This window comes from Calonectris borealis, chromosome Z, assembly GCF_964195595.1.
Source record: "Calonectris borealis chromosome Z, bCalBor7.hap1.2, whole genome shotgun sequence".
Classification (NCBI taxonomy): domain Eukaryota; kingdom Metazoa; phylum Chordata; class Aves; order Procellariiformes; family Procellariidae; genus Calonectris; species Calonectris borealis.
This window is the reverse complement of record NC_134352.1, coordinates 50,439,112-50,583,290: the sequence shown is the minus strand read 5'-3', so window position 1 is coordinate 50,583,290 and position 144,179 is coordinate 50,439,112. Positions and strand designations below refer to the sequence as shown.

General features: G+C 40.5%; 2 protein-coding genes across 2 annotated transcripts in view; both read left to right on the top strand.

Annotated features, from left to right (window-relative positions):
• CNTLN (centlein) overlaps positions 1–3,846 on the top strand; it is a 221,234-nt gene extending 217,388 nt beyond the window's left edge. Inside the window, exon 27 of the mRNA XM_075136251.1 lies at positions 3,091–3,846. Within this exon, the coding sequence (XP_074992352.1) occupies positions 3,091–3,192 (102 nt within the window). The 3' untranslated portion in view covers positions 3,193–3,846. The remainder of the gene's footprint in view (positions 1–3,090) is intronic.
• A 34,981-nt stretch (positions 3,847–38,827) lies between these two features.
• On the top strand, positions 38,828–142,353 carry SH3GL2 (SH3 domain containing GRB2 like 2, endophilin A1). The gene is made up of 9 exons (XM_075136599.1): positions 38,828–39,072; positions 119,128–119,196; positions 124,732–124,804; positions 129,663–129,806; positions 131,671–131,804; positions 133,151–133,309; positions 134,818–134,921; positions 138,261–138,391; positions 140,867–142,353. The coding sequence occupies exons 1-9, from the start codon at positions 39,028–39,030 to the stop codon at positions 141,064–141,066; spliced, it is 1,059 nt and encodes a 352-aa protein (XP_074992700.1). The 5' UTR covers positions 38,828–39,027; the 3' UTR covers positions 141,067–142,353.
• Positions 142,354–144,179: the final 1,826 nt, after the last annotated feature.

The following is a 144,179-nucleotide window of genomic DNA, read 5'->3' as shown; positions in this document are numbered from 1 at the left end:
TGTATTCCAGAAATTAAACACCTTTATTTTTCTGTTAATACATTTTAGACTTTGTGAAGCAGAGGCCAAGTAACATTGTACTCTGTAAATGGAGATGCTATGTCTCATTAGAATAACAACATTGTCTTGCATTCATTATAAGTCTTTTCACTGGCAATCAGTGTATATTTATGCAGTTATGCTGAGTGAGACTCAGTCATGTTGTGTAAGGTCGATAAATATTGCTAGTTTATTTTTTACAGAAGGGATCTCCAAAAGAAGTATACTCAAGGTCAGAATAAATAGGTGAGAGAAATAGAAATAACTATCAGCATTCATGAATCTTTAGGATTATGTTACCTTACAGTTACCCATACACCAAGATATCTGATAAGTTGTGTAAGAAATATGCCATTTCATTCATATGGCTTTCTAGTATCAAAGAAGAAATCTATAATTCTGGTAAAGATAAATAAATAAATAAATATCTTTATATCCACATGTAGTTTGCGCTCTCAAATTTTCTGAAGTTATACAAATCAATTAAATACTACTATTCTTAAAGCGTACCATAATGTACTGATTTAGGGTCACTATCACTGTTAATGCTTAGTGTTCAGATAAAGTGGTTGTGGCACAGATAACTGGAAAACATTTGAAGGCAGTATCATTCTGTATTAAAATATATAATTATCAGTGGTATAAACAAGCTTTCACTCCTTAGGTGTGCACTTAGCGCTCACTGAACTCCCAAAGCCTTCCCCAAGCATATGGCAGGTTTGGAAGCTGGGCTGAGTACTTTGGAGTAGAGACATCTTCAACGGTTGTGAAGTTCTGGGGAGAAATGTAGAGGGAAGCTTCCCAGGATAGTTACAGAGCCATCATTAAAAGTAAATCTGACAGGCTTCTATTAAAGATGAAGACTGTAGAGATTATCCAGTTCTGGGTGTCTGTATGGAAAGAAAACCAGATAAAAACATACAGCACTTTCTCTGAAACCAACAAATGTTGAAAGAACGACATAACGTTCAACTTTCAAATGCTCTTGATATAAATGAATGATTTAAATAGAAAGAGTTCTTGAAAGATCACTTTGCTATGACATGGAAGCCACAGAGAGTAGTGAGCAGCAAATAAAATGTAGCTAGAATGATATGAGCCAGAGATATCAATAAGAAACCATTCATCTCAGGCACAACATTAAGGAGGTGAAATGTATCAGAAATGAATGTAGTCAAGCTAGGCAAGAAGAATTAGAGACTTTGAGGTAATGGGATAGTGTTCTCGTAAAAAACATATTTAGACAAGGAGAGAGAGCAATTAGAGTGAAAGCGATGCTGGGGTCAGGTGTTTTTAAAGCACAGTAGCAAGTAAGTGTCACAGAATTTCAGATAAGATTATGTCTTATATTACTCTGACTAGATTTGTCCTCAGTGAATTGGCTCCCGCTATTCCCCAAAAAGTCATCACAATAGCGTACAGGAGAAAGCTGACAGGTGTAGATGACTATTAGAAAATTCTTACCATAGACGGAATTTAGTTATGACAGATGGAGAGATGTCTGGCCAGCAAGTACCAGCCCTTCAAACCCCCTTTCCTGTAGAAAAGGGAAAAAATGCATATTATTGTCCTTCTTCTGTAACTGCGAAGTGACTATCAAGCAACATGTAGGATTGCCATTACAGTCACTTCATGATAGATGCTTGCTATTAACAAGATTTTCCTTGCTATCATTTTAGATTTTTTTTCCTGACTTCTTAGTAATTATAAATATCAGTGTATAGATTTATATCTGTATACCAGTTCAGACATTACAGCAGCATTTGTATTTGATGTACTTTTAAGTCTGGTTTTTTTTGTTTGGTTGTTTTGTATTTTTTGTTTCATATATCTGGGAAACAGGCAGTACTCTATCTGTTATAAGTACCATACAGTTTTCTCTTTAAGATGGAATATTGAAGTGAAAAAATAAAATCAGAGCAGCGATACTGAAGTGTGGAACTAGAGAGTGGTTCTACATGCAAAAAGTATTGCCTTGAACTACAGTTGTGAAAAGGAGAGGAAGCTGGTGATTGGCCTGCTCAACCACCTGCTTTATTTTACCTAATTTATTTCTGGTGGCCATCCTAAGGTAAAATTATCTCTCCTTCTGATATGAGCATCAGCTGTGACTTTTGGTGTGCGACTGACCCCTCGGTCATCGCTGGTCTCACCAGGAGTTCAAGAAACCTGACAGAGTTCTACGGAGCTGACAGAGACTTTCCAAGGGTGAACGAAAACTCTTTGTCTCTCCTCTGGCGCAGCAGCAACCACTCTCTGCGTGGAGCTGCAATGACTAGTGTTTTGTGCCACCTCCAAAAGTACTTCCCAGCATACAGTGCACTGATGCACCAAGACTGTGAAAGAAAACCCCTTTAAGCATTAAAGCAATGACACTGAAAAATACGCTAAATCTCTTTCTTTGAAGACATCGATTGTGCAAATATATCTTTTATATGGGAGGAGATATAAAAGAGGTTTTCACTTTTCTCTGTAAATATGTAAATACAATTTTTTTGGTATCATGTTTTAGAGAAGCAGACGTTTGTGTAATATTCCAATCAATGTAATTGGAGCTTTTGGGGGTTTGGGTTTTGTTTTGCTTTGGGTTTTTTTTATTTACAAGTTTTCACATGTGAGTCTAAGGCAGTTGCCACAGCATTGAGAGCCGTGCTGGTAGTTCTGTTTCATCCTCCTGAGAGTAGTGAACATACACTACCATTTCTGCATGCCCTAGAGTTGACTGTAACCTCTTATTGATCAGCTGATTGAAGATAAATGACAGAGATGCTGGTACTGCAGTTTACATCATTAACATGGTCAGTAAAGCATGAATTGTTCAATAAGGCGTTTATCTTTTTTCATTTTACTCTGTTCTTTTATCATTTTTATGATAGAGAGCAAATTTTCAGACACTAACCAGGAGGGTGAACTTTAAAGATCAGATGTGTGCATGTGTGGTAGTTGTCAGAACTAAGTGAAATCTAATGGTTTTAAGATATTTAATAAATGTTTTTCACATGAAGAAAATAAAGTTCAATGATCATTTTTCTTATTATGTTTCTTTTCCAGTTTCCTTTTGCCTCATACTTAATGGATGCCATACTGGAAAAATTAAATGAGAAGAAGAAACTGGTAGAAGAGTACAGTTCTCTCATGAAACACACTGTATGATGTTGCTAAGACCTATCTTTGCAAAGTGTGACTAAAATATGTGTGCTGTTTCCTCATGTCTTTCCTCTTCACATAAAGAACTGTCAATATGCATGTTCAATACATAAGTAGAAACTGTGAACTAATTAATTGTTGAACAAGAGGAATTAATTATGTTCCTATTTAGAAAGGAGTGTGGTATTTGATTCCTGAAGACAAAAATTGCTGCAAATCAATGCAAAGTTAAAGATGATTTTCCTTTAAATGCGTTAGCAGGGAACACCAGTGCAGGCTTTGTAGAGAGAGGATTTTTTTGATACAACCAATACGCATGTGTACAATTCAGAAAGTATAAAAAGCAGCTAAGTAACTCCTGGTTGTACTAGTCAGAACTAGTAGAAGTAGGATTTACAAAAGAACTGGGAATATCATTGGGATTTTGAATACCTAATTTCTTTTAGCTTCTTTGTAAATCCTGGCTTTATGATATATGCTACATAAAATGATATGCTTGCTTTATGTTGGAAAAAATGAGAAAATGAATGATTGTAGAAAAAAAGTATTCAATGTAGAGTAATACTCCTGGGAAAAGCTGTATTTTCTTCCGAGTTGGAGTGTATTGTGTACAATGTATTTAGTTGTATTTAAAAAATTCAATACAAAAAAGTTATTTCCAGTGTGGGTTTTTTTAATTAGTAGTCCCAGTTCTTTCTCAGCTAACAGCAAGCTGCAAGCCCTCACTTTTCTTGGGAAAATGGTATAGAGTTTTAGTCAGTTGTTTCCACCAAGATTTCTCCGGCAATACTAACAAATTATTGTTGCTTCCTCAATTCTTTGATCTTAAGAGTTTGTATTCCTCTGGACCAACCCACCTGAAAACACAAAAGACCCAGGATTTTGAATTCATGTGGTAATAACATTTAGCTCTTATATATGTCTCTTCATCTATGGATATCAAGTTGTTTTACAACAGATATAATTATCATTCATATTGGGTGGGGAATCAGAAGCAAGATCTATTTGGCTTAAGATTACTCAACAGAAGCATGAAACAAAGTTTTCTACATGTCCGTCCAGTGCTTTTCCTAGGATGTCACCGTGCTTCTTTTAATTTATGGAGTACACTATTTGGTGTCTCTAAGAAAAGGATGAGGAAGGGATGACATCACTAAACCTACTCAGTTATACCTGGTGACAACAGGGTCTTGAGAGAATTTTTATTGGAATTACTGAAAATCATGCAAACATATTCCATCTGCACCTGTAAATTAAGACCTGGAACTAGCCTTATATAAAACTATCTTTAGGAATCGTTGACTGCCACCTTTTCCAAAGCAAGAAAAAAGGGACATCATATGAAACTATCAGGTGAAATATTCAAAGCAAGCAAAAGGAAACCACTCCCATGCAAAGGGAATTGAGCTGTGGAACTACTTGCCTCAGGGTTTTACTGAAGCTAAAAATTTACATGGGCTCCAATGCCAATAAAATTATGCCAACAAAAATTATGGAAGATAAATCCATCAAAATACATAGAAACCATGTTTGTATGATTTTCAACATTTCCAGCAAAATATATTCGAAAATAATTTCAACACAAAGTATATTGCTGGACAGTGGAAAGAACTTCATGAGGCCAAAGCTCTGTGAAGATTAGCCCCTTTGTCTTCATTTCCATGTTCTGCAAAACCTGCTGGTGCAAGTCTGAACTTGGTACTCATCTTAGCGCTTGCTGATTTTTTGTCTTAGTGAAAGACCAGGGAACATCAGCTAATTCACATGGAAAACAAAGAACTTTTTGAGACAATTTCCCAGACTAGTACCTTTTTCTTGTAAGTTAAACGTCTTGCTTTACTGGCCCTGCAAATTTCTGTATCTCCTGGGCACCTGGGTATGGAGAGAGCTCTTTTCTTGGACCAAGAGTAAAGAAGAGTGGTGAATGCTGCAGAACCAATTTATTATCTACTTCATCTGGAGAGAGAGAGAGAGAGAAAAATAAAATCCTTAAACCCAGGTGGACCCAGAATTATCACCGTTTTTTCAAGGAATGGAAAATACAGCAAGTGTTATTTATTTGCAGCTGTTTCCCTTGTGCATCATGTCACAAGAGACCCAAAAATGCTCTATAAAGAAAATTATTTCTCCATAAATCTCGGTGGCCTAGGCCTTCAGGGTGGGATTCATTTTCTCTTTCTTTTGAAAATTGTTAGGTCAATAAGCCTGATGATAAGCTTACTTGGCCAAAACATCGTATTTGGACTCTTTACCCAAGTTCGGCAGGATGTACCTCAGTACAGATACATCTCTTTCCCTTCATCCGAGTCTTCTGCAATTGTCTGACACTCCTCTGATGAGACTTCACCTCTGTCAAGTAACTGTTCACTTGCTAACGAGTGAGCCTGCAGAGCTGCCATCAGCGCTCGTGCTCCATGGAAGAGGCATATGGCGGCTCACTCCGGGAAGTGAGTGAGTCACTGACGGCAGCAGCACGGTGCCTTGATCAAGCGAGCGACAAGCTGGCTATCTGGGGACTGCACATACCCTTCCAATGAAGGAAAAATCTTCCTCACTCGATCCAGCAAAAGGCCTTTAGAAAAGATCACTTAAAGGACTTTTGACCTATCTTCTTGTCATGGGCAACAAAACAGCTTCATGTAGGGGAATTTCCATCAAATTAGTTTATTGGCAATGAACAAGCTTTTAATTACTGATTCTGGTATTGAGAAAGCAAACGTACAAACAAGTGCTTAGGACAGTCCCAAACCCGGTCCCACACAGGCTGCCTGCAGCTGCCAGCTGTGCCCAGTGCACTCGTAAATGGATGTTCTGTCCCTTCTGCCTGCGTGTTAACCTGGAAGCCTTACCACTAGACAAACTTTAAGGAAAGGTCTCCAGTTTATACCAAGGAAGCACGTGGTTAAGTACTTGATGAAAACGTTGGAATCAAAATTACAAAAATTTACTGTTTCTGCATTATTTTAACCACCTTAAGTCTGCATGACATTGCATCCCCAACCGCTGCTTTGGGATTTTGAGTGGGGTGGCAGTCTTGGGCCTGCTCTAGCAAGCAGTCCTCAGAGAGCTGCTCTGGAGACCTGGCTGCTTTCTTTGGTTGTAGGTCTTAATGCTTGCTAATCCAGTAGCAGAGCGAAATGCATTCTTAAAATAAACCATGGCTGCTATAGTGTTGCTTTTTAAGTTTCTAAATCTAGAATTAGAAAATACAGTCCATTTCTACCATTCCTGCTGTTCTGCTCAGAGAAGCTGGTGCACACAAGCCTTGTGAGCCAGCAAAAAGGCAAAATGATGGGTTGCCAGGTCTGTTTCCTCAGTCCCTCAAGGAGCCTGTTTCTGGCTGATGCTTACTCTCCTAACACAAACATGCGGAGAGAGGCAAAAGAAATCTCTCACTATGTTTTACTTGCTACACCAACTTGTTCCTTCTGATGCAGAGAGGATTAACTTAAATTGTGTATTTTAAGAAATGGTTTTTAAAACCCTACCCCCAGCACTAATATCTCGTTACTTTGGTCCCTCTGAAATGTAAACAGAAAACATTTTGAAAGTAGGAGCACACAGACCAAGGGATGGTGGTGTTTCTTCCATGGCATTTTCACGTTCACTTTCACTTTCTTGGGTCAGTGGTGTGTGTCCTTTACGTTACAAATCAGCTTCCAGCCTCCAGGAGCATCAAGCTGGGAGAGCAAGGCTCAGATTATAATTTACTGTCTCGGTTGTACAGTGAAAATACTGGATCAGCCCACTTGGATCTAGACTCAGCCTAGAGCCTGGGAGCTCGGTGTCTCGGTGTCTCCCTCGCTGTGCCTCAGGGCCGCCTTCCCGAGGGGAAAGACGGGGCCTGGGCATCGCTGAAATGGCTCGAGCTCTGGCCTTTAGCCTCCACCTGACACCTGCCCATAGACAATGCCGCAGCATGCATTGCAGCAAGACATAGGTTGCTACAGCAAACCAGTATAGGTAGCAGTCATGACCCCAGTCTTTAAAGACCATGAGACGCCAGTCATCTTCTGCTTATGAAATTCAACAGTACATAACCTTATCTGTTCCTCTTTGTACGTTCACCCAAAATCAAATCCCCTTGAGGTACACACCGGACCCCCCATCCTTTTGCATCACCCACCAAGTGTACCCAGGTCCTTGAGCAAAACCAATCCCACGGATGGGTTTTCCCTTGCCAGAGGCAGGAGTAACCCAGACTGTCTGCCCCAGCATATTTCTTATGTGCACGACAGGGACTTTATCTCCATCTACAGTACGTAAGAGTCTTGATTGGGCAGGGCCAGCTCGATTGGCAGATCCCCGGGTATTGACTAACCAGGTGGCCTTTGCTAAATGTGTGTCCCAATGCTTGAATGTCCCACCACCCATTGCTCTCAGCGTAGTCTTTAGCAGTCCACTGTATCGTTCAATTTTCCCAGAGGCTGGTGCGTGGTAGGGGATGTGATAGACCCACTCAATGCCGCGCTCTTTGGCCCAGGTGTCTATGAGGGTGTTTCGGAAGTGAGTCCCGTTGTCTGACTCAATTCTTTCTGGGGTGCCATGTCGCCACAGGACTTGCTTTTCAAGGCCCAGGGTGGTGTTCTGGGCAGTGGCATGGGGCACAGGGTATGTTTCCAGCCATCCGGTGGTTGCTTCCACCATGGTGAGCACATAGCGCTTGCCGTGGCGGGTTTGTGTGAATGTGATATAATCAATCTGCCAGGCCTCCCCATGTTTATATTTCAACCATCGTCCTCCATACCAAAGAGGCTTTACTCGCTTGGCTTGCTTGATTGCAGCACATGTTTCACATTCGTGGATAACCTGTGCAATAGCGTCCATGGTTAAGTCGACCCCTCAATCACGAGCCCACCTATATGTTGCATCTCTTCCTTGATGGCCTGAGGCACCATGGGCCCACCGAGCTATAAATAATTCACCCTTATGTTGCCAGTCCAGATCCACCTGAGCCACTTCAATCTTAGCAGCCTGGTCCACCTGCTGGTTGTTTTGTTGTTCTTCAGTGGCCCGACTCTTGGGTACGTGAGCATCTACGTGATGTACTTTTACAGGCAGGTTCTCTAACTGGGCAGCAATATCTTGCCACAATATGGCAGCCCAGATGGGTTTGCCTCTGCGCTGCCAGTTGTTCTGCTTCCACTGCTGCAACCACCCCCACAGGGCATTTGCCACCATCCATGAGTCAGTACAGAGATAAAGTACTGGCCATTTTTCTCGTTCAACAATGTCCAAGGCCAGCTGGATGGCTTTCACCTCTGCGAACTGGCTCGATTCACCTTCTCCTTCAGCAGTTTCTGCAGCTTGGCGTATAGGACTCCATACAGCAGCTTTCCATCTCCGATGCTTTCCCACAAGACGACAGGACCCATCAGTGAACAGGGCACATTGCTTCTCGCTTTCTGGTAGTTTGTTATACAGTGGGGCCTCTTCAGCACGTGTCACCTCCTCCTCTGGGGATATTCCAAAACTTTTGCCTTCTGGCCAGTTCGTGATCACCTCCAAGATTCCAGGGCGACTGGGGTTTCCTATTCGGGCTCGTTGTGTGATCAGTGCGACCCACTTACTCCACGTAGCATCGGTTGCATGATGTGTAGAGGGGACCCTCCCTTTGAACATCCAGCCCAGCACCGGCAGTCGGGGTGCCAGGAGGAGCTGTGCTTCAGTACCAACCACTTCCGAAGCAGCCTGAACCCCTTCCTGTGCTGCCAATATCTCCTTCTCAGTTGGAGTGTAGCGGGCCTCGGATCCTCTGTATCCCCGACTCCAGAACCCCAGGGGCTGACCTCCAGTCTCCCCGGGTGCTTTCTGCCAGAGGCTCCAGGTAGGGCCATTCTCCCCGGCTGCGGTGTAGAGCACATTCTTCACACCTTGTCCTGCCCGGACTGGCCAAGGGCTACTGCATGAACTATCTCCTGTTTAATTTGCTCAAAGGCTTGTTGTTGCTCAGGGCCCCATTTGAAATCGTTCTTCTTCCTGGTCACGTGATAGAGGGGGCTTACAATCAGGCTGTAATCTGGAATATGCATTCTCCAAAAGCCCACAAGAGCCTAAGAAAGCTTGTGTTTCCCTTTTCCCTAGTTGGTGGGGACATGGCTGTTTTTTTGTTGGTCACATCCATTGGGATCTGACGACGTCCATCTTGCCATTTTATTCCTAAAAACTGGATCTCCTGTGCAGGTCCCTTGACCTTACTTTGTTTTATGGCAAAGCCAGCCCTCAGAAGGATTTGGACTATTCTCTCCCCTTTCTCAAAAACTATTCTTCTGCAGTGCTGCCCCATACGATGATGTCATCAATGTAGTGCAGGTGTTCTGGAGCCTCACCCCGTTCCAGTGCGGTGTGGATCCATCCATGGCAAATGGTAGGGCTGTGTTTCCACCCGTGGGGCAGTCGGTTCCAGGTGTACTGGACGCCCCTCCAAGTGAAAGCAAACTGTGGCCTGCACTCTGCTGCCAAAGGGACTGAGAAGAACGCATTAGCGATGTCAATTGTGGCGTACCACTTGGCTGCCTTTGGCTCCAGTTCGTATTGAAGTTCTAGCACGTCTGGCACAGCAACATTCAGTGGTGGCGTGACTTCGTTCAGGCCACGGTAGTCTACTGTTAGTCTCCACTCACCATTGGACTTTCGCACAGGCCATATGGGACTGTTAAAGGGTGAGCGAGTCTTGCTGATCACTCCTGGGCTCTCCAGTCGACGAATCAGCTCATGGATGGGAAGCAGGGAATCTCGGTTGGTGCGGTATTGTTGCCGGTGCACTGTTGTGGTAGCGATTGGTACCTGCTGTTCTTCAACCCTCAGCAACCCCACAACAGAAGGGTCTTCTGAGAAACCAGACAAGATGGACAGCTGTTTAATTTCCTCTGTTTCCAGGGCAGCTATACCAAAAGCCCACTGGTTTGGGTCCTTGAAATACCCTCTCCTGAGGTAGTCTATGCCAAGGATGCACGAAGCCTCTGGGCCAGTCACAATGGGGTGCTTCTGCCACTCATTCCCGGTCAGGCTCACTTCGGCCTCCAATACAGTTAACTCTTGGGATCCCCCTGTCACTCCAGAAATACAGATGGGTTCTGCCCCTTTATAGCTTGATGGCATCAGGGTACACTGTGCACCGGTGTCTACGAGAGCCTTATACTCCTGTGGGTCTGATGTGCCAGGCCATCGAATCCACACAGTCCAGTAAACCTGGTTGTCCCTTTCCTCCACCTGGCCGGAGGCAGGGCCCCTCTAGTTCTGGTCACAGTATCCGCTTCTCACTTCTTGCAAATGCGAGTTAAGAATTCCTTCATTACAATCCAAAGTAAGATCAGCCCTTCTACTCTGTCTGGGGAACTGTTCACTGGAAACTGGACCGTCATGAGACAGGGTTTTCCTGAAAACTGGAGCAGCATTTTTCCTGGGAGAACCCCCTTTTGTGATTGTTTTTCCTTGCAACTCATGTACATGTGCCTCTAGGGTCAAGGTAGGTTTTCCATCCCACTGCCTCATGTCCTCTCCGTGGTCACGCAGGTAAAACCACAGGGTGCCCCGTGGTGTGTACTTTCTATATCCTCTCTCTTGAGCAGAAAAGCGCTGACTCCTAATGGCTGAGATACTGGTCCATACAGGTGGAGAATAGGACCTATCATCTTTGAGTTGCTGGACCTCCCGGGACAGTTTCTCCACAGCTGAGACAAGGGAGGAGGAGACAGTTTCTTCATATTTCCGGAGATTGCTAACCACGACACCCACCGTTGGTGCTTCTTCCTCTGTCCAGCACAGTACTGCCAACGAACTGGCATATGATGCTGGTGCGCTCAGTACTAATTTCCGCCACGTGGGTCGCGTGCACTGGACTTCATCTGGATCTTTGGTTGTTTGGTCATCGTCCAGGTCACTATTGTGGAGAAGAATTCTGGAATCGGGAGTTTCGGATAGGACTTTGGCAATGCTACAAAATCTTAAACAAAAAAGGGGGAGATGTGGAGAAGAATTAAGAGCTGGCCTAATGAGTACCAGCTGATTCAAGAGCAGAAACAGGTGAAGGGAATTGTGAGCAGACGTGTGCGTTGCCAGAAGGAAGATATAAGAGAGGCAATAGGGAGAGAGGGATGGGAGGGCTGCCCTGTTATGATAAAGGCTGTGCATGTATGCCACAACTATAAACCACCTCCAGCACGCCTAGTTCTCTCAGGTGCTGGATACCTCTCTCCATAGTGGTCCATTTGCTTGGGCGATGGACAACATCTTCCTTGAAGGGATACCTTTCCTTCACGCCTGACAGCAGTCGCCTCCAGAGGCTGAGGGCCCATGTCCCTCTTCCAATTGCTTTGTCAATGCCTCCTTCCCTGGCAAGGGATCCCAGCTGTTTGGCTTCTTTCCTCTCTAATTCCAGGCTACTGGCCCCATTATCCCAGCATCGGAGCAGCCAGGTAACAATACGCTCGCCTGGATGATGGCTGAAATCTTTCCGCATATCTCGCAGCTCACTCAGGGATAGGGATCGGGTGGTTTCCGTCTCGTTTATGAGTTCTTCCTCTTCCTCCTCCTCTCCTCGTGATGGCCTTGCATTTCCATCATCCCTTTCTAAACGACCTGACTTCCGCTTCCAAGATTTCCTCTTCTGTACAGGGGCAACGGATACCAGCAAGGGTTGGTCCTCTGGTTCAGCTGTAGTGCCTGTTGCTGGGGTTTGGGTAGCTGCAGTGCTTGTCATGGGGGTTGGAGTAACTGTAGTGACTGTTGCAGGAGTTTGAGTGGCTGCAGTGCCTGTCGCAGGGGTTGGAGAAGCTACGGTGACTGTTGCTGGGGTTTGAGTAGCCACAGGGGTTGTCGTGGGCATTGAAGTAGCCGCAGTGCCTGTCGTGGGGTTTTGAGTAGCCACCGTGTCTGTTGTCGGAGTTGATCTCCCGCTGCCCGCCACCGCCGGGACCCGCCGGTCCGCCCACCCCAACAAGGCGCCGCCATTTGCCCTCCCTCTTTTCTTGTTCCTGAGGGTTGATCTCTGGACAGTATTCCTGAATAGTTGTTTAACCCTAAAAAAGGCCTGAACCACATTCAGGAGACATAGCAATATGAACCTGCTTGTTTGAACATCCCAAGGGTATTCAAAATTCTCAGGGAATATTGTGGACATCTTTGTGAAGAGGATAGAAGAAAAAGGAGTTTCTGATGATATGGAAGGGAAGATGAACAAGTGGGAGAAAGTGTCCCATCCTGTCTCCCCCTTAAATTCATTCTCTGAGGAGAAAAAAATGCAATTACTAATAATTTCTAAGAGGCGGTTCCCGAGGTACAGAAATGACGGCAGTGCCGAGTACAGATACCAGATTAGACTTATGACCAATGACCTCATAAAACAGCAGCAAAATGATAATCTTGGCCCAGTTCTGAATAATGATGAACAGCACAAAAGGGAACACATACAGCAAGCAAGGTATTACATGACCCAACATTGAGAGCCAGCCCCACAACTTTGACAGCCAATACATCAACATTGTGACCAATCAATATAACGAGTGCTTATAACAATTTTGCCTTAACACACTTTGGTCAGATCTATCGTTAGCTCAACCCTTTGAGCCCCACGTTGGGCACCAAAAAGGACTGTCGTGGTTTAATCTGGCAGGCAGCCAAATACCTCGCAGCCGCTCACTCACTCCCCCACCCCCCCAGTGGGATGGGGAGAGAATCGGAAGGGTAAGAGTGAGAAAAACTCGTGGGTTGAGATAAAGACAGTTTAATAGAACAGAAAAAGGGAAATAAGTAATAATAATAATGATAGAATATACAAAATGAGTGATGCACAATGCAATTGCTCACCACCCGCGCTGAACGATAACCAAGTAGCGATCGGTACTTCCTGGATCACGCCTACCCTTCATATACTGAGCATGACGTCACATGGTATGGAATACCCCATTAGCCAGCTGGGCTGGCTGTCCTGATTATGTTCCCTCCCACCTTGTGTACCTAGCTCAGTCAGTAGGCACGGGAGCTGTCCTTGGACTAGGAGGGCACTTAGCAACATCTGAAAACATCAGTGTGTTATCAACATTCTCCTCATACTAAATCCAAAACACAGCACTAGGAAGAAATTTAACCCTATCCCAGCCGAAACCAGGACAGTTGTCCTGACAGGGTATTTTGAGTCACCAAGGAAAATGTTTCCAGGGGAAGAATACATGCATTGTCAGGTACCAGTTTATCCCTATAAAAGCCTCTGGAGTGACTGGAGCGTGGTGGGTGGAGGGTGATTATCACTTGAGATAAAACCAATGTCTCTGCTGAATACCTCATTACTCTCCTAAAATTATCAGGCCTACTCTGGCAATGATTTTCTTTTTTCTTAAATTTTAAATGGTGGTAGGTACAGTTTCCTGCATTTTTGAAAGAGATTTTTCGTATAGGTTTTTTAGGGTGAAAATGGAACCTAAGTACCCTAATAAGAAAAGGAGGGGGAAAAACCCCCAAACCATAAATTAGATTTTATGATTAAGAGGAAGAAATAAAAGAACTGTCACTACTTCCCAGGTGCTCCTGAAATTATAGCACTGCTAGTCTTTCTGCAAACTTTCCTGGAAAGGTTGCCAAATATCTTTGAAGATGTTTCTTAGTCTTTTAAAGGTATTTTAAACGTATTTCCGTTCAACTTTTCTAATTTGATATAAACAAATGAAAATGGAAGTATCAGTCAGCATTTTTCAGTGAAAAAATTTTCATCTAGTTTGAGATATTTTTGTAAGGAGAATAAAAAGGCTGATATTCCAAAGAGAACAAATTTTTACCTTTCTCTGTCACAAATTTTGAATTCTGTCTCTGCAATGAACATTTATTTTTACTGCTTATTTAATCTTTGCTCCACCAGGGGAGAAAGAGAGGGCTTCTGAAACAGTATCTTTCTTACTATAAAAGGATTAAAAGTACTTATCTTGATGATGTTTTATGAACATTTTAAAAATCCCTTTTCACTGCAACCAGGCTCAGATTACACATGCATGTTACAAATTTAGTGAAGAACTGATTCTGTTTTGGGAAGAAGTATCAGCTCGACACTTTCAAGATGATACTGTCAACAAAGCTAAACATAAAAGGTATTAAAGGCAGTGCTGTTTTGAACTAACTATACCTACGAACATCCAGAAAATTCACTTAATCTGTTTTTCTTTTATTAAGGTAGTCATTGTATGTCCTGGTGCTTCCTGATACGGTCTCTAGATGGCAAACTTTCACAAAAAATGGGTTCAGTGCTGGCCTCTGACGGCAGCCGCTGCGGGGTCCCCGCGCAGCCTGGCCGGGACCCGTGACCCCTGCAAGCTGTGAATACTGTGTCAGACAGACCTGTCACTCGGGCAGCAGTAGCTGATATCTCAGCACGGGAAATATCTTGGCTATTAGCAGCCATTATGTACAGGGTCACAAGGGTGAGTCCCCCAAAATACAGCAACTTATATGTATACACACGCACACACACACGTGTGTACGCGTGCATGCGTATGGGTATATACATATATAAATATGAAAGTTTCAGAGTTGTGCAGAGCTTCAAAGTTGTTTAAATGTTCTAACCCTTTCAAAAATCCTCATTATGCAGTCTAAAATATCAAAACTAAAGTCAGAGCATCTGTCAATAGTGACTTCTCACACTATGTTTCTGCAGTGCCATCTGTTTAACCCACACAAATCCTAATTTACCTTGATAGGAATCAAAGACATGAGTCTTCCAAAACGTAGATCTCTTATTACAAATGAGATCCATCTGCTTTTGCCCCGAGGAGTCTCGATTAGAGAAGGCACTGTGTATATCTCCCTATGTGCCTCAGCACTTCCTCACTGTCTGAATAATCAGGTTATCTTCTGGGGTGCCATTTTTAAGGCTAGGTATTCTTTGCATGAATTCTTTACATGAGACTCTGGCTGCTAAATGTAATTATATGATATGACCTACTGGTCACAATAAAGAGGAGTTCAGGGAGAAATCGAAAACATTTCGAACTGTACACGTAGCCATCATGCAGTGTCTCTTTGCATTCTTAGAAAAGAAGAAGAAACCTATTTAAACCATTATTTTTTCTCTGTAGTGCCTTGAAGTAAGATACATTACATTCAGTAGAATAAAATATTATTCTAGGTCTACAAGTCCTTGAACCCACTTCATTTATTTCCATGCTTCTCTTTGTTTCATTATGCACTATTCTCATACGTAAAATAAGGGTCCATTTTTGAGATTTCCTGATTTGAAATTTGAGAATTTGCAGGGTATAATTATTTGAAATTTCCGGTAGTATAATGAATGATTGGGAGAGCTAGGAACAAATCCCTTACTTCTGCTGTAATCGCATATTTAGAAATCAATTCAGTTGTGTTGCTAGCTGTGTTAAGTTTTTGTTGTTATCTTCAGGAATGCAGAGAGGCTATGGGGTCAGGAAGGGCTGTATTTTAATTCTGGCTGTCATTCCTTCAGCTAGGTTAATCGCTTTTTCTGTTTCACCTCTACAGTTGAATTAATATTTAGCTAAACTATGAGCTGAAGATCAGAACAAGGAAAAAGGTACCTAATTTCACTAATTGTGTGTCATTGTACACAGTTTATGCATCACCCTTGGATTGCTCGCTATGATTAAAACTGGATATGAAACTACTGTGTGAAAGGAATATGTGTCCAAACAGGTGCAGAGCCGGATAAGCAAAGGGTCCAGCTTGCTGAGGATATTTGCTAGATTTCTTGAGTTTTTTAGGTTGAGATAACAACCTTTCTGAGATAAGTGGATTAGTATTTGCATCTTGGTCAGCTATATAAAAGTCCAGCTTTCTGTGAGGGCCATTTTACAGCATGTGTAACTGGCTGGGGAAATTTAAGGCTCAAGCCTTTGTGAAAGAATGAGCTTACCAGGCTAATAGCCTATTCTGATATCTATATCAGATGCTACAGAGAACAGGGTCAAGTGACTGCTGCCTATTAAACCTATCACAGAGCACAGATTTGACATCTTCCTGAAAGGAATCACGCATCATTATCTGTAACTCAGTTAATCCTAGATTTTGAAGGATGACAGTCAGATTTCCTTCATGGTTGGTTGTTGTTGAACAAAACAGAACTTGCTGCATGAAATGTTATAATTTGTATTTTAAAAGGTATTCAACCTGAAGAATTGATGTGATGGAGAATCCAGTACAGTAGCCCTATGATCAATAACTCTCACAACTCAAGATTTCCATTGAAATTGTCTAGATTCAGTTTCAAAGCCTGGCGTTTATGACTATCAAACAAATTCCCCCTTGCAGGTAATCAAGGCTGTGAGCTAGACAGAAATTTAATTAAAAGTCATGGTGTGCATGTGCGGAGGAGGGGCATGAGTGGACCACAAGCATTGTAATGCATCTTTGCTACATCTTTACACATGCTCATTCTGCAGAAAAACTGTTTAAAATATGTGCCAAGTAATGGTCTCGCTACATGATAATTATTCAAAAGGTAGTGCTATTTGTCTGTTTGATTCTATTTGATCTTTCTCTAGTTATACATGCAGGGACCACATTTACCCTCTTAGCTACAACTTTGCTTTAGGATCTCATGTTGGACTGATTATTTCAAGGGATTAACCCTCATTCTGTAAGTATGGCCACGGTCTTTTTTCTTCTGTTTATGACCACACCTCATAAATAACTGTAGTTGATAGGAGCTCTCCCTATACCTTATCAATGTGAAAATTAGGGTTTACAGGTGTCAGCTGAAAATGCAATGATTTTTACTCTGAAAATATTGATTTTCTCTACGCTGTACCTTTTACAAATGTAATGGGAGAATAATACTGACCTTATAGAAAAGCTAGGATGAATGGTTAGTTAAATGGTTATTTATGTAACTTACTATCTCTATTAAATTTAATTTAAGGTGTTCAAACAGTGAAGCTGCTGATTCTGCACTTGTTTTTCAAAATTAGACTTTTAACTTCTAAAGAAAAATAATACATTAAAGATAAAAACTGGTTGTACTAGCAGAATATCATATACATAAAAAATGTACTGACTCGAGAGTGCATTGCTGTGTTTCCCTACAGCCCACCCTTGAGCAGCTGCCTCAAGACAGGAATTTCTCTTGTCAATTTCTCTTACAGCCATGCCTGTTTTCCCAGCACTAAAAAGGAAGTGAGGCTACTAGCTGGCACAAGCAAGACACGAGCTAGCCCCAGGGACCTGTGGTCTGTTTCAGACAGAACAGACCAGCTTAATGGCCTGAAAACCCAAAGATACTGTGAACTAGGGCTCCACCCCACTGACCTCCCTGGGCCCTGCCATGCCTGCAATGGAGGCCATGTGCTTACTCCAGAGGCACAGTCTTCTCCAGCACCCGGTCCCAGACATGGTGAGATGGCTCCCATAGCGCGTGCCAAAGAGCTGCGAGAGCAGAGTGCTGACCGGTTGAGTGACAGGCCTGCAATCATCAGGCAAAGTGATGACTTATGTCCAGCGTCAGCCCAGGAAAGCCAAGCAACAGTTCAGCAGCAGGAGAAGGTTCCCGGCAGAGCCTCCTGGATCTGACAGCACTTTTCCTTGCTTTTCCTGCAGAGCAGAGTTCACTTCCCACTTCAGCTCACGAGGTTCCGTTGTGTTGGTCCTCTCTTAGCTTTGCTTTGATTCCTTACTCTTTCTTGGCTCCTGCTCTTGTCCTGATCTGGCTTTCCAGGCCTTCACAGGAAGGATTACATGGTTGTGAATGTTCATATGTCGTTGATCTAATTGTTGCTGTCTTCATATATTATTTTAGAAGTAATGCATACTAGATAAGAATGCCTGTGAAATGTGAGTCTGAACTACAAGAGCTCATGAAAAAAATCTAGTACATCAGTTCGGCACTGACTGATGATCACCATCTTTGAAAGACAGCAAAAAGAAATGCCATGGTCTCTTCCTCTGTCTGTCCGTTCAAATGGAAAAATAAGCAGCGATAATTTTTTAAAATATTCTGTCAATAAAATACTCTCCTTCAGAGGAAGACTTTAGTGGGGCTTCCTATGGAAGGAAGTGGTTACAGAATAAATTCTCAGTCTTTTAAAATTGAAACAGCCATGTCCTCCAGATAATATAGACATCCCCCCCCCCAAATGAATGAACAGGGCGTACATCATCTGCAATTGATCTGAACTGCCACTAAGACCAATAGGATTCAAATGATCTTTTACTTTTTCAGGACACAGAATTGCTCAGATCACTGTGATCCTCTTCCTTTTCTATGTTTAGCACTTGAAATTCTGTAATTGAATTAAAAATTGAATGTTTCTAAAAGATTTTAAAATAAGTAAGTGGGTGGATATTGGACATATGTACTGTAAACTTGGAGAGATAAATCAGGAACTGAAGTATTAAAGAAGCAGAGATTACTTATTTTAGGTAAATGACCTTGTCTCTAACACTGGATGGCACTGAAGTACACACTATGAAGTCAAGTAGGGTACAGGAAGTGGCTAAGTTCCATTACAAGGCTTCTTTTTGCATGGAGTTAACTGGATAAGGGCTTTTCCTGGTATTAATCTCCCCCAAAATAGTATCTGTATTTAAGGTGCTATGCAAAGAGGATTTATAAGTCATTTGTGAGGTCTGATTCAGAATTAATCCTGGCGTTATGACAGAAACTCAGCAGACACTTGGCATAGTGATGATTTAATAATTTAGATTGAGACTTCAAGGCAGAGTACAAACTCTATCCTGACACAAGGCAGACTAACTTTCTGCGTGGTTTCATGTGACCCTGGCTTACCTACTGACTGACATATGCATTGTTGAGAGTTGAATATATGCTTTCTACTGAAGAGGGAGATTTCAGTATTCATCAATATGAGGGGTTTGCAGTAGTGCAACCCAGATGAGGAAGGGAACTGAGCCATGTGCTGAATTGTAAGCACACTAGAAGTCCCCTGGGTATTAAGTAGCCTCTTGAATCACTGCAGACTATGTTGGGAGAAGAATGAAGAACGATGATGCAATGCAAGCACCAGATGAGTGGCAATGTCTCCTTCCTGCCTTCTCATATCTGCATATGCTGTGTATTCTACAGAAGGAAAGTCTCAAAACAATCCATTTGGGGTGATTTTGAAGAAGTTGTCTTGCTTATATTTTAAGTTTTGCATTTTTGTTACTCTTAGAGCTCTCTTGGATCTTGACATGTCTTGTGTTTAGCAGAGCAATGAAAGGGCAGGATCCCTCCTAGTGTGAACAAGTCTAAGACCTCGTCAAGTCACTTTTTGTTTGCTATGCCACGCAGGCTATTTGCAGGAGGTGGTCTGATTCCTTCATACAACTTTCCTTTTTTGTTTTTTTTTTTGTAAATTGTAATAGGCAGTATTTTCTTTGATTCATTGTTCTTTTCCAAACCATAATGCTTCATTATGATTTCTACTCTTGTCCCTGGATGTGTGCTGTTAATTTTGATCCTTGCATTAACTTGGAATATGATCCTGTATTTAGTCAGAGATAGATAAAGTACCAGAGATTGCCCAGTTCTTCAAAAAAACGCTTTCCTTGAACAGTAAACATAGCCTAGTAATAATTTTAACATTACAATTTTTATCACAATCATTACCTGAATGAAGTCTCCCAGCTTCCTGTATATGCAAAATCTGTTCTTCAAAAGCTTTCCAGTGGCCCCCAAAACGCCTTCTTAGTTATGACTTTGATCTGGAGGAAGTTCTGTGTTGCAGGTGTAAGCTAATCAAAGCCTAATTCTGACACTCTCAATCTAAGCAGCACCTTTGTCCACAAACTATTGAGATCAGTAAGTTTTCATCTACAGAGTTGTGTCATGGAGACTGGCACATGGTGGCAGCATTTGAAACCAGACTGGCATCTGCATCTGGCTGGTAATTAATATTTAAACTTAATGATAAAAGCCAACACACAGATATGAACAATCTTGTATTATTTACGCCTTACACCCAAGGAACACTTTACACCCAAGGAACTGAAATCTGGGCACAAGACTACTGTGTCCCTCCAGAGATATGGAATGAATCAGTCATAGTCCAAGTCAGGCATAAAAAACAGAGCTCTGTTTTCCAGTGCTGCACCATGCAGATCACAGATGACAGTCAGATATGACAACCCATGGAGTTCGCGTTTCTTTTAACTGAGATGAGCACCCACGCTGCTTTTGCTACGTTTTACTTCTCCTGTCATGCTGCTTTGCTGCACTGTGTCCTGAGCTGGTATGTTGTACTTCGGATACCTAAACGTGAACGACTAGTGATTTTGTGTTGAATCTATGCTCAAAGCACTGGAAGTCTGTGCAGATACTATGACAAAGATGGGAAAACTCTGCAGCAAGGAGATAACCTGAGAAGCATTTTTTAGTAGTTAGATTATGTCTCTTACAAACAATTCCAAGGAAAAAAGCACACTAATATAGAATATGGTTTTAAGAAATATTTTAATCATTCATAAACTGAGATGCAAACCTATCATAATTCTAACATAACTTTTACATTATCCAGTGATAAAATCTGACATCAGTGACTCACTCCTTCACTCCCTATTCCCTCCAAACTTTTAAGAAGATTTTGTGACAGGGACAAGTAGTAGCTATTCACTTTTAAGCTCTATTCCTCTGAAACCTGCTGACTGAAAAAGAGTAGCGACTCATTGTTCTTTACTGCATAACATTGGTTGATAATGTGTGAAATGCTACACACATAAACCAAAAAGAATATGCCTCTTGTTACAGTCTGTAGGTTGGAGTCATAAATCCTAAAATACTGCTAAAAAGACAGTGACTTTCCAACAAGTGAATGAAAAGTGTCTCACCTTTTCATCAGTTGCTGATGTCCCCTAAGTAATCAATGACTTGGTTTAAAAGAAAGTGTGGATGGATAGAAAAGCACACCTCCCTTCTTGTGAAATATCCAATGGCATTTACTTTACGGGGGTTACACAGCAGTCTATCAAAATAGAGAGAGGAAAATAAATCAATTGTAACACATCTATAGATGGTCCTACAAAATAATCCTGATCGATGCTCATGAAATTTTCAGTAGAGTTCAACCCTGAGAAGCAGTAAATTGCTTCTGACATTGCAGTGGTTTATGTATCATTTTTATTGACTTGATGAAGTATACATGCGTACGTTCTCCCTTGTCTGCCCTTGACTCTTCTAATGAGCTCATCTTTTTGTAGCCTTCATTTGCCATAACAGCCACCTTAAAGCAAAAGGAAAAATGTAAACCATTTGATAACTGCTGTGAGTTAAACTTGATATTAGATGTATTCTAGATATTAGATATGTTCTAGACTTCATATAATTGCCCAGTCAATCTACCTGTCCTAATTCTGCTTTTGCAAAAATATCAGGTGTCATTGATAAAAAAAACCACTTTCTTAGAGAAAATTATTTGGCCATAATTATTCTGATCAGCATATTAATTATTAATTACTAACATTTATATTAAATTATTATAACCCACCATAAAACCAAGAAGGCAATCGGGAAGAAGTGATAGTTTTTAATGAAGAAGAGGACTATGCTTTAGATGTTGGTTCCTAATCAAACTCAAGTCACAGGATAAATGATCGAGTTCACTCTGGGAATGGGAAAATGCTGAGATCTTTGAATTTAGGCAACAATTTATGATGAAATAGCAGCAGTCAGTCTGGGATACCTTGCTGGTTGGTTAACCCATGAATGAGGTTGATTTAGACCATGGTTTTGATACTAGTGGTAGCTGAGTGGGAAAGTGCACAGAACAGAATTAATTTATTTAAATTCTGATGGTGTTGCTAGATCAGGATAAGCTCATCACTCTGAATCTTATTCATCTCCTCTACCATACTTTCTGCTTTGCTGTGACACTATTTTTGCCTCCAGCATAACACCTGTCTTCCTCAAATATTGTTTCTTGCAGTATGGGATGCTCAGTTACAGAGTGCTGTGAACTCTCATTTAGCTTCATTACAGACTCTGACTTCCTGTCCCTGATAAAGTCTTATTGTTCTGTCGGGAATTCATTGTGTTCCCCGCTCCGTGCCCGACCCCAGTAACATCTCTGAAGTTCATGTCCCAGAATCTGCTCCTGGTCTGCTCTCTCGGTAGATATTCAGCCCTCCAAAATCATAAGACTGTTGTTTTTTTTTTTTTTAATGAGGTTAGCCACACGGTCTCTTTGCACTTTGTTTAAAATAGAACTATTATTTTACATTTCACTTTTATATTGAGTGCCATTCTCTCTGGTTTCATAGAATTCAGTTGCCATTGCCCAACTTAACTAAAAGGCATTTAATTTATCATGTACTTCAAATCCAACTACTGTCTTCTTTTCTGCTTGCAAAGTGAACTTTTGTTTAAAACTTTTCCGATACCCATCTCTGCAGACCCAAAGTCTGTACTCATCTGCACAGATTTTGAACTATAGTGGGGCTTTTAACTGCTCCATCTTCCCCATTAGGTTTTCTTTCCTCTCTAAGTGGTGACCAGGCATTGCTCAGGTTGTGGTTTTACAGTCACTCTAAACCAATAGAAATGCTGGCTGCCATTAAAAGCAACAATCTCTCCATCACTCCCTGCTTTGGCTGCATGTCCTGCTGCTCCCTTTGGGCTAGTGCTAGTGGCTATGTAGGTAAATGCAAACTGAATCTTTTTTCTTTCCTTTGGTTACTTTCAGCTGTGTCAGTTTCCTGGCCCAGCTTGCTGTAGAGATGCAGAAATCCAGCCAGTCACAGCATGGAGGGGGAGGGAAAGAGGGCAGAAAAACCACAGGCTTGGGGAGGAGGAAGAGGTGGCAGGTACTTTATCCTCATGTCTTAATCTTCCTGCAAGAGATCTACTTTGTGTTCACCTGCAACAGCCTTTGTACAACAAGGTGCCCTGTCCAGACCCAGACGTAATACTGGGCTTCTAAATTTAGGTTCTCCTATGTGGCAAGAATGAAGATATGGGTCAGATTCTTTTGGCATCAGATGTAAGATCCCCCTTTGATTTAAACAGAATAAAGATTTCACTTTGGGGAACACAGAAATCAAAGTAGTCCTTATTGGTTGCTGTGTGCTAAACATATCTTTCAATCTGTTTAAGCATGCTTAGAGTGCTACGGCTGGAGAAGATCCCAAAACCAGAATTGATTGGAACCTGTAGCAAACTATACAGTTTTTATACACTGTGGACAAAGTAATAGAGGCAAACAGGATAGTCCCACTGTTAAAACACTGAGCTACACAGCCCTGAGTTTTACCTTTGGGTGTACACACGGTTTCAACTCTGACTCTGACCTTGTGGATATGTCTACACTGCAGATTTGGTAGGTTACCACACAGCAGTGTAATGGAAACAGTCTAGCAAGTGCACCATGGAACTCTTCAGGTCTTCCTGCAAGAGTTCCTGCAAGTTTACCCTGTGAGGTCCTAAATACTGGCAGAAATATTCACAAAGGAACAAATTAGTCTTAAGTCCAACAGAAAAATTGTTGGCTCCAGGAAGCTTTGGATTAAATAGCACCTAAAGCCCAGTTTCAGTAAGTGCTAACAGCATTGTAGGCACTAAAATAATGAGTGCCCAGTCCCATTTAAAAACAAACAAACAAACAAACTGTTGTTATAGCAATGTTAAAAACTACTTTGTGACACAGAGTTTCAAAATGTTTAACTCTACCACAGTAAATGAAAATCGTTTGTGTCTGAAAAACTTTTCTTCATTTCAGACCTGTTCTCAAAACACCTAAATAACAGTGCATAATGGTTTTTTTCTTGGAGGAAGATACTGGAATGCCAGGGTCTGTATGAGCAGTCACAGCCCGCATTGTAAAGATCATGACACAAACAAGGAGAGTGCCTTGAGGTTAGCTCGTGGTGTTGAAATTGCTCTCAACTCAAACAAGGTGTTTTAATTTGAAAGCTAAACACAGGACACTGCTACAAAATTTGTAAAGATACAGGGAGCAGAAATGAAGGAGAACAATGCTTCATATATTTGTTTTAAAAGGCAAATCCAAAGATCTGCTTTCTCTTTATTTCCATAGCTGAAAAGCATAGATGTTTATCCACTGATAACTAGATCACAATGGATTCAAAGTTGGCAAACTATTCTTCTGTTGTGCTCAGTTTTCTCTTTGGAAACTCCATTCAGAATAAGATCACTGCACTCATTAAAGAGGAGACAGCTTTGGAAAACATCCTATAATTCTGCCTTCCCTTTGGAAATGACTCCGTCACTTTTGCACAGATAATATGCTATTCCTTGCATTTGAGGAATCATTTTGCAGTAATCAAAATCTCTCACTAATCTTGCCCTCATCTACTAAGTAAGGCAATGTGTAATTTTCCATCTGAAGCCTCTCCATATATTGGCTTTTATATTTCAAATAAAAAAAATATTGCTAACCATTATCTGATAGAAGCATACACATGAAAATCTTACTCGTGGGTTGAATGAGACCAGACACAACAGTAATCAACTTCTTTAAGATGATAATGTATTTGGAGTCACTAATCCCCCAGCTTTATCTCTGAAGGAACCCATAAGCACAGGCCATTATTTCTAAGCAAGTTTGTTTGAAGATTTGGACATCAATTTTTCTAGTTTCCTTTCTCTCCACAGTGAGAAAGAACGGTATCCTCCCACCAGATGCAGGTAACTTCCTAGCACATGATAAAAGTAATGTTAAAAGCCACGTAATGGAGAGATCATGCTGAATAGGAATTGGGAAGATTTGGATTTGGGTTTGGGACTTTTTGTAAGTACTCCTTAGAATAACAATTGTGCTTAGCCCTTTCCCACATGCTGTGAATAACTCCAGAAAGCACGATGCTGAGATTTTGGAAGTGATCTAAAAGAAGAACGTGTTAAGAGCTGTAAGAACAAAGCTGCAAAAATTTTAACCTGTCGTTCTTTGAGCACAGAATCACAATATACAGTTGAAGGATTTAATTCCTCAGTGGCAGTAATTCTGTATTTTTGCTTTCTAAGCGGGTCCACTAATTGTGATGATGTGAGAGTTTAATGCACTGATGATTGTCCATTGTTAATGCTAATTCACTGACCGTAAGCAGCTTGAGCTAAAGATATTTATAGTTTGGCACTGCCTGAAGTCTTGGATGTTGAATGGGAAAGCAGTAAGCGCTTCCTTCAATTGTTCATTTCTGACTATCAGCTTGGACTCTTGGCATGCCATCAACATCTGGGAGCAGATGGCCTATTTTGTCTTGAATGCACTAATGTTGACAGAGTATTTAAAATTACATTAGTAAGAATGGTCTGATGACACTACCGTGCTACATGACCCATGAGCCAAGGTCAATTTCCAATTTTGAAGCATTATGGCAGAGGCAAGTGAATGGCAGTACCATTCTAGAGACCCTACGGGCTCTGAAAGACCAAACAACAGATGGAAAGGAGCATCTAAAGCATTTCTGTTCAGAGCAGGCCTACGGCAAGTCATTGTTCTTCTTCAGAAGAAACGGAAGTATTTTTTAATGCTTGTATTAGTTCATTGCAGAATCTGCCTCCTTTTTTTTTTTTTTTTTTTAAATTTAACTTCAAGAACCCAAATGTAATCTTGGGGGAAGACACTGATTCTTCACTGTTTCCATTTGCTTTACAGCAGGCCTGACTTTCTCACTAGGCTGAAAATCCAGTTTCCAAAGGAAAGTGTGCAGAAAAATAGAGATCCTTAAAATGGGTTTTCCTTTTAATATGGACATTTAATTTAAGAAGCATAGATCAAGAAGTAATAGAAGCAGAGTTCAGGGCAGAATGTTGGTACTATGTTTTACTTAATGTGCTGAGCAAGGACTGCAGCTCTGAAACGTTAAAACCAACTTTTGGAAGGTCCTTCAGGTATGCATGTATTAGATATTCAGACTGGCATACTTGGAAAAAGAAATCTTCTGCACAAAGTCATTGAGGCTTTTAAATGTACCAAAAACCTGCCTGATTTTCCCAACCATATCCTTTGTTTTAGCAACCTACCTATAAAATATACTCTGTGTGCATTTCAACAAAATATCATGGGTACTTAATTAAATACAGCTCACTTTTGGTGTTTACATACACAGTGTTCATCTCTTATGGAAGTCTCTCTGGGACTTTAGCAAACCCTACCTACATTTGTTTAACTGGGAGGGGAGACACCATCCATTTCCTAACATGTTAACCAGATCTCTTTTTCCTTTTATTAATTCACGTGCTCTCCCAAAGCACATCAGCCTGCAATCTTCCTTTCTCATTCCCACCTAATATTTCCTTTAGAAAGTGAAACACTTTCCAGCTAAAATATTATTTTAAAATGTGGAATATTTATAACAGCATAGTTGTTATTGATTTTGAGGTATTGTTTTGGCAGTGTAGAAGAACCTCAGTATAAATTGGTCCTATATGTAAAAGACAAATTTACTGATCAGTAGTGAATGTGGCATCACTGGCAAAGAGCACAGAGATATGTTGCACTGAGTACAAACCCACAAGTGATGTTTCTTTCAAGCCATGTGGAAAAGACATGATTAGAAAGAGATTTTTCCTTCCAAAGTTATCATACATTTTTAAGTTATTGACTTCTTATCTCAAGAACTTTTCTTCCAGATATGATGTAAGCAGCCTTCAGTTCAAGACTTGCTTCTTTAAACTTAGTATTGGACAGGAAATATAGACCACTTATAAGTTTAAAAAAAAAAATCAAACAAGTGAGTTTTTCAACAAGTAGCTGCAGTCTTCAAATAGTAAATTAGACTGAAAAGTATCTGAAATAGCTGCAAACTAAAAAAAAAAAAAAAATTAATGAAGAAAAGAGGAGGAACTTTCAAATTACAAAGATTCCCCAAATATTATAAAATAGGCAACAGAAATTAAAATGCTTCTGTCTCTAATTATTTTTCTAATTAGCTCTTCAGTCTCTCTTTTCCCCCTCCATCATTATGAGGTTTTAGGGTTATTTTTGTAATGAATTAAATAATGTCTTCATAGCAGTTTGCAGAATCTCTCTAGGGAAGGAACTGCATCCTGTGGGCCTATCAGGTAAGTTGTGAAACCCTGTCTGAATTCTCTATCTTGAGAGCCTAACGTTGTCTGATATGGGAGTGTCAGCAACTGATTTAATCGTACAACCTCCAGTTATCAGTAAGTGGAAACATCTCTGTTTACACCTGTACCCTTGTGAAAATCTGTCTTCTGCATATCTTTTGTACTTTTAATACAATAAACAAATATACTCGCCCCCCTCCACTCACGCTCTGTTCTCTTATTCTCTGTCCCCAGCAATATTACTGGGCATTAGGCATCTGCTTTGGAAAAAGTCTACATCTAAGCTGGTTGCCTGGTTATCTTTTAGAGTCCATTGAGAAAACAGGCATACCTGGAAGGCAATTCATGTCATCTGAAAACAGACAGATAAATCAGGTAACTTCTGCTCTAGAAGTAAATCTCTCTCTTTGTTAATTAAAAAGAGAGTCTGTGGAGATAGCTTAGATGTATCCTCAGCAAGTTTCTGGATGACACCAACTGGTTGATCCTGTGGAGGGACGAGATGCCATCCAGAGGGACCTTGACAGGCTGGAAAGGTGGGCTTGTGTGAACCTCATGAAGTTCAAAAAGGCAAGTATAAAGTCCTGCACCTGGGTCGGGGCAATCCCAAACATGGATACAGGCTGAGCGATGAGTGGATTGAGAGCAGCCCTGCGGAGAGGGACACTGGTGGATGTAAAACTGAATAAGAGCTGGCAATGTGCGCTCGCAGCCCAGAAGGCCAACCGTATCCTGGGCTGCAGCAAAAGCAGCGTGGCCAGCAGGTCGAGGGAGGTGATTCTGCCCCTCTACTCCGCTCTGGTGAGACCCCACCTGGAGTCCTGCGTCCAGCTCTGGAACCCTCAGGATAGGAAAGACACGGACCTGCTCGAGCATGTCCAGAGGAGGGCCACAAAGATGATCAGAGGACTGGAGCACCTCCCATATGAGCACAGGCTGAGGGAGTTGGGATTGTTTAGCCTTGAGAAGGGACATCTTTTAGCAGCCTTCCATACTTAAAGGGGGCCTACAGGAAAGATGGGGAGGGACTCTTTATCAGGGAGTGTAGTGATAGGACGAGGGGTAATGATTTTAAACTCAAAGAGGGTAGATTTAGATTAGATATTAGGAAGAAATTCTTTACTGTGAGGGTGATGAGACACTGGAACAGGTTGCCCAGAGAAGTCGTGGATATCCCCTCCATGGAAGTGTCCAAAGCCAGGTTGGATGAGGCTTTGAGGAACTTGATCTAGTGGCAGGTATCCCTGCCCATGGCAGGGGGGTTGGAACTAAATGATCTTTAAGGTCCCTTCCAACCCAAACCATTCTATGATTCTATGATTCTATGTCCCTGCTGTATATATCTAAAACCAGGTGAAAAAACTGCTATTCCTGAATGTTTACAATTTCTTTTTTTTCTTGTTTTAAATGTGATATGCTTACATGAATTGAGGATGTCCATTTCTTTCTACCTTACAGATTTCCATAGCCTCCAATACTGCAGCACCTTCACACAAAGCAGAGTTTTTCTTTTCTTTCTGTGGGTTTAGCCTTGTGACATCACATTTGAACACAAAGTAGAGGAAGGCTAGCCCATTGGGAAAACTGGGAAAATGCTTATAAGTTTGCTAAATACTGTGTCTTTGGACTGTATAATCCACCACAAAATAGTAAAAGACACTTTTTTTGCTTAATTTATTTCTTTTGTGCAAGGAGTTGTGATTTAAATACTACACTCATACAAGAATCGAGAAATGTGGTTACAGCGTGTGGAAAAAAATGCATGGTTCTGAAGTTACAGGTGGAAGTGATTGTGAATCCCTGCTATAGTTGGATATTAAACCTCTGGCATAAGCAGTTTCATGAGAACTAGCTAATTTCTGTATTCTCCTCAAAAGCATCAGTATTGTACTCTGGAATAAGGACGTTTGTTGTGGGTGTATATGCTGGAGGTGGGACAGGAAACGCAAAACTGTAATTTTTGGCTATAATCCAGACAGGAAGGAATGTAATGATCTAGCCAGGGCTTCAAAGAGACCGTGTACCACAGAATCCCAAAGATCATGTTCTATTGTAAAACATAGGCTAGGCCATAGTCATGACCTCTTTAGGCTGCTCGGCAAAGAATGGGTTGAGAAGTTTGCACAGTGCTCAAGATTCACTCTTTTCACATTGACTTTCTGCTCACATTTCTTGCGGGGCGTTTACGTTTATTTTACTTGCACTGCTATCTACATTATTGCACTTCTGCAGTTAATGAAGTTTAAATACTGGAGCCTTTCTAAACAGACATTGTGCCCTGGCAGGAGTCTGCTGCCTGCTTTTATGAGGCTCAGTCTCCTCTACAATGCAGCACAAGCTCAGAAGCAGCATACACAAACTCTGCCTGTTTCATCCTGCCTGCTCAGGTCGCATAGATTCCCTCATGCAGGAATAGAAAAGCTTATGAGAACATACAGCTTGACAATCCCACAACATTTTTGTGAGTTACCCTGTCGCATTTTTGGGGAGAATGCCTGAGAAGCCCTGTAGCAAAAGAGCAGAGGCTGTAAGGAAGAAAGAAGTAACCTTTGCTTCCACAGCATAAGACCAGAACTGTTTCTTCTTTTTTGTAGTCAGTGGAGGTGAGGGACTGGTTTGTTATCTGTTTTGTTTTTGTAGAAGCAGCAAAATTTATTCCTTTTTCTTTTTCTCTCTGGTTTAAGCCTTAGTCCAAACTGTGATTCCTAATCCATTATATAAGCCAATTTTATTCATAGAATTACCTCACTGTAGCCACTGGAGATGCACTGGTGGTCAATTCTTCACTTTCTGTACGAACTCTGTTGTAACTCCAGTCCGATCATACAAATGGGACAAAAAAAACATATAGTGGAATTCTGAAAGCCCCTCTTGTGCAGGGAAAAGATGGAACATTAATCATCTTGATAGCTGAGAGAAGTGTACTGGTTATTTAATTAACAGAAAGGAATCTATAAAGTGGAAGCTGTGTGGGTGATGCCAAGCTCTGGTTTGGATGCTCTCCCTGTTTCGGCTTCTCTTACCCAGCGATCTGTGCGAGTTTGCTCACTAAGGGGAGGGTAACACAGGACGGAGAACCTGGGGCATCCTAGGCTCGTATTAACACAGCACCAAACCAAGTGTAGCAACATTCCACTTAATGGGGGCATGATCTATGCTGCATAGTAAAGGCCTCTTTCTTCCCAGCTTGAACATCAAGGCTAGAGAACTCAAGGCACATGTGTTTGTGATTGAGGTCTCTGGCTCAGTACTTACTTGGGATCTGTTACATGGTATAGCATGTAGCACTCCTAGGTGATAATCACTGCAAGGTTTTTACTGGAGTTGGTAATCCTTACCTAACTAGTGGAAAGAAAAAAAAAAAAGGAAAAAAAAAGCTCGGAAAGGAGGGAGAGGTATCTGGGTGTTTCATTCGCACTACTAAATATCCAAATCAGCAGGTCAAAATCAAGATGTTCCAGGATCATCTTATTTCAGCTGAAGCCTTTGAGTACACGAGTCACTCTTTCATCGCTTCTGTTATCCCTTGTCTGGCCTATTTAATCCAGACAAAAGTCTCAGAAACACTCTTTCTGCAATTAGACCAAACTAATGTTAATTTTCAAGTTTGTGGAGCCATATGCTTCCATTAATGTCTTAACATCATTCTTGCATTAAGGACCACTGGGAATAGGTCATAACATCTGTGAACTTCATTACTAATCTGTGTCAAGGGTGGCAGATAATTCTTCTCAGTACATCAAATAGGCACAGACAGGAGAGCCTCTGAACCTGTGGACAACAATACAAACAATTGGACACAAAACGATTTTAATGCTGTCTGATTAAAGTTATTATTGGACATTCAACAATACAGAAGGACCAGTCTGTGCCGAAAACTTCACACAGATTTGCGGTAATACTGTGAAACACAGATATATGGGCAAGAAATTGTGCATTTTGTTCTGACAAAGGTTAAGAGCTAGAATTAAGGTTAAGAGGGTTAAGGTTAAGGTTAAGAACCAGAATTCACTGCTTCAGCTATTGCTGCAGAGCTGGAAGAGCTGTTTGTTCTTTAAAGCTTATATTCTAATATAATTTGCTATGAAACTTTGGTTGTTTCATGCTGACTGTACCAGTAATTTGAATCTCTAAAGATATTTTCACCTTAATAATGTCCCTAAAAAAGACTACATTGCAGGTTCCCCAGGTCCATCTAATATTTCTGTAATTCCCTCCCATCCCACCTATCTGGAATGTTTTGTCCTCTATTAAACAACCTATGCTTCCACAAAAGAAAAGAAATTTGAAAGGTGAGCAGAAAGTCTGGAAAAACTGTCCAGTCACTGATTCTCAAGGTTTATAGTCTCAAGAGCCAGAAGTTTCTTTAGAAGGTCTACAATAGTTTGTATTAGCTGCACATGCATGACAGCGAGACAAAGATAATAGGCTAAAAGTTTCTAAAGGTTAAAATACTTAAAAACACCTCCAATGGACTAAAAATAAAGGCAAATATAAAATGGTCACTTATGTGTACATATATTTTTTATATATATATATGTATATATATATATACACACTAGTCCATCCAAGCAATTGTGATGAGTTCTCTCTGCACAACCTCTCTCTGAACAGATCTTTATTTATCTATATGTAATGTAAGCTGTAATGAACCAAACAGATGAAATATATCACTGTTAGATACATCATACATTAGATTAAGTTGTCTGAAATAAGACTGTGTTGCAGTGTTTTATTTATGACAGTCTTGCTGATACAGTACTGCGAGGGACTGCTCACCAACACAGAGATCACAAGGAGCACTCGTTAATTTCATAAAGAACAAACGATGCTTACCTTTTTGCTGTGCTCTACCTCCTGGGAGTTGGGGTGTAGCTTAGTAATTGATAAGTCTGTTGCAAATAGGCAAGTGACAGAATATAAGCAATTAAGCCTGACTCTTCTGCTGATTACATTTTCAATTCAAAAATCTAAGCTAGCTGCACACCTAAGGCAGGTTTCTTATTCTACTGCACACACACAAACACATGCATGTGTGTGCATGCCTCTTCTCTGCACAAGAAACAACCTGAAGGTATCCAAAATCCACTCTCAGGATTTCTGGACTACTAAGTGTGCTGGTTTTGGCTGGTGTAGAGTTAATTTTCTCTATAGTAGCTAGTATGGGGCTATGTTTTGGATTTGTGCTGAAAACAGTGTTGATGATGCAGAGATGGTTTCGTTATTGCTGAGCAGTGCTTACACAGGGTCAAGGCCTTTTCGGCCTCCCCACCAGCAAGCAGAGCTGGGGGTGCACCAGAAGTTGGGAGGGGACACAGCTGGACAGCTGACCCCAACTGGCCAAAGGGATATTCCATACCATATGATGTCATGCTCAGCATATAAATCTGGGGGAAGAAGAAGGAAGGGGGGGATGTTTGGAGTGATGGCGTTTGTCTTCCCAAGTAAGCATTACGCCTGATGGAGCCCTGCTTTCCTGAAGATGGCTGAACACCTGCCTGCCGATGGGAAGTAGTGAATGAATTCCTTGTTTTGCTTTGCTCGCGTGCACGGCTTTTGCTTTACCTATTAAATTGTTTTTACCTCAAGTCACAAGTTTTCTCACTTTTATTCTTCTGATTCTCTCCGCCATCCCACCGGGGGAAGTGAGCGAGCGGCTGCGTGGTGCTTAGCTGCCAGCTGGGGTTAAACCATCACACCAATGTCTAGACATTGTGCAACAAGTATATAAGCAGAGCAGCTGTGTAAGATGCTCCGGCATCTCTGAAATTGACTAGGTTATTCTGTGCCACTAGCTGCCCTAGCTAAAAACTGGTGCTAGATCTACTGGCCAAAGGCCTGTGTCTTGTCTGCAGGCATTTTTCCAATATTCCTTAATTGTTACGATGAAATGGCTGCTGCTGCTGCTGCAAAAAAAGATAAAAACTGCTAGTCAAAAAATGAAGGTGGCTGAAAACTAATTTTATTTGTGTATCTTAAAGATCTATTTATTATCCAGACTAGCCAGCATCCAGTGAATGAGGGATCTAGCTACTTATTTAACTACTGACAAAGCTGAAATTAAAGGAGACTTGAAGCTTGAAAAGAACCAATCCATGCTATCTCTTCATAACCATGAAGCAATTCACACAAATTTACTAGTTTATTGCTGGTGGTAAACCACAATGACAAGATTCATGATTGAATTGTCCTGCATTTTTTAAATAGGGAATTAAAACGGACAAGGCAAGCCATACGTACAGAACAGCAGGATTAAGAACTGACTTCATTTGACATGGAAGGGAACTACATAAGTATCTTTGGGAACAGGCAGGACAGTGCTCAGCAATAATCTCATCAAAAACATGCTGTCAGAAAAGGCTCTCATCAGCTAAGACAAAAAAAATGCTTGTTAGCGAGGTACTATGGAAAGAACACAGACCATGTTTTCTGTTGAGCATGATGACAAAAAACCTGCAGTGCTTTATTAAACACATGTTGAGGAAGTATACTGTCAGAGTATTGGTACTGTGTCCAATTAAGCTTTGTACTCTTATAAAGAAGAACTCTTGGACATTATAGGAAACCTCATCTGTCAATCATCTATCAAGAAATAAAACTGAAGTTGGAAATCCATGAGACTGGAGGTGAATGATTTGGAAGGGTAAATCTGTTGGAACTGAACCTGGATAATCTATGTTACACCTGAAACAAACACAAAAATTCAGGTATTTAATTTGTCTACTACTGTGTTTGGAAGAACAATAACACATAAGTGATAGGAACAATGCTGTTAATCCTACTTTATTTTATTGTTTTTTGTGAAGTGAAAAGAAATGGCTCCTGTAATTCAAACAAGAGGATGGGGCTTACTGACATTTTCCTGTCCTGCTTCTTTCCTTGTTAGACATTTCCGTCTTCCCTTGCTTGGAACTTACTGCCTATGTCTTGTTACCTTCTGACCTTCAGAAGCTGCCAATATATTTCCTAATCAATGGAGGAATTCATTTTTTAAGAGATAATGCAATAATGGATTTTTTTTTGTTTGTTTTCTTTATGTCTCACACTTAGATAGCCATGATGTTTCACTCCTTTTTAAATTAAGCACTGGTTTTATGTTCATACAATTATTCAGTGCCTGCTGATTCACACTCCTTGAATTCACGCACCTTTGCTAGCTGACCTGTAGTAGAGTACCTCATATTAGATTTCAAATGAGGACTCTGATACATAAGTTTTAGTCTCTGAGCTACACAGTCCCTGAGCAATTGTGGATGATTCACTAAACCATCCCCGGAGCCTTGAATCCCCATTTGTATGGTTGGTTTATACTTTTCTGTCTTACACAAGCATTGTGAGGATAATATCAACAAAGATTTCACATAAAATCATTGACAGAGCACCATAAGTAACTTTATAAATATCCAAATTCTTCCCCAGTGAAATGTGAGTGAACACTGTAAGTACATTTTGGTATTTCTGTGTTACTTATTTTGAAAAACTTGTATTCATAATGCCTGATGGTTTCTTTTTTGTTTGATTATATTGACCTTTGGTTTTTCAATGTGCTTTTATTACCTAAGTGCTGAAGAGAGTGATTTGCTTCCACTGCACATTCTGCAAGGACCTAGAATATACAGCCACACCATATGCTCCTGGAATTAGTTTTTTGAATTCTCTGGCTCAAATACTTTTTCCTAATGTTTTTATTGTATTTTTAGCATTTTACTTTATTTTGGTAGGCAACTTAACAAGGTATTTTATTATGCCTTACATACCTTTGTGCTGTTAAAATATTAGCTAACTGAGTTTTAAGGAAAAAAAACTTCTTAAAAGGAGCTTGTAGCAAAAAAACCATATGGATCAAATTCTTTGGCACCTACTGAAATGAATTTTTCCACTTACTTCACAAAATTACTTTCAGAATGTAAACCACCTTGCATAGTAGCAACATGTAGTTTCTAAAAGAGATATTTAACTTGCTCAGAATTTGGATGTGAGATTTACAAAGGAAACTCAGGAGACAATGGTGCTGTTCTTCCTTTTGACTAAAGTTCGCTGGTATGAGTTAGTGAACGCTGGTGCAGATGCAATTCTTACTGGCTTTAGAGTTCTGTTTTGTGCAGCAGCAGAGTTGCATCCTTAAATCATCTTACTTACGAAGGGAGTTACAACAGCATGGGGGCTATTCTGTCTCATGCCACTGCTGGAAGGTTCCTAGATTTCTACCTCCATCTCTGTTGCAAAGACCCTAGCAGATACTGTATCTGCAGAGGCTGAAGTCGTCTGGAGCTCTGCTATGCACCTTCATCTCCTGACAGTGGAAAGTAGACCAGCCCCCAAATTTCTACAAATGATCTAATTGCGTTGCCCTTTTACTCTCTGTCTGTAAAATGGATTTAAGTTCCTTGGAGGAAAATATGAGGGAGAACTTGAGAATTAATCTAAGAACGGCCAGACAACAGGAGTGAAACATGACTGTAAAAGAATGAACTGAGGATTTTGAGAAAAAGTGGGCACGTTTAGTTTGTTTGTGCCCACATGAAGTAACAGAAACATAAGACTGAAATCAGGGTGCAAGTGAATAGGAAGAAGGCTTAGACTGTGTGTTAAAGAAAATATCGATTACAGCCAACATTCAAATATTGCAAAAAACTAATGGAAAACCTGTTCTGCCATTAGGCTTAACATGGTACTGAGCTGCAAATTGCTACAATGACATTTATAAGGAATTTAATTACTATCTAGATAGCTATAAAAGATTTTTACACCATCTTTTGCTGAGTAACACAGTTTAGATGACCTATATTTTCAAAGATTGTGAAATTTTGTGCGTTCGGCTAGAGAAAGCCAAGGCACGGTTTTCAGAAATGTTCTGTCCCAGTAACTCTGACAATGCTTACTTGTCAGAAGCTCTGAAAATCAGGCACCTTGAATCAGTAGCTTAACATATGAACTACCTCAAATTAGTTGCTCCTTTGAAGATCAAGGACGAAATCTCTTTGGTTGGTTTTTTTTTCCTGTTTTCTTCTTTGCCTTCTTTAAAAAACTGAAGAGTTCATGACTGGACAACTGGCAGAATAGAGAAGAATCTTGTTCTTCTAAATTCTTTGGAATATTATTATCATGTAGGTTAATAAAAACATTTCTTGAATGATCTTTGCTACATTATCAGTATTTACAAGGTCACACTACAGCTCTTTTGTAATCAAAAATGCAATTCTTTCTGTGACAGATGGGATATTTCCTATGTATTACTGCCCATTGTACTTGCATGACAGGTTTAAGTTAGCAAAGATTTTTGCTCTTAAAATCATCAGATAATGCTCGATATTGCTAGAAGTAGCATGCAGTTTTGAATTTGCAGAATCAGCTATGTGTTATGTAAGAACAATAGTGATTAACAACCTAAAGTCATGTGCCGAAAAAACAGGATTAGGGTTGCACCTACGAAAGTACTTACAGCATTTGGTTATTGCTTGGATATGCAACAATGACATTTTCTTAATTTATTTTTTTATTGTTAGAATTTTATTTTGCCATATGGAATAAAAAGAAGTGCTTAGCCTATTACATTTATTCATGTTAAAAAGGGATTTGGAGTTGGAATATATATAGATACACATATATACTTATAGATCTCAAATATACATATAAATATTTTAAAATGAGATATGATAATTATAGGCAAACATCATTTGTTATTGTTCGTTACAGTTTATTAAAAACAAAAGTCATCTCACTGAAGCTGATTTCAAAGTGTTATTCACGTAGATTACTCCAGGAGAAGAAGTCACAAATGACATGATATACTGAAGAGCAGACACTAAATAAAGTTCTTTTTGGCCCACAAGTGTCACCATTTAATTTACTCAAAGTAGTTTTAAGTCCATTGACACTGACACACATAAATTGTGTTTTAATAAAGATAATACTTTCTAATCCCAGGAATATAAATATTCTGGAAAAAAAGAAAAAGTGTCAGCACAAGTAGAAGTGTTGGAGTCAGCTGTGAGAATACAAGTATGCACAGCCGGTAACATAAGGGGGCGTCAGGGCATTCAACTACTATTTGGGCTGATTTATAGCCAGGCAGCATACTAATAATTTCAATCAATATGCAGTGCGAGCTGCAGGGGCATAAGACCATTGAAAACGAGGCCTTTTCACTCGTATCTCCAGCTTATCACCCAAAACCTGAATTTTGTGGACTTTTCTATGCCCACATTGTCTCTTATTTATTCTTTTATTCATAAAATAGTCACGTAAAATTTGTAGCAGACAGGAATGTACTCTTTTGAAATAGCCAGCAAATGCCAGATCCTGAAATGCAACCCTTCAATTCCAGTTATTTAGTAACATAGAAATATATTCTTCATTTTATATAATTTAAATTACGACATGTATGATTTTCATAGGTCTACTTTCTACCTCTCGCTGTGTTTGCAGACTATAGAGCCCTTTCCCAAGTACTAGGCATAATGGGAGTTTTCTGTCAAAAGCACAATGGCCAGCACCAGAAACTCCCACTCCTTGCCTGGAACCTCCATATGCTCTCATTTTTCATCCTTTAAAATAATATTAATACTAAAGTGGATGGAAGTGTTTCTATGCACTGGGACTAGGCCAGCAAGCGGTGCCTCCTACTATGCCCAGGACTAGGCTGTTATAAGCTCCCACTCTACAGTGGGCAGAGGGATATTCTTGGTTTGCTATTCTTCACGATGAACAACTTCGGTAGTACTTCCGAAAGCACTGGCGTGACTTGCATTCAAGATCCTTTCCCCCATTGCAAGTCGCTTCCAAGAGCTGCATGAAGTCAGTAAAACTTGGTGATCTGGAGGCATCGCTCTGCCCCTGGATGCCCAGGTATGCAGTATAGTTGCTTCCCCCACACCTCGTAGAGCTGAGTCGATCTGTGGGCCTGAAGAGTGCGGCAGCACAGCTTGGCTAGGTGCGCCGAGCCGGTGTGGTGCACCACGGTGAGTCCACACAGCGCTTAGAAACAGCTTTAGGTACTTCTGAAAATGCTGTCATCCCGTCTAACTAGCTTGTGTTGAGTGTTTGTTGTGATGGAATTACAAAGCCAACATAGCATGGCTGCTTTCAACCAGCTGATAAGAGCTTTACGTGAGCGTGCATCTCGGCTGTGCTAATTTGCAGCACGCATACACTGTGACCGGTCCAGCCTGCAGAGAAGGATCATCACATTTGGATCACATTGCTCACGTTGTTTAGGTTTTTGCTGGCAGAGCCTAATAATTGTTAATTACTCTTCTGCTAGCGTTTGTAACACTGAACTGCTAAAGTACATGACTTTTTTCTGGGTTCTGGGCTTTTACCTTCAAGCCAACAGCCACACCAGCAGGTCAGAATGGGCAGGCTTTAGATCTGCTTCTCTACACGTCACTTACATTGCGATGGGAAGAGAAAAAAGCACTTGCTGAGGGACTTGCTGACAGACTCCAGGGTGGGGGGAGCGACCACCGTTGGGGCCGACCGTTAGGACGCGCGTGTGACCCCGCGGACTGAGGGGCAGTTGGGGGCGCAGGCCAGGGGTCCCCCGGGCCGGACGGCGCTGGGGCGACCCGGGAAGCGCCAGGGCCACCCCCCCGCCCGGCGGCGGGTTGCTGCCGGCAGCTGGGGGGCGGGGGCGGCGGCGAGGGGCGGCCCCGCGCGCCCGCTGGAAGGCGGGGCGTCCCGCCCTGACGTCACGGCGCCCCCGCACTGCCGCCGCGGTCTGACAGTCTCCGCCGGGCGCGCGGGTGCGGGCAGCGCGAGCGGTGCGAGCGGCGCGGGCGGGCAGGCGGCGGGGCCACCGCATCGCCCCTCGGCTCCCCTCGGCTCCCCTCGGCTCCCCTCGGCTGCGGCGCGCCGCCCTCGCCATGTCGGTGGCGGGGCTCAAGAAGCAGTTCCACAAAGCGACCCAGGTACCGGCCCCCGCGCGGCAAGGGGCGTGCGTGGGGCGCACGCGTGGGTGCGTGGTGCCCGGCTGCGCACTGGGGTGCTCGGCGGTGCGCTCGGCTGCGTGGTGCAGTCGGATGCCTGGTGCTGGGCTACGTCCGGCTGTGCGTCGTGCGCCCGTCTGCGTGGGCATGCACGGGTGTGCGTAGTGCACGAGTGGCACGAGTGTGCGTGGGTATGCACGCGTGTGCGCGGGTGTGTGTTATGCATGAGCGTGCAGGGATTTTCATTCGCGTGCACGGCTGTGCAAGGTGAGTGGGTTTGCACCGATGTTGTGCACGGGTGTGCGTGATGTGTGACTGTGCATGGGGGTGCGTGAGTATGCACGGGTGTCCATGACGCACGGGTGTGCGTGGTGCGCCAGTGGTTCACAGATTTGCATGACCGTGCGGGAGTGTGCGTGGTGCGTGAATGTGCACGGGTGAGGGTGGGTCTGCACAGGTGTCCACGGATTTGCATGAGCGCGCTGGTTTTCGTGAGTGAGTGGGCTGCACGGGGGTGAGTGCGTGCGTAGGGCCGGGGGTTGCCCTCCGGCCGCAGCTCCCCTCGGTCCCCTCCGGCTCCGGCCGCGCTGCGGCAGGCGGGCAGGAGCTCCCGGGGTGCGGGAGCGGGTCCTAGGCGGCCCCCGCGGGGCCAGCGCGGGCACGGAGGGGGCTTGGAGGCAGCGGGGACGGCCGCTGGAGCAGATACCCGGCGTGGGCCTGGGACCTTCTGTACGATGCCGTGCACCGTGTTTCCCTCGGCCTTTGCTTAGCCTGATTTTGTAGATCAGCAATAAACACAACCTTTTTTTTTGTTGTTTTCTGGCTCCAGAGTACAGCTGAAATCTGAATAATGAGATTTGGTCCTGTTGCTTTAGGCATGGTGTGATATTGCAGGAAGGTCGGGGTGGATGTTTCACCAGTCTTCGAGTTGTTTCATAATACAAAATCTGTGTGTTATGGTCCGTAAGGGTACAATTTCTGAACCAGGTTCTGACTCAGCATGCTTTGGGGATAAATTTAAAATGATTTCATAGAAGTAAGGGGAAATTCTTGGATTTAGAGATTTGAGACCAAGACCGGTGTAATGTGCCTTTTTTTTTGTTTGCAACTAAATACAAAATCCCAGGTTATTTCCTACTAATCATTACTGCATCTTTAGGTAACAGTCTTGATCACTGTAAGCAATCTGTAGGTGCAGGCATGTAAGATACAGCAGCCGTTAGGCTTTTCAACACCTGCATTTTTCCCTTTCTTGTCCATCTCATCTCTTTCACCTCATCTGTTGTGGCACTGTGGGGAAATGTTCCTGAAAGAATGATCCCTAATACCAGAATTCGTCCGAATTCTGATTCTCAGTGCCTTGCAATTACACCAATACCTGTTATGACTGTGAATGCAATGGGATATGTCAAGTCCTGCATGGGCCCATGCAGGCATCAGATGACATTGTATCTCACCTTTCATACCATGTTGTGCTGCATCATTGGTAAAATAAGCTACACAAGAAACCTGCCATACTCATGACAGATGCGGTAAGGAGCAGTTAAGGGTGCCTGAGCGCATCCCGCAGTGCCCATCTGCTGCTGCTACTTCGTTATTTCTCCCCCTGCTACCTACAGTGCGCTCAGAAGCCCAGGAATCATCATTGCTGCACTGAGTTCTGGTACCGAAAATAAGAATTACAGCGTCTGTGTCATCCACATTTAAGAAGCACGCAAGCTGAAGTTCACTTTTTAATAACAGAAGTCTCAGTTCTCCATTATTGTAAGCTAATGAGTATGCATCCGCAGCAGCAGAGGTAAACATCTTTTTTGGAGGCAGCATGGTGTGAAAGGTCTGTACGTGCTGTTCTGTCCTTCAGAATCTCACACTGATTGTGAGCAATGCTGTCATTGAGAAGGAAGGAAGAGTTTTAGCTGGCTGGAACCAAAATATTAAGCTTCTAATGCCAGATTTAGCAGCCTGACATCAGATGACCCAGGGATCTTTGGGACCAGCCTTGACTTTCACAGGTTGTTTGTATGCAGGCCACGAAGACACATTCGTGTAGGAGAATGACTCACAACTAGATTGCAAGACTAATCTGTTTATTGGCTTGTTTTCAGTAGGAGTGAGAAATCCAGGACTTAGTCGTGCTGACCTTACCCTAGGGAGTAATCCTTTTGAATAGGGATTAATCCCCAGGGGAAATATGGATTGACATTGCTGGCATGAATGAAGCTTCCCAAATAGGACCAAATGAATTTGGAAGTTCTAAAAATTCTGAATTATTCCTTTGGTTCTTATTTACTTAAGAACTTGTGTATGATGTGCTGTCATAATAGAGTCCTAAATCATATCAGGAACAATTTCAAGTTATTTCTCAGGTTGCTGTGTCCTTTAACCCAGTTTAGCATTGTAAAGTCTTGAAGTCTCTGGTTTAGTCTCTTTCTGTCTTTAACGCTATTACTCTTGTAACATTAGTACCCCTTATACACAGAGAGTTTATGATTATGAGTGTACAATATTATTAATACAAAATACAGTTCCAGTTAGAAGTATAAAGATTCATGGCACAATTTAAATGTTATAAAAAAGTTTTTCTTTCATCCATAAGCAGCCTGCTTTCCATAGCACAATTTAAAATTATGTGACTTCCATGTCTGGATTGTTTTATACAACGTAAGCATTTTTTTTGTTTTCATTCATCATTTTTTGACGTGTAAAATGTCAAACTAACCTGCATGAAATACTGCCATTCTGTTTTTTACTAGAAGCCACGCTGAAGAACTTAATGCCAGTCAAATTCCGTGCACCAGCTGCAACAGCAGTGAGTTATTGAAAAGCAGGAGGAAACATTGCTCCTTCTAGAATGTATGGAGTGTTCACCCTTTTGCCTTTCAGAAAAACTTCAATGGTTTTACCTCTGTGCAGCATCATAAAGTTTAGAAGAAATATTCCTGAGTTTGTAAAAGGAGGGTGAGTCTGGAAGTCGAGACATTCATGCAGAATTACAAGATGTTAGATTGACAAGTATAGAGCAGGTTAGATTATTCATTTACTGGTATTACCCACAGAGCACCTAAGAAGGAGAAGTAACCCCATTTGAATGTTAACTGTGCTGCTGCAAATCTGTCAGACATCCTGGAGCTAAGAAGATTGCTCCAAAGAGTGTTTTTCCAGAAATGGGCGACGAAGTGCTGTACCACCATATGGTCCCTTTTTATTTAGGCGTGCAAACTCCTCTGCCGTTAGTGCTATGTCAGTGTGACCGAGAGACTATTGCTTCCTATAAGTTTGTGTGCAATTTTAAAACCACCAGAATAATTTTGGGTGATACAGATTTGACAGTCTGGGGCATTTGAACAGAGTTGTTTTAAAATAGCATGAGCTTTGTTTCCACATGATTGCATTCATTGCATAATATGGCTCTTGTGAGGCATAGTCGAAACTAAGCTTTCAGAAAGTAATAATTTCATAGGGAAAAAAATGAACAAAAGTGCAGGGAATGGCCACATCCGAGGTTCCCCTGGGAACCACTGAATAAATGTGACTGACATTTAAATAGCAGTCCAAATGTGGTGATTTGAACCAAAAGGCCTATAATATGATTTATGATTTATTTTCTACCACTGCTTTTATGATACAACATGATTTAGTTTATTTTAACACCAGGACAGAAGTCACCAGAGAAACAGGTTTGTTACTGAAAGAAACAGCTGAAGAAGCGACTTCCACTCACTCATAGTTGTCAGTAGCTTGCTACATGCCCTGACTTTTAGGTGGAAAGTACCATACTTCCCTCTTTAACAAGGCAGCCTGTGAAGTGCACAGTAAGAGATTGACCCTAGTGTTTAATAAGAAGCAAATGAGACTGCTGCCTTGCTGTGCTATTACCCACATAGCACAAAATCCTGTCAGCTTCGTAGGGATTCTGCATTGATTCAAATCTGTCTACATAGGTTCATTTGCAAAAAAGAGCATATTAGGATTGAGGCAGAGTTTGAAAACATTTATAATCTGTTTTGAAAGTGTCCTGGAAGAGTGTCTGGTTATTAGCATGGATCCAGCAAACCTTCCGAGTGTGTGCGTCACCATAAACTTGTCAGCAGTTCCATTGAAACCACTGGGACTATGAGTATGATGGAAATTAATCTTCTTGTCAAATGATTTTTATATTGTGGTTCATCTAGCTGAATGTTTTTTAAATTCCTTGGTCAGAAGTATGTAAAATATTTTTCACTGGAATGGATGAAGGAATCCTCTTTTATACACAATGTTTTCTATGCTTGCTGAACTGTCAAAACTGCAACTTACCAATTGTTCCTTTCGTACTGATAGAGAATGTGGACAGTGATGTGTTGATAGCAGTGTTTTCCTAAATCCCCATCAAGCCCCATATTCATAATATGTTCCTGACTGTCCCACAGTGTTGAGCGGGACCTGAGCGTGCTTGCCACCTAGGCTTTTCCAGTGAAAGCACCTCACCTGTCTTTTCCAACTGACTGTGATTGAACCTGGACTCACACTGGGTCTGCCTATCTCCTTCCATGTTTCCTCTCAGCTTTACCCACCAAATTATGGTCAGTTCTCACGTATGTAAAGGTATGTATGTGAGCTGGTCTGGGAAGTTGGACAACGCTATTATTTTTCCCAATGTGGCTGCTGCACTGTGCGTTGCTTACATTGGACTTAAAGAGCTCCCTCCTCCTGTGGTGTGGAAACTTGTGAGCAGGTGGAGGAGAGAGGGAAGAGAGCCGTTTGCAAGGTGGTGTGGCTCGGAGGAGAGTGCCCAAACTGGCTGTTAGAAACCTCTCTTCAAGAGCCGTGTACCACCGACAGCCTGTTGGTTTCTCTCAGTGCGGAGTGGTACATTTGAGGTCAAGAAAAGGGAGCAAATTTCTGATCTGGGAATAAAGGCTGTTTTTAGAAAAAATATTTACTTAGCAGTGGAGGGGATTATTTCCACAGCAGGTAGGGAAATTCCTTCTGTTTGTGCACTCTAGCTTGATTGCCAGATACAGTATTCATGTTTGGCATCATTCCCATGTGTCCTTTTATTGATATTACATAATTGAAAGGGTGAAAAATTGACCTTAATCTAAATTGCCCTTTAGTTGGATACTGTGTAACCCTTCTGAGTTGTTGATGGCTTAAACAGTCTGCCCCAGTTTCTAACCCTGTTTCTAAATCTAATTGAAAGAACTGCTGCTTTGTGTACAAAAAAGGTAATGGCTTTTTTGGGGGGGGAGGATTTCTCAAGCATCTGTCGCTGCACTATCTTGCCACCTGATATATGCAGTTTCTATTTTTATGTATGTATGCATGTATACATAAAGCTGGAGGACTGACTGACACCCATCTGCAGTTTCTCTCCCAGTGACCTGCGGAGGCAAAGAGTATCCGTGGATGCTATGCTCAAAACACAGCCTGCATCAGTTTTTTGTTTTATATCTTGACTTTCATCTTCGCTAGAAGTATTACACAGCAAGGAGGAACTGGCTGCTCTTGGTCATTCATGCAAAACAGTGTCTTTAAGATTTAAATGTGCCCTCATGACTAGCATACTGATTGATAGCATCCTTCATAAAAGTGCTGAAGCAGCATAAACAGGTTTAACCAAAGCAGATTTTGCAGAGGTTGCTGTGCAGAAGATTCTGTAGTTTTACATAGCTGTCAAGTGCAAATGTAAAGGAGGTGCTGGGGTGGTCTTACACATTTGTTGTGGAGGATGGAGAGTCAAGGAGCTTGAGCATTGCCTGTCATGACCTAGTAGTGTGCCAATGAAGCCTTTGACTTTTAAAAGCTCAACAGGAGGGAAGGAGTTGAAAATCTGCTTTGCAGGCCACAAGAAACTATTGCCACTCTGTGAGTACATCTGAAGAGAAATTGTGAATGGACAGCATTTGGTGGGAAGTGCCCTGGTGAAGAAGGCCCATAGCCCTCTTCTCTCTGAAAGTCTATGGTACCCTCAGGGGCAGCCGAAGCATCCTTCCAACAACCTTTTCTCCTGGAACTAAAAAGTCTTGCTTTGTGCTGCTTTCCGGCAACTTCTGCGACTCTGATCCTCATTTTCTTCTCACTTAGTGGTCCCTGATGGACAATGGTGGTGCTGATCTTCTCTTAAATATATGGAGGTATGCAGATGGAAGAAAACTGAGCTACAGCATGGTATTGTGATGATCTTTGCCACAGCAGAATTACTTAGCCTTCAGTGCTTATCTAATCCTGCACTTAATCTTGGAGTCAAAATAGTAGCTTTTTTTAAACCTGAGGTTATAGCACATGTCACAGGAATCCATCCAACCTGTCATAGGAATTAAAGTAACTTTTTTTAATCTTCTGAAGCAGGGAATAAAGGTGGAAATTCATATTTACTGTGCTAATATTTTTCACAAGCTTTCCCTTTATGGAGCCTCTATAGACCTGCATGGGAAAAAATAAAAAATAAGAAGTGACCATTTGAAGTTCAGCATAGTTTCAATTTGCCTGTGGGTGGAAACCACTGTGGCAGACCTGGACAGAATGGTTCATGGATATGTAGCTGTAATTGATGTAATACTGATGATGCTCTTGTGCCCATGATGGAGGCCATATCTATATAACTAAATAGCATTTAAAAAAAAATTCCTGTTATTTACACGGAAATTGGGCTGAAGTAGTTGTTGCAGCATCACATGGGTCACACCGAGGGGCAGCAGTTTGCTCTCACCTTCTTTCCCCATCACTACTCCCTCAGCAAAGAAGGGGTGTTATTTGATCCCAGCAAAGGTGCTGCTGAGGCAGCAGCAGTGTAACCTTGCTAGTGGCAGTCTGTAAAGGTGGCTTGGTGTGATGCCAGAGGGCCTCCTGAATGAAGGAGAAATTCAACCACTGGTTTGGCTAACGGGCCTGTCACGAGGGAAGGGCTGGTGAAGTGAATCCACATCTATTGCAAAATAGGTAGGTGCCGCTAGCTGGGTTCATTGTCAGCAAAACAGCAGGTATCATATTGATGTAATTTCCATTGGCTGTGTTTTGGTCATATGTTCCTTGGGTTTGTTATCACTTTGTCAAATGGGGATACTATACTGAATCCTTTGTCAGCAGAAGTTCCGAAATAGAGAAAAATGTTTGCTTTTCTGCCCTTTTTTCCCCTACTCTGATGGCAGAAAAGCACTTTACATTGTTAAAATGTTTAAGTCCTCTTCTGTCTTCTTCATCTTTTTGATGAAGTTTGATTTTTTAATCATTTGTGTTATTTAGTTAATTATCAGTTGTTATTTTTTTGATTGCCTGAATTGCAGTTCTTACTGGTCTTTACATGTGAAAGCAGTTTATCTAAACGTTTTGAAATAGGGCTTGTTTTTCACCTTTGTGTTAAGAAATTCAGTTCGTGTTGTGCAGTAACACTGAGGACACAATTTATTTTCCATTTTAAAGTATCCTTGAACACTGAACATCACTTCTGTTCTGTTTCTGTGGGGAAGAGTGCCACCACAGCAGAATAGGGTGATAACAGAACATGTTCCAAAGGAGATGAAGGTTTGTTTTTTTTTTCCCTAGAAAGAAAATTCTCCCAAAAATTATTCTTGATTTCATCTTCTATGACTTTCAGTAGACTAACAGGACTTGCTCTTTTAAGCAGCACTAGCCGATTAGATACTTTTGCTGATTTCTTTTCCAGTCTGTACAATTTTCAGCCTTCAAAGAACGTGCCAACAATTACTTTTCATGCAAAATCAGTCTAGATGCAGCAAACCAGTTAATAATCAAGGTATAAATGTCAAAAATAGTGTTTGTCTTTCCAGATGAGTCACTTAGAGCTTGTCTGTCTTGGAAAGTTATGGTATCATAACCTAAGGACTGAATTTGAAGTGCTGCAATTTTACAAGTATAACTCTACAATGGATGGATTTCTTTCTGCCAGTAGAAGAACAGCTTTCCGACTTAATTGATTTTGTTTGGAAAGGGATCTGAGGACAGCAGACTAAGCCCTGTCCTTCCATTGGAATGAGAGTGTTTTCATGGAACTGGCCAAGGCATTAGAGATGACCAGTTAGTGTATTTTTCTCAACTAATTCACCAACTGAATTTGTGTTTCTCTAGGAATGCTACCTCTGGCATCGAAACAGAGTTAGTTAAACCTGAGTCTTGCTCCGGTTGAAGCGAAAGGAGGCTTCAGTACTCAGAAGCAGGTCCTAACTGAGTTTTCTGTTGGATGCTTCATCCCATCCAGGAATGGGGGGAATTTGATTTTACTTTCTACTGTTATGAAAGGAAATAAGAACTTTTAAAACAGAGCTGAGGCACAAGGAAGGTTCAACAATATGCAGATATTTTGAGGAACCAAAACGTTTGAATGTGGAAATGTGCCTTGACATGCACAATAACCACACGTGTACACGGTTTACTGGTTAGACTCCATCATCCAAGGAGCCTTCCACTAGCATTAACAAATGGAAGTTTGTCCCTCAGGAAGGATGGCTGGATCTTATGGTACCTCCATTATTTGTGGTCTAAATTTGGTCTTTAAAATATGACCATGTTGCTCTGAGGCTGGTGGGGAAATCTCCTTCCTTTCCACAAAAGTGCTGAAAAACATCTTGCTGTATATGAGGCAAATCCACTACTGTCAGAAGTGGATATGACTGTTACAGGCGGCAGGCATAATATGCCATACATCTGGCCTGTCTTAAATATAGACAGGTAAAATGTGAGTTTCTGCAGGAGAGGAAGACTTAATTGCGGAAAACAGAGGCAAGCTTAGATAAATAATGTAGATATTTAACATTTTTATGCAGAAAAATATATTTTCCTCTGTCAGCTTTGTCCGGTTTGTTTCACCTATGTAAACTGCTACAAAAAGGGCACATGGCAGCAACAGTTAAGCTTTGCATGACGGGAATGGGATTCTCTTACTAAAGTAAGAGCCACAAATACCTGATATCAATAAGATACATAACTTCTTTTCTTTGTTTTGCAGTGTTGTAATTCAAAATAATTTAAGTCAGAGTGATTTGGGACCTGTGATTTTCACAGATGTCACATCCCTCCTCAAAGGTCTGGATTGGCACATTTCAGAATGGCTGCATTTTGATGGCCAAAAAAACTGTAATGCTTGAAATAGACTGTAGAGCTTTTGGTGTTCTCTGGAGAGTATTCCTGTTTTTATTTAACTGTAAAGATGGGTGGCAGTAAGATACCCGAAAGGAAGATGAACGAGGATGAAAGGGTGGGGAGGTCCTCAACCAGAATCCTTGAAAACTGAGCAGAGGCAAGTTCTGTGCTCCGGTATGTATGGATAACTCTAGTCTGATTAGAGGCAGAAGAAATGGCAGGCATTGGTGAATGAAGCCAGCACTTGGTATTTCCTACTCCATTAGCCTACCAGGATCCTCAGTTCCTGATCTGGACACTGTGATACTGTGTATTGTTCCAGCCCAGAAGAAGAGACGACCAGTGTTCCCAAAATACATACGGCCTAAATAACACCAGTGGGTTAAAGAGGTCAGCGTGGATTTAACGGTGTCCATCAGTATGTGTGGAATCAAATGTGACTAAGGAAGGGAAGAGCCAACATTGTTTCTAAGATGACGACCCCATCTGTTGCAGATTTCCTGTCTCACGGGGAGAAAGAATAACGAAAAGGAAATACTCCTCCACTGCTCTGATTTGGGGATAGTCTTTTAACAAAAACTGCTGGACAGTCACGGGAAAATAAGCTCTCCGTGACTCAGGTGCCTGTTCCTTCCCCTAGGGAGAGTTTGCTGTCCTGAGCAGGCTGGCAGAGTCTTTACGTTTTGCACGTGGAAGGTTTCCCCAGCACTGACTGCCAAAGGTTCTGCTAGGTTTTGATCAGCAAAGTGCCTGCTTCAAATTGTTGACTAATTCAAACAGTTCAGTGAAGTTCAAAACTGTCCTGGGCAGAAGCTGAGCTCTGTATTAGCATATTCCTGGGGCTCTCTGCAACGCCATGACCTCTGCGCGGGGGCCAGAGGTGCTGTCAGTGACTGAAAGCACCTGGCTAGATTGCGAAGGCAAAATGCAGCAACAGATTTACTAGCTGTACAGGTGTATGTTTTTTCGTGATTAAAGGCAAGATTGTCCCAGTTTGTCATGCTTCTCCATAACCCTGATGTAGGGGGAAGGCTCTTACTTTAATGTGAGAAAGCATTGGTGCAGACTCTAAGATAAGAGTGTCAGTGTATCTTCAGGAAAAAAGCTAAACTTCCGCTCTGTGCTGCTCAGTGCTTAGCATAAGTGGCTAAATTATATATCCTCCTTCCCCATACCATTGTTAATCTCTGGACATACGCGTGTTTCTGGCGCTTAAGGTCTAGAAACCCTCAGCTCCAGGAGCTGAGGTTTTGGCTGTTGTGTTTCTTGATGCACATGCTGATGTACTGGCCAAGAAAACAGCTGAGCATGCTTGGGTTGAGTTTCTGACTGGGACCTACTGGTACCACTGCAGATTCCATTTTAATAATAAAGTAAGTTCCTGAGATAAAAACAAACTGGAATGTGGATGGACTTAAATTTGAAAATATCTGCCAAACTATAGGAGAAAATTCAGTGATGTCCAAGGGCTGGCCTTACTGTCATTTCTCTTGCTGTAATTTTGGCTCTGGTAGTGTAATTGCTGATTTACTCCTCTCATCTTGAGAACAAGACCACTTCCCAAATCATACATTAAAATCAGCTATATGGGTTTTCTAGCAACTTTAATAAAAAGCAGGCAGTCTTCCTGAGCAGATTTGGAAGGTTCTCTAGAGACATGCAGACATGGTGCTGTTATATCTTGTTTGCTTGCATTCTGTGAAGGACTTTTTCTCTCTCTTCTTGCACAGCACATTGGAGCAAGAGAGATTTGAAAATTTAATGAAGCTGCAATAAAACAGACTATTCTAGTTCCATATTTTTCTCATTTGTGTTTGCAGATTAACTATACTTGTGTCCAGTGAAACTTCTTCATCTGCCAGAACTTAAGAAGATTCACTGCTGTAGACTTTTTTCCCCTAATTTCCTCCTGATATTTCTTTCAAACCTCATATTTCTTTCAAGCCTCATATTATTACCGAGAATTGTATTTCCTTTAAATACTATATTCATTTTCTTGCAATAAAATTAAATTTGGGAAGATAAATTAAGCAGCTGGGGGAGAAGCCATGCATATCAAGTGAGCTTTTTGTTAAAGAATGAAGACCAGATTAGGAGTATGAGTAACAACCCTGTGGACGGCTGAGCCAGAGGCAAAACCTGCTTGAATCTTAGGGCTTTTGAGAGCATGTGAAGGATCAGGTAGCAGAGAGCCAGCAAGATGGAAGAGTGGGACCAGGTGTTGACTTTGCGTGCTGTGTTTTAGGAATTTTATTAGCACTACACTGAAGACTTAACAGAAGAGCATGTGAGAAAGATTATGACTCTTTTATTGTTTTTTCTATTCTTTAATGCAATGTCATGCAAGTAGTCATGGTAGGACAGCACACTGTGACTGTATCACTGTCAGAAGTCAGCAGTTGGTTGGGGTGTCCATTTTCTGGCTTGAAGTCTCCACTGTTGCCCTTGAGAATGTCTGGGTTTGTGGTTATAGATTTAAGATGTACAATGTTGAAACTTAGTGGCCTGAGTAAGCATATATGAGCTAATGCCAACTTGCTCCTTAGTATTCCCAGGTGAGAGCTGAGAGTGCTTTGAAGTGTTGTTGCCCCATTTTTGCTTGCATGGGCTTGCCTTGGAGGTTGAAGGAAATAGTAGCCATTTCTGGCTATTGAAGAAGGAAATAATAGCCATTTCTGCCTGCCCTATGCTAAGCTATGGGGAAGCCTTGATGGAAAGATATAGAAACTCAGTCCTATTCTATCATAGGTAAGCCCACCCCCCTGACAAAAAAGCCCAGGGATGAGTGGGAGGGGAGGAGGGGGAAAAGAAAAAAAGAAATCAAAGCATAGTTACAGCCACTTTGTTTCCTGCCACAACCCTCCCCTGCCTGCGCCAACAGGGAAAACTCTGCTGTGCACTCTACTGCAACCATTTCTCTTCCCGCATCTCTGCTGCAAAGTGACCAGGAGGGAGGAAAAAGCGACCTTTGCTTCTTTTTCTGTGCCATCCTTTGACATCTGAGGAATTTCTGGTAGGGTTTGTGGGCCTAGTTTCCTCTGCACCATCTCAATGTCATGAAGGAGCTGAGACTTAAGCAATTAATTCATTGTGACTATGATTGTGACACCTTGGTTCTACTGAAATAATGTGTTTGGTTTGCAGGCTGGAGAGGTTGGGGTTTGTTCTGATACCTTATTTATTCTTAAACAACAAGGGTGCTGTCATTAACAACTGCTCTAAATTATAAAACAGCGTAGTATAGCTCTTGCAAGCAAGCAATGCATAACCAGTGACTCCTGAAAAAGCAGTGTGCCTCACTGTGATCTCTAGGGCTCTGGGTAATACTGCTGTCTTGCCATCGAGGAGTATCATCTTCAGCAGATCTGAGGTACTGGGCGCCACGCTACAGCACTGATTGTTCACATCTCCAAGGTTTGGATCGCGCAAACCCAGGAGGCTGGTGAGGAATCACTTCTGTGCTCTGTTGTGAGCTCTGATACCTGCCTTAGTTATCCTAAGAAGAAAGGGATCCTTAACCACTCCTTTTCCGTGCACCCAGATGAAAGCTGTGCAATAGATGTTCCTAGTAACTAAGGGATCCCCACTGGCAGTGCAAGCTTTGCCGTGAATTCGTCTCACTGTTCTGCATCACTTTTGTCTCACCAGTATTCCAAAGCTGTAACACTGAAAAACCAGTTGCAGACTAGTGTGGAAACTCTGTGAATTCTTGATCTATTGGTATGCCAGGAAGGATAGCTGTTGTAAATGTGTCCCTGAGGGCAAATGTCTATTTATCCTGTTTTTTATTGCTATTACATATGTCTTTGTTTATCACTGATGGGAGCCATTGCTCTCACGCAACCAGAGCCCAGTGAGTAGAGTGGAGTATGATCTTGCCTTATGCTGGTCTTGCTGCAGAGGCATGCTGTGTAATTCCTGACTCCCTAAATTGCCCAAGTGTACAGTGCTGGTGCATAATGGTGCTGCCATCACTTGTCAGTGATTTGAAATACCTAATTTTAAAACTATGCTTTTCAGCCAGAGGTAGACCTACTATTTCTCCATGAGATGCCAGCTGAGATTTTGCCATTGATCGAGTATTCAGTGGGGCTGGAAGACCTGTTGGTTTTAATCTACACTCAGTAGGCAAAGCTCCTTGTAGGAACTGAAACATCTTAGGCGAGTATAGGAAGTCCCTGAACTCTGCATCCCTCTGAAGAGTCAAAAGCGTGATGCCTCCTGGCCTCTGGGGGCTTAATCTTCCCAGATACTTCCAGTTAAGCAATGCACTTCATGAGAGCCACATGGCATGCATTTTAACTACCTTCCCATTCTTCATTTGCACTGCAGCTAATTTGGTGTGTGTGGTAGGAGAAAGATGGGGACATCCTGTACATTTATGTTATTTTTAAGTCCTTATATTTGATTTCTTTGTAGAATTGAAGATTTAGATAACGAGAGTTTATGTGGAGAGGTAAGTTTTCTGCATTGAGAATGAGTTGATCACAATTCATCATCTTTTTAAAATTTGGGCTGTCTGGCTACACTTTCCCAAAGTTCTCACAAAAACTTGACAAATTGTACCAAACACTGCTTCTCATGAATAATACTTTAACCCATCACTAAATTTATAGTTTTGTTAATAAATGTGGTGAGAACCATTCTCTCTTTAAACAGATTGGCGTACCTCCTATTTAATTATAGATTTGCTCAAGACATGGAGGTTAAAGGCTTTTCCACAGGGACACTCCCTGAATTTGCTTTTTTATGTGGAGTTTCTTAACTTGCTAGACAGGTGGAGCAGACTTGGCCCTGAGATGTACGAATGTGACTTTCAGGTTTAAAACCAGAGAAAAAGAGTACTTCAGGGTGTCTTCTATTTTATCCATGCAAAAGCTACGTATCAGCTAGCATGCAAAGATGGTGAAAGAGCGGGAGATGCCTCGGAGCACCCCGGGTGTGTCTGTCAGCTGTGGGGCTTGGAGAAACCGTAGGTAGTCAGGCTGTGGTTTACAGTATTTGCTACAATGAAAGGAAGAAATCGATCCTTGGTATGTAACCTTTTGTGCCCATCTTGCTCTGCACTATCAGAAGGACTGTGACCCCTCATGGAAATTAAGTTGTGGGAAGACTATAGGATATTTCTTCTATGTCTATGCTGGCCATAGCGGTTCAAGTGCAGAATTCCTATTGCTAGTACATAAGTGAAGCAGTGCCAGTCTGTGCAATTTAAACCACTATACCTACCCACGAGTATATTGTTCCTGATCTTTGAACTGGAGTTGTGGATTTCAAAAGGTTTGAAAGACCCTGGTGAGAGAGCAGTTTGAACAAACTTAGTATTGTGTGTTTTGACCATGCAATTTTTGGGAGCCTTTTCTTTTTTGATCATGAATTGTGTTATGAATTTGAAGAAGATAAAATGATTTTTAACATTTTAACATTTTTTCTAATACATGCAAGGTCTAAATGGTACCCTACAAATAATTTTGAGAACAAAAAAAAAGCTGAAATTCGGGAGAAAAAACAATCGTTACTTTTCTTCTTTTTTAACACACTGTCAGCATTCAACACTACAGAAGAAGTTAAAGGAAAAAAGTTTTCTAAAAAACCAATAGCAGTTTGCTACAGTGCCCCAAACGGATTAAGAAGAGACACTCCTGCTGCCAAAACCCTGAATAGTGTTAGAGCCACGCTATTGTTCTTGATCTGTTATCTTTCATTTCTGTGCTCCTTAGAGACAGTTTTATTAAGTTTTAATTGTGTGGCTTTTGTGCTTTCATTGAGACATGAGAATACAATGGTCAATAAAATATATAGGTCACTTATACTTTCCGTGGATCAGTTAGATATCTTGTGTTTAGCCTGCATTTGCTATTGATGATAGCAAAGAGCTCAGCATGCGTTGGAGCCTGAACATACTGATGAGTGGGGTGAAACAACTATGCTCTAATTCCTTTTGTTTATGTGATGGGACATTTGTATCCCTGTAATAAGATGATACAGCGTATAGGAGTAACTGCAGTAAATATACTATTTACTATATGTCTCATTATATGTCTTTCTGGTTGTATAGAGTCATTGTGATCTCTGCAGTCTTGCTTGGTAGAGGCATGTGGATGTCAAAATTTTCAAGGCTGCATGGATCTTTGAAGTTTTCAGAAAGCCGTTTTTGTTACAGAGTGCATTCATGTAAAGTGGATAGATTTTTTTTTTCCTTTAAATCTTTCTGAACCAAATGTCAGCTCAGTGGTATACTTTACTGTCATGCTGCAGAAAGGATGCTTATGTGTACTTATGTGAATACCCTTCATGAAAGCTCTGTTCCTTCTCTTTACTTGTGTTTTCTAGGGCTATTAAAATTTTCTGTGCGTAAGAGTTAATGGCATCACTGAGCAGCATTGCAAGTGATCTTGGTTCTTTAATATGAACTAATCACTTGCAAAGGATTGTCCAAGCAGTGGACCTCAACCTGAATAACCTGTGTTGTATTTTTTCAGTGGAGTGTTCAAGGGAGCTGCACACAGCAGAAGTCCAAGAGGGCGTGTGTTTAGGTAACAACACAGAGGTTGCTTTGCCTTCAGATTGCTATGGCTCATGCTGCAAATAACTGTAAGGATAGGCGTATCCCAGTGGCATCCTACATATACACTCAGTCTTCTACCCGTGTCCTTGCTGCTATGAGGACAAAACCAAACAAAACCAGAGTGTGACAGACATTGTCTTTATACACCTTCCCAGACGCTTCCTTTATACAACACTTACTTGGTATGCACAGTTTTACAGCTCGATTGCTTGAGTGACATCATGAGAAGTAGCTGTGCCACTGAGACTAACCCAGCTTTGCCTATTTTCAGATGCCTTAGGAGTTTGCTGCTTTTGGGGTGATGCTGTATGTGGCAATTACTCTTCCTTTGTTCTAGTCCTGGTCCTCTCTCAGGAACTATGAAGCTCTTAGGAGCCATATAAATGCATTATTTGTACTTGCTTTGTGACGCTAAAATGTGTTTGTTTTTGTAGCAGTTCTTCTGCCCACATAACCCTCATCTTCCCTGCTAATTTCACCTCCTCATGCTCTGCGGAAAGGTCTGTGAGTCACTCTCTGCTTCTCTGCATTTGGAGATGGATTTAAAATTCTTGCATCCAATTAGAGTCTCCCCATAGACACGCAAGCCTTTTTCATTTCATGTTCCTCTGCTTTACTTGTCCTTGCAGAACTAGCAGTGAAATTACTGCAATGCATCCCCTATTCACAGATCTGTATATGATTGTGTATCATGCACTCCCAGCCATGAGGATGTACACATTATACCCAGACAAAGGAGATACGTGCTTTTGTGTATGTGTCCATTTTTTTCATGTGTCAACATAGGAGATATTTAGATGTATACATCCTACCTCTGATAATCTGCAGTACCTCTTTCAGCAGACTTTAGAATGAAGTGGTAGGTCAGAGAAAATGACAAGCTACTGCCACCATCTGACCAGTGCAAAATATCTAAAAATGATTCTTCCAGTGTGTATGTGTCTGCTGCAAACATAAACGAAAGGGCAAAATGTGGATACTAGCAGAAAAGACATTAGCAAGCTTTTTGGAGCAGACTTAAGCTGAGCATTATCCTGTTACAAATTAAGGGATGAAAGGCTTCTGAAGTGGTGATTAATATTTTATATTGCATATCCAAGTTGCAAATGATGGTAGTTTAATGAGACAAGCAGTACTATTTTGATCCATAGCATAGTCAGCTGTGAACATTTAAAAATCATGAGGTGGGCCATTATGACATGAGAGGCTGGATTAAAAGCATGAGTTTAAAAAAAAAGACTTCTGGACTGGTTTTGTATTGTTCTTGATTCGAAGCTTTGGGTGTTTATGTTTCCAAACCTTCCAACAAGTGCAGGGGCCAAATGCTTACTTTAAAAGTCCATGAAGTAGGCATTTTCAAATAATCATTTGCCTCTAAGTTCTGGAACTTTTAGGAAAATACTAAATAAAATTGCAAGATTTCAGAGTAATAAAAGCTCAGAAATTTCAAAATCAATAAAGTGAATTGCCCCATAGAGTAACTATAGTATATGGCCTTTTCCTTCCATTGTTGGTGTTGGGATAATATCCCTCCCAACAAGTGACCTCAGCCGCTTCTCCTAAGTCTTGCCCTCTAAGCCTTCCACCATCTTGGTTGCCCTCCTCTGCACACACTCTAATAGTCCTTCTTATAAATGTCCTTCTTATAAATGTCCTTCTTATATTGAGGTGCCCACAACTGCACACAGTACTCGAGGTGGGGCCGCACCAGTGCAGTGTAGAGTGGGACAATCCCCTCCCTCGGCCGGCTAGCAATGCTGTGCTTGATGCACCTCAGGACACGGTTGGGCGTTTTAGCTTCCAGGGCACACTGTTGACTCATACTCAACTTGCCATCAACCCAAAACCCCAGATCTCTTTCCCTGGGGCTGCTGTCTAGCCTCTTGTCCCCCAATTTGTATGTATAATCAGGATTACCCTGTCCCAGGTGGAAAATCTTGCACTTGCTCTTGTTAAATTTCACGTGGTTGGTGGTTGCCCAGCTCTCCAGTCTATCCAGATCTCTCTGTAAGGCCTCTCTACACTCGAGGGAGTCCACAGGTCCTCCTAGTTTAGTATTATGGGCAAACTTATTTAATGTACATTTAATTCCTGTGTCCAGATGATTTATAAAAACGTTAAAGAGCACTGGCCCGAAAATTGAGCCCTGGGGAGCCCCACTGGTGACTGGCTGCCAGCCTGATGTAACCCCATTTACTGTAATTCTTTGAGCCTGACCTGTCAGCCAATTGTTCACCCACTGTATTATGGACTTGTCTAGTTGTGTGCTGGACATTTTGTCCAGAAGGATACTGTGAGAGACACTATCACAATCATGGATAATGGATGCTTTAATTAAGTACTACACATCCTCTCCATTGCATAATATGTTTTTAACTATTTAAGTTCACAACAGCAGAGCATGAACCTTCTTTAACCAATCCTTAAGACTGTCGAGAAAATTATTATTGAGTCTCCTGTAAAGTTTGCTTTAAATCTCATCTCCTCCAGTTCTATTCTGTGAATTGTTTTCCCGTATATAAAACTGCAGAGATGACTCAGCTGTGCTGGGTAATATCTTGACCCCAGTGGCGTAGTTTCATAAAGACAGCAGGATTGCAACTCAGTTCTTCTGCACTACGTAGAAGAAGTCAGCTCCAGAAAAATTTCACAAAATAAGCTCTGCATGTCAGAGACTCTGCCTGTAGGGTGTTGTTCAGTGGCAGTGGGAAAGGAAGGCTCTAGCTAAATGAGGGTCGCTGTACCAAAATAGAACTATTACTATATGACCCTGGTAAATACCTGTGATTGCTATATTAACAATACTATTGTGATTAAAGCCACTATGAAGCCCATAGAAGTAAAACGAACTATAGAAGAAAAAATTGCTTTGCCACTTCTGTGCCAATGGCTTCTTTTGGCAGAGGTCTGCAGGTCAGGAGTCAAGTCAGTTCCCAGCAAACACTTAGACAGCTGTGTCAGGGCAAGTATGCAGTATAGATCTGCCTAAAGTGGTGGGAAGGACAGGAGGATGGTAATGTAATGTCACGCATGCTGGCCAAAGAGCCTGAAGCAATAATGAGTTATGGCTAGCTTGGGGGATAGACCAGGCTGCAGAAGGCTGCTCAGGGGTACAGTGTCTTGTACGTCTTGGAGACCAACCCAGCTCTCCAGGTTCTTCGAGGATGCAGGGCCTGGTCTTCAGGCACTGTGCAGATGATGAAAATGTTGTGCTTCCTGAACCATTTAGATGTGCTTTCAAATTTTTCATCTGAGCTCAGGGTTTTGATTTAAGGCTAGGAAGAGAGATTTTGATACGTTGAAGGAAGCAGGAGCTTGTGAGGTCTTTATACATAACATATCAAACATTTTTGATTGGTAATTTCTGTAGCTTAATTCATTCCAACTACAGAAGATATATGGAAATTTTTAAGCGCTTAAAATCCTAATATTTATTATTACTTTATTGTAATATATCGGAATTTTTGTTCTGTGTATTTTGGGAAAGAGAATAGATCTTTCTACTTCAAGTTCTGCACAGTGATTTTCTTTGAAACTTGAATTCTCAAATAAGTAGTTCTTCCTTGAGCTACTTCTGGCATGTTGAGGAGTATTCAAAGCACGAATACTTTAAAAGTTCGGTGAGGACACGTAATAATATATCCAGTGATGACACCATTTACTATGGTGGTAGAGGGAACAGCTGTCTGTGATTCTGAGGTGAGAGGTAAGTCAAACTGAGAGGGTTATGGCATCTTCTTTCACTAGTAAACAATAATTGAACGATAGTTAAAGCCCAGTTAGGCTTGCGATGTATTTGAAGCACAGATATGTGCTTGGGAGTAAGTGTTCTCTGTATGACTAAATGAAATATAAGTAGATATATGTGGCTTTGTATCTTGCAAGACACCCCTCTCTTACTGATTTTCCTCCTTGATCCTCACTGTTAAGTTCCAAATCCAGTGTTTCTTCTTTTTGCTGGTGAGGCCACTGGCTAATTTGTCCTGTGGAGATGGTTCTTGTTAATAAATAATCACATGATACAGGAGTAATGCTTTAACACCAGCTATAGAATGGAGCAATTTTTGCTGACAACTACAAATTTTCACAAAATTTTTGTCAGGTGTTGGTAGACTGCAGCATTTATCCATGGGGTGTAGAGGATGTGGACAGAAAGTCCTTACAAGCCTTTGATCGGGCACAGAGGTTTCAGTTTGCGCTTGCAAGCATTTTTTAAGCCAGGGTTTCATTGATTGTCTGCTGTTCTTTCTTAAGCAGCTTCAGCTTCTTAGAGTAGAAGAGGTTATTTAGATGTGAAAGGCTCGGAAAGCAAGACAGACATCCAGTGGCACTGCAAACTACAGCCTCTTGTGAGCCGGTGGGGTATGGTGTCGTAAGAGGAAGGGAGCCCTCCTTTCGTAATGGCAGGCAGGACCACATCCTCTGCGCCTTTCCCTGAAGCCCTGATGCTGCCTCAGTCAGCAAAGTCAGTTTTCATTCAGATGGCCAAGTGAGGGACCCCTCAGCATCGGGGATGCAAGTGGTAACAGAATTACTGTTTGGGGGAAAAAAAGGAGAAGGAAAACACTGTGTTCAGGGGGCAAAAACAGGTTGAAGATGAGCACAACAGTGAGGATTAGTGGGAGAGACTGGTAGATGCAGCCTCACGGGCATTTTAAACCAAATAAGAGTCTTTATCCTTCTTCTCAGGACCTCCTGTGGAAGCTCTCTAGTTGTGCAAACATGAGAACTGGGGATTTAATTTTCCTAAAAAAGGGATATTGAGTAAGTCCTTTCATATAAATAATGGCTTTTTCATTCAGAAAAAAAGACCTCTTGAAAATTTAAGTTTCCATTTTAAGCTGTCTAAAAGGGAGAAACACAAACATTTAAAACACAAATACTGGGGTTAAAAAATACACATTTTTAAAGTTGGTCTGAGGGAGGAAAAATGCTGATGCATTTCCAAATGCAGTCATTGTAGGAAATGCTGACACACCACAATAATCCCCTTCATGTTCACACAATAACTTTCGGAAATGGTGGTAAACAGTTAGTTAAGAAATGAGTCATGCGTGGTAATACACAAATACTTTTGACTGTACAGACCAAATTACACCAATGACAATTGGTCTTTCAGTCTTGTTTTGTGCAATGAGAGCGTCTTTGTGACGCGATGATGGCTAAAACTCTGACACATCTCAGGCTCTGACACCTTCAGTGATGCTCATTATTAAAGTCCATAGCACACCTAAGCCACGGTAACTGTTGTATTGCGTGTTTTTAGTCTGCAGCAAGCACAAATGCAACCTGATTTAGTAAATAATTTTAAGCTTCTTTTGAGCACTAACCTCTGCAGAATCCAGCACTGTCAAAGGGATTATTCATTGTTCAAGGCTTTTAAACTTACTATCTTTTCTCGGCTTTTTTCCCCTCCAAGCTATGTGGAAGCCTACAAAGGGAATCTGAAGAAAGTGGATCTGTATGGAAGATTCAAGATAATTGTGTTTTGTGGGAATAGCGTATCTGATTAAGACAGAAAGGGAAATGATTTGCAGGGTATTTTGGAAGTTCAACAGCATCACTAAAATAATAACTTTGTAATTTAACTTTATATAGAAAAGTCCACTTGACATTTTGGTCATGTTCAAAATACCCAAATGTCAGTGCGCATGCTTCAGATTTAGGTACTTGCTATGCCAAGTAGATGAATTATCAGTGAACTAAGGGTTAAATGAGTTCTGATTATTGCAGTCCATAGGTAGAGGAAAAGAAAAAAAGGTTACTCCATTTGTCAAGGGAGTTTTCAAATGAGAGAGTAAAAATAAGTACACTGATTTGTTGGCTTTATGGATGAGACTACATAAATATATTTATTTTGAGCTTTGGCAATTCAGGGATCACAGGAGAAGCTATTCAGCTGAAAAGCCAGTGCTGACCTGAAATTTGCATCAGTATGTTAATGGTGCCTGTCTGTGGGACATTACAAGGTCACATTTTTTCTAGGCTTCCCCAGAACACTGCTGATTTGAAAATCAAGTCTTCCACTTTCTTTCCTTTGTGCTTACTTGCGCAGAGATCGGTGACATTGGAACAGTGATGCCTGTTTTGGCTGGGAGCACTTTCAGTCAAGTCTGTGGTTTCCAGCGTAGAGTGTGCTATGGGTTGGTGTTCCAGAGCATATTGCTCCCCTGCGACCTCTCCTTAAAGGGAAGCTGCAGTTACTCTCAGCTCTTGCTTTTATTTTATTTCAGCCTAAGAAAAAGCTCTCTGTGGAGAAGCTTGACTGTAGCCTACTTTTACCTTTCTTCCAGCAGAACACTATTTAGTTTACATGCCTTTTCCATTCAGAAATACTTTAAATGTCCACTACAAGAGGTAGACTGAAGGAAATCTTGTCTTGTACTTCTGTGTTCCACCTTTCCTTTGAACTCTCCTGATACTGGTCTTGAAGAGGCATTGAAAAAAATACTAATTCGCAGGAATTAACAACTCATGCTAAGAGAAGAAAAGAAGTTCAGACTTTTTGAGAAGTCTGTCTTGGCATAATCACGTTGCAATAAGCTGGTGGAAGACAAATCCGATACTATTCATGTGTCTGGTTTTATAGCATATAAAGACACAAGCATACAGGAAAATACAGAGTGTTCACGGAAATGTCAATATGACATCGGCTTTTCTCTAAAAACATGTAATAATAACCTTGTTGAAATAAGCTGGTCACGGTGATAGTATGGAATAGTAGTATTATTTAAGATTAATTCTTGCCATGGTGGTGAAGTCCAATGAAATTTAACAGGAACTTGAATTCCTTCTATCAACATGGCATTCACTGTTTGGCTCTTCAGTCTTTTTATAGTACCTTCAGCAGAGCTCATTTTCATTTTTGATGGAATCATATAAATTTCTCATAAACAAGTACAAAGAGGAATAGTTTGCTTTTAACAACAAAACAAGAACTTAGCTAATTTGGACTGTTGAACTACTGGAAAAAAGTCACTATTTTCAGCAGCAGGTAAAAGGTTTATTTTCTATTTTTTTTCCCACTGAAAGATTTATTTTTTTAAAATAGCACCATTGGTTGCCTACTAGATGAACAAAATGATCTATACTTCCAACGATGACAAATGGTTGTTTCAGTGGGGAAATCCAGAGCTTCAGCCAAATACTTGGGGGTTTAATTTTTATTAATTTTTACTTTTGCAGACTAAAAGGGGAAAAAAATTGAAACAGAAATTTGCTTAATTGTTTATCCTCAGTTTTTTTTTGTCTGGAAGGCAATCGCAGGGAAATGTGGAAGCTGGGAATAGCATTGTCATAGCCAGACCAAAGGCCTGGCAGAGCTCTACTAGCAGCAGTGTTCTACTAGCTTTTAGCATCATCTCTCATTAGGAAGGAGGTGAAACTGTGATCTAATAGGAAAGGGAAGAGGCTATTCTGAGTGCTTATATATATGGTTATACATACCATCCCTCTTCACTTAGTTATCAGTGCAGAGCATTGCCAGTAGTTCAAAGGGAATTGAAGGGTTCACAACAGCCTGTTCTCTGCCTTGCCACCTTGTGGCAGCTGGCCGACGCATGAGCTGGAAGCAGCGATGCGTGGACACGTACCCCAGGATTTCTTTGCTGAAAGTCTGCAGGGATGTTTACGGCAAGTTGGGTGATAATCAGAGGTAAGAGTGCCCCTGTCATTCTAGATCCTGCTGAATCTCTTTGACAGAGATAAGTTGTCATTAGGGCTTATAAAAAATTCATAACCAGGAGTGTTATGCCACTGAAATGAATTTTAGACTGCAATGGGTGGAAGTGGTAGGAGAACGCAGTGAGAGTTTCTGACTTGTGGAAGTCCTGTACTCATACACACTGTGCAAGGTACCAAACAGGTTTTTGTAGGTGGCCCGCCAAAAGATGCTCGCTTAGCTCAGCATGATCACGTATGGTATCTTAGGATAATTCAGAATTAAGCTTGGGCTGTGATTCTGAAAGACTTTGAGCTCTCAGTCCATAAAGTCTTTGTTCAAGATGTCAGCAGTACGTCTGCTGTCATTTCAGTACGTTCTTAGAACACAGCAGTCTGGGGTCATCAGCTGACTTCTTGCTTGTCACAAGAGCCAGGAAATGGAAAAGACTTTGTTACTGTCATGTAGGACTGGATCCCTTCTGTAATTAAAAGTGGTGGGGAAAACTGCAGTTGTCTTCAGTGACAGGGAGATCGGTCTTAGACTGAGCGTGGGCTGGTTAGAAATGAAGGAATTTTTATTTCGTTACCAGCTTCCCCAGGCACCTCATGCCATGGTCTGTCTCTATTGTAACTTGAGAGCCCCGACGCACTGCTACACAGTGTGGGGATCTGAATATCCACTGGTAGCCGGAAAATGGCTTAGGGACGACGTTATTTAACTGGCATTTTATTACATTAAAAAATGTGTCCTAATATTTTGCGTATTCTCTGTGTTGACTAGAAGAGTGGCTAGCACTTTGAATAGTGATGTGAATTGAGACTGCCCAAGGGGAACAGTGACATCGTCCGTGTAAGTGTATTGTTCAATATTATTTTCCATTTAAACCTCACACTCTTGCAAAGGAATAAAAAGTTAATATCACTTTGCTGTTTGGACATGGCATTTTTAGGGTACAATTTCTTATGCTTGCTATTCCTTCAGCTTCTCACTACTAATAGCTTGGAAGCAGAAGCACTTGGGAATTTGCAGTCACTGGTTCCTGCAAGGATTCACCAAGGAAAAAGGGTATCTCTGCAATACTTTGCCTCTCTTTACACTTCTGGCTATGAACGAATGAACTTCACATTCAAGAGTACATCTTAAAATGAAAAGTTCACTTTTTCGGTATGAAGTAATCAATTCATTTTTATATGCATATAAACGGAAGAAGACTTGTTACAGTCTCAGCCAGAGACCTTGGCTCTGGCTCCTGCTTAAATGGTGACTGCTGTTGTGGCTGACTGTTGTGTGCTAAATGAGGAACATGCATGACTAAAAGTGCAAGATGGTTCAGGTTAATCTTGGATCCGAAGGCTCCCTGGGTGGGGTTATGGCCGGTTTACATGCTGCAGAGATAGAGGATAGGAAGGAGCCGTCATTAATGGATCAGAGCTGAATCATTCTGTCCATCCCTTCAAAAAAAGTTGTACTCTTTTTATTGGTGGTTGGCTCAAGCAGGGATAAACCCTGGGACAATGACAGCAGAAAAAATTATCCATTGTTTTTCTAAGAGATCCAAGTCATTCAATTCCTGATGATTTGTACTTGGAACACGTTTTTGCTGTAGAGGGTTTGTCCTCATCTCCAAATAGTCAAATATGCTGTTGAGGCTGTGTCAGTAGCACTAATTAACACATTCTCTCCTGCTAGGACTTAAAGCAACTATACTGAACTCTTTTAAACTCATTTTTCAAAGGACCGCATTGGTTGTTTGCATCGGTCTGTTTTTAGGGTGTGGAGCAGCACGTCAGCGTAAGAGTTTCAGCACTTGTTAGGAAAATTTTAAAGATGGCACCTTTGATGCCTGCAACGCCTGTGCAACGAGTTTCTCTCTCGTGTCTTGCACTGTGAGCACCTGCTTTGCCTGTGTTTGGTGTGATACGGGGCGGGTTGGGGCGGGGGGCTGGTCGTCGGGGAGCGGCGCTGCGTACCCCCGCGGAGAGCGCTGCGCCGTGGGAGCCATCAGGGTCGGACCCCAAGCCCGGGGCGGGCAGCTGGGAGCTGCTTAGTGACTTCAGCACAGCATCAGGTCAGGCCCTCACTTAACAAATTTCAGTTACCATCAATTATAAGCGCTGAGGGAGGAGGGGGACAGGGGAGCTGCGCTTTACCCCGCGTCTGGCCTTTTCCATTTGATTTAAGAGCATTACAGCGCTTACGTAAGGCTGCTGTGGCAGCCTCCCGGGAGGCGCGGGCAGCAGGTTGCGTGCCGGAGGTCGCCTGGTCAGAGCGCTCACGGCTTATGAGCCCTTGTCGGACAGCCTTGCCCCCCACCCTCCTGAACTGATTTATTGCCAGCTCGTCAGGCGGTACAGGCTACGTTTGTTCTCTCGATTTGCCTGGCAGGAAGCAAGGCTGCAGTCAGTCACGGGGTGCGGTGAGCTCTCTGTGGCTTAGGCGCAGGTTACGTAAGGTCCCGCAGCCGCAGGCTGGGGGCTCGGCTGGTGTCGGGCGGGCTGTGCTGGGCTGGTGCTGCGGTGCCATTGTCGTGGCCTGTGTTTGTCCATTTATTTGGAAACGGCTCTTCCGTTTCGTGTGGCCTTTTATAAAAGATGTTAGGCACGACTCCTAAGAAGCCAAGGCATCTGGAATAAAGTCCTTTCTTTCATTATTATTATTCTTTATTTACAGTGCTGCATACATGGGAAGCTTCCACTGTCTTGAATTTAGTTACCAGAGTGATATCATGAACTAGTTGTTGTCGATGTTTTGCCATTTTTAAACTTTCATGTACCTTGGTGAGACCCAGATTTTGCGTGAAATGTCTCCAGTTCTGTTTGCTTAAATACTAAATAATTTCTATTATAATTTAAAAATATTTAAGAGCATCATTGTTACCAAAAGCTGACATGATATTCCAGTAATAGAGACTCTTGAATTTTTGGATGTTTAACTTAAAGATCATGATTAAAATTTAACCCTGAAAGGATTTTTAAACTATTTTCTTTGTGCTTTATGAGCACTTGCTGTTTGATGTTTTAAAATTCTTTTTAATAATAATGAACTTAAATCAAATAGTGCTGCAGGTATTTGTGAACTTTGTATCTCTTCTGCAGTTCATGTATGTTATTTCCTTTATAAAGCTCTGTTTTTTAAGGCAACTTCAGTATTTCCTTAAAGTGTTCAAAGGCTGCTTACAAGACTTTCGCTCTTAATTAATAGAATGAGAACAATGAGGAGTTGAAAGATTCTTACTGGGGGATATTATACTGCTTGGATGCCGTTTAAAGACATTTTTGCTGCAAGAAGCTTGTATATGGAAACTCTTCTTTTTCTATATATTTTTTTCTCCAACTTGGTATACACTGGCTTATCATTGTAGACCTACTGGCAAAATACAGTATTTCTGAAGTACACTTGTCGCAACTACAGCAACTTATGACACAGCACTACTGTAATGACAGTACAAACCAAGGAATTACGTTGCAGCTTACCAGCCTTGACAAATGTCCCTTTAAATCTGTGGGCTCTTGCTATTCCCTCGAGCCATTTCATCTGGTTCCTAATCTACTAGAAAATGGTGCTTCAGAGAGGATTGTAATACTGGTGTGAATACTGTGAAAGATCAAGGAATCTGAGAATATACTACTGTAATACAACCAGTTAACTAGTAGTCAGCAAGTTACCAGTGTACAGCAAACATTACTTTCTCCCAGGATTATTTCCACAGTCATAAGCAAGGATAAGAGCTGTGGCCCTCCTGTAACTACTTATAGATGGTGAATAACGTTTCAAAAGCTTTCAGATCTTGAAGAAATTCTTTTCATCATGTTTTGACGGATGAACTTTCGATGGCTCTAATACTGTTCTGCATTGGGAAAGCACAATATTTAAATGGATGTGGACTACTTACCTTTGAAGGTTTACCTGTGATCTTTCAGTGGTGTGAATTTAACTGCTTGTTTATGTCATGAATATGCTTGCTTCTGTACGAAAGAGAATGTCCTTGTGTTGAAAAGCTTCTCTTATGCAGATGCTGTTAAACACATTGTGTTTCCGGGGAAATGCCACTAGAACTTAAACATGAAAAATAAGAACTTACGGTAAAAAATCATTATCATACTGTAATTTAACTGATTCTCGTATTCAGATCCAGAAACCAATTAATACTGGAAAGATTATTTGTTTCCATTTCTGAATATACGGAAACTTTGCACGTCAAAGTTGCACTGAAGTGATATTCTAACTTGTCATGGATGGACTTATGGCACTCTGATTCTTAAGATACTGACCTATTAATTGATGCTTTGAATACAAGTCATCAGTGTGGAAGCATGGAGATACACGGTTTACAGAAGAGATATTCCAAAAGTAACTATCATAACTACATGAAGAAATAAAGGATAAGTAAAAGTAGTGAAGATGTGAGAACTCCTAAAGAAGAAGCTCAAGTTGTCACAAAAAGTTCTATCCATATGCGGAAAGATGCTATCACTTAGGCTTTGATCATGCAAGGAAATTTTACATGGCATGATTCAGGTTTCAGTCAAAAATATATTAGGGTACAGGTGCCCCATTTTTGTGTGGAACTGGTGCTTTAGCCATGGAATAATTTTAGTCAGTCACTCCAAAATTGGTGAATATGTTCTGCAAGTAAATAAATCAAACTGCAATAAAGCAGTTGGATTCTCTTGCAGCAGTATTGGTCGTTTTCCTCTCTGCCTTGTCAAGAGTTTCTGAGGAGTTACCTTTGATAGGATGAGGCCTACACCCTAAAACAGATTCTCAATAAACAATAAAACATCTAGTGAAGTTATGTGTTAGGCACGTGGCAAATGCTTGGAGTCAAATGTGAGTAATCCATGAACACATTTCACTGTAAGCTGTCTTTCAGTATTTCTGGTATCTCATTTACTGTATTCAGATGGAAAAACAAACAAAAAAATCACTAAAATCAGAAATTGGCAAGTCATTACTTTGTACTGAAAACTAGGTAGAGATTTTGATTTTAAGCCTATATGGAATCATATCAAACCTGAGGACTTGTACTTTGAATAAAGATTTCTCCAAATATCCCATGGAAAATACAGCAGAGAATCTTTTAGTGCCTTTGTGCAAGTCAATGTATAACCAATTGAGATTTCTGACAGGAAAGGAGTAGATAAAAATTGAAATTGAGACAGCTGGAAAATGAAAGTGCATAGATTGGGATGCTACACCCACCCTCGAGTAACCCTGCCATTTCGTACTGTAATGCATTTATGAGCTAAATAAGAAAAAATGATACCATTGTCTATAACAATAGTCCCTTCCCAAAGTCTTTCTCCCACGTGCAAAGATTTTAAGCAGAAAATGACAAATCAGTTACAGAATAAAATGTAGGAGATGTATGCAAAATGTTCTCAAAAAGTTGAAAATGTCAGATTTCTGTGCTTTTAATCTCTTTAGTTTATACTAATCTGGAGTCTTAGGAATAGTAGTTATTTTTGAGAAAGAATTGTCATTGTTTAGAAATTAAATTTGTGTCCTTTTTTTTTTTTCCTGGAAAATAATAGCCTTGTAGAAATATTTCCTTAATGTCCTAAATAGAAAAAAGCTGGACATAGCAGCTGGGTTCAGTGATAGCAGCAGTGCTGGCTTTCACCAGCTTAACAGTGGTTATCTTTTTGAGTGAACGTATAATCCGCAACCTAAATTGAACCCAGCTGTCTTAGCTTGTTACTTAACTGCTGCAGCTTCTGGTATAAGCATGTGTTCGGCAGAAGCTTCCCGGAGATTATCTGTGCCAGTGAATAGGAAATTGTAAAACTCTGATATGTGCGTAACAGTACTGGAAAAATTCAGTTGCAGTCTGATGATCTGGGCCAAATACGTAAAATTGATTCAACTGCTTTCTAATTTTGATGTGTTATGGTTATCTCTCTGATCTTGAGAGCTTTTCTTTACATGTCATCTTCACAGGTTTTTAGTCTTTTTTTGTTTGAGGAAATAAACATTCATGATTCTTGTGAAGCAGACAGAAATTGGCAGAAATACTGGTCAGTATTTCTCAACCTTTAGGAAAGTACCTGCAAAGCTATGCTTCAACAGTCAATGCTTATTTCTGAAAAAAAGGAAGAATAAACTTTCAAATCGCTGTGGCTAGCTGAAAGTAAAATCCCTGGAAAACTGATGTCTTAAAGATGCCATTACCTCTCTGGTTCTCTGTGTCGATTTGTATCAAAATGGAAAGACACCAGTAACGTCCACTCCAAAAGATTTATTTTTGTTTTTTATTTGTGAGTCTGTGAAACCTACCGTATGTATACCCAAAACATTTCTTGACCTATGGAAAGAGATGTATGCTGTTTAAAACAACTTCCCTTTTGAATGGCTTTTGTAGTCTTCCTAAACTCTTGCATGTTCATTTCCTGAAAGGATTATTCCCACTGGTTAATATCCCTTCTAGATTTCTCAATGCGGCTTCATTTTGAAATTATGTTTTATGGCAGGAACTGCATGGATCTTTTGTCAATCCCTTATCAGTTAGTGATGACATCTAGTTAGTGATAAAGTCTTACTCTTCCACTCCTAGTTAATTTCCAGCTTGTGTATAAATCAGGGCCCCAAGAGAATGTTTCCTCTTCTCATTTTCTTGGATTCCGAGTTCACTTTCATCTTAGTTAAAACCATAACCGAAGGAGAGGTTAGGAGAAGAAGGAGACCCATACAGTCTTATAACTTCACACTGATACAGTCCTCTGCTTACTACTGTGATGGTAGTTGGCATTCTTTACTTGTTCAGAATACATAATGATCATGGAGCTTGGTATGTGTCTCTTGTCCAGACACAAACAACTGCATCCAAGAAAGATTGATTAATTTTTTTTTCAACATTTGGTTAGGGATTGTAGTTTTGTTTTTTTTGGTGGGGTTGTGGTTTTTTTCCCCCTAGTGCAGGGTCAGTGATGTTCACTGGAAATTAATTCACAGACCATGCAAAACCCATCTTTAGTGGAGCTGGTACATGGGAGTAAACAAGTAGAGTTAAAATGTTTTCCATAAATCTCCATTTCTGCTTATGTTATGTTTTTTATTTTTCATAAAAATGAAACTTTCAGGTAAACTCCACTTTCACAAGAATTGTCAGATCTTTAAGTAAAATTTTAACTTCTTTTATGAAATTTTAAAAAGTATGATTAGGAAAATTTTCCTCTGCTTGGGAGATGTATTTCAGGTGTATCTTCCCCTTTATGGGCTAAGCTGTCAAGATGGATTACAGATGTGTGAAAAGGGGTATGGTCTGGTATGCTATGAGTTACTTTGCTTGTAAAGCCTTCCAGAGAAGATGGGCTGTAGGAGACTCTTAGATTATAATTAAGGACACCATAATACCTTTTCTGAGTCATGTGTTTCTACATAGCAAAGGGTGGTAAAGATAATGTATTTTTGATTTGAAGCTATTAAGAACATTTTAAGATGATTATCAGACAATAAAACTAGCTTCATTCAGCAAGTCTACTAGTTCCATTGAATGCAAGAGAGATGAAAACAACACCTTGAAAAATTAATGTATAAATGTTACTTCTTAATGTAGACCTTTGAGTTAAAGTACTAATGAAATGTTTGAATTTCTCTTTGTAGAGTAAATCTCGATGCCTTTATTCAGTCTTTACACAACAAATAAATCCATTGGCTTCAGTAAGACCTTGCCTGACCAGTAACTGAGCAAAACTGTGGACATTTTATTCAGTTGAGGATGGGCAGCTCTGAGTTTAAATCGGCTGGTTAAATGGTGGAGACGCCACTTTTGTGACATAATATTTTACCTATATTTTCTTTTCCTCGCTTCTGATTTGTTTCTGAACATATGCAGACAAGCAAGTAATGTTCCTCTCAGCTGTGCTTTCCTACAACATAATAGCTGCTAAAATAGTATGTCATGTAGATGTCTTTCAGTGGCTGCCATCCTATTGCTTCTGTGCTTGTCTTCACACAGTTAACCTTTTTTGGGTAAACAGGAACAGAGACTGAAAAAAAGACTCAATAGTCCATTTTTTTTCCATGGTGGTTTTGGTTTTACCAGCATAAGTCACAAAATCAATTTGTATCATTGTCATCTCAGTGTCTCCATACTTAGGTCAACTGAATTCCAGTACTTGGAAATGTGTTTGATTGTTGGAGCTTGGTATTTTGTAGGAATGTAGTGTTATTTTGAGTATAGGATTACTTAAAGTGCCCAAATTTCAGTGATTTGAAATCTGCTTCTATGCCACAACCTACCTCTCTCTGTTGCTTTATGCGGACATATGTAACAAAGAAACCCAGCTAATGAGAAAAACTTTTGTTTAATACTTAATATGAGAATGTATTAATGGCATGCTGCTGACTTTTATGTCGAAGAGCGAACCAAATAATCTGCCTTTTCTCTCAGTTTCCCCACTTGGAAAATTAGTGGGATGACAATCATTCATCTTGGAATCTGATTTGCACTGATACTTGGATGTCTTCATCCAAGTGCCCCCAAAATGAGTCTTTTACCGCTTTCTGCAGAGAAAAACATAGGCAGAAGAAATACTAATAAAATTCCTCATTACGAAATGTAACGCGGTGATACTGTGAAACTACCAGAGTGTATGCAGTAAGGTATTTGTTAGGTAAGTAATTTTAATTACTTGCTTATACAACTATGTGTACCCATCCTGAGCTTCCTCATAGCTACTGTGAACTACAGAAGAACCTTCTGGATTTTTTATACAGAATTTTAAAGTTTTGTAATTTTTTTCAAAAGTCTATGAAGGCACGCTCTTTTCTACAGGCTCTTTATTCAAACATGAATCATAGTTGAAAAGCAAGGCAGAAGTACACATTTTTACTGCAGTGATGTGAAGTTTACAGGTACATAGCATCCTAGCATCATCTTCTGACACAGTCTTTTCTAAGCTTCTCTGACGTCCGGTCTTTCTGCTGTCTAAGGACTTGACTAAACTTTATTTTGAATTAAGGACAAGGAGGAACAAGTTTAAAACATTACGGATACTCCAAAACAGATCTCTGTGCTCTAGAATAAAAAACCTTTTGCCATAGCCACACTATTAACTGGTAACATGGCTTACCATACTTTTAAGTTATACCACAGGATCCATCATTTGTTATGTAATGACTAATTGTTTTGTGGACTAAAACAAAGTGCATTTTTGAGACACTTAAAGTTTTATCAAGCAAAATAAAAGTGTGATATGGAGAAAGTGATATGGAGTTTATTGCTTGGCTGATTGCAATATTTCAACAAATGCAAAATAAATTTATTAAAAAGTTGGAACCCACAATAAGTCATTGTCTCACTACAAACTATCAAGTTTTCTTGTTAGCTGCTAAATTAAGCAGGCAACAGCTGCTAGCTGAGATGCATATAGGGCTGCAGTCATGTGTTCTTAGTGAGTCATTGTGATTATGCTTACCTTTGTGTTACCTAAAATAAGTACCTCACCTAGTCATTGCTATATATGACATTCATCTGCGTATTATACCATTTCTTCATTCTGAATTTCTTGCTAGAAGGTACATTATCATGGCCTCTTAGCAATGCATCTCCTTAAATTGTTATAATTGTCATTTCAAGGGGTAAACGCTTATAAACCTTTCTCAGATGGTAAAAATTGTGCTTCTGAACTGCTTGCAGGAGCACGCCATCTGCTTAAGCATCAAGTTTGAGTAAAAATTTAGAATTTCATAGAAATATGATAGTTACACAGTGCTTTATAATGTAAATCCAATGTGACCTGAAATGGTAGATACCCTGGAAGAGCATTACGTTCTGATATTGAAGGAGTAAGAGCAGAAAAAAGTGTGTCTCAATCACTAGTCTGGTTTCCCCTCTGATTCTTCCTGGTCTGTTCGGATGTAGTTTGCACTGGTCTTGGATAACAAGTCATCACTGCTTTTGGGTGGAATCATGTGACTTCTGCTTCCTCCAGACTGAAGAAGAGTCAGCCACAGTTCCCACGTCAGTTGACTTTAAGTACTTCTGCGGGCCAGTCTTATTTTCTTCGATGGAAGAGCTTTGTGCTAAGGCATTGATGACAATCAAAATCAGTAACGAAACAGCTGTCTGTTATTTTTTATTTGGAGCGTATTAGGGAAAACAGATCATTAACTTATTAGCCATTTTTATTCCTGCACAGGTTTACCATTCTCCGAGTCTAGGGGAGGATCTTGAAATCCTCTATATAATATGACTTCTTGACTAACAAAGTTCTGTGAAGGTGTTGCATTTCAATGTTAGGAGATGCTTACTGTGCATTTTTGTAGTTTTACTTTGGAAGGTAGCTAAAATTGCCTTTTATGGTTTGTTTTTTTGGCATCCTAAATGCAATGATTTTTTACTTAACAATGTCAGGCTTCAAACTTAACTTGAGAAATAAAAATCAGGCAGATTCTTTTCTCCAATACAAATGGTAATAATATATGTTTTGCAGGCCATTTGTCCTTGCAGCTGGATCTGAAAGCAGATTTAGCTGAAATCTGTCCCTGAAATTCCAAATTTGAAATCCTGAAAAATCCTATTCAGCTTACCCCTAGGCCAGAATGCATCGAAACTTTTACTGGCTTTTAAAATCTCTCAGTGACTTCAGTCCTGTTTCTATGGATAACCAGCTGAATTCTAGCCTTTAGACAATTTAGTAGCTGAGCACCTTGCTTATACTTCAGAAGAACTGGGGTTAAGAATCTTGATGTTCATCTGTCTGAAGCAGTCAGTGCTTCATGCCTTCCATGCAGTAAGAAGATTTGATCTCATACTCACTTTGGGATGGTCACCTCTCTTTTTGTAGTGGATTCATTGTACCACTTCTCTTACCAGGCCTTATAACACTCATTCAGAAAATGGGAGAATTCTTCTTGAGGCTTCCAAGATTCAACGTCCACGTCTCCTATTTTTCTTAACAGTCTTTTAGTCACCAAAATGGGGATATTACACCTTATTCCTGAAGCAGGTCTAACAAATGAACAAGTGATCTTCTGAGAGACTGGGAACGTGGCTATGAGATGTGATTTTCCCCTACCTGGTTTGACCATATGGGATTTGGAAAATTTCTGTCTAGGGACTGGGGGGAAGGCAGGGAGTCAACATTTGTAACATCTCTTGCTTAAATTATTTTACTGCCATCTGATTTTCATTATACCAAATTGTTATTTAATGCTAACCAAGACTCTCCGAAGAGTCTTAAATGTTAGTGTTGTAATAAAAACCCAAATGAAGCCATAGAAGTGTGCAGTTGCTGAAAGTATTTTTCTCTACTCCCTTCCCTTAACCATCCTCCGAGGGCTTGGAAATCTGCTAATGGAACAGAACCCTGGCTGCAGACGGAAGGTGAAACATTGGAAGAAGAACAACGAAGACTGAAAATTGAGCTCGCTCTGGTGCATGTGTGTGTTAGTGGAACTTTAAATGGTCTCCGGATGAGTGGATTGGTACATTTTCCTTCTCAGCAAAACATCATGAACAATTCATTCCACGGGACACCAGGGCCTGCTGGCATCTGTAGGAGCCAAGCATGTTTTAGCAGTAACTACAGTAAGAAAAGGAAGGAAAAAAAGGAAGTCTAGTGTTTTGGTTTCCTGACAAGGTATTTAAATGCCTACTGTGTTCTGGGCCAGCTGGTTACAATTAACCCTGTGCATTTAGAGCAGTTGATTCAAACAGGTTTTGGAGACATCTGCTGCAGTACAGAAGGAGGGGAGTGGGACTGGTAGGGAGATGAGTTTACAGAATATGTATCAATGGGTCCAGATACTGTGACTAAAAAGGTACCCTGTTTGTCAAATACAGCCAAGCAAGAAGTTTATGTATCTGTTCCTATGCTCTTTATCGTGCTGGTGTAGCTAGGCCCCACAAAGCAGAACTCAACAGCTGTTCATCTTTTTCTGAGAGGAACGTGTCTAGCATAGCATCTGTTGAGTCTAACTTCACCCATGTTTTGCTTTACATGAAGAAGTTGCCTATAATTTCCACTGCTTCCATGAATATTTGTGGATGCAGAGTTCTTCTAGAAATCACATGCAATCATTTTTGTAAAAGCTGCTTTCAAAAAGGAGAGAAGCATGTAGAGAAAATGGCCTCATAGGAGACTAGGAGATTTAGCTGAACAAATCCTCTTCCATACAGCAATAGCACTTTTCACTTACAGTGCCTCCCATGGCAGCATCTCAAAGATTTTTATCTGTTTTTCGCAGATGAGGAACCTGAGGTAATGGGATAGGCAATTTACTTGGGTCAAATTGTAAGACAGCTCTCCTGTGCAAGTATCATTTGTGTGGGATGTGCATTTTACATTAGTAAAATCAAAGGCTGTTTTGTTATTGCTTTTAGTGGGAGAATGGATCATGCAGAGCTCCCTCAGGATTTTGGACACAGCATTACTCACACCCATTTACATGCAAGTAGAAAAAATTAACCGCAATAAGCACAGTTTGCTTGGCAAAGGTGTATCATTGCTACTGATGTGCAGGCAGAGAAAACCCTTCTTACACAGATTTTGTTCTTACAGCTTCATCTGTAGAGTTAAAAAGCAGAGTAAGTCCATGACTTTCAGATTGCTAGCAGGTTATTTTTACCCTCCTGGACTTGTGAAGCCCTTAACAGAGAAAAAGATGTTGCTACTGTTTCAGCCTTCAGTTTTAAGAGATTATGTGTTCAGAAAGAGAGGGAAGGGAAGTACTCTTACTAATTCCTGGTTTTGTTAAATTTGAGCTTTTCCATTTTGATACTATTGTCATGATCACATGCACATTTATCGCTGTTTCAGTTAAGCCGCATAGACTTAACACCAGGCAGAATCACTCTAACAGGATCTTATTTAAAGACTGCTGTGGGCATGATAAAATCTATTTCCGGAGGAATGGGGCAGAGACATAAGGATAAAAGCAGAGGTGTGATTATCTCACAGCTACTTACATCTGTATTAGTCAAAATCCCTGGTAAACTATCCAAATGCACTTGTTCCCTTCCCGATAAACAGACACTGCCTGTAAGCGAATAGCTTGTGTTAAGAATGACAATCTGCTAATTAAACTCTGCCCTAGTTTTCACATATATTTCATTTAATCACTCCGTGAATATAATCTTCATAAGTATCTTGCAAGAAAGAAATGTACTTTGTGAAACTCCAAATCTGTGACAGACTGAGAACAGTGAATGGCTTTTGACATCCAGGTATCTCTCTATCTGGTTTTAAAAAAGAAAGTCTGCAAGTACTTGACCTTATATTTGATTATTCACCTATCATCCGTAACAAACGGAAGCAATAAATCATCTCCAACTCTGATGATCCTTTATAATACTTATAGCTTAAGAAGCAGGTTCCTATCTTAAAACTTCCTAAAAACAACCATTCACCAAGTGACAGAAGGACCTCTGTCTCTTTTCTTTTGTTTTTCCTTTATGATCAACTGTATCAGTGAATTTGAAATTAACTAATAGGTGGCAGTATTTCAGTTTCTTGAAAATTGAACATGAGTAATGTTCCCCCCTTAAGAGATTGCTTTGTGCCGGTTGAATGTGGCAATGACAGACCGTGATCATAGGAGTTACCTTATGATGGAGACACAATGCTGTGTAGTTAAAGACTGTGTCTAGGTTTCTTCAGATGACTGAACAGTATCAGCACTTGTCAGTAGAAACTAACTTATTTTTACTTGATTTTTAAGGAGACTGAATGTTCCAAAACAAGTCTGTCAAGTAACTTTAGCACATGGAATATCACAGGAGAGCGTGGTGTGTAGCTAATGTTATGCAGACAGGAAGCCTTGGAAAGTATTCTATTTCTTTTGGACTGTCTTTAGGAGAAAGATTGCATCTGTTTCATTTAAAGGAAAAATACGTATCTTCTAAAAAACACTGGGGACTAGTAAGTGGTGCTTTTTCACCTCCTGCTTTCATGTTGTGTGTCCTTAGAAGTACTAATTTTTCCTCTAGTACACTGTCTTTTGATAGTGTTGTTCCAGAAGAAAAGAAAATTTGAACATTTATGTGGGAAATTTTAAAAGTGTGTTTCACCTCATCCTTTAAATGAAGGTGAACAGGTATGGAAAGAGCATCTGCTATTGTACTGTATGCATAGCTTTGTTTGTCTGTATCGTATGATTAAGAATGGCGTTTTTATTCTGTTGAATTTTTTGATGATTATAAAGCAGAGGATTGCACTACTTCGTATGTTATTTTGTAAGTGAATTGTATTTGAAGTTCCAGGACTGGCAAGTGCCCAAGGTCCCTCTGCAGCCGCAAGGCACAATGCCCTGGACCTGCAGGCTGCAGATGGTTCATGTGGATCGCCAGGAAACATTTTAGTGTGTATTTCAAACGGCTGACTATGTGAAAACTCAGCTGAATGGTAGTCAGCATCCTTGAAGCTGACTCTGGATATAAATGTGGAGGACAGCAGTTTGCCTGGGCTGCAGGTTACTAGACCTGCTCCTGGCAGCGAGTGCCAGCTGCTGCCCTGCTTTGCTTTAGGGTGGTATTTTTCCTTTAATGAGGAAAGGGACCATGGCAAAAACTATCTCTTTCTGAGACAGTTTGACCTAAGTTCTGAGTCAGTTTGACCTAAGTATTCTTTGACATTTCTAATGGACAATACCGTAGTAGTGTATATAGTGTGAAAATGCACGTTTCATGGACTGAGTGCAGACCTGCCGCAGCTTTACAGCAATAATGGCAGGTATGAACTGGCACATTTTTTGTATTCATGAGTTATATCTGGAAAGAAAAACTATTTTGTTGGTGGTGCCCCCTCTTCAGGACTTTCACAGCTAATTAAGACCCAAACTCCTCATATCTGTTATGTGATGCTACGTGTCTGGGTTAGCTTCTGCGTCCCAAAGATGTGGATTTGGCTTTGAGTGCTTTGTTCATGTTTACACTGGTAGTATCCTGGGGATCCCAATTTCCCTATGTAGATATGTTCTTGCCAGCTTTCAAAAGCAGCTAAGATTTTAATGCTGCAGTAGGACATTTGGGATAAGATGTAGTACCTTGTATAGCACTTTCCAGTAGCATCAGGCCAGACAGTCTAATAGGGCTTTGTAATGCAGGTACTCTCGCAGGTGACGCTGCATGGTCACATTGCAAGTGCCAAGGGTAACTGCAGTAAAGGCAAATTCAAAGACCAGAAGTCTGAGTTCCCATCTCAGTATTCCCGTGGGGTGTCTGGACCCAGTATGTCTGCTGTCCTCTTCCTACTGTAACCTGTCATTCACTTTCTGTGCTGTATATTCTTATGGAGTAATGCTTAAATTCACTTTTATGCCCTTTCACTAGTATCAATGGATATTTTGCACTGATGTGAGTAGCAAATGCCAAGTGATCATGGAAGATCATCAGCAGTTCCTTCCCTTAAAAATCAATCATGGAAGTGGGGAGAGTGTTATGGTCTTTAGAGCACATTTCAATTAATACAGGACTTTGAAGGTTAAAGGCATTGTCTTGGACTTTATCTAAAAGAATATGGAACTGACGCAGATCTTGAGAATAGGTGTCAAGCACTTAATGTAACGTACTCAATTTTTGCACAGGCATTTCAGTAAAAACATGCAATATTTTTTTTTTATTAAGCCCTTTTTCAGTAATCTTTGATATGTGAGCTTCTCTGTTTGCCAGGAGCATATAGTTGTAAGGCATTTTCCCACTTGCTGCCATATTGGCCAGATAATGCGTGTATTTCCAATAAACCAAGCCCCCATAGGAATTTACATGTGCATTGATTTTGTTAAGAAACAGTTTGGCTTAGTCATTAACTGTCTCTTTTTAATAATACTGTTCTTCATTTTATATTGATATTGACAAGAATTGTTCTTTAAAGAATTACTTAGAGCCCAAAGATATTACCTAGAAAATACTAGACTCTCAATATGCAGAGGAACAGCAGAGTCTTGTTGAGCTATTTTAAGTATCTTAGAAAGTCATCTCTTTAGATTACAATTACAACAATGTATCTTTTCTTCTCCTAAAAGGACATATTTTTGGATGCACATTGAGGAGAAAAGTCCTAAATACTACAGTTCAGATAGATACCTTCAGAAATGAAACAGTCTCTTCATTCTTGTTCATGTTAAGGTTTTCAGTGATAAAGTTTTGGGTTGATGTCTTTTCTTTTTTTGCATGTTTTTTCAGGAGTGATTTTTTTTTCTTTTTTTTTTTCTGGAGGTTAGTGGGTTAGTGGCGAAGGTGCTGTTGAAATTGTGCAGAACATCAGAGGTAAAAATCAGCTTTGCTTTATACACCCTTTGCCTCCTCCTGAAGTCAGAAGTGGCAGTTGAAGTTAGCCCTTAGGATTCTAGTTTGCTATTAGTATCAGGAGCATTTACAAGGTTAGCTTTTATTAAAGCTAATCAATATGAATCTGGATGGGTGCTGAACATTTTGCCCTTTTGACGTACTCAGTAACTGCATCATCCTGATCAGAAATGAAAATGTGTAAACATTACCATTCATTGAGATATAAGATGTAGAAGTCTTAAACCACTGAAGAAATAGAGCCTTGCTGCACCTTTATTTAACGTCTCTGATTCTGTGTTTTGGGGCATTGTCCCCTAAACCTAAAATGACAGAAGGAGAAGGGAAACCTTGCTGCTGAATGAAATAGCATCAAGCCCCTCCAGCTTAAAAAGCAACTAATACAAACGTTTTTAAAAAGCATACTGCATCATCAGATTAATCCTTCCTTATTCAGAAGCGTAGCGGACCTTTCAGCCCTTTTAACTCTGAGGTTAGACAGTTCTGGTAGATCTTCCTGTAAAGTCCAGCAAGTAGTCTTACTTGCGTGAGAGAGCCTCCGACGGAAGTTGGCTTTGCCACCAGATAAACACAGCTGGGCCAAAATCTTGACCCCAGGTGATATATTTTCACCTTAAAATGTTCATCTTCTTTTTTGAGTGTCTCTCTGATGTTCTATATGCTGCTGTTCAACATCTAACAAAGATAATGGTTTTATTGCAGATATCTAGCAGCTGCCATATCCTAGTATATTTCTAGGATTGGGGTTTTTGTGCTGTACCTCCATTAAGTAATAATTATTCTTACAATCTTTACTGCAAATTATATTTGATTTTTTTTTTTAATTTTAAGATTATTTTAAAACTGTTTTCATAGAACCACAATGTTTCTGGAACACATTCTTGTTTAAGCAAGGCTTGTTTCGGTTTGGTTTAAATAGTTGTAACTTAGTTGGTTTAAAATCACATTACATGTTATAAATAGTGCAGCCGCTTATGGTAGACAGACTCTTCTTACAGCTGGATAATCCATTTGATGTTAGTTTGGAAAGCTCACTGCAGACAGGGAAGAAGAGAAGAAAGGTCTTGACCTTTCCTTTCATACTCAAAGAAAAACCCCAAAAATTCACAGAGATGCTTCTGCACAGCCCTTACTCATTTTTCTGCAGACCACATCTTCAGCAGGTAGGGAAAGGGGTAGCTTCAGCAAGGAACAAGAACACATGCAGCGTAAACCGTCCTAAGCAAAAAGTGGGTTTAGCTTCTCTCCAGCTGCCAGATTTCAACCGGTGTGGAAATGGTGTAGCTTAATTGATTTCACTGGAGATACATTCTCACGGAACTTCAGCTGGAATTGAACCCTCAGATTCTAAAACCTCTCTTTACTGACTGTGTATGCCCTATCAATATCATTAAGAGGAAGAAATGTGAATGGACAAAAGAGTTGAAGGTAAATTAGGGTCAAGTCCTAGGGTGGAGTAACGTACCTTATTGCTGTAGTGAGTAGCGAGCTTTCACATATGTCATTAAAAAGTAATAAAGGCTCTGAAGTTGGCAGTTTCAGCAGGGAGAAATCCCCATGACTCGTCTTGCGTAAGTAAAGCTGAGTCCTTGTGCCGAAAAGACTTGCATTCCTTGAAGTGAAAGCAACATATTTGTAGAAAAATAATCTGACTCTTTTTTTTCTTTGTCCGTTAGGTTTATTTCAGTCATGATTTTGTGGCTCTTAATTAAGCAAGACTTTCACAAATTCATAGAGATACAGTCTCTCCATGGCATTTAAAAAAAAAAAAATCAGTCAAATCTGCATGTGAAACAAATTGTTATTACAACCAGATCATACAGTAACAATATTTACAGTGTGATCACTTTTCAATTTTTTGTGCATTTTATTAAAAATGGATTTTACCCTGTGTTCCATCATGCTTTTACAAATGGTGTCTTTTTAAAGACGTTAAGGAGTGCTTTTGCTAGATGTATGGAAAAGCAATCCAAGTAAGTTTTTTTTTCTTTTATATAGTATGATTGTAAATGGTTTAGAGAAAAAAAAAAAGGACCATCTTTTTACTGTGTTTGCATAGCACGAGGCACAGAGATGTCTTTTGTCTCTTGTGTTTTGTCATAATACTATTTTTCAACATAGAATGTTAGTCGCAAAAAGTCAAGACTTTTGAAGTAGCAGTAGCCATGACACCCTTCACTCTTGGGGGTACAGTACAAGGTCTTTCACTGGGTGACTGGACAGCGCATGCTGCAGGTGACTGGACAGAATGTTACTGTGTATAGCAAAAATAATTATGACTTCATTAAAGACTACTTCTTCCACATTATGCAACAAATTAGCAGCAAACTGCAATTCAGGAAATTAGTTGTAAGTGCTATGCTTGTTCCATCAAACAGTCGGTAAAGAGACTCCTGTGCAAGCGAGGACTATTAAAAGGGGCATGTTTTTCTTTCTTTCTTTCTTTCTGTTTTCTGTTTTCTCCTTCTCACATTCTGCTTCCTTTTCTTCCTTTCCTCCCTTTCTTTTTCTTATTTTTCTATTTTTCTTCTTTTTTGTTTTTCTGTTTTTTGCTTTTGATCATCCCTGTACTTAGCGCACACTTCGTGGCTGAAATCAAGTAAGCAATTTTGTGCGTGTTGACTTAGATCTTGGGGAGAGGGGTATGAATCACCCGAGGTGGCATTTCTGTTGCTGGCCTCTTGGAGCTGAGACTAATTGAGAATAACATGAAGTCGGAAACTGATAAATTTGCTGCAGTTACAACTTGAAAATCTAATTAATACTGCTTTCATATATATAGTGCTGCATAAGGTTAATATTAAAGATGTGAGTTTTTCAGGTGAATGCCTATAATGGTAGGTCTTGTAGTTAAAGCCATACAGTAGCTTCTGTAGTTCTAATCATGTCTGGGAGTCAAAGGAAGACCTTTCATCCATCACTATTAACATTTCAGCTAGTCCTGTGAATTTGAAACGGAAGTCTGGGTGAAAAACAAGCAAATAACCTTTTTTTTTTTTCACTTACTTGGGAGGTGTGCATGTTTTTTAACCCCATTTGAGTTGTACTGATCTCCAGCTGCTTAATTCTCACTACAGCCAGTTGGAATAATTCAGATGTTTTGTGATGCGCCTTTTCATTACATCGGAATTAAAATATGACGTATTTTCAGAAGGGACTTGAGAACATGTGGGGTTCACCAAGGCTATATTTAGATGAGTGATGTTCTCTCGAGCACCTTTGGTAATCAGCAATGCAGCTAGAAATGGCTGAGTAAAACTCTGAAGCCCCTGTCTTTACTGTAGTAGAAAAAAAAATTATTTAAGCAGGAATTAAGCTTTGTACATAAGCCCAAAGGTGTTTATGATCATGTATTCTTTTCAATCTATAAATACTAGATTAAAAGAGTATCAGGAACTGTAATTAGCAAACATAAGAAATTAAGGTTTTCCACAATCTCATAGAGTTGTTATTAAAAGAAATTAAACCACGGTTTTCTAGCACTCTGTTTAGGTATTAATGAAAATGGTTGGGAAACAACATTATGAATAATTTAATCTTTATGCAGGATACAGTTTTGTGGTAAAACAATTGTCCACAGATTGCACAGTAGAGCCAAAACAAAGTAAAAAACAGGTTTTTGTTAAATGAATACTGCCCATTCTGTACAGTGAATGAGAAAATTATAGTGAAACTTCAACTAGTGCAAAAATAGTAAAAGTTTATATATCATAATGCATATATACAGAGAGCCAAATTAAAGTTACATAGTGATTTTAATTATGTCATTTCTTGTTTGAATATGTCTCTATAAAGCCTTCATTATCTTTAAAACAATTTTATGCATGCAGTTGGGTTTATCTCTTTTTATATCTGTAAAACACAAAGTTATGTAGACAGTATTTTAGAAATAAATATATACGCAGTATTTTAAAAGTGATTGTAATTTGTAAATAACTGATAGAAATAAAATTTATTATGGATAGAATGAATTATGGTTAGATTATATTATAATCAATTTTTAAATATTAATTCAATTTAAAATTTAATGTATATAGCTAATTAAAGAATAAATATCTTCCATTTAAGACAATTGCTTGACTACTTCTCTGAAGATTAAGGAATTTTTACTTTTCAGTTGAACAATAAGAACAAAGCTAACCTGGATTTTTTATAGAGTCATTTGGGAATGAAATAGGAAAAAATTGTATCCAGGCAACAGCACTTTAATAGTTTTATAGCTTCTTAGGTCCACTTGCTCAATGCAAAACCATTTTCTGAACGAAAAAGAACATCTTATATAAACCACTTGTTTTGTATGCTTTTCATCAAGACGGGAGAGTTCCTCCTCGTTAATAGACAGCTAACAGTTAACAGTTAGTTAACTTGTGCCTGTATCCTTAGGGGTGTACACATCAGTCTGCGCTGACAGCAGTGTAAAGTGCGATGGATTGACAGGCAAGCCTCTGTACTTGAATGCAAATATTAGGCACTGGCTTTCAAATGGCCGGAGGAGATCACTGTAAAAACCATTCTTCCTTTTCTAAGGGTCTGGTGGCATCTGCTCTGGGGGGAAATCAGTGCGAGAACCTGCTGTTCTTGCCCTGTTGGGGTAGCAAAGACTTGGGGGCTCCCTTCCCTGAGCCTGTGCGTGTGACCCTGTCGGCTGGGGGGGAGGACGGCGGGGCATTTGCCCTCATTCCCCAGGAACAGGCTTGGAGAGCAGGGGACAGGGTGGTGATGCACTGTGGACCATGACAATTAATGAAGTTGTGTGTGCTGAGCGAAATTCCAGGAGGGGAAGAAGTTGGGGAAGAGCAAGGTTCACCAGGGCACTTCAGGTTATCTGGTGTGGGGACTGACTGGGCATGGCAGCCCTTCCCCAAGGGAAGTACGGGACAGCCTGGCACTTACAGTGGTGCTGCCCGAGAGCTGTCCGTACCAACTTCTCTGTCAGCCAGGTCAAACCGGTCTCTATTGGAAAGATCACAGAGGTAACAATCCTGCTTGTGATCCAGCATGTTCAATTAGAGTTTGCTTTCCATTTTTTTCATTTGTACAAAATAAGAGAAGTGATAAATGTGGCCCCGGGAGAGCTCCTTCTGATCAGCATGGAAGATCCTGATACGGTGTGCAGCCTAGTTACATGCTGCATGTTTGTATCTCGCACGACAGTGTGAGCAAGCCAACTAGTAAGATGATTATAATGGTACAGTTCATATATATGTTATGTAATAACCCTTATTTCTTTACTGAACTTGGACATAATCGTGTTTTCCTGTATGTTTGACTTCACTCCTGCATGGCAGATCAGTAACGTCCATATTTGAAGACAATCTTCTCTACAGTGTTCTAGCATACAGCATGTGAGCATGTGAAAGGTGAGCATGGACTGCATTACGTTTACTTTAAAGGGTGATGTACGTCTCTGATTTTGCTTTTGAACTGTGGCAGATGTGACTACCATGTTTTCTTTCTCTTCGGCATTAGTACACAGCTGCAAGTCTGTGACTCTCCACGTCTAAATCTATCCGTGATAGAGCTATCACTTCCAATACTATGTTTTGTCAGGACTAGCAGCTTTTGTTGTGGCTTTTCTGAAACACTTCTGATAAAGTTCTAGTATTTAATTTAATAATTTCCAAGACTGTCCCTTGAACTTTAAAGTCTTCTTTTTTTTAACTGTAAACCCAGCTGTACCAGCATAAAAGAAACCTGTCTCATATACTAAGAAAAACGTGCTTCTGGAGGGCAAAAATGGGAAAAGGGTAAGTACAGGAGTATATTGAGATGCTACGCTTTGTGATGCTAAAGGTTTCATTATTCCTTGAAAGGAATAGCCTAGTCTTTTAGAAACTATTGTTTTCAGCTGATTTATTGAAATAAAATGCACTGACATTTTTCTAAGTGTTTCAGAATGGCCTGGGAAGCTCATTAAACAGCCTATAACCAATGCTGGGTTACACAGCATTGGGTAACAACAGTGGAAAAATAACCTGCTCATAATTAAGTTATATTTACTGATGGGTAGTCAGTATACTTCTCTGCTAATGATTCTAACATGATAATGCAAAATATCCTGTAGTTCTTAAAGAAGAGTGGAATGTCAATTTTTTCTTATGTTTTATAGCTGCTTGAGAACACCTTATTTCGTACCTTTGGAAGAATTTAGCTGTATTTTAACTCTTGTCTGAAATCTTTTTTTCAACTTCGACCTCATTGAATGCTTATGACAAAGCCAGACAGTGAATTTAAAACATAAATGATTTATTAATGATCAGGTAGTGACCTCTTTTTAAAAGTTGCTAAACTTTTTTCATGGCAAAAGTGATAACTGTTGAAGTTGCATATCTGACAGAGATATGCAGTGTGCTGCATAGCACTCTCATGTAAATCACGTTATCTATTCTGAAACACTCGGGCAAAATTGCCTGTGAAAATTATTTCTTTTTAATTGCGATTAACCTAAAAATCAGTGGAAAATTGTTGATAAAATAAGACTAGCCAAAACTGAAAATTGACTTCTGGTTGTCCCCGGCCTGCTTTCTCACAGTTTTGAAGGTATGAAGCATCCATCCTTGGACAGTATTCGCTCCCAGTGCCCACCTACCCTCTTTACTTTCTAACTGCATGTGCAGCGCTGCATTGCACTGCATAGGAGAGACATCATAGACTCAGGCCTGGGGTATTAATTTTCGATCTCGGTGGGCCAGGTTCCGTTTTTACAATGTACAGAGCTCTACCAGCAAGAGCTGTCATAGCTTACGGGGTTCTATATGTTTCTTCAGATAGACTATTTTCTTGTGACATGTATGACTCCTATGAACCATGAAAAGTTGTGAGGGAGACCTGGCACTTCCATCACTGATAATCTCACAAGACAACAATTTAGTCTTAAAGCGAATTCAAAACTTCAGCAGAAGAGTGAGAACAGAGCTGACCTGCTGCTCCTGGTGAGCAACGGATGAGCTGTATTCTGTATAACTGGAGCTTATGGAGGTCACTCGGAGCCTTGCAAATAATGAATTGTAATAGTAAAGCTGAGAAATAGCAGACTGTTAAATCACCGTCTCAGGACCTTCCTGCCAAATAGGCACCTCAGCCTGAAAGCACTCTGCAATTGATTAAAGTATTTTGCTCGGTGCTATGTTAGAGAGGCTATGAAAAAGCAGATACTTCTTCCAGAAAACAAAGCAGAATTTAAAGCCTCTTCAGGGCTAAGAATCCATTATCTAGGTCAGAAAGTTTTTGTAAGGTGAGAACAAGGACTGATGGTTTCCTGAAGCAAAATTCTGTTTGGTATAAAGAAAAGAGGAATTAAGACTAAAAGTCTACATTATAAAGAAACAAAGAGTTGTCTGTCTTGGTTTTTATGTCATCAGCTCTCACAGTCTCTGTAGGCAGAGGACTTTCTGCATAGAATGTGATCATAAAGTTATTTGTCTTTTGCAGATAGTGGTAGGAACAAATTTGAGTTGTGTCTTTGATTTCCTGCTTTAAGAAAGCACAATGGTTCTAATTCTTTCACTGCTGCAAAAGCAATGTGAAATAACATAAACTATGTACAGGAAGAAAATGGAAAATCAGTCCTGTAAGTTGAACTGATGCTTACGCGTCTGAAAAAATTGCTTCAGGAAAGTTGTTGCTAAAAGGATGATTTTGGATTCTATGAAGCAACAGGTGGACATAAACCAAACCAATTAATGTAACCTAGGATAACACAGGATCTGTGAATATGTTTTTACATGATTTATTAAGGTCATTAAGTGACCTCTCTGAGGGTAGTTAAATAACTCTGCACTGGTAATGAGGTTAACAGAGTTTGATCTTTAAGTCACCAGCTTGTATCAAGATGATTTGTGTAGGTGGAGCTAAAAGTAATAACGCTCTTGGCCTGCTGCAAAACGTTCTGCTGTCCTGCATGTCCTCACTCAGAGAAATGATAAAACAAACCCAACCACATGTAGGGAATTAATTAGTCTTTTAACTTCCAGGGGTGTTGCTGTGAACACAGAGTGAGATAGCAGCTCATAAACAAGCTTCTGCTGTTATTAGTCTGGATGTATTTAGGCTGTTATAGGCTTTTGTCCCTCTGAAAAAGCAGTCTCTGTGACAGTTTATCTGACTCTTCGATTAAAAAAGAACAAAGTGTTATTTCTAATGGGCCTCTTTGATAGCATCCTTGGGATTGTGTGTTCGGGTGTGTCAAAAATGTTAGAATTCAGGGCAGGGTTTTGCTTGTGCTGTGTTAGAAATGGAATCTGGTAATGTAGTATAATCTCCTGGCCCATTTGCTATTTGTGACATGGATTTTTTTGTGTGGTATATTAGTGTACAATTATATCAATACCCTGATACAACACCTACAGAACGAGAGCACTGTTTTTCAAGTTATCTTCCCTGTGGGGCACTTTCATAAACCGAAATTGCTTGTTAATGAACTTGGCTTTTGTGGTTTTTTTTTCAGCAATACTGTTTATAGAGTCAAGGTTGCTTTGATATTCAAATGGATTGGTATTGGCAGGAAGCATATTCTAATGTTTTGATTACACTGCAGAATTCAGAATATATTGTTCTCTTTTGCATTTTCCTCATAGACCTTCTGGTGTTTCTACCTGTTGATAGAATTGACCCTGGCTGAATTAATTGGTATGTGAGCCAGCATTTGCTAGACTTTCTCAGGAAAGGGTAAAGAACTGTATTAATTATTTTTGTTTCAGCAATCTGATTACAGAGGACAATTAATTTCACATTCCGTTTATTCCATTGAGATATAGTATTTTAACTTTTGGAAAAGAATCCTGCAGTGTTCATTCATCTGTAAAAGTTTTTAGGGTCTTGTTCATGGGAATAACAAATTTGAGGATCAAAAATCCCAGTTTAGTATTTTCAATTATATAGGAAGTATTCTTGCAACAAGACAATTAATTCCCATTAAAGTTAATACAATTTAGAAAAATTAATTCAACCTGTATATTTAGTTACCTAAATACCCAAACAAGTTTTAACTTTAATATCTATAAAAATTCATGGAGTTCAATACCCATGAAACGGAGGCTATTCAGCTTTAAGTAATGAGGTGCCATTAGAGACTTCCTAAATAGTAAAGAATTGGTACAGAATGCTAAGATGAGAAAACTGTGAGTTGTGACCTTCTGGTGGTGTTGGTAGATGTGATGTGTGGAGGCACTGCATCATTTTGTTACAAAGGCATCTTTTTACCTGTCAGGAGGTAAAGGGACTGTGACCCTCACTTTCCCATCAATCTTTTGCATTTGTGTAGCGAAGCGGAACAGCGGTGTTTACTTTCAGAACTGAAACCCTATGGATTTACAAACTGGCCCAGAGTCTGCAGGTGTTTTCGGCAGGGCATGTTGTGCAACTTGTCCTTCATGTGGGCTGTGGAGCATAGTAAAGCTCGTTGTGTAGGTGATGCTTTGGAGTTATTTAGTGGGTTGGCAGCTGTTTTGGGACACTGGCATTATCTAAAGGTTCTTTCTAACGTACTCTAGGATTGAAAATACTCCAGAAACTATAGTGTTGTTATGAGATTTCAAGTATGTCATGGAGAAAAATGTTGGGAAGGTTTTTTGGACTAGTAACTTTGGGTTGGCATTTTTTCAGTGTTACTTACAAGCTGTGTGCTGCTCTCTTCATTTGGGAGGAAGTATGTATATTCTGATGAGCAGCTATTGAACTGGTATATGTTAGGCCACCTGGTTCATTGCTGATCACAATAAACACAAAAACCCACCAAGGATCAGGGAAAGATCAGAGGAATGATGATGGGCAGAGGAACCCCTGTAACCTAGTGCGACGTATACTGAATCAGGGTCTTGGCATCAAAACCCACCAAATAAAATCAAAGACCATCAGAGGTGAAAGATTGGACTGTTGTACTTACTGCAAAAGGTAGGATGATTTAGGGAAAAAAACTCTCACCCCACTAACTAATTGAGGGAGGTCCTCGTTATGGTTTGAACTGACAGCAGAGAAATCCTGTACCTTTTTTGGGGAACCCTTGCACAACTTAGTGCATTATCAGTCTATGTCCCTTCAAAAGATATAGTTGTTTCTCTGACCCAGAAGCTTCCCATCCACTGCATGCAAGAATAACAAGTGTGAGCAAAATTACTCCTCTTGCAGGAAGTCTGTGAAACAAAACTGATTATAATGTGTTGCTATGCCCATTGCCAAGTGCTTAGCTGAAGGTGAGACTGCAGATGTTGAAATGCTCTTCCAGTTCAAGGTCTTGCAAAAATTCAGCTTTCTTTTTGTGGCCAGAAAGATCTCTTCCACCATAAAAATAAACACAGCAAACATTTTAGATAGTGGAGAAGAGCTAAATGGATGGCATAAAAAAACTAGTTTGTACTATTTGAGATTCCAAGTGTTACTGTAAACTTCATTTCATACTCAAAGGAAAAATGTCTTATCTAATGGTTTATTTGAATTTACTTCCTGTGCAACTACAGGAAGTACTTCAGTAATTTCTCTTCACTTAACATTAGTACTCCAGAAAGATGGTGTTATAATCACGCACATCTTTTCTTGCTGCTACACAGCCAGCCAGTGCACATAGGGATTAATCTGAAACAGAAACAACAAATGTGGAAGCCATTCAGAATATTGAATATTTGCTTGGGTTGTAATCCTTGTCCAGTAGCTTTAGATACTGCTTGGATAAAAAAAATGGTTTGGGTCTGTGTGAGACTGAGGAAAAATAATAACTTGAAACTTGTTTTAGGTGGTTATTAAAGAAAGGGAAAGAGTTCAGTTAAGGGCATGGTAAACCATTTTAACACAGTATATCCTCCTTTTAGGTCCAAGTTAAAAAATAAATGATTGCTGCTTCTCCAACAAATACTGTGTTGTATGTGACTATTGTAATAGCACGAAAAGATCCTGATCCCTGTCTAGAGCCCTAGGGATTTTTTGTAATAAAAATCCTCATCCCTGGTTGTGCAACACATCCCTTTTTTATTTAGTTTCTACCTAATAGAATTATTTTAATTCAGCTGGTGCCTATCTGGAAACCTTAACTCAGTCACAAAATGAAAACTAGAGTGTGGAGCACGTGAAGGATTCAGCTCTGCAGAAGACCTTTCCGTAGCTTTAAGAGTGCTATGTCAGCATTATTAATCACAAAGATTCTCCTGAAAGTATGAGCAACACATCTTTCTGTTGGCAGGTGTGACTGGGTTGTGTCCTTGGTGCTGCAAGTCTCAGGGCAGGTTGCTTAGAGCTAGCACTGTCTTTCAGCTAGCCAAATTCAAACCGATCTTTTCTCTCTACCTGAGGCATTTTGATGACTGTTGGAGAGGTGAATTCAGCTCTGTATTGAACTGTAAGTGGAGTATAGACCTTCAGTTTATAAAGAGAGGTAAAATTCACCCCAAGAAGAAATTTGTCCAGTCTCTTTCAAATAGAAGTACTAGAAATTTTCCCTCCTGTCCAGCTTAGCTGCCATGTAGACCACAAAATAAGGATAATTGTGCATATTCTCTTAATCTATTAGAGATTTTGTTCGTATTGCCTTTTTACCTGGAAACCTCCTGTTGGCTGTCATTTTCCATGCTCTCCGGGACCCTCCTCCCTCATGCGCAAACCTCCTGGGCTGGTATTTTTTATGCTGGTGAATATGAGCTGCACAGCTCCATGCTTACATTGCTGTTTCAGGTATCCTTTTCCATTTTAGATTTGTGTAGCTGAAGAATCTCTGCATGCATTGGCATTTCTTGTGCTCCATGTAAATTGTTTTATTCTTGCTTCCAGCAATTTCTCTTCAGTTTTCTGTTTCTGCGCTATTTAATTTTCATCATTCGTTTGGTACTAGTTGCTTTTCTTTATCTTTTTTTCTGCAGCTTTGAATATTGTTTTATTGCCTTTACAGTTCTATTCTGTGTGGTTTTCACTTGTACTTTTCAGTAGGTATCTCTTTCATTTCAGAAGTCAAAAAAAGTAAAATTTTAACCTGTATTTCTTGGAAACAATATTATTGGCAACTTTACTGACAGTTTGAGATTTATAAAATGACATTATAAGTTTGAGAAGTATTGTAGAACTGTAGAACTGTAGGATCTAGCTCGAGACATTGCTTAGGGAACTGACAAAGACAAAACTTAACCAAGTTTTTTAGCATCCGAAGAGAGAGAGAATGTTACAGTGAACTTCTTGGAACTGCTTGTTTTCTCCAGAAGTGGGGCTAAAGTGCAGTCATAATCCATAGTGGATAAAAAAGGAGAAGGGGAGGAAATAGCAATAAATTCTACACGAAGGAATATGTGCTTTGTTTTATTCTGCATCCATTTCCTGATCCTTTCTAGCTCCCTGGCTGGTTTCTACTTCTTGCACCTTCCAGATGATTTCCTGCTTTTCTCTTCCTCTTTTACTCTCTCTCCCCCTATTTTTTTTCTTTTCTTTTTTTTTTTTTTAAAGGACTTCCATGTAGGAAAAGCATAGCAAAGTCTGGTAGGTCAGCTATTAGTAACAGTGGCCTGAAAATCTCTAAGCCTTTGGGCTTTCAGATCACAAATCTCTGCCACATCAAGGGCACTGAGAGTATTAATCAGCGCATATGAAGTCTGTGCAATATCATGTGGTTTGATAGCACTAGATCATGACCAGCAGCAGTCTCTCCATCTAAGCTAATGCACTTCAGCCATTGTGGGACCTTTCCTAGACAGAGATTATTAACCCTGGATAATGATTTCATTATATGAGCAGGTCTCTAAAAATAAGCTCGAAACCAAACACGTTTTCCTTTGTAGGGTTAAACAGGATATGAAATTAAGCTCTGAAGTGAAAGTGTAGTGTATGCACATCAACTCTGCGAAAGGTGAACCCACGGAGAATTTTCATGCACAAAGTCTGCATTTGCTCCTTAATTGTCTATTGCAGAATGACCTTTAAGCATCTACTGCTGTTTTTAATTTTTGTTTTATAGCTACTCACTGAAAAGTCTTTGTATAGCCCTTACAAAGTTCTAAAAAACCTTTCAGTTTAGTCATGTTAGATGTTAGCAGCATGATGAACTTGCAATAAATCAGTGGTGTGTCCAAGAAGAAAAAAACCCACCACCATCTGCAACAAGGAGAGAGCTGTGTCCTGATTATGAAACACAGCTCAAAGATAGCATTCACTGAGTCATAGCTCTACCACAGTTCATATAGCTGATGTAGGTGAAGCTAAACTGTGTACATCCTACAATGTAAGATGTAATACAATTTTTCAAATGAAGGATTAGCTCAGCTCAGGTACAAATACAGTACCTTGCAAAATGAAGCTGGAGCATGGTTCATCCTGAACAGTCTTCAGACGAACATAGTAACTTTTAACACGTCTCTAAGAGCTGCAGCAGACAATAGCATAGTATGTTCTGTGTCTTTAAAATAATCAGTGTAGAGCTTCACATAATGGTAGTATTCTCCAAGAAAATAAGATCTTCTATATCATTATCTTGAAAATCTAAGAATAATTATGAGATATCCCTGTTGTCGATAGTAGCTGGCTAAATTGACGACAGCAATTACAGGCAGTACACCCTTACGTGATTTAAAGTTTAATCAACACAGAGTTATTTTAAGGAACTGTCTATAACACAGTTTCCTGGTAATGGTGCCCCTGTAAAGAAGGGAGGAAAGTATCTAATCCCAATGTAAAAAGAACAGAAAGCATTCTACTGAAAACCTTTTTTTTTAAAAAAATAATCAAGAATATATATGGTGAATATACACTGAATATCTTTTTCATCTCAAAGTGTAAATAGGGATCCTAAATAAAGGAAGAAACACACTATAAATACATACATGTTTTACAAAGGAGAGTAATATTTTTTCCCTTTCTCTGAGAAACTAATATACCGACAAGTGAAATAACGTGTCCAAAGCAATGCAGCACTGGTGACTGGCTGAGTCTTGAGACAGGTATTCAAATTTTTCACTGTCACTTTGCAGTAGCTTTCCTGAATTTCCTCTCTGTGCACATTATGTATGCAAAGCAAACAACTATAATGACATAATATTGTTAAGTAAGGTTGCTGGTTACAATATATGTTTGTTGCCTCATGTACATGTAAAAGTTCCAGACATAACATTTAATATATATGTTCGCATGTGTTAATTTATTCTTCCTTTTCTGTGAAAGTTCTGTCTCTATTGAGTTCTGATTTGGTAAAAAGCATTCTCTCATGTGTCTTTGCAACTCTATATTTGACACAAATCATGTATAAATATGATCAAACTATGCAGCCAAACAATCGGAGGCTTTCAGTGTCTCTTTTCCTTTTGTCTCATCAGAATAGCAAATTGCATATTTTATGTGCAGGAGCTGCCTATAGCTGAAAATTTTTAGGCCTGAACAGGGCTGAATGTCAAATACTCTTACAGTACTGGCTATCTTGCATCTTTTACAGAGACACCTTTTAAAAATATCCTGTGCCTCCTAGTTGGAGTAAGAAGAGGTCAGCAGCAATTACTTCAACAGTGGGGAAGTTTGTGCACAAAAACTACGTCAGGATCCATTTTGTACCAGGGCTGGGACTATTCCAAGATGCTTCAAAAGTTATCCACAGAGATTGAGCCTTTTTTTCTTTCTTTCTCCTTGCATCCTGTTATTTTTGTTCATGGCATTGTATAATGTCTCTCTTGTGACTCGTGGCTTATCTGACATGTTCCTAAACAAAACTAAAACAGTCATGGCTGACCTGATAATAAACTGGACAAGCTAGTAATCAATGCTACTTGTGTGGAAATCGGGAGCAAGATTGTTTGTATAAGACTGAGTTATGATACCTCAGAGAATGCCCCTCAAATCCAAACACTGGGGAGAAAGCCACATCAGGATGGATATATGGCTGACAGCATATATGACAGCAGGGACTTCTCTGCTCTTTAGCTGCCATTGAGAGTGCTTGCAGAAAAACAGAACCAAGTTGTGGTGTGGGTAGTGGTTTTACTTCCTACTGCTGTATTGGTAGGGTATTTCTTTTCTGAGACAGAAATTTTTATAAAGCCTAAAATTGTACAATTGTAATAAAAAAGTGAAACAAATTTTGAATGAAGACACATTTTACTTTCGAGTTGTTGCAATAAACCTATATCTATGCTGACTTCTATGCAGTAATGGTTATTAAAAACATTGTACAAATCTCTATATGATGAACACTGTTTCCTCTCTGTGCAATCCTAATTTAGGTCTAACACAGGAGTGGGTTTTTTTGTATGTGAAATTGGTGACAGGTAGATTTTAAAAATAAAGCATATGTCCACTGCTTTGCTTGAATAAGTGTGTTTGCATGACTTAGTGACCTTTTTTTGGTACGAATTCTCCATTTCTTCAAATAATTAGTGCTCTTTTAAGAAAAACAACAACAAAGTTCACTCTTCACTGATTTGAGGGCCCTGTCTTATCTCCCAGTGTTTTCAACAGGCATCACTATTGGAGAGTACAACTTTTTATTAAAAAGATGGTTACTTTTTTTTCTTTAAATGTGCATAATTTTGGATCCTAGCACTCTCTTTTCGATTTTTTTTCCATGCATACTCAGAGTTTATAAATCGGTACCAGATGTTTTACAGTTCTTCTGAAACTTTATATTAACCTATGGTGCTTGGTGATTGTCAGTCTTGAAGCCAGCAGATTTCTTTTTCTGCATGTATTCTGAGATGATGATTCTGTAGCTGTGCACTGCAGTTGTAGCCTAGTGATGCCCTGCTGTCTTAAAAGCTTTTCTTCTCTAAATATTTAATTTGAGCCAAGCTAATGTAGGAAACCTGTGCCACTGGCACTGCTATTGAAATTGGCCTAATGTGGAAGTCAGCTTAATGAGCCTGAAGACAAGAACTTAGGTCTGGTTTTGTATGCATTACGTGCATGCAACAGCTGCTCACCTGTCAGGAAATACCTTATATTCAAATCAGTGAGACCTGCCAGTTGCATTGTAGCAGAAAGCAATTAAAAGTTAGTTTAGCAATGACCCACACAGTGAAAATATTATCCTTCATCTCTTTAACAATATTTTTTTAATAGAAAAATGGTAGTAAATGTGTGCAGTCTAAGCACATATTATGTATTTGCACAGTTCTTTTTTACATGCAGATATAAACCAAAGGAAAGTCCTGAGCAATTGCTACAGCAACAAGTATTAATTCTATCTCATATTGTATAAAACGTTATCTGATTTGATATGCTGCATTTCTGCGCATGGTATTCAGCCGGACTTTTTACTGGGAACGGAATCTGAAGCTTAGATTTGTGGTATGTTTGCTACAACAATCAGCATGCTTTTCATCAAAAGAGTATCCATCTCTGCTGACAGGTTTTACCACAGATTACCACAAACTGCTTTTGCCTTCATGGCTTACAAGTTAATTGCATTGGTAAAAATTTTGTTTCCATGGGGGAAAGACTTGATCTGTTCCCTTAATGGTAATTGATTTAGGAATGCAGATACATTGCTTATGATTTCTAAATGCAAATTTCACTTAAAAGTTTCTAACTTAAGTTTTACAGTATTTACATATTCTGCAAGATGATGTGGGCATTTGCTTTCTTTTTTGCCCAGAACATCTAGCCACTGCATTTTCTAAACAAATAAACTGTCCTTGTAGTACTTTTGCACTAATGATCACTTTAAATTCAGATCTTTCCAATGTACTTTCTCTACCAAAAGATTCTTAAACTTCCATGACCTTTCTTCTGATGCCAACGCATCCCATTCTTGTTTTAGGCAGAGATCATCTAATACATCCAATCTGGTAGGATATACAAAATCGGTACTTTACCATATCTACTAAACACTGTTTATTCAGTCAAACAGTGCTTAGATTACAGAAGTTTCAGTAGTCCTAAGAACAGGGTTGTAGTCCATAAACACAACTAGAGGCAGAGAAAAAGGGCATAAGATGGTCATTATGGCTTAGACGGGTGTACTCTTTGCTGGGTAGAAAATTGGTTGGACGGCCGGGCCCAAAGAGTTGTGGTGAACGGAGTTAAATCCAGTTGGCAGCTGGTCACGAGCGGTGTTCCCCAGGGCTTAGTACTGGGGCCGGTCCTGTTCAATATCTTTATCAACGATCTGGACGAGGGGATCGAGTGCTCCCTCAGTAAGTTTGCAGACGACACCAAGCTGGGTGGGAGTGTTGATCTGCTGGAGGGTAGGAAGGCTCTGCAGAGGGACCTGGACAGGCTGGATCGATGGGCTGAGGCCAACTGTATGAGGTTCAACAAGGCCAAGTGCCGGGTCCTGCACTTCGGCCACAACAACCCCAGGCAACGCTACAGGCTTGGGGAAGAGTGGCTGGAAAGCTGCCCAGGGGAAAAGGACCTGGGGGTGCTGATTGACAGCCAGCTGAACATGAGCCGGCAGTGTGCCCAGGTGGCCAAGAAGGCCAATGGCATCCTGGCCTGTATCAGAAATAGTGTGGCCAGCAGGAGCAGGGAGGTGATCGTGCCCCTGTACTCGGCACTGGTGAGGCCGCACCTCGAATACTGTGTTCAGTTTTGGGCCCCTCACTACAAGAAGGACATGGAGGTGCTGGAGCGTGTCCAGAGGAGGGCAACGAAGCTGGTGAAGGGCCTGGAGCACAAGTCTTATGAGGAGCGGCTGAGGGAACTGGGGTTGTTTAGTCTGGAGAAGAGGAGGCTGAGGGGAGACCTTATCGCTCTCTACAACTACCTGAAAGGAGGTTGTAGCGAGGTGGGTGTTGGTCTCTTCTCCCAAGTAACTAGCGATAGGACGAGAGGAAATGGCCTCAAATTGTGCCAGGGAAGGTTTAGATTGGACATTAGGAAAAATTTCTTCAATGAAAGGGTTGTCAAGGATTGGAACAGGTTGAGTGACCATCCCTGGAGGTATTTAAAAGACATGTAGACATGGCACTTAAGTACCAGTGGTTTAGTGGTGGACTTGGCAGCGTTAGGTTTACGGTGGGACTCTATGATCTTAGAGGTCTTTTCCAACCTAAATGATTCTATGATTCTATGATTATGGCACAAAACTTGAAGCACTGATTTCAGCAGAATTTAAGCACAGTTACATTCACTGTAGTAAAGCCTGTTTGACTTGGGGAACCTAAATCTTAGTTCCATAAATTACTTCAGCACATGTCCCAGGAAAACTCAAACTTTTGAATTTGGGTTTAAGCAACTCCTGCTCAAAAGGACCAATTGTCTCTGTCACTGTAGTGAAATTGTTATACTGCTTCATGCTCCAGCTCTAGCCCATGACCGACTCACCTTGGGAGGTCTCTAGTCCAGGCCTGCCCCGCGCCACTGCTCGGCAGTCCTCCTGGGGAAAAGGCTTCCCTTTATTTCCAGCCTGAGCCTCTCGTGCTTCAGCTTGTGCTGCTGTGCTCACGGGGCCATGCCATGCTCACACCACCCTGGGCGCTGCTGACCCCTTTTGCTGCCCAGGCACACATTTGGCTCTGGCTCAGCTCACTACCCACCAGCATGCAGGGCTGTCCCCCTAGAGCTGCTTCCACAGCCAGCCAGGTCTCTGATAAAGATGATGAACAGCTGAGATTCCAGGGCAGACCCTTAAGGAACTCCAGTTGTTACCAACCTATGAACCATTAGCCATGACCCTGTGAGACTGATGATCCAGCCATTTTTTCACTCATCTACTTGTTCATGCAGGCTGTAGCATCTCAGCGTGGCTATTGGGGTGCTCTCAAAAGCCTTCGTAAAATTACCATAGGAGAAAAGCCTTGGTAAAATTACTGTAGGTAACATCTGCTGTGCTTTCTTCATGCCCAGATTTAGTCATTCTAACACAGAAGGCAATCAGATTGGTTTGCTTTTCATAAATCCATGCTGACCATTTTCGGTCACTTTCTTCTCCTTCATGTGCCCAGAAATGGCTACTGAGAGGACTTGCTGTATGATTTTCTTAAGGACTAAAATGAGGCTGTGGTTTCCTGGGTCTGCCTTCCTGTCCTGTCTGGAAATGGGTGTAATATTTGCACTTCTTCTCCACCAAAGGGTTCTCCCCCAGTCTCCACGACCTTACCAAAATGATGGAGCACACCCTTGCTAAGACATTGGCCAGCTTGCTCAGCAGCCATGGATGCAGCCCATCTGGTCACATGGTCACATGGATTCATAGTAATCACATTTTCTCAAGAGAGCCCTGACTTATTCCTCTTCCACTCCCAGTAGCTCCTCTTCTCTTTGAACCGTGGCATAGAGGATGGAAGACATTACTGGTGAACATCAAGACAATGAATGCACCAAGTATCTTGGCCTTATCTACACCCCTTGCAATAATTCCTACCCCATTCAGCAAGGGCCTGTATTTGCCTCGTTTATTCTTTTAATACCGTAACAGAAGCTCTTCCTGCATCTCTTGGTGTCCCTTGCCAGTTCTGGCTCCAGCTGAGCTTTCGAGATTTCCAACATTGTCCCTGTATAACCAGACAAGGTTCCTATAGTCCTTCTTTGTAGCCTGTCATTGGTGCCACAGCATTGAAGCTCAGCTGTGAGTGCCCTGCTTAGCCAAGGCAATCTCCTGACGTGTTTGCCTGCTCTCCTGAGTATGGAGACCATACTTGTTCTCAGAGGTGGCTGCCCTTCAAGGCCTGCCAGGCTTGCTGTACTTCTTTGCCTTCCTTTACCGCCTCCCGTGGGACCACATCTACAATTTCCCTGGAAAAGCTGATGTTACTTGTTCTCCTCAGCACTGTGCTATGATAAACCAGCTTTCCCAGAGGAGGCTAGGTATCTTTGACATGGGGCTGTGTTCTGCAGTACAAACATGCACATGTGCCTCAGCTGTGTCAAACAAGACATGTTTGATACGAATCATAATTTTGCAGCTTTGTCAACATCCTTAACCTTAGCAAGTTTTGTTGCCTCTGTTGGTCAAAGTATTTCCATGAGGTAATTAGGCATATAGAATTAAAGATAAAGCATGAGAGCAGGATGTCTAGACACCAAGGTTTCACTTGCTGACTTAGTCCTTAAAAAATTTTACACATACCACCGGGCATAAACCCCAGCAACCCTACGCACTGCATTGGTGCCTTTGTCTAAAATCTCCACAAAACAGCAAAACCTGTCTGAAAACCCTTACCTTTTTCTCCACTGGAAAGACTGACACAAAATTATGGAAAATTATCAATCTGCTGCAAATAACTGGTGCTTATTTTATCCTTTGTAAAAGCTGACGAGTTAAAAGTAAAACCTTTTATTAGGTGCAGCAGGCTACCGTGAAGTAATTCAAACATCTCATTACAGTGCAATCGAAATATGTAGTTCATAACTTGTGGTTACGTACAAAAGAAAGGAAGATTTGCTGTGTATTAGCAGCAGCAAACTCTCTAACGAGCTCCAGAATGCCTTTGCCTGAGCAAGCACAGTTGATCGTTTAACTTCTCAAGAGTTACAGATGAATGGATTTTTAATGAGTAATTAAATTGAATTAAATGCTATATAATTAAGTTAACGGATCATGAAGAATTTTCCTTTATATTTTTGCTATGCAAACAAATTGTTTTTCTCTTGTGTATTTAGTCACTGTAGCTCTTTCTGGTACCTTTCTAAGAGGGAATCGCCCAATTAAACCTCACTGATGCCATGGTAAGGCAAACCAGGCCTGGTGTTTTTTGATTTACACATATGGAGGGATTCACACATTCTGCATTTGTAATGTTGTCTTCTACCCTTCTTACCTTACTTTGTAACCTGCACATATTAACTGCTGACTTAGTTCTCCGCAATGTCAGTATTGTGATAGAAAAGGTCTTGGCGAACCAACTTGCCATCAACCTCCAGAGCAAGGTATCTTCCATAGGATCTATTAAAATCATGACATACCTAGAAACTGTAAGGTACAAATTCATCAAATGAGGAAGAGCATGATTTTCTTGCCCTGTGCAGCTTTTCGAGATTACAGAAAATTTCCTAACTTGCATGATGCTGAAAACCGTTCTGAGGTAGCAGAGAATTTTTGTGGAAAAAGCTGAGAGCAGCCTCCTTAAATATATACTGTTCTGTTCACACAAATTTCTCGTGTGAACTGGATTTCTCCTTTTGGACCTCCTCCACTTTGTGTGAGTTCCTTCTTCTCCCCTTCCCTCGCCTCCAAATGTTAATTTGGCCAAGCATAACATTTTTACTGAATGGCTAAGGCTGTGAGATGTCAGAGACCCACATTTAGTCTCTTTTGTAAGAGAGACACTCTGAGTGAGCTTACAGGGTCACTTGTTCTGTCAAAAAAAGTCTTTTTGGCAAATTGGCATTATCTGTCAAATTGTTTGACAAATTCTTAAACATCTCTAAATTTACTCTGTAGTGTACTGGCAGTTACTATTTCTGGTTATCATTCACATGCCCTAAATTATAAAAATGTTTCTGCAGTTATTAAAGGCATTGACCTTGTGGGTTCCCAACTGTCTTTACAAAGGGGCATCTGAATGATCAGAAGCTATTACGTAGAAGAGATTCCAGGGAAGAACAAGACATCATCATGCTGTATCATTTGAGCTGTTTAAACAGAGCTCGGATCAGTCATCTTATACAAGATGCCCAGTGTCGTAATAGCTTCAGTTTTATTGCTTTTGTCTGCAGTTTGCAGGAGGCTAAAAAGCTCATGTGTAATTAGGAATGTGAGAGGTGGTTAGTTTTCAGATGTGTCCTTGGGCAGTTTGATGCTGGAAAAGTTTCGCTGCATTTTGCCTGTCAAAATGAAGGTATACATTTCCTCAGCACTAAAGCCTAGGGAGTGTCAAGCCTATAGTCTTGATAGATTGAGCTAGCATGATGATGTATACTCTGCATAAAAATAGTCTCAGCATTACCCAGGCAGAATTACAGCTCAAATATGCAAGAGAGAGAAAAGTTGAGGAAAAAGTAGATACTAGTCTTCACACAAAGAACAGTGACATAGAAACATTAGCAGCCTCAATTCAAGAAATGGCTGGCCCTGTCAGCTTGTGTGGTTAGTGCATCTGGTCCCAATCCTGCAGTCTTTTAGAGGTAAAATTTCTCTGAATTTTAAATAGGAATTTTTCCTCTGTCAGGACAGCAAAATTGGAACTTCCAATTGCTTTGTGTTGGTTATTTTCCCAGCTTTAAATTTTATGATGATTGTTGATAATCTATTCAGGGCATAATGTCCTTATTTTAAACCATTTTTTTTCACTGATATTCCCACAGTATAAGAGAAGGAAACAATCATTTGCAATTCTAACCATTCATTTTGCTCTGTTTGACAGAGGCAACTTCATATGGTAAAGGAAAAGTGAACTGGAAAAAACGCAACTTCACAAAAAAACATTATACAGCAAATAAGAACTAGAAACTTACTTACTCCTAAAGATAAGTACAGTGTTTGTTACAAGAGCAAATTATATGCTTTTTTGCATTAAGCACAGTAATTCTTTCTTCATTTTCCTCAGTAATTTAAAGTAGCATTATCCCTCAGAGTGGCTGTGCAGTGGTAAGATAAGCTTGAGAATGAAATGGAAACAGTAGAGCAGCAAAGGCTTCTCATCCCCCCACTTTCTGCTAAATAAAATAGGTCATCAGTCATGAGAGTGCAATGCACTGCCAGGTTATCTCAGCGAAGGACTCCAGTTGTACTGATGCTGAAACTGTAAAAATATGAAATCAGGGTGGCTTGTGGTTGAACTGATGCATGAACAGATTCTAGTGTGGTATGTGGTGATCGGAAATGAAAGCAAATGGTTCGGTGGCCACCAGGTCATGAGAGCTTGTAATGATTTTTCTGACAGCTGCACCACTAGACATTGCCTCATGTGCATGGTGAAGAGCAGGAGATGGTGTATAGTTGGGGGTAGCCTTTCTGCCCTTAGAAACAAGACTTTGGCCTGTGCATTTCTGGCACCTTTAAAAGGAGATGCTGTTGGCCTTGGTTTTCCTAATTCCCCCCAATATGTTGTCCCCTTTCAGAAGCATAGTGGCAGTACCAGTTGTCTTATTGAACATTTCTGTGGTGCTGGAAGGCGGCCTTCTCCAGGCTTTGGTTTCCCCACCACTGCTAAGGCCACAGCTTGCTCTCCCATGTGGCTCTTTTGAAAGTCCTAACACAGACAGGATTCAATGGGTCATGGCCCACCTTGTCATGGCCACATATTGAGAACCTAAGGCTTGAAGAGTAAGAAGTGGATGATAAGTCTTGAGAGCACCACTAGTATATGTACCCATACAGTTTTTTTAATCTGCCCTGGTTTGTCAGATTGCATATACCAAGTCTATTTTCACAATGTCACTTGTGTGTGGCATTCTTTTGGCGTTTGAAAAGTGCTAAATTCGTATGTCAAGAATCTTCTCTTTTTGTAGCTCTTGTTTAGCGTTTGTTTATGCTTATATTGGCATAAGGTGGCTGGCATATGAGATTATTGGATCATAATCAGAAGGCAGAACACGACTGATTTGTAGATCCTATCACAGCTCATGCATACTTTAAGGAGAAGATATGAAAATGGTTTATTCTTCTGGGTATTATCATTTCACACAGCAGCTAAGGAACTGGGACACAAAGAAAATGTTATTCACAGGTTCATGCATATTCACAACATGGCTTATTTATTGCCCACCAGTTTACAAAACTTCAAAGTGAGTGACATATTCAGCATAAATAAAATATGAAAAATGAGATACTGCAAAACCCAGTATGACTTCTCTGTCTCCATACTCCCTAGCTTCAGTTCTAGATACTTTTCAACCATTAAAATCCTCGGTTTTGCATTGCCATTAGCTAATGGTGAAAGAGAGAAATACTAACACTTACATGTCTACATTTATATATGTATATTGTATATATTTATATTTTTAAATTATTATTTAAAAAAAAACCACTTCACCTGTAATCATATGTATTGTAATGACTGTATTAGGATGTGACTACATGATGAACAACTATACTGCAAATTTCACACCAAATTATTGTTGGCAATATAGAAGCTCAAGACACAACTAGTTCTTTATTCTTAAGAAGAAGGAACAAATTTTCTTTTTTTTTGATGCTATAATGCCATTATCCTGTAGAGTTAAGTGTTAAGGATGATTCACCAAGGAAACAGGTGGCATACTGTCATGGTGCTTGCTAGCATTGGATTTTGTGTAAATAATTTCTGACCTTCCACATTTGCATTTCATTTAGAGGATCAAAATGCTTTCATTTGCATACTTAGGATGTTCATAGTTGAAGTGTAGCTTTTCTCTCATTCCTTCTTTCCCACCTTCCATGTGCAACGGTAGGTGTAATTCAGCATGCCACTCTGCTACTACTTTTTTAAATTCCAGCAGCCATCTTCAAGTCTAAGTTGTACTTACCATATCTTATCTAACAAAAGAGAAGTGTTAAACTGGTTGAGTTCCACCTTTGCTGACTGTATTGAGAGTCCAGGTGTAGGTAGGTCACTGGCTTTGCCTAGTGAAAACCTCTTCTGAGCAGGCTTGGAAGTAGCATTGTTCCAACTGGCAGCTGTGTACTGCCAGCATTTGAAGGCCTGCTGGAGCCAGGGTATGTCTAGCTAGGAGGTGTTTTTGCAAAAGACTCCCTAGAGTAGGCAAAGCTTTTATGTATTTTTATTAATCAATTAAAATGGTGCTTAAAGCAAAGAGACTAATGGCTTTAACTGTGGACTACTGCACTATAGTTGTTAAATACCGATTGTATCATACTGTATCAAACAACTTCTGATAGATACTAATGAAATACTAAACCATTGCGAGGTTGACATTTCTTTAAAAGTTGCTCTTTCAAAATGTCTGACATTGCTGTTCCCTTTTGGGCTGGTATTTATGAAATCTAGTTAGTACAATGTTATCAACTCCAGTTATTTTTTTGTTAATATAAAAGACTCAAGAACTCAAGGAAGAAGTATTTTAAGGATCAGTGGCTTATGAAGAGAACCTTGACATTGATAAGGCTAACTTAAAAAGTGAGATTACTGATAAGCAGAATGCAACATTTGTTATAGAATCATAGAATCATACAATCATTTAGTTCGGAATAGACCTTTAATATCATGGAGTCCAACCGTAAACCTAATACTGCCAAGTCCAGCACTAAACCATGTCCCTAAGCACCCCATCTACACGTCTTTTAAATACCTCCAGGGATGGTCACTCAACCACTTCCCTGGGCAGCCTGTCCCAATGCTTTCGGTGCAGAAATTTTTCCTAATACCCTGGAATTTAAACCTCCCCTGGCACAACTTGAGGCCGATTCCTCTCATCCTATCACTTATGACTTGGGAGAAGAGACCGACACCCACTTCGCTACAACCTCCTTTCAGGTAGTTGTAGAGAGCGATAAGGTCTCACCTCAGCCTTCTTTTTCTCCAGCGACTCCAGTTCCCTCAGCCGCTCCTCATAAGACTTGTGCTTCAGACCCTTCACCAGCTTTGTTGCCCTTCACTGGACACGGTCCAGCACCTCCATGTCCTTCTTGTAGTGAGGGGCCCAAAACTGAACACGGTATTCCAGGAGCGGTCTTGCTAGTGCTGAGTACAGGGGCACGATCACCTCCCTGCTCCTGCTGGCCACACTATTTCTGATACAGGCCAGGATGCCGTTGGCCTTCTTGGCCACCTGGGCACACTGCCAGCTCACGTTCAGCCGGCTGTCGACCACCACCTCCAGGTCCTTTTCCTCCGGGCAGCTTTCCAGCCACTCTTCCCCAAGCCTGTAGCGTTGCATGGGGTTGTTGTGGCCGAAGTGCAGGACCCGGCACTTGGCCTTGTTGAACCTCATACAGTTGGCCTCAGCGCATCGATCCAGCCTGTCCAGTTCCCTCTGCAGAGCCTTCCTACCCTCCAGCAGATCAACACTCCTGCCCAGCTTGGTGTCGTCTGCAAACTTACTGAGGGAGCACTTGATCCCCTTGTCCAGATCATTGATAAAGATATTAAACAGAACTGGCCTCAGTACTGAGCCCTGGAGAACACCACTTGCGACCAGCTGCCAACTGGATTTAACTCCATTCACCACAACTCTTTTGGGCCCAGTCATCTAGCCAGTTTTTTATTCAGCGAAGAGTGCACCCATCCAAGCCATGGGCAGCCAGTTTCTCCAGGAGAATGCTGTGGGAGACAGTGTCAAAGGCTTTACCAAAGTCCAGATAAAGAACATCCGCAGCCTTTCCCTCATCCACTGAGCAGGTCAAATGTTTAAAACCCCATCACTTCTGCTGCTTTGCTTGATCCTGTATCAATAAAGTCAGTGGGAATTTTTCTGCCGATCTCTGTGGTAAAAGGTCAGCTCTGGAAGCTACAGCATGTTTGCTAAGAAGCAAGTTTTGCTATCTTTCTGCTAAGAAAATTTGTACTTTGCAAACATCCTGACTCTAAGATGTGGTGGAAACTGGGATCCTAGCTAATTAATCCACCCTTCTACTGATGTGGTGAAGGGAAGAATGTATATATGCTGAAATCTGATCACAGGTGATTAAATGACTTGGCATAGGTCACGCTCAGTCAATGAGATACCTCACTGGAAAAAAGCTGTAAAGCCAGTGGCGTAACAGAGACCCACCCACATATGAGCACAAGAGGTGTCTGAAGCTGTCTGTAAGCGTACAGTATCAGTTGTTATGCAGGGTTTCCTTGTTTGCTTGCTTTCTTGAAGGCTGTGAGGATAACTGAGTTTAAAACTGTGTAAATGTGAGGTACCATCATAAGCAAGTAACAGTGAAAAATCTGTGCTCCTCTGAGTATCAATAACCTGCAGGTGGTACTGTGACAAATGCCAGGAGCTTCTGCCTGTCGCTGAATGTTTTCTGCAGGCTAGTCTAGGGTCTTGTCTAGATTGGAAGGTGCATTAAGACAGCTTAAGACTAAATAAAGCATATTTATACGTTTCCAGCCAACCACCTCTGTGTATAATTCCTGCTTGTATGTTGCCTTTAGGAACTAATTCAAACACAGTATTTTAAAGCAAGAAACAGCAGTGTAAAAGATTTAGGATTTCTCAAGAATTACTTTTTACCTCAAACTGAGTACACTGCTAAGCAGCTTTCAAGGCCGAGTAAGGCAGTGAAGTATTTAGTAGCATTTCTGTCTCTGTGTTTCTTTTACAACCAACTACAGGTCTGAAGGCTGTGAAAGAATACAGACCCCAACTTATTCTTTCCCCCACTGTGCCAAGGTAGAACTGCTTGAGTATAATGAACATGTTAGTGGCTTAGTTGCCTGCACAGTGGACAGTAACTCTGAAGACATGAGTAGTTAGACTAACTAGGCTCATTAACTAGTTACATCAAGAGGCTACTGCTGTATTTTTATTTGTGGTTGTGATGTTTGAATTTAGACATTTGAAAATCTCACTTGGTCTGCATTTTTTGTTAATTTTTGCTTTTACACCACCATAGAATAACTTGGGGTAAATTTTGTATTGAATATAAATGTTCTACTAAATTTAATTAGCAGATTGACATAAAGGATCATACAGGCTTTAATATCGCATGCACACTGCAAAATATTTACATGCTATAATTCAAAACAAATTTTAATACTTGCCAGTATGGGAAATATGGGGAGGAGGGAGGGAAGAAAAAGTGTTATTTTCTCCTGTAGTGTAAAGTGATTGTCTTTAAAAGCATTTTCCATTAGGGTATTTCAAATGGAAGAGAAATCCTAAGCATGTAAAAGCTTTATTTTACATGTCCCTTACATCTCATTCTGTAAAGTACACGGATACCTTTTGATGAAATGTGGTACCTGTGGGATAGAACCAGGCACAAAGCAGATCAGCACCTGGCACAAAACAGATCAGCATCTGGCAACACAATATAAATGTTTTTAAGAAAACAGATGAAAGAAGAGGAGATGGGTTTTTCACTGAGAGGAGCAGCATAGAGCATCTGTTAGGATTACTTGTGTCATAAAATTGAAGCCGATTAATGTATGTTACACCAACCAAAGATCGTATCTGCTTCATACTCTGCTTTCCTTGCTGTTTTCTCATCCTCTCTCTCCTCCTCCAGGTAGTACTCTTTTGCAGGTAGCAGCTAGTAACCTCCATGTGTTTTACAGAAGCTGGAAAGTCCATGTGCATGTGGCAAGGACTGTATAACGTGCCTTATGTCAGGTATGTACCGCAAAATAGGTTCAGTCAGAGAAAACAGGTGTCAGTGAGATGGCTGTGGATGTGCAGGCAGGCAGGGTCCATGGGAGTGGGCCACAAAAGGCTGCCTTTCCTAGGCTGTCAAAGACAGACGTGGTCTCTCTAAATGGGGTGAGACAGGTTTAAACGACTGTTATGTAACTGTACTTGACATGAATATGCATCCGTCTTTCTAAAAAGGCACTCTTAGGATAGCCCTTCACCTCCATTAACCTGCTGAAAGAATCAGGTGGGGTTTTAGTACTAAGTAGTATATGTCCATGCATACACTTCTGCACTCTAAGCTGTGAATATTACTCCCTTTATGTAGCTATGGTTGTATTTTGTAGTGCGCTGTCTAAAAGGTGATTGCCCTTTTTTCAGATGGGACATGCCTATGGCGCGGTTTAGGAAGGATGAAATGTCAGCGTTGATAAAGTCTTCCCTTTATTTGTTATGGAGGCTTCAATATTTTTCAGACTTAGTTTATCTCTGAAAGTAGTCTATCCACATGTGCCTGTGCACATTGGAATCTACCGTGTCTGTTTCGTTTTCTGCATGGGCTAATGCAATGTGAAAATATTTTCATTATGGACAGTGGACTTGCAGAGGACTTCCAGACACTGGGGGCAGGGAGGGAGGTAACAATGGATTAACTCTAAGAAGGCAGTTCAGAAAAGAATTTGTTGTCACTTTTCATAATTTTGTATTAAGCAAGAAAGGTAAGCAGTTCCATTTTTGCATCTTCCTAATCTGTTTTTAAAATTCAAGGGCTGTAAATGAACCTGCACAGCCAGTTCATGAAGACTTGATATTTATAGGAAAAGTTAATGGAATCTAATAGCTTTATAAAACTGAACTTATTCATTGCAATAGTTTACTCTCATGTGATGTTAACATTGCAGGGGATGTAACCTGGCAAAGAGTAGCAACTGAATTTGGACTTTAAGAAGAACATTTCTCTTTTCTGTGAAACTTCAGATACGTATGTAAATTGATCCACAATGGCTCAGAGCTTCAGCTGCTGTAAAAGACTGAAAGAATGACTGTAAAAGACTAAAAGACTGTAAATATTTTGAGATATTAAAAGGTGTAAATAGTTACAGTTTTTGAGCTGACCACAGGTCCTTTTACCAAGCCCAACATGTTTTTAATTCTATTTTCATCTGGATTCCATCATTCAAATAAATTGTGAGGTAACATTAGCAAAAAATGCCTATTTCATTGTTACCTCTCAAAAATCTCTATATCCCTCCTGGTAATAAGACACTGCTTTGTAAATTAGGTAAAAACCTAGTGAAAAGTTTTAATTTCCTTTTGTCACAGGAGCCTTCTTAGAGCATCAGTATCTTGAATACCAGCTAGAACCATAGACACATACTATTACTGTATCTAAAGCAGAGTTAGTTGTGTTGATCCATGTTGTATTATGATCAGTCCTGACGTGGCCATGAGCCAGTTAGTGAGATCATTGCTATAGTATAATTTGTTTCCACGGGGACTTTATGGTCATTTTTCTCATTTCTTCAGTACCTCTTAGAATATCCAAGTAACTATCAGATGGCAGCGGGCTCAGCTCTGCTTTTGCTTAATGCAGGTGTGTTTCTGTAACTGCCTGGACTTCAGGGGTGCGGCTGGTGAACTGCAGTAGTGTTTTTGTCAGAGCTGAGTCTTGGGTCTCTTGTTTGTTTACGCAGATTTTGTTTCCTTACATTTTAAAATGTCGTTTGTCACTGGTAGCTGATACACACAGTAGTGAAAGGAGGAAAATTATCATCTTCAGATTTAAGTATTAATCCCCTAGGGCTGTGGCTATGCATTCATTTTGGTCGGAATGACCCCCCTCCCCGCTAGGCACTCTGACAGAATCCCCTTGCTGACCTTGCTGCTTCTGCAGAGGCAAAGCTGCATCTGCTCCTGGCCATCGCACTGTGCAGCATGCTCATACACAGTACAGCGTCAGGCTAAATGGTGCTGTCCATCACTTTTTTCTTGTATCTGGATATGTTTCATCCAGTCCTAACTCATCCAGTCCCCTTTCTCTTCTCCTTTTTCATTTGCATATGTCTCAGAAGCACACCAACTTTTCAATCAATCAAGGGTGTCACCCCAGAAATACCCAGAGCTTGTCTGAGCATTACTGTTGTACTGTAATGTCTTCTGCCCCTGATAACACGCCAGTGCTTTCGCATATATTGCTCTTACAAAGTGGGTGTGAGACACAAGACATGAATTTAAGGAAAGGGCATTCAGCTTAATTTATGTAGTGCTCATATAAAAAAGTTAAAGCTTAAAGCAGATCTCGGCAATTTCTAAATGTGCTGCTATCAAACTGAAAGTGGAGGATGGCTTTGGGTTGCTCTGCATGTAGTTAATAAATTATCAGCACTGCCAACAGCATAAGAAAATACACAAATAGTTTGGACTGGCACTTTGTTGTGCTGTACAGACTGCAAACTTTTAGACATTGTGGCAATAGGAACACCAGAAATAAAATGTCCATCATTACCAGCAACAGCTTATAGACATCCTTTACCTCACAAACTCCCTTTAATGTCTTGTCTTTGGCAGATAACAATTAATTCACTGACAGATTCCAGAAAATGCACTTTCAAATGTAGAAGGGACAAGTCACAATCGAGCAGTTTGTATAGCTGTTAAATCGATGAATCATACTTAAGCATGTTTTATTCTTTGGGCCTCTAGCAGCTTCTGAATGTTCCCGGCATTCTCACATTTCCAGATGTTAAGGACTAGGCTGACTTTCACCCAGCAGAAGGCATGTAGACTGGTGTACATTATGTAGAGTTATAAAATATGCCTTAAATGGGATTTAATTGCTGTAAAGTTCTCATGCTATTATTTTGTCCTTTTTTTTTGGCCTGAGTATGTCATATTTATTTATACTAAACTTTAATTCATTCCTGTACTGAAAGAAAGAAATTACAACACCCCCAAAGCTTTAATACTCTGTAAAAATGAGTAGTTGATTTGCCTAACAAAGTAATGTGTAGTAGAGTCTGCTTTACCAATCAGCAGTACATCATTGTATCACCGCTTGCATAATGCTGATCAGATAGTTGGACTCCATGATTCGAGGAGATCTTAGCAAGGTGTAGTCTGTGCCCTAGCACTCTTCACCTGCTATGTCTGCATGTGAAATACCCTAGTGTTTTCAAAGTTGACGTTTAATGCATGTAAGTTAGCTGGATCAGTAGCCAAGACTAAACATTATTCTTCATGAGGAATGAATGTGAGCTCCTGTGTCCCAGCTGGCAGCTTAAACTACTGCTGCAGGAAACACAGTTTTGTGCTGAAATGGAGTAGGTGAGCTCAAGCAGTCCGGTGACATGGTTTAAGAAACCATGGGATGGTTTAAGCCACCTGTCACCCATACCCAGATTGGGTCTGCTATGTGGTGAGGTATGCACGTGCCAAGTGAAGCCGTGGGAAGGAGGAGATCATTGTTTCTGCAGAACTTAGAAGCTATGTGGTTGGAGCAAGCATGTGTTAATGTATGTGAGATAAGATGGATCATGATCCATAAGCCCGCTGTACCTGGGCTCCAGATTAGGATCCTGCTGGATGGATACATGCTCTGTGTTCTCTTTCCCTCTTTTTCGCTCTGTGTACTGTCATACACCTCTGTATATCGTTTTAAGATCCACAGCTCACCTGCCTGAAAGCGCAGGAACAAAATTTAAAGCTGAAATTCTGTCTACCCAGAGGAAGCATCTTCCCCTTAAAGCTTCATAAAAATTTCTTTGGAGGCATGAGAGAAGTATGAAAGTTTGAATGACTGTGTAATTTCATGGTTTACACTCCTTCTAAAACACAAACCCATTATTTATTTATGGTAACAGAGCATAATAGGTCAGGAGCTGGTGACGGATAGTGTTCCAGATGAGAAAGCTGGTGCTGGGCACCTCTCTAGGCAAGAAACTAATAGAAGTGTTCTTCTATTAGTTGTGCCCCTCCCTCAGAGTTTCCTTATCACCACCCAGCTGAGTGAGCCACTTACATTGAAGAAACACTCAGGCAGCTACCAGATTTTTTGGCACTCTGGGAAATAGAGCACAGATGTCCTCTTTATCTGTGGCGGTGCAGTGTAGCGCAGGGCTCCCACTACTGCTGTGTGGAGAACTCGTAAGGATTTTGGGTCTGAATCCAGATTCCTTTGCACAGGAGTAAAAAACTTGTGAGCATTTTATTGCCTACAGGTCCACTAAAGGGACTGGATCATGGTACTGTTGTCATCCGAAGTAGAAATGCCATGTGGGAATAGATAACATATGGGAATAGATTCTTGCTCCTTTTCTGTACTGCAAAAAAAGCAGAGATTGGCACATCTTCTAGCTAATACATCCACCTTTTTAATGCCAGTTTCTTCTCTGTTTCTCATTCTGGTGGCCTGCTGGGGACAGTGAGTGTTAAAAAAGCACACAGTGTTCTGACTCTCCTCAGCTCTCTGGCAGCTTCTGAGCTTTTGCCAGCTTCTCTTTGCCAGCTCCTGAGGCCACTCTAAACTGCAGAGGTACTGGGGTTGTGACCAGCTTTCTGGCTGAACTTAAACTTTGCAGAGAACTGACCTCCTAAAGTGTGTGTTCGGTAAACATGTGAAACTTCAGTAATAAGTTCAAATGCGTGAAATGGATTCTCTTGGTGAGACACTGCAGTGTCTCAGCTGTCAGCTGTCAGCACACCTCTGTCACTGCATAATATTGATTTCAATTTTTGTGTGCCCTAGGGTAGTACTTACCTCATCTGTCGTGGTGGGTGCCTCTATGCAGGGACTTCCCATACAGAGATACAATGCAGGGCACCACTACACCAGCACTTCCTCAGCAGTTCTTCCCCTGTTCTCACTCTGCTTTATTTCACTTACCAGTGGACAGCCTCCAATGTAATGCAGTGGCATTGCAGCAGAGGCTCTGCAGTAACTCCTGTCAGTGCAGAAGCTTGCGGCATACTTTCATATTGTGTGCTAGTGCTGAATGTGAATGACTCCCCCTGTGATGCTGGAGTTGCAGGAATTCTGCAGTGTGGTCCTTGCTAGCAGTTAGAAAGCAAAATGCTAGATCAGATTGGTCAAAGAAAGGATTGATCCAGACACCCTCTTCCCTCCTCTTCGACAGCTTTATATGAAAAAAAAAGGCAAATTAGAGATTGATTCTAAATGAGGAGAGTAAGAACGCAGGACAGGTTCACAATGTGTATTTCTTACACTGCAACAATGCTGGAGGTTGGGATCCTGATCTCTTTCTATCCTTCTTGGGGAGAAATTCAGTTCCATTGAGCCATTTTGCTTTTGCTCCAGACTATCACTGGCATTACTGGAGATTCTGTCCCATGAAGAATTTCCTTCATGACTTGACAAGCTTTAGCAATGGCTTGTATTTAGCATTGCCAGTTCCGGTGTCTTACATATGTCATATCTATAGCCAATTTCCCTGACTTTCTGACCTGCCTTCAGACTGTTAGTAGAGCTCTTAACAGAGCTATGGGCCCTACTACTAGCAGCTGTGAGGACTAGCAAGGCCCAGCTATTGTAGATATATATAAAGGGTACTTAGAAGATGCTTGGTGAGAGATGAAGGCAAGCCTTTTAGAGTCCAGCTTGAGTTTCCAAAATTCAGTTCACTTTCTGATCTTTGAATAGTGCACTTTATTGTTGACATTCTGCATCCAACACAGAGTCAAGGGAACTTTTAAGGGAGGATAAACCTACCCAGCCTGTGGTTGGTGTGGTGGTGTGGTGGAACAGGCCAGTGAACAAAGATTTCTAGCAGGGAGAAAGTTCTTTCAGTGCTATCAGGGGAGGGAGTATATTATTTGCTGATTAAATATATCTGCTGAGTGACAGATGGGAAAAGCAAAAGATAATCTCAGGCTTGTCTGGCAGATGCTTACCTTAAGTACATCACGAACATTTCTGTTAGATGTGCTCCTGATGGCAGGCAGTAGCAGGTGCAAATTAATGCTCACGATTTTCCCATGTGGTAGGCAAGTGTATTTCTTCATTTCGCCAAGGAGGAAGCAAAGCTTCAGTGGCATAATCAAAGTCTCAGTGCAAACAGGAGATAAACAATGAAGTTCTCTGCAGATTCTTGGATCTCTTGTTTTTTCCCTTTTGCCCTTCACACTGTCTTCATGACCCCTTACAGCTTCTGTTGTAGCAGTGGAGTCACCGTGCTCCTCAGTTCTGCAGGGGAAGGATCTTCTGCTCATGAGCTCCAGCCGGCATCGTGGACTGCCCTTGTAGCCATCCCAGCTGAGGAAGAGAAATTTACTAATGAAATGTAAATGGGCATTACTGTATCTTGAATGTATGTTAAGTTGGAATCCTATTTTCATTTTACTACTGAAGTGGCTTGTTCTAGATTATCATGCCATATCCTATTGACAGTCCCTATTTTGCACAAGGTATTTACAAATTAAAAGAAAAATAGAATAAAATTAAAGAATTTTAAATGCAAGGGAGAGGGTGATAAGCTTTCCTATCTTGTGAAATCTTTTGTGTTTAATGAAACTGTGGGTTTTGCTCAGTTTCTCTAATGAATGCAATGTAAGTATAAGGCTAATCAGACACTTCGGCTTCTGGTGAGATTTATCACATCTGCTGAGTTTCCTGAAGCTGTCCAAGACTAATGATATTGGATTCACTTGTAAATCCGGACTTCCCTCATCTAGATGCTGTTCTGGAAAAGCTTGAGCAAGATCACTCTACCTCAGCTGAAATCATATGTTAATTTTCTTTCCAGTACAGGATAAGATGCTGTGAACCAACACAGCCTCTTAATGTTTCTTAAGACAAGCTATCTCCAGAGTAGTTCAGAAAAGGTCCTTTTATTCTTTTATATTCTGATGTCAATTGGAGAAGGAGAAGTCTAAAATACAGCTAATTTACGTATGCTTTTGACGTCATTTTTTTCTTTTAGTCCATATCCTAATTTATCTGAAATCACCAGAAAACCTCCTCTCTTGCTTACTGGTATTGCTGAGAGTGTGATTTGCCACAAGGAAGTGTACTTCATTATCTGCAGAGAACCAGGCCCATGACCGTAAGTTTGAATTGCAGATGTCATGTGTTTTCTGTGGTAACAAATTCTGATACCACAAATGCCAAACTGTGCAGGATCAAACACACAGAAAAATTAGCCTGCAAATGGCAGTTTTGTCTTACTCTAGCATGTGAAGTGACGGAGAGAATGAAAAAAAAAATCTTGATTAGAGACTGTGCTTTTTATAAATGTTCTGTTTCAAATGTTTTCTCCTTCTGAAAAGCCTACAGTGTTGGCAAACCTTCACCATGTGTACATAGACAACTTCTCATTAAAATGACAGACTTCTTCCCATTAAAATGTGTGTTTCTCACTACTTACTTTTGCAAGCAGCTATGTCTTCATTGTGTTTGCAAAGCTAACAAAGCATCGCAGCATTTTAGAGCCTGTTTGAAAATCTTTAACAAACCTGAAGATACTTCTGTCCCTGTGCTTCCAGAACACGAACCCTTACAATGACAGGCAAAAGTCAAAAAGGCAAAAACTGCATGGAAGAACTATAGAAACCTGTGGAACAGATACTAAGCAATCAGGAATGAGAAATCAGCAGGGTGACTTGCATTAACAAGCATGAACTACAGAGAGCATTATTTTTCTCCATCATGAATTTGTAAGCTCCATTCATTACTGTTTCTTGTAGCTTTCATGCTAATGAAATTTTTGTTCCTTCCACCCCATCCACTGTGTGGCAATTTGATAGGACTGTAGTGTCAACAGCCTTCCTTTTAGGGATAGAGAAGTTATGCCATAGAAACTGAACTATGTGGTAGATAAGAAACATTGTGGAAGGACGACCTCCAAAATACCAAATGGGAAAACGAGTCTAGGATGGTAATGATAAAAGGATCAGAGTTTGCTGTGTGCTTTGAGTAAAAATGTTGCTGTGCTCTGTATTTGGAGCTATGAATGCATACTGTTTTACTTTTTCAGTCTTACTGTGGTGTGACTGCTTTGCAAACACGTCATTCAATTTGCATCATAGGCAAAGGCAGTGTATTGTGGTGGTAATCTATTCAAAGTTGGTTTTCTACTCCTGTATAGAAACATAGCTGCCTTCTATACCTGCTGCCAAACTAGTATTTCGTGCAATTAATAGAGCTGCAGACTCAGGTAACTACTATTGTAGTTTAATGCTGATGTTGCTGCATCTTCAAGTTTGAGTAGTGGCATATCATACGTGCAAGGCTTTCTGGTAGCAGTTGTTTGAACTGTGAATTGTTCAGAAGGCACTCTAGTACGATGCAGTGTCATAGTACTGAAGAACATAATTCTCATGGAATAGCTATCTAATGCACATTTGATTTACGTTAATATCTTGTGAGTAGGGAGAGATGACAGTGTCGGATTCATATTGTCATTAGTTAGAGGACTGCTGTATGGGATATTGTACAAGTGATCATCAGTGTATTCTATAAAAGGCAACTGGAATTTCAGCATATTCATAGTGACTGCACAAGCATTTTTTTGTCCTGCGCGACATGCTGCATCTTGACACAGTAATACAAAAAAGAAGGTTAATTGCACAACTATATGGAAAATGGAACGAATGGCTCCATAACTAAGACCTAATAAGTTCTGTTGTTTCACATGAAATCCATCTACCAAACCACACTCCTATCACTATGGCTTATATTCCAGATCCTGTCAGCATTTACCAAAAAACTGCCTTTTTAATATTATCTGCCAGAAAAAAAAACAACTTTATTTTTTCCCCTAAGTGTAGGATTCATGCCATTTTTGTTGCCCCTACTGAAACCATTCTGACCAGCAGATGTTAAGTTAATATTCTGCCTCAGTGGAAATGGGATCTTTACAGAATTGGAATTTGCTCTAAGGCACAGAGCACTTGTTTTCAGTCATATAAAATATGGAGATCCCGACTGTAAAACATGACATTGTTAGGTGTAGAAAAGGTCTGTATATTTTTGATGGACAAGAATGTTTTCATTACATGTTTTCCCTCACCCCGAAAATGTTTGTGTGTTGGATCTGTTATTTTTCATGAAAATATATTAGTATTTTAATGATAATTTTATTGTAAAGGCTTTTTGGAGGCAAGATGGAATAGGTAATCAACATTAGAAAGAGAAGGCACAATCACAAAATAACTAAACAATGTTGGCTTGGTATCAGATTAGGTCTTGATTCTTCCATGTGACTGGACTCGGAGGAGATGTAGTATTACCGTTTTTAAAGACAAGTTGAAGGGCCTAATTTTCATTCTGTTGTAAAGCAAGGACTAAAATGTTGAAACCTTGACTCAAATGACACGACAAAGCAGACTTCTGTTTTCTGGCTAGCTGTAGCTGTTAGCTGGCGATGTTTTTGACTGCTTCTGAATCTTTAGAATGAGAGCAGATCCTCAGCTGATGTCAGCTGGCATAGCTTCATGACCTGTGATAATCAAATCTGACAATCTTAGAGAACGGTGGAGCGGTAGTCTTAATGAAATGCTTTAATTGTTGACTTGGAGGATGGATATAAACAGGCTGAAGAATATATTTAAATTTAGTTAATACAGTGATGACATAGATTGGGCTCTTTTGCAGATGCTTAGGCTGCCTTTCTTGGCCCCACTGCTCCCACCTGACCTGATTGTGGCCTTGCAAAGGGGGCTTGATATCCTCTTCAGAGTAGATTTCCCCCTTCTGCCCTAAGGGGCAAGAACTTTTGAGGGTTTAATTTTTTTATTTTTTCTTTTTCTTAAGTTTGAATCCTTAATTTGAGTTCTCATCTCTGACTGCTGAGTGGCTGTGGCCTTCAAGGAAAAAAAGGGTATTTAATTTTTCAAGTGCGATTTTGGTTTAGCTGCTCTTTTCCTGTGGTCTGTCAGTGCTTTTCCAAACCAGATTTTTGTCTGGATGATGGAGATGAAGGTACTTCCTTGAGGGCTTATGATGTAACTATCCTGAGAGAAGAGTCACCCAGCTCCAGAAGGGCTGAAGACTTCACAGCTTGTCTCCCTCCTTTGACTCACCTCTCTTGTCTGTAATAGTACTTGACCCAGAGCTTTACAAATGAATTTTCTGCTTGGTGTGTAGTTTTGTTAGTCACCTTAAATGAGTGACCCATGATGGTGATTGTGAGGCTAATGCTGAAAAAGTGATCGAAAATGGAAAGCATGTTTAGAAGAGAGGGATGACCTGCCTTTTTGACTTAGCAGTGACCACTCCAGCAGATTACAGAGCTGCATTATTAAGAGTGTAATACATTCCTCAGCTAGAGTAATGATGAATATGAAGGGAAGGAGCAACTGCTATGGTTTGTACATGTGAGATGGGATCTTTAGGGCATCTGTGGGGATGATAAGCCATGTCTTTGCAAATCCTTATCAACTATGAAAATATCTCAAAGTGATGAGAAGTAAAGCTACAGCTAAAAAGGGCTGGAACATTAATTACCTTAGGGTACATTGTATCCTTAGAGTTGAACATCAGTTATTAAAAATCTGTTTTGAATATTTAAGTATTAGCATATTTGCATAGTTGTTTTCAAGCTCCTGTGCAGATTTTGCCATCTCATCTGCACTAGGAGATCCATTTGCAGAAGATTCATTCATGGATCGGTGAAGAAAGCTTCTGGTCTTTTATGCTTCCTTTGTATCTGTTTTTCACAGAAACTGCAAATGAATAGCACCTTTTAGGACACTGAATCTATCCCTTGTCCACTGCAGAGTTATTCCTAATAGCACTAAGTTTGAAATTATGATTTTTGTGGCACTTCACTAATGTCTGTAAGGCACAAGTTCACTCATACAGACTACACAAACTCATCTGTATTCAGGTTAATGACAAGAGAGTGTCTGCATAGATTTGCACACCTCTTCTACACAGGAACGAAGGGGTGAGTAAAGTTCTTCATTTTTCAGGATGTTTCATGGTATTGATGTCTCATTAATGCACCATTTTGGGTACTAATTTGCAAGGAGCTCACAGAAGACACACAGAGCTGATAGCCATTTCCTATTGCACAGATAATTATAACTTGCATTAGTAAGTGCTTGGCCATGCTGCACTTGCAGCTTTGTTGGAGTGAACTGGAATGAATTTGAAATTAATCAAATGTCTGGATTTTATTAATGGCATGTGAGTGAGTGATTGTGGGTCCTCCTCCTCTTTATACTAAAAGAAAGCTATAGAAGAGGTAACACAGTGGTTGAAACCAAGAGGGAAAAAGTGCAATTTTTCTTTCATTTCTCCTTGTTTATTGCAGGAGTCACTTCACTGAAATCAGTAGTTACACTTAGTTAAAACAGTCTAAAGATGATTCAGAGGCACCTAGGAAAGTTTGTGAAATTAAATGGTGTTCAGTACAACGAACTAAAAATGGATAGAAAACAGAAAGTCGTGTGTCTGATTAATTTCTTATGACAAATACCAGCCCAGTGAAAGATTAGTACATTCACTGGATCAAATCACTGGATCAAATTACCATTCAAATCTGTTACTGTCACTTTTACTGACAGTAAAGGGAAACTCAGTTCAATGTGTTCCGCTGCATCAGGGAAATGAAATGGTAGCACAAAATAATTTTCCGATCAGTTTTCAAACTGAGAATTTCATAAAAAAAACGGAGTATTTGCTAAAGACATGACACCAAGTTCCCTTTCATTCTTTCTAATAGATCTGTCAACTGGGTATTTTATATATAACTCATGTGAACCTCAAGCTTTTGCATGGTGTGAACGTAAGGGTTTTTTGTATCTATATATCATTTTTATTTATAAACTTGATTTTTAATGGTGAAGGTCTGGTTGTGGCTTGACTCAGTATGTTTCTGAGAGTTCTCAGGCGTGGGTGCCTGTTGCCTTCTGGGTGGCTAGAGTCAGGCCTTGGCAGCTGCTTCTTGCTTTGTGCTTAGGCATGATTATTACCCTTGGTATTGCATTGATACACACTGGACAAAGCAGCTGGGGCCATTTTTGAGCTCTGGTGAGGAATGTTTTAGTGCCTTGTTTCCTTCCCCAGTTCATTCTATCAAGTCACCTCCTTTTTCATCAGCACACATGACCATGGATGTTTCTGTGTACTGAATACAGATCTGTCATTGTTGATTAAATACTTGGTAAGTTCCAAGATACAGACATTCATTTAACAGAGAAATAGAGGTGTGGTCTTGCAAAGACATGATAGTATGTACTCCTGACACCAACAGAAGATTGGGTCTCTGAGACTTAAGGAGTGATATATTATTTTCTGATTGTTTAACTTAAGTTAAAGGGTGTTTGAAATAAGTTGTTCAGAAAGAATAATATGTCTGAATGTTGTACCAACTTACAGAAAAAGACCCATTTGCCCAGGAAAACATGGTGGCTATATTTTTCAGTTATTGCTGAATCTGTTTGTTGTTCTTTTTTTAACTGCAGAAAGTGAGTGAAAAAGTAGGAGGCGCAGAAGGAACCAAGCTAGATGATGACTTCAAAGAAATGGAAAGGGTAAGTCTAAATACAGATGCGTATATTCATTATTACCATTCATTTTTCCTTTCTGGGACAGGAATTTCAAAGATTTTGTCCCTGAATCACTCGAATAATTTTGAAAGACTTAACTTTTATTCAGCAGGACTGAGCTTTCCATTTCTAATTTCTTTTTGTTTTCTAACCAAGCCATACATAATATATGGCACTCTTTATAATGCCAATATTTCATTCAGAGATTGAGGCTGATGTCAGCTACAAATTAGTTTCAGTTAAAACCATTGTAGAGCATCTCTAAAAAAGAATTATAGAATCATAGAATCATAGAATACCAGATTGGAAGGGACCTCAAGGATCATCAGGTCCAAACTTTGTTGGCAAAAGCACTGTCTAGACAAGATGGCCCAGCACCTTGTCCAGCCGAATCTTAAAAGTGTCCAATGTTCGGGAATCCACCACTTCCCTGAGGAGATTATTCCAATGGCTGATTGTTCTTATTGTGAAAAATTTTCCTCTTGTGTCCAATCAGAATCTCCCCAGGAGTAACTTGTACCCATTACCCCTTGTCTTTTCCATGTCACTCCTTGTAAAAAGGGACTCTCCAGCTTCTCTGTGGCCACCCTTTAAATACTGGAACATGGTGATAAGGTCTCCCCTATCTTTTCTCAAGGCTGAACAAACCCAGTTCTCTCAGGCTTTCCTCGTATGGCAGGCTTCCCAGTCCTTTGATCATCTTTGTGGCCGTTGTCTGGACCCTCTCCAGCCTATCCATATCTTTTCTGTATAGCGGGGACCAAAACTGAACACAGTATTCCAGGTGTGGCCTGACAAGCGCTGAGCAGAGTGGGGTAATGACTTCTTTATCTCTGCTGGTGATGCCCTCATTGATGCAAAGCAGCATCCTGTTGGCTTTCTTTGCCGCAGCAGCACACTTGAGCTTGTTGTCCACCAGGACCACCAGCTCCCTTTCCACAGAGCTGCTCCCCAGCTGGGTAGATCCCAGGCTGTGCTGCCCTCCTGGATTTCCAGGAAATCCTGTTTTTCCAGGTGCAAGACGTTACACTTGTCCTTGTTGAACTTCATAAGGTTCTTGTTAGCCCACTCTTCCAGCCTACCCAGGTCTTCCTGCAGGGTGGCTCTCCCTTCGAAGTGTCCACTTCCCCACTCAGTTTGGTATCATCGGCAAACTTCATCAGGGTACATTTGATCCCATCATCCAGATGACTTACAAAGATATTAAACAGTGTTGGGCCCAATATCAATCCTTGGGGGACCCCACTTGTGACAGGTTGCCAGTTTGAAAAGGAGCTGTTTACCACCACCTCCCTCTGAGTGCAGCCTGTCAGCCAGTTCCCCACCCACCGCACAGACCACTTGCCTAGACCGTAACGCATCAGCTTCTCTGGGAGGAGGCTGTGGGAAGCCATATCAAAAGCCTTGGAGGAATCCAGGTAGACAACGTCCACCGCTCACCCCACATTTGTCGTAGAAGGCGATCAGGTTTGTCAAGCACGATTTGCCCTTGGTGAATCCATGCTGGCTTTTCCCAATCACGTGCTTCATTTGACTTGTGATAGTCCCCAGGAGGATTCGTTCCATAACTTTCCCAGGGACTGATGTAAGACTGATGGGCCTATAATTTCCTGGATCCTCCTTTAAGCCCTTCTTGTAGATGGGGATGACATTAGCCTTCTTCCAGTCTTCTGAGATGTCCCCCGATCTCCATGACTTCTGAAAGGTTATGGAGAGCGGCCTCGCAATGACGTCAGCCAGCTCTCTCAACACCCTCGGGTGGATATTGTCAGGGCCCATCAATTTGTAGGGGTCAAGCTCCTGTAACAGTTCACATACCAACTCTTCCGTCACTGACGGTGGGTCTGTGTTTGCATCGACCTGGATTTTTGTTCCCAAGGCCTGGGGCCCAACAGTGCTGGTAAAGACAGAGGTGAAGGAAGTGTTGAGAACCTCTGCCTTTTCAGCATTGTTGGTGACTAGTTCACCTCTCTTGTTTAACATTGGCCCAATATTTTCCTTCTGTTTCTGCTTGTTGTTTACATACCTGAAGAACCCTTTCTTGTAGTTTTTGACATCTCTGGCCAATTTCAATTTGAGCTGAGCTTTTGCTTTCTACCCTGGCTTTTTGCATGCCTTGTAATTCTCAACGGGTATTCGTCCGCTTTTCCATTCTCTGGTATGCTTCTCTTTTGGTTTTGAGCAGACTCAGAAGCTCACAGCTAAGCCAAGGGATCTCTTGCTCCACCTACTTCCCTTACCTTTAAAGGGGATGAACTGGTTTTGTGCTTCCAGGAAAGCGTTCTTGAAAAACTCCCAGCACTAGCTAGCTCCTTTATCCTCCATGGAAGTGTCTCACAGAATCCCTCCCACCTGAACTCTGAGCGAGCTGAAGTTTGCTCTTCTGAAATCTAAAACCTTTGTCTTAGTACTAACCTTCAGCATGCTCAGCAGGATCCCAAACTCCACGATATTGTGATCACTGCAGCCAACGCTACCACTAAGCGAGATATTACAACAGAGAAAGTCCGTCTACCAGATGGTCATTTAAATGGCAAACGGTGCCTTAATTCTCAGCTCCTTGAGCATCAGTCAAGAGGAGCAAGAGTTGTCTGCCAAAGGGGGTTGACAGTGCACTGGAATATTCATTCATAGGTTCAGAGATCCTGTTAGGCAGCCTCCACTGGCAAAGTGCCTTGGGTGGATGGCGCTAAGCCCCCAACAGACTGCTTAGTGAGACTGGCAGTAGTAGCACTGAGTGTTTCTATGGAGGGGGAAAAAAAAAGCCACAGCTGTGTGTGGCAGTGATAATATTTCAGTTGGAAGGATCAGTAGGGCAGGGTTTTTTTTGGCTTCGACTTTGAAAGGTACTAGCAAATCTTGTAACACAAGCTACTGCTAGGTGATTTGTAGGGTATGTGTCTGATATATAACTCCGATCAAGAGAAACAGAAGCTATTTATCTGTACATTTGTATAGTCAGATGGGGAAAAAACCTTGAATGGAAAATAAAGGAGAAGGGCATTTCCTTTGTACTTCTTACAGCAAAAGTACTGCAGAGTTGGTTTCTCTCCTTCCACCCAGCTTCCTTTTGAATGTGCCACAAATATAGGCACTGCCGTCAAAACTGGAAGATGTTAATGATGATTTAGAAAACTGATGCAAGGTTTAGAGTGGAAAATAGGACATTGCAACAGCTAGGGGTGAGTCCCACGTAGTGCTCGTGGGCGGCATGGGTTAGCAGCCCCGGAGATAAGAGCACTGAGAGTTGAGAAGAGAATGGAGTAAACTCATCGATTGTGTCCACGCTCCCCACCTGGCCCCATGTTCCTTGCCAGCTTTTCTGCAGGCAGTGGACATGCTCCTTCTGCCTATCACTGGCCTTCTGTTCCCTCGCCCCCACTCTCCTCTGCAGCCTTCTAGCCATTTCTGGGCTCCCTACTAGGCAGTTCAGCTACTTACTCACCCAGAGCTGGCAGACCTCTTCTGCTTGTTTGTGTAAAGCATAGAGCAAGACCTGGCAGATGGCAGTGGCAATGGGAACCAGGAAGGAGGTCAATCACAGTGTGCTGCAACCAACCTATCTCAGGTGTTCTTTTTTAAAATAGGAACTTGCCATTATGGTAAGGAGTTCACTCTGTGGGACAGAAGGTACCCTGCGGAGAAACGCAATGTGTCTTCATAAATGCAGAGTACAGGACGTGTTATGGGGATCCCCAAATCTGCCAAAGCAGCATTTTTTTTGTTGACGCCTTATTCTGAGAGAGAGAATAGTTGCATACTTTGCTATATGCAGCTTAGGAAGCTGATGTGGAGTACTTCTTAAGAAAGCAAGAACTCCTATTACAGTAGAAGAAAGTAATTTAAGTAGTTTAAGTAATTAAGTATTTGTCGTGGTTTAACCTGGTAGGCAGCCAAATACCACGCAGCCGCTCACTCACTCCCGCCGCCCCCCCCAGTGGGACGGGGAGACAATTGGAAGGGTAAGAGTGAGAAAAACTCATGGGTTGAGATAAAGACAGTTTAATAGAACAGAAAAGGGAAAATAATGATAATAAATAATGATAGAATATACAAAATGAGTGATGCACAATGCAATTGCTCACCACCCGCGCTGACCAATAACCAAGTAGCGATCGGTACTTCCTGGATCACGCCTACCCTTCATATACTGAGCATGACGTCACATGGTATGGAATACCCCATTGGCCAGCTGGGCTGGCTGTCCTGATTATGTTCCCTCCCACCTTGTGTACCTAGCTCAGTCAGTAAGCACGGGAGCTGTCCTTGGACTAGGAGGGCACTTAGCAACAACTGAAAACATCAGTGTGTTATCAACATTCTCCTCATACTAAATCCAAAACACAGCACTAGGAAGAAATTTAACTCTATCCCAGCCGAAACCAGGACAGTATTTTAAATTCCTAAATATAAAATAATTCTTTGTGGAGTCAGCCAGGGGAAATAAATGGTCAGTGCGACCATTCTGATAGGTTTCTTGAAATTGGATACTCCGTGATACCTAGTCTTCCTTACCCCAATTTTACCAGACCTTGCTCTGAAGGAGGTGGACAGTCCATTTTATCATTGGTGGTTGGTTTTGCTTGACATCTGCTTTACCCTCATTTTGCCAGTTATTATGGGATCAAAGATGGCTAATTGTTGTGGTTTAACCCGGCAGGCAGCCAAACACCACACAGCCGCTCGCTCACTCCCCCCGCCTCTGCAATGGGATGGGGGAGAGAATCGAAAAAAAAAGTAAAATTGATGGATTGAGGTAAAGACAGTTTAATAGAACAGAAAAGGAAGCGGGGGGGGGGAATAGAATATACAAAATGAGTGACGCACAAATGCAATTGCTCACCACTTGGCAAGCAATGCCCAAACAACGATCACTACTTCCTGGACCATGCCTCTTATTTATATACTGCGCATGATGTCGTATAGTATGGAATACCCTGTTGGCCAGTTGGGCTAGCTGTCCTGGCTATGCTCCCTCCCAGCTTCCTGTACACCTGGGAGAGCATGGGAATCTGAAAAGTCCTTGACTAGCAGGGTACTTAGTAATAACTAAAAACATCAGTGTGTCATCAACATTCTTCTCATACTAAATCCAAAATACAGCACTAGGAAGAAGTTTATCTCTATCCCAGCCAAAACCAGGACACTAATTCTTCAAATAGTTTTCAGTGACTGTTCTATCAAAAAGTTTTCCCTATTGTGGACACTTCCCAGGGTGATGTAAAGTATCAGCATGGTACAATGAGTCATATCAAATTCCTAACACATCCTGAGGTACTCTGTACTAATGGCCTCACTTGAGAATGGATCTGCTATAAACTGAAATGGTGGACTCGTGCTTTGGTAGTTTTCCAGGTATTATCACCATTCTGGTACCAGGGCTGTTCTCAGGGATGCAAAAATAAAATTATAAGAAGAGTTAAAAGAATTTGTAAGAACAAAAAGAAGAGAGAAAAGCATTTTCCTTCTGTGTAACATCTTTTTTTCATGTTTCTTTTTGTTTAACTCTCTGTCCTTTAGAAAGTGGATGTTACCAGCAGGGCAGTTATGGAAATAATGGCAAAGACAATAGAGTATCTTCAGCCCAATCCAGGTAATGTAATTTCACAGTCTCGCAATACTTGCAGCACTTTTTGAAAATACTCTCTCTCACCAATATATAGCCTGACGGATCTCATCCTCGCTGGTGCAATTAAGGTTGACACAAAATTGGTGAAGTTACTGTGAAGTAAAAGACGGAATACAGGCTTCTGTAGTAGGCTGTCAGGGGGAACGGAGACTGGCTTTGGGAGGCTTGTTTTCTCTTTGTGTGTTCTTCCTTTAGTAAAGGGGCAGCATATGCCTAGAAACCAGGTGTATTTACTTGCAGGCATCTGAATGTCAGCACTGTGAGCATGCGGGGGCTCCCTGGGAGCTGGAGATGGCTGTGCACTCCCCAGGGGCGGCAGGGCAGGGTCTGGCAGCCAGGGCCCATCCCACTGCTCCAGACAGGAGCAGGGCAGCCAGGGGCCACTGGGGCAGCAGCTGCCCTGGGCATCAGGCACCTCCCTGTGGGTGTGGGGACAGGTGGGGACAGTTCCTGGAAGAAAGTTTGTTCCAGAATGACAGTTCCTGTTATTCACCCTGTCTGAGGGAAAAGGACCAGGCAGTCCTTTCAGACCAAGGGAAGAAAGACAAAGTTCTGAAGCAACTTCCTCTAGGGCAAAGGAAGAGACGTAACAACACCTTTCACCTGGTCCTCTAGCGATTTCCCATCCTCATTAGAGTTACTACAAAAGAGAGGGTGCAAAAGAGCTGTTGATGCCGAACTGGTGAAAAGTGCAGATAAACAGACGTAATCAGAGATGACTAAATTGAATCTTCAAAATAAAAATAAATTATTGGCTTCCATGGGGAGGTGAAAAAAGGTTTTGTGATTGGGCTGATGGAGAGCTGCATGCTCGTCTCTTGCCAAAGGATCCTTACAAGGAGGGGTGATCTGGAGCTGTTATAATCGAGTAAACCATTAAATTCAAGAACTTGAAGTTTTCCCTAGCAATCTAGGAACATAAGGGTTTTGATACTAGCATAAGTCAATGCCAGCTTCACTGGTGGGGTCAATGGAGTTATGCTTGTGCAAAATTAGTGTGAAGGTAAAACAAGGCCCGCTACCTACTATAAGTATCTTAGAGTTTCATGGAAGTACATACCAAATTCACTCATTCAGTGTGAGGAATTTGTTTCCTAATAGCTGGAAACAAATTTGAATTGGTGTGAAATATTTTAACTCCAGTGTGGTAGGATGAAGGACTGTTGCTGGTATAGCTTAATTGGTGATATTTTTATGTTAGACCACAGAGGAAAGGAGGATAATTTGATGATGCTGCCAGTGGATTGAAAAAAGGAGGAATAATATTTACAAGTTCAAGAACTGCTGGAGAGAAAATAATGACGACTAGAGCAGTTTCTATGTCAACAGATGAAATACCGTTTATGACTTGAGTCCGCAGCTTCATTGCTCATCGTCAACAAGCACTCTGCAGGAAAAGCAACAGGATTGACAAACATCATGGGGCTAGTGATAAAATTGTTAACTACTGTCAAGCTGCTGTTGTGCAACATCGTATAGACTGAGTAATAAGCTTTGGCTGTTTAGTGCTTCTCTGGCTGCCTTCCTGACACATCTGAATGATTATGATTGCTGTGAATCATGAAGGAGGCTCACAGCAACGTCAGAAAGCAAAATTTCTGGAAGTAGTTAAGGGTGTGATTTCAGGCACCTCAGGCTGATGTAAGTTTGCAGTGCTGCAGGAAAGAGCAGTTTCCATACTCTAGCCACACTTCCCTTCATCTGCTTGTGGCGTGTGCAAGTAGGATCAGAAAATTAAAATTGTAATAGGCAGGAGGAAGATTTACTTTCTTGCATATCAAATGAGATCATGTTATTAATTCCACAGCTGGGCAACGGTAGCAGATGGAGTAAGAGGGAAGGAGGACTGACTCTGTTGCGCTCTCGCCTAATCTTGGATTGGTTTATGCCAATTGCAAAAGCGCTCCTGATAGTGAGAAGAATTACATGGAAAATTATTTCTTTTTTCAATAAAATAAAAAATTTACTCTTTAAAATTCTCCCTGCAACTATATTACTATTTACCTGGGGCACCAAAAATGCTGATTTCCAGTATTTCTTGTGTGCTTTCTCATTTTCATAAAAAATAGAAACATTACATTGGGAAGAGGGGGGAAATTTAATGAAAAAAAATTCTTTAACACCAATATTTAACAGAAGGTTTTCTTTAAAAGTTTACCTGGGTTTGGAAGGGAGAAGAGGGTTTGGGATGTAGCACACATTCCTTGATAAGTAAGATGTGCCCTGAAAACATCAATATGCTTGGATAATATAGTACTGCAGTGCTAGAGATCAATTGGCTTCATGGTGTTTTGAAGGATCAATGAATGAAGTATGCAGCGTTGTCTAACTTCACTAGACAGTTAATTAACTAATGCTGGAAGGAAAAAGGAAAAGGAAACGGGAAAGGGAGGGGAAGTGAAGGGAAAAGAAGGGAAAATGATATTAAAGACAAAGGTGAATTTATTGAAAGAGATGTTGGGCTGAGATTAGCGTGAATGAAAAAGGTCACTTCATAGACTTCCCAGTTACGAAAAAAACTGAAGGACAGCTGAAAATAACTAAAATTGAACATGACGAAGGCTCAAAAGACTTTCCATGCAGCTGTACATGACCATAATTCCAAGAAAAAGAGATGCAGGATGAACAAGATTGAAAGTACAGAGAATAAGCAATTGAACCCACTGCTGAAGTTTCTTTTGAACTCTTTTGGCAGTATTCTTATGATTCGCCATGGCTCTGTTAACACTTCATATTAAGGTGAATCATTAGTGACACCATGAAAGTCAATGTAAAGGAGACGGAGTGCAACTGGGAGAAGAATCATGTATTAGGTTGCTTCCGTGTGGTGTTTTGTACATCTCTGCCTGTCCTCACTCAAGTTGAAACATAACTTAGAGAAGAAAGCACATGGCACAATAAAGCAATAGAAATGAAAGGGCTCAGGATGGGATTTTGAGATTGGCTGAGCACAAGCTTACCTCTGCTCCCATGGACGTTACTGGAATCAACTTTAAAAGAAGAAAAGTGGAATGAGACTACTGGTGGATGTATTCTAAGATTTCCTACTAAATCAGGATTCTAATGTAATCATTATTGAATGATTAGATGAATCATTGAAGCATGAATTTTTCATGCGTACCTTTCTTCTCTTTATGATTTATTTCTTGCCCTTCCCTTATGGTCCTTTCATCTCTTTCATTCTTTCCTGTACCTTTTGCTTTCTGCTCTTAACCTGCCTGTCCAGAATATATTCCCTCTTACATTTTTTTTCTTTTATTTCTGAAAATACTCCCATTTGTTCCTGTTTTAATTCAGCTTGCTGCATCCATTCCCCTGCTTGATTTTCTTTGTGCCTTAGTTTCTTTTGTGCTTCTGTATTTTCCCATTGCCACATCATTTTGATGCCATTTTTAAAGACCAAACACTTCATTAAAATGCAGTTTCTTGTACTGAACAGTCAGCCAGTCTGCTGACTGTCATTTTGTAGTGGGTAGAAACAGAAGGCATAAAGAAATTCAGATGCTGAAAAGCATGATCTGGTGGCACTCAAGGGTAGTGAGAAAGCTTAAAAAACCATAATTACTATATGTTAAAAATACGTTATCCTTTCATAGCTGCTTCTCAGGCAAAATAAGTACTATGACACTTGCCTGATTTTCCTGTGTCTGTTTCTGTGTCTATGTCTGTGCATACATTTGTGTGCCACAAAGTGAAACATATTTGTCAACAAGAACCATCTCTTGATATGCACTTTCAACAATAAATTAGAGCAAAACATTTGTTGAGTGCAGTCTGCTGATGTTTTGTTTTGTTGCAGAAATGCGTGCAAGGTTGAGTTTTGACCAATGAAATCAGCACACAAGTGTATGAGCTACTAATGTTTGGTAAACAGAAATACTAACTCATAAGAGCAACTAACAAAGTCAAGCCTTTGCAAGGAAGAAGGTAGAGGTATTCATAGCTGCCCTCCTGTAGCACACACAATAATATAGGTAGAAACACCCACTGAGTCAGCTTTGCTGGCAATAGGGTTTATCTGGCAAAATGTGAAGTCAAGTGCCATTAATTAATTCACTCTCTGCAGGCCATTCACATTCTGTAGTTGCAAAAATTCACTAAAGCACATCATCAAACAAATTAGTTCTTTTATGTTTGCTGTCTTTGTTTTCATCAATTATGATAATTGTGTAGTTTCTTCTCATCTGCAGTTGTGTATCTGAAATAAAATACAAGCTAAAGTACAGTTGAAAACCGTATTGAAGTAGGAGTTTCCCCAAATCCCCATAAAAAGCAAAAAGTATTTGAAAGATTGTTGAACGTCATGTTTGGGGACATAGGCTTTATTTAATATTGTACAACAGAAAAACTTTCAAACATTTAAAAAATGTGGGGCACCACAGTTTAATCTGAGTGTACCTAGTCTGGACTTTTCCTTGAGAGGTAGGTTGGCTCAATCTGCTATCCATCTGCTACTTGAGGATTTTGAGATTAAGAATTTGGGGATAGCTTAAAAATTTTTCTGAGTTGTAGCATGTGTCAAACATATTATCTTGGGAGTGTTCCTGGGCTTTCTTCCGTCCAAGCCATTTCAAGGGAAGCTTTGACTTAAAGTTCAGGACAGAGCCTCCTCTCTGGCCTACCAACAGAAGAAAAGTCAGTGACCAACAACATTTCATTCCTTTGCTCTAAAAATAATTGGTGAAAAACAGGGCTTAGTCCTAAACTTAGATAATGTCCTTCAAATACATTGTAGGTAGCTCAGCTAAATTTAAAGAGTGCATTTCTGTCTATGTAGTCAAACTATTGCATGTTTGTAACCTCTGTCACTTGCCTGCTTCAGCTTCCAGAGCTAAACTCAGCATGATCAACACTATGTCAAAAATTCGAGGCCAGGAAAAGGGACCAGGTTACCCTCAGGCTGAAGCCTTGCTGGCAGATGCGATGCTGAAATTTGGCCGAGAACTTGGAGAAGAATGCAACTTTGGTAACTTTATTACTTCCCTTTCTGTTATAATGCAATAAAAGTAGTAGTAAAATTTAATGTAACTTTCATTATTAAAGTGTTGCACTCTTATAAAGGAAGAACTTCTGCAAGAAGCATCAGAGTTCTGCTTCACCAGACTTCTCCTTTAAGGTTGGTCTAAGCCTGTTGAGTATCTTTTGTGAATTTGGACTAGAGATTTTTTTCTTGTGATGAAAGTCAAATTGTTTCCATTTGGACCCATATCCATACAGGCTTTAGGCTCTCTGTCATAGATTATGTTACTGGGGATGTGTTGGGATGAAAGATGTACATGTTCAGAAATCGTATGATTGTCTATGCACGTGTATAATAAAACCCTTTTGTCCTCAGAATCCTTATAATAAATGTTATTGTCTTCATTACAGGCAAGGAATAAAGGCTAATAAATTTTTAGTAGACTTTGACCTTTTTTTCTGACCGAATTCCACATTTTAAGGCACTAGTGAATACTCCCGTCTTATCTGTCAACAGCTCCTCCCTCCAAGCCCCAAAGGAGTTTACAGCTGCCTGAGTTAGAAATGTTAAACTGAGACTTAACATTGTGCTCTTCAACAGTAGAGGTCTAACTAAAAGAGATGACATTCATGACAGGATCTTTTGTCTTTCTGTCCTATTTACATGGGCTTCTCAGTGGCCATTTTCATATGGCAACACACAGGACCCTCAAATAGGACTGTGAAAATTCTATTTCCTATTTGAAACTTCATAAAATGTTGTCCCTAGCATAAAGACATCTGCAATGGAAAAGGTAGTTTCTTGTTTGTTTTATATAATTTACTAGTTAGCTTGGCAGATGTAGGTTGATTTGTGCTAAAGACAAACTGAATTGTTTTTTTAACTGGTTGTTTAATTGTTTTTTTAATTTACTAAATTTCAAACACATTTTTAAAAGGAAAATGAGAACTAATAGAATTTAGTTTGTGCAAATTGATGTATATTCCCTGATGATTGCAGTAGCACGCAGCAGAATAGATGCGGTAATTATTTTCGCATTCTTAACTAATGGCAGCTATTATGGCTTTTGTCACTCTTCATCCGGGTCTGGCAGGCTCTCTAGTTTTGCAGTGCATTGCTGGCATCCCCTGCTTCGGAGACAAAGCTCCTTCCGATTTCTCACATTTTTAGGTTTTCAGACCCTATGTATTCTCTGAAAGTGGATTTTTTTCCACCAATCTACACCTCAAACCAGGATTGTATTTTTGAGCTGCTTGCTTTTGTTTTTATGCAGAGGAGGTAAACCAGAGCGGTAATTTTTGTGGTCCTCAAGTTAGTCTTGGAGGAAATGTCAGAAGGCAGCTAATTCTTATTGAGGTTTATGAACTTGAGTAGGTGTATGAAGTCGATAGTTTCATCAAAAAAATCTTTCATAAAAAAGAAATTCTGTGAAATTGTTAAGACTTTCTACATTTGATACTGTCACCAATCTCACTGATACAAACAGGGAGCCCTAGACTTGCATTAGCACTATCTTTGCATGCAGTCTAGTGTCTGGTGATGGCAATACTGGAGCAAATACAAATAATTCTTTTCTAGCATGTTTCTTTCACCAGAGTGAGGAATGAATGGACAACAAGGGTGTGGAGGAGGCCGTTTTGATGCAGTGTGGATCCTAAAGTTCAGCTGTGTTACAAGGCATAAACACTGGGGGCTGCAGAAGTGTAAAATCCATGTTGCCCTTTCACACAGCGTGTCATACTCTGTTTCTTTCCTAAACTTGGGACTTACTTAAGATGAAATGTTAACTGAAATTTCCGTGACTCAGTTTCATTCTACAGTGGTTTGGAACTAAGTTATTTTGAGATAAACTGGACATCTTTTCTTTCAGGACCAGCACTTGCAGATGTGGGAGAAGCTATGAAGGAGCTTTCTGAGGTCAAGGACTCTTTAGACATGGAAGTGAAACAAAACTTCATTGACCCACTTCAGAATCTCCATGACAAAGATCTGAGAGAAATACAGGTATTGCCCTCAATGTGGCATTTTAATAATGCCAAATGTGCAGACTGCGTATATGTTTAAAATTTTTGTTAGTTGTGTAGTTTCAAATGGGTTTTCAGATTTGCAGATGATCTGATTTTAGTCTCTTTTAGCTTGAGTTTTATTTTTCAGTTCTGTCTCTCTTGTTAATTTAGAAAGATCAAAATTCTAACATTTTTGATGGTAGTATCGTCAAGCTTATGCAGGCGTGAACACAGTACTCTAATCCTACCATGAGAAAGCTCATTTCACTAAATAGATGAACAGATGTTTACATTCAATTTTCTAGTGCATGACACGTGAGGATGTTTGAATTGTTGCCTCTAGACTGGCATTACTGTTTTGTCTGTATGAAGACTGTGTCCGCAACATTCCCAGGAATTTTGAAAACTCTCTCTCTCCTTCTCTCCCTCTCTCCCTCTCCCTGCCCTCCTCCCCCCCCCCGTTTGCCTGCATGAATTACGTAATTAATAATCCAAGAACCAGCCAGCATTTACAGAGGAAAATCTGTTTGCACACATACTTCTGTGGCCACAACCTAATTTTATAATGGTGGAAGTAAAAGTGCCTCCCAAATCAGCAAATGCTTATCTGTATAAGTAACTGTTCTTCTGAGCTCAGTAAAGCTTTCATATTGTTAAATATATGTGGAAGAAAAATGTGTTAGGCAGTTTGATATAATTTACAAAGTTGACAAAGTTATAAATATCATAATAGATGATAAATTGATTCTTCTAAGGGAAAGTATTCACGCTCATGCTGGTAGCATTAACTTTTGGCCAGCTTGATGTGGCAGCTGCTAAACAGATTGACATGAATGTTACGTCAGTTAACAAACTAGAAAATCTTTAATAAAAGATGACATTAAAATCCTTTGGTGGTCTGATGGAAATGATAAAAATATTTTCTGTATTGCTTTGTTTATGAGAACTGTTACACAGGCAAAAATGTACTAACTTGTGCTTTTAATAGAATTTTCTTTTAAACATCTAGGGAAAAACCATACTGTTCAGGTAATTCAGCATCAGAGTTAAAAGCTAGAAACTCACTTATCTTCTATACAGGTGGCAATTACAGTTATCCATTCTGTCTGGCCTTTTTTAATGTTGAAGGTCTGTCATTTAGGCAGCAGTGCATCATGGCTTCTTAAATGATATGTAAAACCACCTACTTCATTGTTCTGTATTTCTCCCCTCTGGGGAAGGGTTGATATACAGCAAATAGCACATGCTTGCAAATGTACATGGACTACCTGATTACAACGCAGTATAAGGAGAGTTGGGGAACATCCTTTATTCTGTGCTTGCATTTGCATTTTTGTTTTTTAGCATCACCTAAAGAAAATGGAGGGTCGACGCCTGGATTTTGATTACAAAAAGAAAAGGCAGGGCAAGCTTCCTGATGAAGAACTTCGCCAAGCTCTGGAGAAATTTGATGAATCAAAAGAAATTGCTGAGTCAAGCATGTTCAACCTTCTGGAGATGGATGTGAGATATCCCTTGTAAATCTTTGAGCTGAATCTTAAAAAGAGAAAGATACTGGTTCAGCAGTGAAGGCAGTCTAAAGCAGGCTAAAACTTGAAAACCTTATTAAATCCATGATGCCACAGATTCCTGTCACTATACAATGGGGAAGCACTTGCCTCCTTGGTGGACTCAATGAGAGGCTCAGAAGCTCAGAAGCTATATAGCATGCACACGTAGGACTGATTTTATAGGTATTTTATAGGTAACTGAGCTAAAGAACATAGATCCTCTCTAGCATCGTTGTGCTTCTTAACTGCATAGTGTTACTTACAAAACCAAAATATCTTCCTTCTTAGAATTATGTAAATGTAAGTCATGACTTTTAGATAGCAGTGGTTTTAAGGATTGAGCCAAGGCTTTTGCTCAAGTGTGTGGGCTGCTGAGAGGATTGGTAAAGATCAGAGATGATGAACTCACAACCCCATGGTCTCTGCTGTAATCAGATGCAATAATGAATAGGAAAGCCAAAGTTAATGTGACTGCTCAAATCTGACTCTGCAGCATGTTTTTTTGCTTACAGACTGGTTTAGGATTGAGCATCTATTAGGTTTTTTTAATCTTCTATTTATAATTAATGTTGAAAGTGTAAAATCGAGCGAGAAGAAAAATTTATCTCTTTTGGAGGAAAAAACATTTCAGCTGAAGTCTGTCTTACAGAATATATGGTCAAAGGAAACTCAGGTTAAATATTTCTGTTAGTAAATTATTGGATTTATTTAAAGTTTAAATACATACCTAATTTAATTCTTCATTTTGTTACCAGGTTGCTCTAGAGGGGCCATAACAAACCTGGAAATATTTACATGTTAGAAACTAAATATAGCTGCGCTGAAATGAAAGAAGTATAACAAGTTTGTAGTTTTAATCCTTGTAGTAACATCCAACCCCAGATAGTGCTGGCCTGCATTATACCATTGCGGCATTTGTGTATTATGGAAACTGCTAGCAATTGCATTGCCCACATAAGAGTTTTGGATTTTTTTTCCCTCATGAAGTAGAATGCTATCTGCTTTCACTACAAATATTCTGCATCCAAGAGTATGTAGTATCTTCCTGTTTTGGTCTGCTTCACAGGCCAGAATACAACAGAAGCATGATCATAGTCCCTATGGTTTTGTGCCCCTCAAAGGCAGGGAGGGAGAAGGTGTATTATGCTCTCATTACAGTCTCATTTTTACTTTCATAGTGTTTGCTGAATGAGGTAGGCCTGTAGGCTGCTGTTCATGCAAATCAGCGGAGATGATCAGCAGAGAATAGTTGCAGTTACCATTCCAATCAGGTCATAACCAGCCAGATGTGGTAATGAATAAAGACTGATATGTAACTATTTACAAACTACAAAGATGAATCAAGTTTTTAGAGAGATAAGTAAAACTGCCTTTGCAGTGTCAGCGTGACAGTGGTCTTTACTCACTATTGCTGAGCTGTAGTACTTGCCTAAGATCTGATGTTTTAATGTCAATCCTCAGATTGAACAAGTGAGCCAGCTTTCTGCTCTTGTACAAGCCCAGCTGGAGTACCACAAGCAGGCCACACAGATCCTGCAGCGAGTTACTTCTAAGCTGGAAGATAGGTAATGCACTTTTTGTAAGTTTGTTGAATTGTTTTTTTGTTTTACAGAGGCAGAAAACCTATGAGTAGAATGCAACGCTGTTATCTTTTGCAACTTGGTAATTGTATGTTTATGAAAACACGGGCCATTTCATTAGGCCATTACAAGCTGAGCTTTATATATTTTGGAGATGCATATACTTCTGAGTATGACTGAATGAGGACTGAGTTCAGGAGAGCATCTCAGTTCAGTAAAGCTGTTAAATGTGATTTAACTGAAAGCAAATGTTTATAAATATTGAAAGTCAGTGGGACTTACAACTTTGGATTCCTTACCATTCCTGCATATATTCACAAAGTAGTCTGTCTGAGAGAAGGTGTTAATGATTGCTATTGAAAAAGAGTACCTTGTTATATTCTCACCTACCTGAAGATCTTCCTGAGCCAGGTAATGAGACTCCCATCATTTGCCACTTTATTAAATACTCCTTTTTCCAGCTTTATTATTGGATCAATCTTGATGCAAGGCTTAACTGAGCTTACCTCTTCCATCCCCTTTTCTGTAACTGCAAATGCTATCTTAGAATTGATACAATATCTTTTTAATAGAATTTTAGAATTTTTAGTTTAGAATTTTTGTTTCTATCAACACAAAACAGATTGCACTCCCTTGAAATGAGGAAAATAATGTTTGCAAAAATTCATCAGCTTCCCACACACACGTCCTTCTTCAAGGAAACTTAACATACAGGAAAGATTTCTTTAGTCTACATGGTTCTGGAAGACTCTTCCTAAAAGCTGGATGTAATTCCCAAGAGCAGATAATGTTCACATACTATGTGAAGGCAGCTTTTTAATCGTGCATGATTCTGTGCTGTTTTCTGATGTCATTAGCGTAGATCTAGTTTCTGGTACTACTGGGTCTGTCAGTGTTTATTTTTTCAGAGCACACAGTCTGTAAGCCTCATCCAGTTCTAAGTCTTAAAATTTCTTTGCTCTTAGGAGAGGCATTTGTTTTGGTAGGTAATCTGCCCAGCAGGCTGTTTCTGGATATAGTTTGCAGTACTGTCTAAACAGCTAACAGAATGTTTTTCAGCACTTCCAAATGAATACTGCAATTCACTTACTTTACAGAAGCATTAAAAAATCCTCAGGAGCAGATAGGTTGTTCTGTGGTCCATAAGTTATGCCATAAAGTGAACATACCTCTCTCTGCAACAGATTCTCTGGCTTTATCAGTTCAGATAATTCTTTTCCCTTTTGAAACTTCTGCTAAATGATCAGTATCTTTGCTTTAAGCTTCAGCTTTGAATAATCTTAGCTTTTCAAGAACCTTGCATCAGACTGCTGTTATAGATTAGCTGAAGTAAATCTTTTGCATAAACTTACTGTGCATCCCTAATTGTAAAGAGTCTGCTGGCTAAATCATCCTTTTTCCACACCATTGGACACAAATTAGCGCACTGTGATATGCTCATGCCAGGGATTAAGCAGGGATGTAGAGCTGCTACTATTTGAACTGCTTGTCTTTTCCTGCTGGTGATATGCAGGTGACAAAGAATGCACGGCCCTAGGTTTTGAGGGTTGTTTTTTTGACCATATGGACCAGAAAATAAATAATGCTTTACTTTTAAGCTGAGCAAATTTGTTACTGTTCACTCTCAGTGATGTCTACAGCACATGCTGTTTTCTAGATGCTTTTAAAAAGATGTGAATGGAACTTGTTTGTGCTGTTGTTTGGCATGGACAATGTCTTCTAACTGCTAAGACTGTCCCGTTTAAAATAATGCCCAAAGAATTTAAAAAAAAAATACAACTTAGACTGCAAAAACCATGAAAAATTTAAAAGTGCACTTGAGTCTTCTATCCTTTCTGGGCCCTTTAGAGTAGGCTTCAAAACTTTCTTCAGGAACTGCAAGTGCAAGAATTTTCATTTTTCTTCTACACATTAAAGGAAGGCATAAACTTCCTTAAAATACCATGATTCCAGGAACTGGGACTTTAGGAACTTGACAAACATTAGGAGGCTTGCAATAAAATTAACAAAATCTGGAAGGTCAGCAAAGGCTTTTCCTTTTAAACTCTCTTTTTCATCAAGCAAAAGGAGGCTGCAGTTTTCAAAACAGAGTATCGTGATAGAGCAGCTAGGAAGCAGGAATGGTTTCCCTGGAGATGTTTCTTTTCTTAAGAAACATGGCTCATGCTGAGTGTTTGGGTAATTTTTAGCAAGTCACTAGAACTGTCACCTTCTAGTTCATAATCTGTAAAAAATGGTGTTTGTTTCATGGAATTATTAAGTGTAATAGAACTTGTTTAAGTATTTCTCTCTTCATAACTTTACTGTTTTGAAAAAGTAACTTCTGTTAATAAGTGAAACACAGCAAAGCCTTTTTATTTAAGTTTACTTTGACAACTTCATTAATTTACGTTTTTAATATACTTATGTTTTTGTTTATGAAGAAGAAAAGCAGTCTCTGGGAACTGACAAAATATTGATAATATTTTGGATGGTGAGAAACCCCTTGTTATCAGGACTGAAACTGGTTAAGTTAGAAGCAGACCTTTTCAACAGATAAATCCAAATTTGCTAACAGCAAGTCTGAGGCAGATCTAGAGAAGATTAGAGAAACCAACTTGTCCTTTGAATACGGAGGTCTTGACTCCAGTATTCTTCTATATGCGGTATTAGAAATATACGTGGCAGTTGTTCTGCATAAACTACTCTGATTCTGTCATCATCCCTTCCCTAGATTTTACCCTGGAATCTGAAAACATACCCTTTCCTAGATTTCTCAATTAGAAGAATAAGTTGAAATGAATGATGCGTAATATTTTTATTTTGAGACTCAGGAAAGCTGGAGTGCCTTTGTGTGCCTTTGTGAAACAAGTATTCCAAATTACAAATCAACTAAGTCTGCAATTGCAGTCAGTACATTCCCACACAGTCTCCTCGCAAAATGACGAGTTGGCATCAATTGACTGAATAGTTAAGGCTTGCCAGGGATAGAAGGAAAAATCCTGCAAAAAATGGGGGCAGAGATGTTTGTACAGCCCTTCTGTAAGCATTGCTAATCACGTAACAAGTTTTTCTCCATCAGAAGCTCTTTGTTATTGTTAGACAAAAAGAAGCCAGACAAAATGCTAGGTTCCTAAAGGGAAAGAAAAATTAACAACCTCATGGCATAGTCACATCAGGTGGTTTTTAGTAATTTAAACTAATGTTGTAAACAAAAAATTACTCCAAATGCCAAAACTTGTTAAGTCTGGATGGGAACTTCAGCCATGGGAATAAAAGATGTTTGGTGCATCTCATCTGTTAACAAGAAACTAACTCTTGACATTTAACTTCACGTTTTGGCAGAATTAAAGAGGCATCATCTCAGCCCAGGAGAGAATACCAGCCCAAACCCCGTATGAGCCTGGATTTCACAACTGGTGACAATACTCAGCACAATGGAGGAATATCCCATGCCACCACACCCAAACCGTCAGGTAATGGCAGTAGTAATGTGAGAAGAAAAGCCAACACTGTCTGAAGTTTTGCTACAGTGCAGAAGTTCCATGTTTTCTTCTAGAGATTAGTTCTTCCATAGTGAGGGAAAACGAGAATGAGGATAGAGTAGGAGAGAGCTGTTTGAGCTGTTGTTTCTTTGTAAAGCGTTCACATCCCCAGGCTAGAGAACAGGGATGGATCATCCACTGCTTTAAACGTGTGTTTGGGTCAGAAATTTCTTTAGTCCTAGAGGCTCAAAGAGATGCTGCCATACTAAATTCCCCTTGAAATATAGATCTTTACAAAATAGGCATTTAGAAAACCGAAAGAACAGCTGGAAGTTTTCCGTGAAAATGCAGAACCCTGAACCCCGCCAAAACCTCCATAACCTTATCCTGCTTTTTAAAACCAGGTATTATAACACAAAGAGCCTGAAAGTAAAAATCACTAAAAAGAAAAACAAAGCCATCTGAGTTATTTTCTTTGTCCAATTGGGCACAAGCAAGATTAAGCATTTATATGACTGTGCATAATTACTATCTTAAAGAAGTGTTTATTTCATATAAAGAAAGCCTTATTATTTGTTTCTCACAGTAATGGTCTGTTATCCCATGTTATGGTGAGGGCCATCCTCTGTCCAGAGCCTGACCTCAGTTATTCCAGTTTACCTCAGTGACAATTGCTAGCACACTCCACCTTGCAAGCCTGGATTTTTTTCACTAGATCTTTAATCAGGATTTCCTTCCTTCCCATCACAACCTGATGTGAATATTTGATATTCACACAGATATAGGCAGCAACATATCTCCATTTGGCACCTGCAACTGGAGGTTGTCTTGCGTAATCTTGCAAACTCCTAGTAATCTCACTATGCTAGCGAGGAGGGGGTTACAATGGAGATTCCATGTGCATGAGTGTGGCTTGAGTCTTGCATGCTAAAGCTGTCCTCGTGCCACCAGTAATTTTGTCCACTTCTTTTTTGTAGTGTCATGAACACTTATCTGTGCTAAGGCAGTGCAGACTGATGTTCCTGTGTCTCTTCAGCATTCATGTTTTCCTTTTCAGAGAGCAGGATTTAACATTTTCTTCAATAGGCGTTCTTTCTTCTGAAGTGTTTATTGGTTTTCGAGAAATGCCGCCTTCTTTGAAAATTCTTTAATGTGTGTTTGGGTTGGTTCATTCGAAGCTCCGATCTTCTGTGGTCATTAGTGTGTATTTGCCAAGTCTTCTAAATTTCAGCCAGTAGCAATGAGGATACCAAACACACCAGCAAAATAGTCTTCATGACAAATAAAGCAAAATACACTGTGAGCAATATGTAAAAAAATGAAAGAAGGTTTCACTACAGAATTTAATAAATTAAATCTGGTATTTGAAAAAATTGCTTTATTGACATCTATAGAAATGGAATATTTTTGTCCTAAAATAGCTCAAGCATGGGCCTTCTAGCCATAGTGAACGGTTGAAATGAATATGCAAAAAGTTTGAATCTGAAACTTATTCATCCTGAAACCAGTATACACGAAAAAGCTGAAATATGTATTCTTACAAGTGCCATTATGGTGGAGTGGCATGTGTCAGTTCATTCTGACCACTGGAAGTGCACTGGAACTTTTACTATATAAGCTTCCTTACAATTTAGTGCTGCTAAATCCTAAACATTTTGACCAGTGACAATTTTGCTTTTGGTAGGCTTGAAGCTATAGCGACTCTGGGGTCGGAAGAATAATGGGGATGGGAGGAATATTTATTAATTTCATATAACATGAAAATCTAATTTAAGTAATGACTTATAATACTAATAATATCCATTAGCCATCCCACAGGGTTTATGGTCAGATATTCATGAACTAGCATATTAGAAAGCTTTCAATTTCAAACTTGTTCTGAATCTATCCTGGTGGCCCTGCAATCAAGTGTTTTGTGGGAATGGGGAGAAAAGGTCTTTGGAAACCTCATACTAAAATTCAGAGGATTAGGGGCGTATACAGTAGATTACAGTATAGCTGTACCAGTGAAGTTTCCAAATAAAGGACAAAGACACAGTTATATCTTCACTGTTGTTTTAAGCTACCCCTTACATTACTTACCTGAGGTAAATAGACAAAGCATCTCTGTGCCAGTAAAGCTGGAAATACATTAGGGCTTTTGCTTCATTTTTTGTGTTTTATAAACAGATGAAAATGGGATTCCGAACTGTTCGGAGCCATGCTTTTAAGTGTGGGCTTGACTGTAGTTTGGTTCTTTGAGGATTCTCAGACATTTACTAGCAGTCACATATGAAAACTGAAGGCTGCCAAAAGCTGATAGCTGTTCTAATGAAGTTTAGCAAATTTAGATGTTATCAAAGAACTGTCAGCAGCATATGAGTGATACCAGAAACAGCAAAATCTGTAGTAGGTACAATGGTAAAAAGGATACTGTAACTGTTGAGATTTTTCAGCACATTGTTTTTTTGTGTTTCTTCTCCATAGGTGTTCACATGGATCAGCCATGCTGCCGAGCTCTGTATGACTTTGAACCAGAAAATGAAGGGGAGCTGGGATTTAAGGAAGGTGATATCATTACCCTCACTAACCAGATTGATGAAAACTGGTACGAGGGGATGCTTCATGGCCAGTCAGGTTTCTTCCCCATCAATTATGTCGATATTCTAGTTCCATTACCCAATTAGGATGGCTGATCCACCACCTCTGACCCAGGTAGTTGTGTCAGTACCACTGCTTTCAGAATGCTGCTTCTTACACCTTACAAGTGCAGACTGCAGTGGTTAGAGTCATCAGTTCCCACTGAGCATCTTTGGTTTACGTGTTGTCGATCTGCATGGTGGTGATGTGTGGTATCTTCTGAGCCAACATAGTGTGGGTTAGTTTATTGGCCATGCTGGCCTGGTAATAACCGGAGCCAATACTGAGATGAAGCTAGGAAGGTGATGGCAAGCAAAGCAGGTAACTCATAGTGAAGTAGCAGGAAGCGAAGGTGGTATTGGGAAGATAATGCCTATCACCACTGTATTACTTTTCAGTTTTAGTTCTCTATAAAAAGAGGGAAAAGGTCTTGCCATTCCATCTTTCCCTTCCTAATGATACAGTTCACACAGGTCTAACATTGATTAACCAGAATTGTATCCTCCAACCAAACTGGCTTGCTGTTCTCACAGAGACAGTGTAAATGTAGACTCTCTGGTTTGTCAGAAAGTGAACCACTGTACTGTGTGTCCTGCTGCTCTCTGCTCATTTTTATATTCTTAATTATTGTTAAAAGGCCTATTTCCATCCAGAGGAAAGCTGTAAACCATAAAATGGGGATTCCTATAGCAAAAACCTTGGACCACAAACCACCTGAATTTGCCCTTCAGGAACTTTGAGCATGCACACCAAAATGCCAGTAAGAGGGCAAGATGGGGAATAAAACTGGCATTTATTAACTGTTTCTTGTCAAGTCTTGGCACAAAATCATGCTGCTTAAGCACCAGATATCCTTTGTAAACTCATTCACTGAGGAATACAATAACCAACCAAACATGACCCTCACTTCATTTGTTTCTGTCTACCATGTGTTCTTCAAACATCATTTGTGCATATTCTGCCCTCAATGAGGACTAAATAAAACTTATCTTTTTGTGTTGAGCAATTGAAGACATGTGGCCGTATATGCAAAAACATTTCCCGTATGTTTAGTTGGTTCTCTTGTGTTCCTCTTTCCTGCACTTTGTGTGTACAGTGCTGTGCCTAGCTTCTTGGCATTCTTTTGGTAACAGTTGCAGAAGTTCTGTTAGTTTAGTTATCCAGAGTTCTATTTATCTAAATTGTACAGACTGTTTCAGAGGTTTAATGTGCTGCTTCGAATGTGCCACTTCAGTACTGGATGATGTGAAATGAAGACAATTCCCTACCGCTTAATATATAAACTATATCATGGAAAGTATTGATATTTCAAATAAATGCTGAGAGAATAACTAGAATAATGTTGTGGATTATTGCTTTGTTGCTTTCAAGTCTATTGTACTAACTTCAGCTATCAAGAATTTTATTTCAGAAAGCATATTCCTCATTTCCTGCAAATGTGAAAAATACTTCCTTGTCATTATCATATTGTTTCAGTCAATTAAAACTCATACACATAATGGCCCTTAATTATACATTAAGGGCCATTAAATTAATGTCATGATGACCAGCATGCAATCTGTGGATATAGGTTGTTTCTCATTAAAGAATGCTGGCGTTCACAAACCCCGTAGTAAAGCTTGAAGACATGGTAACTTAAAATTTTTTTTTTCTTTCATATGACACAGCATTTTGTTTCATTTTATATTCCTTGTTGTACACATATTGTGGTGGGTTAGCCTTGACAAAGAGCCAAACACCCACCCAGCTGCTCACTCACTGTTCCTCCTCAGTGTCAGGATAACAAAGCTCATGGCTTGAGATAAAGACAGGGAGATTGCTTACCGGTCACTGTCACAAGCAAAACAGACTTGACTTGGGGAAAACTAATTTATTACCAATTAAAGTAGATTTGTATAGTGAGAAACAAAAAGGACAAACATTAAAATAGCACCTTTCCTGCCCCATTTCCCAAGCTCAGATTCACCCCTTCACTCCTGACTCCTCCCCACCAGCAGCGCAGGGGGATGTGGCATGGTAGGTTTATGGTCAGTCCATGACAGCTCCTCTCTGCTGCTCCTTCCTCCTCACGGTTTTCCCCTGTTCCAGTGGTGGGTGCCTGCACAGGCCGCGGTGTGAATATCTGCTGGCGTGTCATGGACTGCCTCCTCCTCCTCCTTCTTTGACCTTGGTGTTCCCTCTGCTGTTTCTCTTCTGTTTTTCCCCTCCTCCTCTCCCTGCCCAGTGTGTTTTGCCCTTTCTTAAGTTTTCTCTGCACGCCACCATCTTGCCTAAGGGGCTGAGCCATGTCCCGCGGTGGGTCCGTCGGAGCTGGCTGGAACCCGCTGTGTGCGGCGTGAGGCAGCTCCAGCCTCTCACAGAGGCTGCCCTGCAGCCCCCCACTGCCAGCGCCTTGTCACATAACCCCACAGGCCTATCTAAGGGATGTCCCTACGCACGTTGGCAGAGACTGACAGAGTCGAACAAGACAGAGTCTGACAGAGATGGAGCCTCATTCATGGCTCCGTTCAAGGTCAGGTCGGACGGGGCTCTGAGCAACCTAATCTAGTGGAAGATGCCCCTGCTCTTCGCAGGGGGCATTGGACTAGATGACCTTTAAAGGTCCCTTCCAACCCGAACTATTAAAAAAAAAAAAGGTATATATATACAACTCCCATTACTTTTTATTACAGTTCTGGCCTAAATCCTAGGACTGGCCTCTAAGTTTCTGCCAGTGATTGGAAGCAATCTGTTTCAAACCCGACGGCCCAGAAACTTTTAACAGATGCATTAATGGTGACGTACTACAGTTAAGAACTATATTACATTTAATTAACTATGTTAATTATCAAGGCCTAGCAGTCACAGGTAGTGCTGCTGGATCTGAGAGACATGTTTCTGGCCCTGGTACACCATATCTTATCACTTTATTATTTTTTAGTGTTTGTGGAGGGCATACAAACATAGGGCAACTATCTTAGAGGTGATTTTACATGATTTAGAGCAAAAGGATAATTGGTGTGCCGTGCTGTCTACCCTGCTGAGAGGGCCTGTTTTTTAAGATGTAGGGAAATGTTGCGTCTTTCAACAAATGGGGCCAGAAGGAATGCATAGAATAGTCAAAAAATCTGTTACATGCCATCACTTGATGACATGGGCCCGGTCTTGACATGTTACACAA

What these genes read in the sequence shown, in the direction of transcription:
- SH3GL2 (XM_075136599.1), top strand. Translation starts at nt 39,028, where the DNA reads ATGTCGGTGGCGGGGCTCAAGAAGCAGTTCCACAAAGCGACCCAG. An exon ending in AGTTCCACAAAGCGACCCAG is followed by an intron (nt 39,073 to 119,127) that starts GTACCGGCCCCC and finishes TTTTAACTGCAG; the next exon opens with AAAGTGAGTGAAAAAGTAGG. An exon ending in TGGAGAAGAATGCAACTTTG is followed by an intron (nt 129,807 to 131,670) that starts GTAACTTTATTA and finishes CTTTTCTTTCAG; the next exon opens with GACCAGCACTTGCAGATGTG.